The following is a 121,745-nucleotide window of genomic DNA, read 5'->3' on the forward strand; positions in this document are numbered from 1 at the left end:
CCGTGCAGGGGGACTACGAGAAGCTCAGCTCCGTCACGGGGAACCTCCTGGATGACCGTCGCCAGAAGCAGAAAGATATTGAAGTAGGTGGCTGAAACCCCGGGGGGGGTCAGAGCAGACCCCAGGCTGGGGACCACAAGGGCTTTGTCCCCCTGCCAACGGGCTCACAGCCCTGTGGAGGTTCAAAGTACCTTTTTCTGGAGGTTTTGGGGTGGGCTGGGGGAGCGGGGGGTGCTCAGCTGGCTGGGAGGCAGCTCCGACCCTGCTGCCATGTCATGGGATGCTTTCTGTGTTGGAAGGCTCTGTTCCAGTCCCTGGAGAGGCTGGAGAAGGAGAAAGCAGACAAGGAGGACCTGGTGCTGGGCATCGATGTGGTATGGCCTCGAGGGGCCCCGGTGCCAGCCAAGGGGCTCCCGGACAGGGTGAAAAACACCCCTTGTCCCTTGGGGATTCGGTGGCAGAACTGGCCTGGGGGAGGGAGGATTTCCAGACCGGCTGCGGGTCCCTCGCCAGGTCCCTCTGCCTCCCCTCGGGTCCCTTCGGCTAGTGGGACCGACCCCATGGGGGTGATGGGGCGAGCGGGGCCACGCAGCCGTGCAAGGGGCACGACGGCCCCACAGGAGCGCTTCTCCCTCTCCCCCCGACGCGAGCTGGCCCTGCCTGTCGTACCTCCGTCCTTTCCCCACCGCTCTCCCCCCTTTCCCCCTTGCTAGAAAGCAGACAAAACCGCCTTGGCCGGCAAAGTCAGTCGCACCCAGTTTGACGCCAGCATGGAGCGGCTGAATGAGATGCTGCAGGAGATGCTGAGCCGGGTGACGGGCCAGGAGCAGGGCTGGCACCAGGTCCAGCGGCAGCTCAGCAAAGAGATGGACTCCAAGGTGAGGGGTGGCTCGTCCCTGCCGCGCAGAACTGGCTCCTTCGGGGCATGACAGCCTGAGGCAGCATCCCTCCGAGGGTCCCCTCTCCCGCTGTCCCGCCAGGGACCACGATGTCCCACCCCGGGGCGGCTGGCTGAGGGCGTGTGTCCGTCCGTAGCTGGACCGCCTGGAGCTGGGGCCGTTCCGGCAGCAGCTGGAGGAGCGCTGGAAGAGCGTCCTGGAGCAGCTCAAGGAGAAGTCGCAGCAGACGGAGGCTGATGACGCAGCTGGGATTAAGAAGTGAGTGCGATGGGGACAGCGATGGCTTCGGAGACAGTGCTCGCCCCGTTCCCTCCGGTCCTCCCAGCTGGTGCCCGCATGGTACCCTGGCGTGGGACCAATCCAACCAGTGACTATGGAGGTGCCAACGAAGTAGCTGTGCCTTCTCCTCACGCCAGCAGCCACCACCAGCAGCAGGTTCCCGACGTTACAGGGGGCACGAGGAGCCCTCCCGGACCAAAACTCCGGTGTGGGTGCAAAGGCTTTCTGGGGCGAGGGCGGGGGACGGCAGCTCGTCCCCCCGGGCAGGGGTGCAACACGTGGTGCCACGGAGCTGGGTTGTGACCTGCCCTCCTGACAAGGCGCAGGGGGGTAATTAGCGCTGACGAAGCGATGAAACCGGTGCGAGGGATGGTTTGGATGGCCGGCGTGGGCACCTGCGCCCTTCACCTCGTATCCCTGTGTGCCCTGGGCGGCCATGGGCAGCTGCCGGGTTTTGGAGGTGCCATCGGGGCCGAGGCGAGAGTGTCCTGGTCCTTGGGGCAGCTGTGACAAAGCTCAGCCTAAAAACCATGGGAATCCTGCACCCCCCAGGCCCAGCATTTGCTCCCGTGCTGGGAGCGTCCTGCCCCGGCAAGAGGTACAGGGAACCCCCCGGTGTATCCCTGCCAGCCCTAGCAGCCCCAGTTCCTAAAGGACTGGGGTGCTGTGGGCGCCCGTGGGAGCAGTCCCCACGGCAGTGGGGATTTTTGGGTGCTTGCTTCTGTGGATTCTGTGGTGTCTGATGCGAGGTGGAGCTTTTACCCAGATGGGAGCCCACAGCCAGCCACTCTCCCCCATCGTACCCCCTTTGTTTTGTAACCAGCCAGCAGGTCAGGACCTTGCTGGGGTGCTGGGGGATAAACCAGGCTCAAAACCCCACGCTTTGCCCCGCAAATGCCGTAACTCTCTACAACGAAGTGCCCAGCACCTTGCCGCTGCCTGCGAGCTGCCTGCCTGCGTGTGGGCAGGGCTGTGTCCCCCCGCAGGAGCTCGCCCAGCCCTTTTCTCCCCTCCCCAGGCAGCTGCTGGCCCATTTCCACTGCGTGTCCTGCGACCGGCCCCTCAGCATGCTGGTGCCTGGCCTGTGAGTAGCACCCGGCACCGTGGGTGGGACGGGGGGAGATGGGTGCTGGCGGTGCCCCGCTGTGCCTGGCACACGCGTCAGGGTGTCTGCCTGAGGGGTCCTGCCTGGCAGCGGGGGAATGGAGACCCCTCCCCGGGGGCAGCGGGCAGGGGGCTGCTGTGGGGTACAAGCCCGTGGGTTTTGGGGTGCTGCCCCGAGCCGAGGCGGGTCGTTTGTGCCCTGTCACCCAGCTGCGGCTCCTGCCCTCCCCAGGCACATCGTGGCCATCCCGTCCATGCCACCGCTGCCCCCCCGCCTCGCTGGGCGCACCCATACCGTCCTCGAGCCGGAGCAAACACAGCAGCATGGCCACAGGTAGGGGACACGGGGTCCCATCCCCGGCCCCTGGGGTGCAGGGTGGCCCGGGCCCCCTCCCCAGCCACAGGAGCAGCAGGGGAGGGAAGTGCTGCCCCGCTGCCCTCACCCAAGCAGGGAGATGCCCGGGTCTGCCCCGAACGGGGACGGGGACGGGGACATCTCCCATGTTCTCAAAGGCCATGGGCCAGCCCTGCCCCGGCGAGTGAGAGCTCTTCCTTGGGTGGGGGCAGAAGGGTCTGGGGGGCCCTGGGCAGGGCAGGGGAGCAGAGATGGGGCATGGAGGGTCAGCTGTGCTTGCCCTGGGTCTGTGGGGTTTTACAGCCTCCCCGCACCCAGCGGTGCCCCATCTAGCCCTGGTCTCCATCTCAAGAGCACTGAAGCTGCATGTGATGAGTTATGTCTGGTCTGAGCCTGACCTCAGGCTTGGGGCAGGTCAGGTGCCTCCTGTGAAACGAGTTGCTGAAATTAAGCACTGCAGCTGGGACAGCCCAGCTCCTGCCTCCCGGTGTCCTTTGGGTGGGGTGTGGGGACCTGCCATGGTCACAGACACCTCACTGGGGCTGTGGGGAAGAGCAGAGCCAGCGCGGCTGGATGGGTGGGGGTCTCCTGCAGCAGTTGGAGGGACGTACCCCACCAGGGAGCACCCCCCGGCCTCCTCCCTGGTGTAGGGTGAAGCACGGGGTGCCACAGCGCCGGGCGCTGAGCACCCCTGTGTCCTGTCCCACAGGGAGCGGGTGGCCACGTGCAGGTACCCCAGCGTGCCGCGGCACTGCGGGGGCCAGCACACCCTCACCCACCCGCTGCAGCGCTGCCCGCGCCTCCAGCCCTTCCCGACCGGCACCCTGCGGCCGAGCCAGCCCCGCACCCTGCTCCCCGTCAAGGTAGGGACGACGAAGGTGGGGATTCGGTGGGGATGACTGAGGCTGGGAGGGTGATGCTGGGCATGGGGGAGGGATCTGTGCCTCAGTTTCCCTTGGGAGAGCTGGGGGTCAACCACATTTGGCCCCGTGCTCCAGCCAGCCCCCTCTCTCCTTCCCAGCACGACGAGATGGAGCTGTTGGGCCAGGACGGCCACATCTACAGGGGCCGCTGGGACGGGCAGCTGCCTGTGCTCGGGGGCAAGGAGGGTACGGCCGGGGCAGGTTTAGGGGGGCCCTGTGGGTGCGAAGAGGACAGCAGGGGGGGCAGGGTGCCCGTGGGGTGCCAGGTTTTCCCCCACCCCAGCTCCCTCTGGCCGCTCTCGCCAGGCTTCCCCCGGGAAAAGCCCAAGCTGTCCCCAAGGCAGTGGGGCACCCAGGACACCGGCCGCCAGCTCTCACGTCCCCAGAGCGCCCGGTCCCTGCTCAGCCAGCCAGGTACGGCCCTGCCGGGGCGGGCAGGGGGGAGAGGGCACCCTGCTGTCTGCCGGGGGGTGGGGGCCATGGGGGTCTGTGTCCACAGCCGAGTGGGGTGGGATGGGGAGGGGCAGAGGCAGGATGGAGGGGGAGGACTGGCAGATGGGGCAACCGGTCCCTGCTGGAGTGGGGTGGGGGGATGTGGGGGGTGGTCTTGGCCAATGTGGGACAACAGCCGGTCTGCTTCAGGGAGGGGCCAGGACCCCGTTTCTGGGTGTTTCTGGCCGGGCGGGTGCCCCTGCTGCCTGCCCCACCACAGGCTGGCAGGGCTGCCCGGGGGCTGCAGGGGGGCTAACCCCCGCGCCTCGCCCCCAGGCACCGCCGCCTCGCCGGAGCACCGGCCAGCCTCATCCGACGGCCACCTCTCCCGCGCCCCCGGGCTCCTCCCGCCCCTCCGGCCCCCACGGGATGGGTCCAGCACCCCGACAGCTGGGCAGGACTGGGGGTCCCTGGCCGAAGCCCCACCATCGCAGCCGCCGAGCAGGCGAGCAAGTGGCTCCGGCCAGCAGCAATAAAGGGCGGTGGGCAGCCGAGCGCCCGTGGGGCCTGAGCGGGGCGGCCCTGGCTGGGATTTTCCCATCATGCACAAGGAGGGGTCAGCAGCATCACTGGCCCTGCGGCCACCCATTCCCTGGTGGAGCTGAAAACAGGGTCTCCCCCTGACACCTCCCAACCTCCGCCAGCCCCATTTGGTCCCGATGGCCCCTGCCAGGGGAGCTTGTTGCCCCAAAGTGGGTCTGGGGGAGCTGGGCGGTGCAGCAGCAGGAGGAGGATGATGACGAGTTGCTGCTGAGGGCAGTGGGAAAGGGGAATCCCAGGGGGAAGGGCAGCAGCAGAACACGGCTTAATGCCAAAAGCGAATCCCACCCCAGCCTGCTGGTTTGCTATCACTTATCCCGAGGGATCGGCATCACCAAGCTGGTTTCCTTATCTTTTAGTGGAGAACCGCCCCCCCCTTTTGCCACCCCTTGTCCCCCTTCCACCGCCGCCGTCGATGGGAAGAGGAAGGCACTGCCCCTGTTGCTGCCTGGCTTGGGGCAGTGGATGCTTTCCAGCTCCGGAGCAAAGCACTGTAACCCCTTCTCTGCCCCCAGCCTTGGGGGGACGCATCCCTTATGCCCCCCCCTAGCTTGGGGCTACTTTTCCCCAGCATCCTTGTGCCACCCATCCCCTTGCCGTTGGGTGGGAGAAAGCCTCACTGCGTGCTGAGACCTGACAAGCTGTGTCGTGAGTGGTGAGGTACTGGAGAGGGAAACCGCAGTCCCTGGCAGCAGCGTGGGGGGAACCTGGGGGTGTCATGGCAGCCAAGAGGGACCCAGGCACCCAGGGAGCATCCCCTCACCCCCCTCATGATGCGTCCCTGGGGGCTGCCCCATGGAAATCCTGCTCTCCTGGTGGATCTTCTCCGCAAGTTGGGGGGGGAACACCCCAAACCTTTCCCCCCACAACAGCAGATCCCATCCCTGCCCACCCCACTGAGGTCCCCAGACCCCTCAATCCCCAGGGAGCTGCCCCTTGGAGATATTTTCCCTGGTGGGTTTGTTTTTTCAGGGGACAAGTGGGTGCTAAAAACCCACGTTGGGGGTTCCCCAGGTGGAATCTGGCAGGACCTGGGGTTCCCAGGGGAATAAGCGGGAGCAAATCAGTGGGCGCCAGGGTGGAGGCAGCAAAGGACCATCCTGCACCCCATGGGTGGGGTAGGGTGTCGATGGGCTTAAAAACACCCCCGGGACTAATTGCATTTGCAGGATGCGGCCCGGCTGGGGCTGGGTCTGACCCTTGGGTGTGTGTCTCCCACCCCCCTCCCCCATTTGCTGCTACTGGGACCCAGCTGCACCCTATAAACACCCCCCACCCCTATAAACATGAGCACCCAGCCCCCCATCCCTCCTTGGGTGCTGCTGGAGTGGTTGAGTAACCCCAGTTGGGGTTTGGTTTTGGTTTTTTTTTCCTTGGAGGTGGTGCTTTGGGGGGGGTCTCCCCGTCACAGGGGGGGGATGCTTTGCTGCTGTGCCTTGAGCCCACTGGGGCTGCTGTGTTCCCATTTTGTTGGTTTGGGTTTTTTTGGGGGGGTGGGGTTTGTTTGTTTTTGTGGGGGTTTTGGGTTTTTTTTTGTTTTTTGGTTTTTCTTTTTTTGTTTGTTTGTGGGTTTTTTTGTGTTTTTTTTTGTTTTGTTTTGTTGTTTTACCCTGATTGCTTGTCGCACGAGCAGCATGGTGATGGGGGCTGCATTTCTATCCAATTTTAACTTAGTTCAGGTATTTAAGCAGTAAATAGGAGCAGCACAGACCTGGCGTCGCTGGAAGGGCAGCGGCCCATCTGCGGTGGGGGGCACCCAGGAGGCATCGCCCCCAGCACAGGCTTTGCCGAAAAGCCTGGCAGCCCTCAAGTATGACAGGGAGTCCCTACAGTGCTGAGACCTCGGGGGCTCATCACACGGGTGGGCGATGGAGCTGGGGGCAGTCGGGCTGCTGGGGGGGGGGCGTTGCAAGCCGTCGGATTTTGTGAAGGCGCAGGGATGGGGTTTTGGCTGCACCCCAGTACGTGGGGGTCCTCGCTGTGCCGGCACGGCACCCCCACAGCTCCGGGGTCTCCCCTCTGCCCCCACCCCGGGGACGGCGGCGGTGGCTTGTGCAGGCAGCGCGTGGGACTCGGTCTGGCTTCCCGGGGCTGCTGGCAGCCCCTGGGGGGGCCCGGGGGGCCCGTCCCCACCGGCGATGCTGTGGCACATGAGGGCTCACCCCTGTTCTCTGTGCCCTGCCAGGGACGTCCCCCCAGCAAAGAGAAAAGGCAGGGACAGCTGGTGTTAAAAAAGTGATTTTTTTTTTTATTATTTTTTTTATTTTTAAATTAATAAAAAACCTTCAACCTGTTTTTTGGTTTTCTTTTTTTTTTTTTGTTTTTGTTTGTTTTTTAAGCAAGATTGATTTGAAAACTAAAAAACTCCCCCAGCTCCCCCCTCCCCCGGGAAGGGCCATCAACAGTGGTCACAGGGACAGGGGGTGGGGGGGCATCACCTTGCTAAATCCCCCCAGGCCCTGGGGGTGCCGAGGGAGGGAGGACGGGGTGAGGGGGGTCCGGGAAAGGGGGATGTCTGTGCAAGAAGCCGGGCTGAATTTTGGAAGCCAGAGGAGAAGTCCGCTTTGCTCTGGGTGCCACAGCAAGCGTCTGGGAAATCCAGAGCCAGGGGGGTGGCTAGCAGCTCCGTGCCCCCGTGGCCATGATCCGGGGTGCCGACAGCTGCCTCCATCCACTTATTTTTTGTTATTCCCTGCCCCCCTTCCCTCTCCTGCCCTGCTGCAGGGATGCTGGGGGCAGGGGGAAGCCATAGGGACCCCCCCACACACCCAGCAGCTGCCTCCATGCTGCTGCTCCTTCTCTCTGGATTTATATACATTAGATATATTTATATATTATAGTTATATATTAAAAAAAAAAAATGGGGGGAGAAAAGACCAGCTAGAGGCTCTCATGGGCCAGTGTCCTGTCCCGTCCCGTCCCCCAAGCTAAAAATAATAATAAAACCTAGAAAATTATTCCAGTGCGTTTCTGGGGGAGCCCCTGCTCCCAACGCCCTGGCCCGGACCCCCCAGCTTCTCCCCCCCTCCCTCGCCAACCCACTCTTATCTCTGGCCATCCATGGTGGCCACGGCTTTCTGTGGGGGGGCGGCGGGCGGGGGGGCCGGGGGCCAGGCGGGCTGCGGGTGGTGGAGGTGGTGGTGGAGGCCGTGGGCGGTGGGTGAGGAGGGGGGCAGCCAGGTGGGCTGGTGGCTGGGGGGCGAGGAGGCCCAGAAAGGGCTGAAGCTCCCCGGGGGGGAGCAGGCCATGGAGGTGATGGGGCTGTTGCTGCTCTGCAGGCTCTCGGAGGTCCGCAGCTTGGAGAACATGGCCAGAGCATCCGGGAAGTTGGGCGGCGTGGCCGGCGTGTTGCTGGGGGTGCACATCTGCGGGGGAGAGGAGAGGGTGGGGGTCAGATCGGTCACGGATGCTTTCGGGGTCCCAACCCGCCTGCAGGAGCCAGACCCGTCTCCGGGGACCCCTGGCCCCAGGGGATGCCCAGAGCCCAGGTCTGGCTGGTATTGGGGTCCCCAGTGCTGCTGTGCAGCCCCCAGGGGCCTGGGTGGCTCCCCCAAAGGTGCGGGGGCTGCCCGGGGAGGGCCTCTGGCCCAGCCGGGCTGGGAAGGACCTTCTGAACCATCCAGGGTGCTCGAAGCGCTGGGGGGCAGCGGGTTTGGGGAGGGGGAACGCTGCTCCAATGCCAGCTGCCCCACGGGATGGGGCCGCTGCAATGGGGTCTGTCATGAGGGGTGGGGAGCGTTGGGGTCCCACCTGGCCCTGCAGGACCCCCCCCTTTGCATCCCGTTGGGGCACAGAGAGCGAAAGGCCGGCCCCATGCCGCTCCCGGGACGCTGCCTTCTGCGCACCCGGTAAATTCAGCGCCCGCCCGGCCCATGACCGATCCGGCCCTTTCCGCAGCCAAACTCGCCGGCAGAGGAAAATCCGGTGGGGGGAACCCGGCCCCGCACCGGGGCTCAGGGACTGGCAGCGCCCGGGGCCCCGATTTGGCAAAGCACTTGCTAGACCGAGTATGGGGGGTGCTACAGGCCCCACAGAGGATGTGCCAGGGGGGCTTCACCCCCACGGTGCAAAATAGGGGGGATGCATGGACACGGAGGAGGTGGGTGCATGGCGGGGCTTCGCCCCCCTGGGTTAAATCCACCCCGAATCCCTGTTGCTCCCGTCGGAGCCTGGGGCAGCATCGGCTGCCTTTGCAATGGGGAATCCGGGAGATGCTTCTGGTGGGGTAGAGCCGCTCCATCTCCCCCTTCCTGCGACTCATCCCGGGATTTGCCCCTGGCTCCGCAGCCCCAGCTGTTCTGCAGCAGATGCAAACCCCCAAATCCCTCTACGGGCTCCTCCTCACCCCTGCCCCGGCCGGCCTTGGTGATCGCCGCATCAGAGGAGCACCGGATGCGCTGCAGGGGCTCCCCGCTCCCAAACCCGGGTGTCCGCCGCACCCGCTCGGGGCCAGGGTGCTCTCCCGGCCGGGGGGAAGCAGCGGTCGGCCGACCCGTGCCAGCAGCGGGAGGGGTGAGGGTCCCACTGGTGCGTGGGGCCGCTGCACCCCAAAACCGTGATCACAGCCAGGTTGGTACCGAACGGGTTCATGGCGAGCTGGGGCTGTTCCTCCCTCCCTGCACACAGACTTTGGGAGAACTCATTTCACAGCTGACCTCGAAGGGATGGTAAAGCCAGCTTTTTTTTGTTTGTTTTGGTTTGTTTTTTTTTTAAATAGCATATAAATTTGGCAGTATCTGAAGAGATACTTGTTGCAAAAAAAACCCCAAAAACAAAACACCAAAAAACTTCAGGTGACCGTGTTTTGAAAAAAACAAACGACGACACAGCCACACACACACGCCAATCCCCAGCCCTGGACTGAGGTCGGATGTGATGCTGGAGGGGGACACAGCTCCGAGCTTCTGGGGGAGTGTTTGCTGGATTAATTAAAAAAAAAATTAATTTAAAAATTAAAAAAAATTGCTATGTAATTATCGCCTTCCTCCTCTGACATGTTTTGTTCAGGAACTGCTCTGCTGTCGGAGGGTCGGTCCCAGCACGGGCTGCCGCACCGACGCACCAAACGGCTCCAGCAAGTCCCTTCCCCACAGCCCGGACTCACGGGGGTTTCACCGGGGTGGGGGGGGGGAGCCTCCCCTCCGCGGGGGCGAAGGCAACGTGCCGCCCCGTGCCGCGCTGCCGGCTTTGTTCTCCGCTGCTTGAAAAAGAAATAGAAACCGCAACCGTAAAGCCCTCGCCCTGAGCTGCGTGGGGTATTTTAAAGCTGCAGCAATCAGGATGCTGGGGGCCGGGGGGGACAGCAGCAAAAAAACGTCAAAAATGCGAGGTGGGAGTATCTGGGGAGAGGTGTTTTGTCACCACGTGGAGCACACGGTGTGAGGAAAACACTGTGGGGAGGGCAAGAGCCATCCGGCTTCAGCCCGCCGTGCCCCTCAGGAGCCCCGGGACCCTCCGGGCTGGGTGGGGGCGACGGGGCGGCTGTCGTGCTCGGGGGGTGGGAGGTGGGTCCCGCTCGGCCCCTGGGAGCGCAGGGACGGGGAGCGGGATGGGTTCCGTCAGAGCTGCTTTGCATCCCGCTTCCGGCAGCCGCCCGGCGCTCACCGAGACGAATCGCCCCGCCGAGGCTTTTGGCGTGAAAACACGGCGAGGCCTGGATCCGGCCCGCGCTCCCGTCCCCCCTCCCAGCGGGAAAGGGGGTGTTCCGCGAGGAGACCCTTTGCAGGCTCCCCACGGCAGCGAGAAAACATGCAGGGAGAGGAGGAATTCAAATAAAAGGGGTTGAAGTGGGAGCCGGATGGCAAAATGACTTTCTCCGAGAGAGAGCGCTTGCTGCCGGCGATGCCGGGCCGGCTGGCGATTTCCTGACGGCGGGAGAAAAGGGGAGGGGGGGAAATAAAAATCGGCTTAGCCCAGAGCCACTCCTTCCCCCACACGCAGCACCGTTTAGTTCCCTCAACAGGAAAAAGAAAAAAAGATTTAAAAAAAAAAAAAACCAAAACAAAACCCAAAACCCAACAAAAACCACCCGGAGGGGAACAACTTCCTCCCCTCGGCCGAGGGGACGTGCCCTCGGCCAAGGTCAAGCGGCGTCTGGGGAAAGTGGGGGGCGGCAGCGGTTCCCCCCCGGCCCGGGGAGCCCAACTTCCAGCGCGATGCTCACGGAGACAAACTATTTCCTGGCAGACATTTTAGCTCGTGTTTACATTCGCCGGCTGCGTGTTCCTCCGGGCGCGGAGCAATATGGCTGGCAGGGGAGCCGGCAGCCCCGCAGCCTGGGGAGGGGGCTGCGGACCCCTGGGGGGGGCCCTTGGGGGGTCCTGAGCTGGGTGGTGCTTGTAAGTGGGGGTGGGGGGGTGGGGGTGGTTTGTAGCTGCTGGGGTGAGTTTAAAGGTGGGTTTTGGGGATGGGGGGGTCGGGGAGGGGTTGTGGGGGACCCACTTACCATCTGGGGGGGGTGGTGGCTGCTGGGAATGTTGGTCTCCTGGAAGAAGGCGCTCAGGGCCGTCTGCGGGGACAAGCCGTCAGCCCCAGCCCACCCGAGACAAAGGGGGAAGGAAAACATGCCCCCCCCGCCCCGCAGCCCCCCGCTCACCCCCACCCCCGTGGGATCGCCGCGGGGGGCACCCACGGCCGCCCCACTCCCCCCCGCCAGGCCTAGGGCAAGGGTGGTCCTGGTGCTGCCCTTCAACCGACCCACTCGGGATCGTGTCCCCCCCGCTTATGGCGGGGCTCCCCACGTAGGGGCGTACAGCCCACCACGCCTTGTTTACACGGGATCCCCCCGCGGGCCCACCCCACGCACCCGCCCCACCTGCGGGGGGGGGGGGGGGGGGGCCGCAGCCCCGATTACGGCCCGAGTATGAACAGACCCGGGGGGGCTCGGAGCCGGTTCCCTCCCCCGCGTGGGTGCCGCAGCGGGGGGGACCCCAGCGGCCTGGCCACGCGTGTCAGTGGGCCGCGGCTGGGCCGGCATCACCCCCCCGCCGCCTTCTTCCGCCCCGTGGCTCTGCGGGCAGGGGGGTGACGAAGGCTCCCGGTTTGGGGGGTCCCGGTGCGTGGGGGGGTGTGTGTGTGGAGAGGTTCCCGGCCCGTACCTCGAACTGCCAGTGGGCCGCCTGCAGCAGCTGCTTGGCCTGGTCGGCGGCGCAACCGGCCGCCAGCACGAACTGGTTGATCATCACCTGGTGCCGCAGCTCCTCCATGTTCACCGACATGGCGGGGGCGGCCCCGCCGAGCGCCGCCCTGCCTGCCCGGGGCGCGCCCGCCGCCCCGCGCCGCGCCGACACCGGGGGCGGCGGAGGGGGGGGGCACCGGGCGGGAGGGGCGCGCGCGCACACGCACGCACGCACGCACGCACACAGACACACACACACACACACACACACACACACACACACAGAGAGAGAGAGAGAGAGAGAGAGAGAGAGAGAGAGAGAGAGAGAGAGAGAGAGAGAGAGAGAGAGAGGAGAGAGAGAGAGAGAGAGAGAGAGAGAGAGAGAGAGAGAGAGAGAGAAACACACACGGGGAGGCCCCGCCCCCGCACCCTGATTGGCCACCGCCGTGCCGCCCGCCCCGACGGGCGTTCGGTTCGAATCTTCCAGCTGCCCCGGCGCCTCGCCCCGCCCCGCCGCCTTTCCATTGGTCGATGTTTGTGTTTTGGGTAGTAGACGGCGCCTCTATTGGTCGTTGAATCACGGGGGAAGGGCGGGGTGGTGGCGGAAGGAGCGGCCCGATCGCTGATTGGGCGCGGTGCGAGTTGGGGTTTTTTTTCGGAAGGCTTTGGTGACGTCACGTTCATTGAGGAGGTTCATTGAGAGGAGCGGGGGGGCACCCTGGGGTGGTCCCCCCTTACCCCCCTCAGCGGGGCTCTAGCTGCTGCCCCCCGGAGCCATGCTGCCCCCGGGGCAGGGACCCCAGCCTGAGGCCGGGGCGCACCTGTGTCCCCCCCCCAGGAAATCCTCGGCAGGGGGGCCCGGGGCTCAGGCAGAGCTCCGAGGTTTGGGGTTTTTTTGGTAATATAATGTTTAAAATCCTGGTGACTCCGAGCTTCAGGCCGCAGCCTGCGAGGGCAAGCAAGCTCCCCCCGACATGTGTCCCGCCGCCGGTTTGGGGACTGAGCGGGACGGGTGCCATGCAGGCCTGGAAGCTTTTAATTCAAAAGGGAAAAGCAGCACTTAAAACCCAAATGAATAAACCGGGGACTTCGCAACGGGATGGCATGAAAATAAGACGGAGCTGAAAAGAGCCGTGGGAGGTTTGGATGTGGCGGTGATGAGCAGCCGGCCGAGGGAGGGGGAATGAAGGGGCAGAGAGGGACGGAGGTTTGGGACGCAGCGTCCACGGCTGGTTGCCCCCGCGGCAGCTGGTGTGCGAGAGCCCTCGTGGGACTTCCGTGACAGCCCGGTGGTCCCGTGGAGGTGGGGTCCGGCAGGCAGCGGCACACCGTGCTCCCCCAGCCCAGCCAGTGCGGCCGCCGGTACAGCGGAGCAGCAGTGCCAGTGCGGGGCTCCCCCGGGGTTGGGTATCGCCCCGGGGGGTTCAGGGGAGATCCCACTCACTGGGGTGCAGCAATGGGTACGGAGGGTCCCGCTTGCCCAGCCAAGATTTTGACAGCTTCATTCTCCTGGGGCAAAGACAGCCCTAAGGCGGGTGGAGGTGTGAGAGGAGCAATTCCAGGAGAAGCCGGGACCCCGAGCCCACCTGCCTGCTGCGCGCAGCCCCTTTACTCGCAGCCCTGGGGAGCGCTCGGGACCTCCCGCTTGCCAGAAACACCCACTTGTGTGCACAGCGCGGCTTCCAGCAAAGCTGCGAGAACCAGCCTCGGGTAGCGCCTGCCCGTAAAACCCAGGGAAACGCTGCTCGTCAGCACTTGCTCAGGATCCAGCAAGGCTCACGCAGGCCATGGGCATCCGAGGGCAGGATAAAACAGCGATTGTGACATTTGGAAGAGCAGGCAGGACCTTCAGTCCTTCAAAGTGAACCTCCGTGAACCTCTGCGGAGCCACCAGACTGCTGCGGACACCTCCGCTTTTCCCCACGCACCAACCGGCTGGTGGAAAAGGCCCTTTTTGGGGCAGGATTCACCATCCCTGGCCTGATCCTGCCCGAGATACTCTTCCATCCTCCCATCGGGCGTGCTGATGCCACCCCACTGGGACCCATGGAGGGGTGTGGGGCCAGCCCTCCGGGCAGGCTATGGGCTCCCAGCACCTCACTCCAGCTTGCCAGCCAGGAGCTGCAGGGTGCTGCCAGCTCCGGCTGCGCTCGGGAAAACCCAGCTGCGGGGATTGTCCCTGGACCCCACAGTCCCGGAGCTGGTTCTTCTGCTCGCTGCCTTTGGGAAGGGAGGAGAGGAGAGCGGGGCCGTCCCCACAGCGGGGTTTTGGCCATGGGGTAATGTCCCCCGCTCCTCCAGGTGCATCTCAGCGGGGCGGCTTGCCAGCATCAGCTGGAGCAGTGTGAGGGTCAAGTATTAAAAAAAATTCAAGGCATGTCAGTAAAAGGCACCAAAGTTTTCTTTTAAGTCGAGATAAACTTGCCTGGTGCTCCTGGCCCAGCTCTCGAAGGCAGCCTGCTCTGCGTTGGGCTGGTGAGGCTGCTGCCATCCTGGTTTGTGTTTCCTCCTTGAAATGTGGGAGGACTGGGGCAAGAGCTGGCCCAGGGGTGGGTTGTTGGCTCTGCAGCAGGTGCCAGTGACTGCTGGAGGAACTGGGAGTGGACTGGGCATACTGGGTACACAGACAAACATTTGGTGCTGTGGGAGAGCCCCTCGCTCTCCTGTTGAACCTTTGAGCAAACCGCTGCAGCCTCCCGTGCCTCAGTTTCCCTCTCGGCAGAAGGAGGCAGGAGCAGGGTCCTCTTTCCTTGCCAAAGGCACGGCCAGGCAGCACACGTGAGTCACGCTTGCATCTTGCCCAGCGGCAGGTGCGTTTTGGGGTTAAACACTGCTTTTTCTCTGTGCATTGGATTCCCCCGCGGGCCGGCCGGGGTTTGTCCTGGCTTTATGTGTGCTGGGATCTTGCGGCTGGGCAGGCTTGGGAGGGAACCTGCCCTCGAAGCCATATCGTCACCCAGCTCCTGCCTGCGCTCCCGCGCTCCACTGCGGCACTGTCCTACAAAACCCTCTGCTGCAGTAATCGCTGGGGAAAAAAAAACCCACAAGCCGTGCATGCACGCAGCAGTTCTGTGTGTAATGACTGCTGGGTTATGGATCTGCACGGGGATAACTTTGAATTATTATCTGCACTAAAACCCTGCAGTCTGTTGTGTGCCGGTAATGAAATGTGCTGGCTCCCTCTCCCAGGCTCGCGTTTCTCGCTGCCGTCGCTGGCTGGAGCGAGGCAGGGGAGCGGGGCCGTGCCGGCAGCTCAGCGGTGCTGGGCTCTGCTGGATGTTTAAGTGATCCACGTGCAGAACTGGCTCCCCAAAATGGGTGTTGGGGTGAGCGGGGATCAGCCCCTGGGATCTCAAGGCTGCCGGATGGGCTCCAGCCCCAGGAGCTGGAGCAGGCTGCCGGCGTTGATGTTGCCCTTGGCTCCTCTTCGGCCAACGCTCCCCTTGGCACCCAGCCCGGGTGTGACATCCAGCAGTGTCACTGCCTGGGCCGTGGGTCCCAGTGTGACAGCGGCAGGCTGACAAACGGGGTACAAAGCTGGCCCTGGGCTTGCCACAGTGGCAAGCTGCTCTTTGATTTGGCTTTTCTCAGCCACCCTGGGGGCTGTGTGGGTAGAAAGCAGACGGGGAGGGAGATGCGTGTGTCCCTCTGCAGGGAGGGCACGAAGCGGGGAGCCCCGGGGACGGCCTTTGCTCGTCACTGCTGAGTAGCTGAGGACATCGGGGCAGCTGATCTGCCTCTCTGCACATCTCCTGTTTGATATTTATAGCACTCGTGTTATCAACTCAAATCAAAATCATGTGATGCTCCACTAACTTGCGCTGCAGGACTAATTAATCACCAGGGTTTTTAAGCGAGCGGTCGAAGGGTCTGTCCTTCGCGTTCATCTCCAAGGGGAAAATGTGGAGGTGCCCAGTGCTTCCCAGCAGCTTGGCACTGGGGGGATCTGGGGATGCGCCGGAGCAGGCAGGCAGCTCCCTGCCTCCTGTGTCTGCTCCCGGCAAATGCGGCCGCTGCTGGTGCGGAGCAGAGCTGGGAAGGCAGGGTGGAGAAGATGGAGATGTGCGCTGGGGGGGCTTTTAACTTGCCCCCCCCAGTGCCATGCAGCCCTGGGTTGCTGCTGGAGGGGCTCAGCCCCACCGTGTGCTGCTGTCTGCTCCTTCTCCTTCCCCCCGTGCCCGGCGACCTGTGGGGAAAGGTGGGGGGCTTGGCCTTCCCCCAAGGGAGACCTCAGGGGCTGGAGGGTCATAGGGACAGAGGCTGTCTCTGTCCCTGGCCTGGGGTCGCTGCTGGGTGTCACTCAGCTGGTGGGGCTGGGGCCGAGGCTGGGAGAGGGGTGATACAGGTAGGGACAGCGGGGTGGGTGACTGGGTGGGGCAGGGGATGGCAAGGGGGACCGGCACTGGAGGCAGCTGGGTGCCACGGGGGTGACGGGTGGGTGGCACTAGGGACACGCGTGTGCCACGGCGGGGGGGAAAGCAGGTAAGTGGGGAGCAGGTAAGTGGCACCTGGGGGACACACGACCCTGCTGTGGGGACACCGGGGAACAGAGGCAGCGCCTCGTTCCCTTGTCCCCCGGCCCCGCGGCGTCCCCGGGGCGGGGCGGGGGGGCCGGCCCCGCATTGGCGCAGCCCCGGCGCTGCGCGGGGGCGGTGCCGGGCTCGGAGCGGCGCGGAGGGGAGGATGCTGCGGGCGGGGGCCGCCGCCAGCCCCGGCCCCGGCCGCGGTGCCGGGCGGGAGGGTGCTCCGCCGCAGCCCGCCCGCTGAGCCCCGGCCCGGCCATGGGGGCTCTGACCAGCCGGCAGAACGCGGGGGTGGAGGAAGTGGATATCCCCGCCAATTCCGTCTACAGATACCCCCCGAAATCCGGTGAGCACCCCTGGGGGAGTGGGGGGCGGGCAGCGAGCCGGGCGGGGACCGGGAACGACCCTGCTCCGGTCGGGGATGCCGCTGCGCACACCAAAGCAAATCGCGACCGCGCACAGCTGGGGGTGGGGGGACCACCCTAGAAAAATCTAGGTCTGGTGTCGGGCACCCCGGGTCTGTGCGGCGCGGCAGGGATGGGGCCACCCCTGGGCCCACCCGTGGGGTGCCCCCTCTCCGGGTGCCCCTTTGGCAGCCAAACCCGGCTCCCAAACTTGGCTGAGTTGATGCGACTTTGATATTATTATTATTATTATTACTAGTACCCATGGTCTATGGCACTGGGCTGGGAAGGCTAGAACTGTTTCTACAGCTGGTCACTCTGGTGCTGGCTGCTTGGGAAAAGCCTGGGTTTAAATTCCCGGGAGGATGAGGGAGGCTGGGGTGGGAGGGATTGGAGGGGATCCCTCCTTCCGAGGGCCCTGCCCCATAGCAGCACCCCAGCTTCTGCCATGGGGAGACTTTGCCTCCCCCAGCTCCTCTCCCTGCCTGGAGGCTCGGTGCTGATGTCTCTCCCGCTCCCGAATCCAGCCCTGTCTCAAACCTTGTGCGTGACCTTGGAAAATCGGTCCCTCCCATCCGTGCCTTGGTTTTTCCTGCAAAGGGCCGGGCTGAGCGGGTGTCCTGGGGGGCAACGTGGGGGTCGCAGTGGGGAGAGGTGATGGGCTGAGGTCCTTGGGTGGGTAGCGCTTCAGAGCCACGAAAATACTGGTATCAGTGGATGATGCCCGGGAGCATTGGGTGTGCGCATGGGGATTGCCACAGGATCCATGGGCACTGAATATTATTATTAGGTAACTATTTTAGTAGTTAATAGGATAAGGTAAACGCCTGGATCATTAGCACTGTGACAAATTACTTGCCAATTACAAATAAAGACCTCCTTAGGAAGAATTACAGCCGATACAAACCCTACTCTGGTGCTGAAAAACTGTGCTTGGCTTTTTTTTTTTTTTCTTTTAATTTTAATCTCAAATCGGCTGCACAGCTGACTGGCACATCTGCGGTGGTGGGGGTTAACCGGGGCGCTGCAGGGTTGAGATGGCTGATCCTCGCAGCCCGTCCTTCCGCGGGGCTCCCCCGGCTCCCCATTTTTAGGCGTTTCAAGGCCTTTGTCACCTCGATGCCAGGTGAAGCTGGGTGACCCCATCCGTGGGTTTGCTCTCCGCAGGTGCCACGGCTCCGTGCATTAAGGGGTTTTGTCTTGGAACTGCTTCTTATTTAGGGGGTCTTGAAATACCCATGTGTGAAGGGGTGAAGGGTGCCAGTCCTGTACCCTGCTCTGGGGGAGTGAGTGCACCCGGCTGAGCACTTCCAAACTCATCTCGGCTGGCAGGGGACACCAGGCTGATGCTTTAAGTCTGGCTTTCAGGGAGAAACCAGGGTTTTCAGGTGTGCTCAGCCGGGCTGGTCCCACCGATGGGGCCTGGCCAGGGTTGGGGGCACGGTCCCGGTGCTGCCCGGGGTCCCTGGGGAGAGGGGCAGGAGGTGCCCGGGTGACATGGCCGTCTGCCCTGGGACGAGGGCAGGCTGGTGACTGCAGGAGATTATGGCTGGTTTGCTTTTAATCCGGGAGGGGATTTGCCTTCAGCGCTGCCGGCAGCTGAGAGGGAGGCAGAGGAGGACGTGCCAGGCAGCGGAGATGATTCCTCTGCGGTGGCAGCACTTTTCCTGCCTGGAAACAGCCACTGGCTTTGGAAACATGGCCCTGGGAGGGGTCTCACGGACCCCGGGGCATTTCCCTCTCTCTGCAGACATGGGTTTGGCTGCAGACTTGCTCGGGATGGCCGGTGCAGCCCGTAGGAATAGGACAGCCATGTCTTGTCCCAGTCAAGCATCTCCCCTTCCCGTCCTGGGGGTCCCATCCCCTCCAGGTGGGGTGCAGCTGGGATCAGTTAAGCCAATGTTTTGAAGCAAAGGCTGGGATTTACTTCAGTGGCTCTAATCTCGCACTGGCAAAGGCGATGGCAGGGAGGGCAAGCGGGGGCTGCTTCACGGAGCCCACTGCCTGGCTAGCGGGATGGCTGTTGGGGCAAGTCCCTGGCTGAGGCCGGCACTGAGCTCCCCGCCAGGCACGCAGGAGGGGGGACCGTGAGGGGGACACAAGCCGGCGGCGGTGGCACTGCCATGGCACAGGGAGCAGCCCGGGGGGCTCTCGTGGCCACGGCGGGCGAGGGCTGACGCCGCAGTGCCATGTCCGGGGTTTGGCTTCGCCTCCGGCTACCGCTGGCTCTGGCTGCCCGCTTTAGAACGCCGAATTAAATAAGCCGCAGCCTGGCGGCTCACGGGCGGCGATGGGATGCCCTGGGGCAGAAGCACCCGGCGCCTTTCAGCCGGCACGGGCTTCACCCAGGCAGTGCCGTGCCCATCGCAGCAGCCCGTGCCGGCGGCCGGTGCCACGGGCTGTGCCCGCACCCTGTGCCACGGCCACCGGGATGACCACAGGCTGTGCAAAACCCGGCGCTTGCCTTGCCGGGAGCATGTGCATGGGCTGAAAATGAGCTTTTTCTATTTTAGTTGCTTTGGAGAGGCAGGCTGTGACCTTGCCGAAACACCCGGGCCCTGACGTTCGGGAGCCAGAGGCTGCGTTACCAGAGCCAAGCAGGGCAGCGGTGGCTGGGGAATGACGCAGGACATTTGCCACCGTGTGCCAGAGCCACGGGCACGGCCACAGCACGCACCAGGGGCTGCGCCCACGGGGTCCTCCCCCATCTCGGGAAAGTGGCATCCCTGGCGCTCGGGGAGAAAAGGGGCTGAGAGCATCATCGGCACCGGCTGGTGCCAGGTCGGTCCTGCGTGCCGGTGCCGGCGGGCACGCAGGACACGCTTCGTTTGCCAGGAACTTCAGGCAATTTTGGTTTATTCTTCCTTTCCAGCAGCCGCTTTGCTCAGCCCTTCCCACACGCTCGCCAGGCCTCCGAAGTTTAAGATCTCATTAAAGCCTGGCTTTCCCCGGCGATGTGACCGTCCTTGACGGGCTTTCCTTCCCCAGGGGCAGGCGTTGGTTAAGGATTTATAATTAGCCGATAATAAGGTGGCCATGGCTGGAAAGGTGCTTCCCTCCTCTGCCACCCAGCCGTGCCCGTGGAGTCACCGGCACCCAGCGGGGCTGGCACGCTCCTGCCGGTGTCCTGGGCTTTGCTGTGCCGGAGCTTCCCCGGCAGAGCCCGGCACGACGCGAGGCTCTTGTTTAATGGCAAGATTTTTGGAGGACCTTCCCTGGGAGGGAGCGCAGGGCCACTGCAAAGGGGGAGCTGAAGCCCTTGGGCCATGCACAGGGTGTGCTGGGAGCCTGCAGCACCCAAGGGTGCTCCCAACACCCAGCGGAGAGGCTGAGTGATGGCAGTGTGGTCCTCGCCTGCTCTGGCGATACTATGGGAGCCCCCAGCACCCACCAAACCACAGCTGGGACCATTGTAGAGAGCTCATGCTCCATTTTCCAGCTTTTCCCCAGTGCTGGGGTAGCTTTTCTCCAGGTTTAAATACAATTTTTTTCCATCTTCTGCTTTCGCCACCAGGACAAGCTCTGGACATCCCCGTTCACCCCCGGCTGTGCCAGCTGCAGGCAGCTCCGAAGGCACTTTGCTATTTTTTTCTTTTTTTTTTTTTTTCCACGTGGCTATGTCCTTGCCTGGGGAGCTGCCTATAAATTATGTACGTGGAAAATGGGACCAGAAAGCAGCAGGCATCAATAATTGATGGTCGACATTCCCTAACGGGCGTGCTGCATCCGGGCATCCCGGTGCCACGGGGCCTTCGGGTGAAGCTGTATGGCCCCGCTGGTCCCTCCTGCCCCGGCATTAAATCCCCTCTCCCCCTCCCCTGTGAGCTTTGGGCTCGGTTTTAGTTTGCAAGTGCAGTATTAAGGCCTGATCCAGCCCTGGGCAGTCACTGCATCTGCTGGAAGCCAACTGCAAGCTCTGACTTCAGTCCCTGCAAGCAGAGCTGCAGCCCAGGCTTGAGCTCCTTTATCTGCGGAGCCCCAAGGTTTGGTTTTGGGGTGTCCCCACGGGATCTGTGGGCGGCCTTGTGCCGTTGGGTGTGGGGTTTCTGCTAGCTGGACCCCATCCCCGTGGCTGGCGCTGCGTTGATCCTCCATCCGTTGTCTTTCCTGACGCCCGGTGCTTCTTCTCACCCCTGTTCGCCTCCCCCTTTCCCTTCCCTGTCCCGACCCTCCTGCCTGGCTGGATCCCGTGCCGTGGCGCGCTTTCCCCAGGCAGCTGCAGCCCGGATCTGGCAGAAGAGCAGGCACCAGGCAGCTCCTGGCCAGGCTGGGAGGAAAATCTCTCTTCTAGTTGAGGAGTGCCTGGCCTGGGGGCTGCTGCCGGCCTGGGGGACAGGCCACGCCGGTGTTATGGCTACGTGCTTTACCCTGCGAGGGAAAAAGGGACACCAGTCATTGCCCGGTGTTCATCAGGGAAGAGTGGGGCACTTTCTTGGAGGGGTCGCTGACCTCCTGGAGGGTATACAGCCCCCCAAAATCCTCCCTTCTGCGGGTGAGCCCTTCCTAGGGAAGGCTGCAGGCTGAGAACTGACAGAACTCAGTTCAGTTGTGTTTTGCCCACCTTCCCGGCGGTGGCTGCAGCAAACCCAGGTGGGTGTCTGGCTGCAGGCAGGCTGCCTCGAGTGGCACACGAGGTCTGCGACACCGGGCTTTGGGCAGGAGCAACCCCGCCTGTTTCAAGGGGTTGGTGCTGCCTGGTCCGTGCTGCCCCTTCCCGGCAGCGTCCGCAGGGGTGTAGGAGCCAGCCCGGCTCCCGTGGGGCTCCCAGGCTTCGGGAGACGTGGTGCTCTGGCAGAACAGGCTGTGACCGCTGCCTCTCCTCGGGAAATCAGCTGGTGTTTATGCAAAGGATTAGCGCTGCTTTCCTCTTCTGCCGCCCCGGGAGCCATCTCCCCTTCCTGCTCGCAGACCAGGATTCGGCCGCCCCTGCCAGCGCGGGGATGGCTGAAGGTCAGGGTGACCTTGGGCGGCTCAGGCCGGGCCGGGGCTCGCGAGGATTTCCCGGGCAGGGAAAGGGGAGCAGGCACTGTGCTCGGGGATGGAGGCGGCCAAAGCTCCAGGGTGGGAATCTGCTCCGGTTAAATCCCGCTGGATCCCGCCCTGAGCCCAGCGCTGCCGTGGGGCTAGACCCCTGCACCAGCCTCTCCCCATCCCGGCTTTCTCTGCCCGGGCTTCGGCATCGCGGCGGCCGGGCAGGGACAGCATTGCTGGCAGCGGGGGAGTGCAGGCAGGGAGAGGGGAGGGAAAGACAGGCAGGCAGAAGGCGGCCAGGAAGGGTCGCTCCTTGGCCAGCTCCCCCTCCTCCTCTGCCTGCTTGGAGGCTGGCAGCGCGTGAGCTCAACCCGAACGGCTCCCCGTGAGGTGACCCTGGGGACAAAGCCACCTCTGAGCCACCGGTTCGGTGGCTTCGTGCCGCTCCATCGCCTGGTTGAAGCCCCCTCCTCCCACTCCGCTCAGGCGGTCCCTGTGTTTTCTTTCCAGGGAGCTACTTTGCCAACCACTTCATCATGGGCGGCGAGAAGTTCGACTCCACGCACCCCGAGGGTTACCTCTTCGGCGAGAACAGCGACCTCAACTTCCTGGGGAACCGGCCCGTGGTGGTGGGCGCTGGGGAGAGCGGGGCTGGGGGGGGCACGGGGCTGGGGGGCACACGGGGTCCAGGCATGCCCCTTCCCAAAATGGTAGTGACTGTGTATGTCATGGGGGTGCATGGGATAAGGCTGCTGGCTGTCACCCCCCGAGGGCAGAGCCAGCCAAGCATACCTGGGGTGGCCTGAGTGGGTTCTCTGATGTCTAATATAAGGGTTGGCTACTCGCTGCAGCCTGTCCTCCCTCGGGGACTAACCCCTATCTCCTCTCAGCCTGTTTGCCCGCATCCACACACGCCACAGCAACATAATGTTACAGCTATATCCCTCGCCTCCCTGCAAGGGGTGAGTAGGTTTGTAGGTGGTTGGGAACGGACCGGGCGGTTGCGTGACCTCTGCCTTTGGGTGCCGCTCTCTGCAGTCCCCGTGTTGCGGGTCATCAGACTTGCACTTCTTTTCAGACGCGCAAGGGCTGCTTGCACGCACTAACCCAACCAGCTTAAAAACATCAGCTGCTGAAGAAGATGGTGAGGGGTAATGGGCTGATTTTGCCCAGCTCCATTCTCGCTCCGAGAGCTGCTTTTCCTCTTGCCTTTCCCAGCTCAGCCGGGAGCCACCTCCCAGCCTGGATGACACGGAGTGGGGGACGTGCCGGGAGCGGCGCTGCCGTGGTGTGGGGCAGAGGAGCTTGGACAGGAGCAGGAGAGAGTATTCCCCAAGCTCTAGCAAAAAAAAAGGGGTTTAAAAAAAAAAGGGGGGGAGGTGGAGGCTGTGGGCAGCACCGACGGGTTTCGCGGTGCGGGGTGCTGCCAGCTCCGGCTGCGCTCGGGAAAACCCAGCTGCGGGGATTGTCCCTGGACCCCACAGTCCCGGAGCTGGTTCTTCTGCTCGCTGCCTTTGGGAAGGGAGGAGAGGAGAGCGGGGCCGTCCCCACAGCGGGGTTTCGGCCATGGGGTAATGTCCCCCGCTCCTCCAGGTGCATCTCAGCGGGGCGGCTTGCCAGCATCAGCTGGAGCAGTGTGGGGGTCAAGTATTAAAAAAAATTCAAAGCATGTCAGTAAAAGGCACCAAAGTTTTCTTTTAAGTCGAGATAAACTTGCCTGGTGCTCCTGGCCCAGCTCTCGAAGGCAGCCTGCTCTGCGTTGGGCTGGTGAGGCTGCTGCCATCCTGGTTTGTGTTTCCTCCTTGAAATGGGCTTCGGCAGCGTTTTGGCAGCGTCATACGGTCCATCGGTGGGGAAGCGCCTGGCCCCGGGCTGAGCCAGAGCCGGGGTCCCGGTAGAGCCAAGGGCAGGAGCACCCCCAAGACCCCTGAGCGCTGGGTGGGCAAAGCCAGCGCCTTTCTCTCCATCCTCTGCGCTTCCCTGGAAAATGAAAAGTCAGCACTTGGGCTCTCTCCCCAGCAGCGAGCGCAGAGAAATCCCCTTGATTACAGTAAAAGCCTCTAAACTGCCCAGCGAGCAGTTCCTGAGTCAGACGCCCCAACGGCAGAAGCAGCGGGGAAGGCAAAGGAACAGCTTGGAAACAGCAGAAAGAATTAATATAGCGTTGCAAACTAAATTGCATTGCTCCAGCTTAATTACCGATGGCCCTGGGCTGCAGAGCTGTGACCGAGGTCCTGTCTCCGTGGGGAGCAGGGGGGTGTTTGTGGGGCTGGGCTTTCGGGTTAGGGCAGTTTTGGGGGCTCACGGAGGGGTGAGGGAGGACCCGTGTTGTTTCTGGTCCAAGCCTGTGTCCAGGCACCGTTTGGGCATCTCTCACGCCGCCTCCAAGATCTGTCCTGATCCTCCTTGGCTGCGGTGCTTTCGCGTTCTGGCCTGCTGCGAGAGCCCCGGCTGGGTTGGAAACGTCGGAGATGGCCAGTGCTTTTCGGTGGGGGATTTATTTGGGGTTCCTTGGGTGTCGAGGGCCAGGAGGTGCTTGGAAAATTTGTGTCCCAAGTCCTCTCTGAGCCGAGTGCCTTGGCTGAGCTATTAACAGCGCTGCTGCCACGGGGATGTGCAGAGCACCCGGAGGCTGTGCAGGTTCTCCCCTCCATGGATACGGGATAATCTGGATTTTCCAGCTCGAGACTGGTTCCCGAGGGGCTGGGAAGGGCGTTGCAGGTTTGAGTAGCTGCCACCGTGCTGGGACACCTCTGCAGGGGCCAGGGAACGGAGAAGCTGCTTTGCAGCACCCAGAGAGCACGGGGCGTTCCGGGGAAGCCGGGGACTGTTGAAACGTGCCGCTGGGTTTCCCTGCCCACGCAAACCTGACGGGGTCTGCTTGTAGAAAAACCCCAAGAAAGATTTTTGAGGGTTTTTTTTTTCACTTTAGCAGAAGCTGGCCTGGACCAAATGTTGCTATAGGTGCATGGACAGAGTTTTTAAATGGGTAACGGTGGCAGTGAGGGTTTTTTTCTGTTGTTTTTCGTCTTCATTTAAATTGAGGAGATGAAAAAGTCCTTTAAACAGCCCCTTTCTGATGTGCAAATCCGGCTTGCAAAATTTCATTCAAAAAAACCCCCCCCCCCCCCAAAAAAGAGCCCAGATGTGGGTGTGAAAGAGCCCAACGGCGACAGCAAAGCGGTTTCTGCAGCAAGAAATTTGCCTGTGGCACTTCCCCATCCTGCCCAGCCCAAGGGCCCCGAAGGGCTGTGCCTGGGGGACCCGGCTGCCCCTTTTCTCCCCTGTCGCCCACCTCCGGGTGCCGCGGCAGGAGGGGGCTTGCACCCATGGGTGCTATCCTTGCCGGGGTGAGCTCTGCTGCTTACCAGGGGCTGGTTTGGGTATGGCTCGGCTGGGCAGGGTGCAAATGAGCAAGATTGGATTGCTTCATTAATTTGAATAGCAGAGGATGTATCATGACATGGCACGGCATGTCGTGACATGGCTTGGCTCCAGCCTGCAGGCCTTTTCTCACTTGCTCCCTTCCAGCTGCAACGAATGATTCTGCAGGTGCCCGTTTAGTGCTGATGACTTTAAAAAGCTCATTAACAGCAGATTAATGACTCAGCCGCCCTTTTCCCCTCCCGGAGGGGAGGGGGGGCAGTTCCAAGGTGCCCTGGATTCACCTTCAACGCGGCCGGTGCCGTCAGCCAGGCTGGGTCCAGCCCGGGCTTTAACCCGCCTTTCGGTGCCACCGGTGGGACCGGGGCTGTGGGACGCAGCGGGGACGATGCCCGGCTGGCAGAGGAGGGGTGGGGCAGGCGTCTGCCTGCGCTGCCTGGTCCTGTGAGCTGCCTGTCCCGTCCCATCCCGCTGAGCCCTGCGCGGGTCCCCAGCCAGGGCGGCTGTACAGCCCCGTCCATCCCGCCCGGCAGGGCTTTGGGGACGTGGGAAGGTGACGGTGGCTTTGGGGACGGGGAAGGTGATGGTGGCTTTGGGGACGGGGAAGGTGGCGGTGGCAATGGGGACATGGGAAAGTGATGGTGGCTTTGGGGACATGGGAAAGTAATGGTGGCTTTGGGGACGGGGAAGGTGGCAGTGGCTTTGGGGATGGGGAACATGATGGTGGCTTTGGGGACGGGGAAAGCGATGGTGGCTTTGGGAACATGGGAAAGTGATGGTGGCTTTGGGGATGGGGAAGGTGGCGGTGGCTTTCCCACGCGAGGGCGCCAGGGCCATGGGAAATGGGCGCCTGGCTCCCCGCAGGGCATCCCCGATCTGCAATTCAGTTTTGTCCCCTCGGTGTCAGGGTGCAGCGGGCACCTCGCCGTCCCCAGGGCCCCCCATCCGGGCCGGGGGCAGCGTGGGGGGATGAAAGGGCGTGGGCAGCCTGTCTTGGTTACCTATTCTGTCTCCCAAGGCAGAAATTGAGCCCTTTGGCTCCTGTGAGCATCTGCCATTCCCGAAGGCACCTGAGGGCCTCCTGGCTCCGGCTGTCCCCTGGCACACGGTGGCAGCTCGCCAACGAGCCGGGCGTTGATCCCGGTGTAAGCCTCTGATTCTCCAACACGTGTTTGTGTCATCCCCGGGGGGTCTGATCCCTTCCTGGGGCTCAACTTACCTGGGAGATGGAGAAGGGGGAGATGGGTCCCACATCCCTTCCCCGGTGCCCTCGGCCTCCCCTGGATGGCTGCAGTGCCAAGGAGAGGGTGTCCCCTCTCCCTGGCAAGCCCCGTCGCCCCGGCGGTGGCTTCAGGGGGACAGGAAGGAGAATGTCACCTTGGAGGATGGCTCGACACCTCTCCCTTGCAGCGCTGCTGCCTGCCTGGCCCTGCCCGGCCGCCCCGTCGGCTCCCTGCTCCGGGCATGGCGCTGGCAGTGACCCCGCCACCCAAATCCCACCCGTCCTCGGGGGAGAGCAGGGACATTTGTGTCAGTTCCTTGGCTGGCGGGCAGGGAGGGACCTCCAGCCTCCCCCTGCCCAGCCTCATCCAGCAGCTCCATGCTGCATCAGCAGCCTAAAAATACATCAGCGGCCGCCCACCTGTGCTGTGCCCCGTGTCCCCCGCATCCCCCCGCCCTCCAGCCAAAGGGACAAGGAACAGCCCCTCTCTGCGTGTCCCCCCAGTGAAACTGTCCCCTGCGAGGGCTTTCGGGCTCGCTTTTTGTGGAGGGATGTCCCCGTCATTATGCTGCCTGGTACCCAAGTGCCGGTGGGAGCTACGGGTGCTCAGCACCCATCCGGATGCACAGCCTGCCCCAGGTCCCTGCATCGTATGGGATGTCAGGTTGGGGCTGGGTCGCTGTGGGGACTGGGGACAAGGTCCACGGCCTCTGTATCCCGCCGTGTGCGTCTGCCTTCACCCGTGTCTCTCTCGTCCTAGTTCCCTTACGCTGCTCCACCTCCTCAGGAACCCGTGAAGACGCTCAGGAGCTTAATCAACATCCGCAAAGACACCCTGCGCCTCGTCAAGTGAGTCCTGCGGCGGGGGAAGAGGGGGCCGGGCACCCCATGGCCGTGAGCCACGGGGACGGAAGGGTCCCGCTGGATGCCAAACACAGGGATGCCGAGCACAGGGATGCTGAGCACAGGGATGCCGAGCACAGGGATGCTCTCATCTCGGCACAGCTGGGTAGCGGGGGACGAGCCACTGCTCTCTGAACGTGCCCCTTCCCCTCCCAGCACGGGTGAGCCGCTCGCCTGTGCTGTGGGATTAAAGGAGCTTAGTGCTGCCTTTGAAGTGCTTTGCTTTTTCTTCCTCCCCCACCTTCCAAAGGCTTTGTTGGAGAGAGGCTGGGGATTGTGGCCGGGACGGGCGGTTCGGGATTACGGCTGAAACCTCCCTGCGGTGCTTCTCAGGCTTGACCTTGGGCATGCCGGGCCCTCCTGGCGTGCCTCAGTTTCCCCGGGTGGAGCAGGGCAGCCCCTCTTGGGCCATCGGTGGTACCAAGGGTAGCCTCGTGCCAGGGGATCGGTCCCGGGGCACTCCAAGCCATCCCTGAGGGGTGCCTGACTCCCGGACCCTCTGTGCTCCCCAGGTGCTCAGAGGAGGTGAAGACCCCGGGGGAAGAAGTCAGCAAAGCCAAGGTGCACTACAACGTGGAGTTCACCTTCGACACGGACTCCCGTGTGGCCATAACCATCTACTACCAGGCGAGCGAGGAGTTTCACAATGGGGTAGCGAGGTGAGGAGCCCCAGCCTGGCCTGCGTCCCCCCAAGCCCGGTGCGTGTCCCTGGCCAAGGTGTGGGGCTCCGCTGATGGACGCGGAGCCTCTCCTCCCTGGAGCATCTCTGGTCCTCGGGGTACAAGGCATCCCCAGCAGTGCTGAGGATGGAGGGGGGGTCTCCGCCAGCCCCCAGCACCTCCTTCCCCATCCTGTCCTGCTCCCTCTTTTTAAATTGTTGCCCCTCCCGCTCCCCACCAGGTTATCGGCGGAGTTGTCCCTGTCCCCTCCTGTCCCGCGCTGGCTGCCCTGGGGTTATTTTAGCCCTTTTTAGGACTTCTTTTACCTTCAGCATCCAAGAGGGGAGGGGAGGAGTGACCCCCTCTCTCCCATCTTCCCGGCATCCTCGTGAGCCAGGGGGACCGGGAGGAGCGCGGGGACACCCGCAGTGCCCCCGACTCCGTTCTCTCCCCGTGGCACAGCTACATCCCCAGGGACAACAGCCTGCAGTCGGAGACGGTGCACTACAAGCGGGGGGTGTGCCAGCAGTTCTGCGTGCCCTCCCACACCGTCGACCCCTCCGAGTGGAGCGAGGATGAGGTGGGTCCCATCCGCCCCTGGCGTCCACCGCGGGGTCGGGTACCGTTACGGATGCGGGATGCGGGATGAAGCCTCCATCGCTGCTCCGTCTCACCAAGGCTGTCCTCCTGCCTCTCTCCAGCTGGGCTTCGACATGGACCGGGAGGTGTACCCCATGGTGGTGCACGCGGTGGTGGATGAAGGAGAGGGTGAGGAGGGGTTTCCTCGCTGGGTTGGGATTTCCCGATTGCCGGCACTCTGATGCCAACCAGGCAGAGCCTCCTGCTTCTCCTGGCTGCCGCCGTGGCCCTGCCCGTCCCCTGAGCCCTGCCCGTCCCTTGTGTCTTGCAGAGCACACCGGGCACTGCCACGTGCTGCTGGCCACCTTTGAGAAGGTAAGTGCCGAGGTAGGCGCTCCTACCCCCTCGCCCACCGGCTGCAAGAGCCTGGAGGAACCCCACGGGGCTCGGGACAGTGCTGCTGGGCTGGGGCTGTTTTGGACCTGCTGCTGAAATTCTGGGAATATCCCCCAAATCCTTGACTTTAAGCACGCGCTTTTGAGGCGTTTTGTCTCAACTCCACCTTCCTCGCTCCAACAAGTCTCCAGCCTCGCGATGTGTGTGACATCCTGCACCTGCCTGGTACCAGGGTGGGAGGGAAAAACAGGATTGCTGCAAAATGGGGAGGTGGGGAGCGAGGTGGGAGCGCCGACAGCTACGGGGCGGTTGGGTGCTCGAGCAGGGTGGTCCCCGGGGTGCTTGGCCCCGGTGCTCACCCGCGTCTCTTCTCCCTCCAGCACAGTGACGGCACCTTCTGCGTGAAGCCCCTCAAGCAGAAGCAAGTGGTGAGTGTCCGGGCATCCCCCCTGCACCCCCATGGCGGGGGGGGGAGGCGGCGAGGGGCTTTCAGGAAGCAGCAAACCCCTGTGTGGGCAGCTGCCTGCCCCTGCCCCGCTCCTGCCTCCCAGGGAGCTTGGGGACCACCGGCAATTTCACGTGCATCGACGCACAGAGAAACCGCAGGCGCTGGGGCGGGGAGGGCTGGCCCGAGGTGGGGGCCGGGAGCTGTGGTGCTGGGGGGCTGTGTCTCTGCTCCTCACCCCTTCCCCACGGGGCTGCAGGTGGATGGCGTGAGCTACCTTCTGCAGGAGATCTACGGCATCGAGAACAAGTACAACACGCAGGACTCCAAGGTACGCGTCTGCGTCCTGCCGTCTTCCCTCATCCCCTCGCCCCTTCCCCTTGCACAGCTTCAGCAGCTAAAACACACGCGGGGCAAGAGTCTGTGGTCCCGTGGGTGGTGGTGGCTGGATCTTGCTGGCACGGGAGGGGACCGTGGGGCTCGAAGCGTGGGATGTGCCTCCCCCTCTGCTATACATATAAAGGTTGGGGTGAAGGATGCGTCCCTCTGTGGGGTGCCTGATGCCTCTGGCCCCATCTCCCAGCCGCCCAGAGGGGAGGGATAAGGTCCCAGGAGTGTATTTCAAGAGCGGGCAGCCCAGGGACGCAGGCAGGACCCTGCAGCAAGCTCTCGGGGCGCCCAGATGGTATTTTAGGGCACCCACCCTTGTCGCCACGTGGGCTGGGGACCCCGAGGCCGAGCAGCTCCCGTCTCCCGTGGGGCAGGTGGCCGAGGACGAGGTGAGCGATAACAGCGCCGAGTGCGTCGTCTGCCTCTCGGACGTCCGCGACACCCTCATCCTGCCCTGCCGCCACCTCTGCCTCTGCAACACCTGCGCCGACACCCTGCGCTACCAGGCCAACAACTGCCCCATCTGCAGGCTGCGTAAGGGCCGGGGGGCTGGCGTCCCCTCCGCGGGGGGCTGGCGTCGCTGGGGATGAGCTGGGGATGAGCTGGCGTCTCCCACCCTTGGGTTCTGGGGTCCCTCCAGCCCCGTGTGCAGCGACGCCGTGCAGGGTGGGGGATGCCCCTCCTGGGAAATGGGGTGGTATTTGGGGGGGGGGTCTCCTTTCAGCACCAGGTTTTCACCCCACCCGTTGTCCCCGCTGCCGCAGCTTTCCGAGCCTTGCTTCAAATCCGAGCCATGAGGAAAAAGCTGGGTCCCCTCTCACCCACCAGCTTCAACCCCATCATCGCCTCGCAGACCTCCGACTCCGAGGAGCACTCGGTCAGTGCCCGGCCCACCCGGGCGGCTGCGGGACCCCGGCCCCTCCGCCCTACCGAGGCTGAGCCGGGGAGGTTTGGGGATGCACGTACTTCCCGGGGCCGGGGTCGGCTTATTTAATGCAAACTGAGCTTGCGAAAAATACAAGGCTGATATTGCCGAAAAAAGGGCTTTCAGTTGGGCGGAAAGATGACGGATTTGGGGCTTTCATTTGGGAGTTTGTCCGTTCTCTGGGTTTTAGCTTCTCCCCGGGGCATCCTGATCCCGCTGGGAGCGGGGGCAGGCGGCGGGGCAGCGAAACGGCCCAGGGGGGACCCTCACCCCGTCTCCCCCCTCTCCCCAGTCCTCAGAGAACATCCCCCCGGGCTACGAGGTGGTGTCGCTGCTGGAGGCCCTCAACGGGCCGCTGACGCCCTCGCCGGCCGCCCTGCCGCTGCGCGCGCTGGGGGACCCCCCGGGCGCGGGGACCCTGCCCTCCTACGGCGGTGACGGCCCCCTGCCCCCCCTGCGGGCCCTCTCGCCCCTCGACCGCCCCCCCGACTGCGGCCCCCCGGGGCTCAAGCTGAAGAAGAGCCTCTCCAAGTGAGTACCAGGGTGGGCACGGGGGTCTGGGGGGGCTCAGGGGGTCCGGAGGCTGCGGACGGGGGTGAAGCCCTCTGCTTTGCCCCCCCCCCCAGGTCCGTCTCGCAGAACTCCTCCATCCTGCCCGAAGAGGAGGACGAGAAGTCGTGCACCGAGTCGGAGCTGCGGGTCTCCAGGAGAAGATCCCCCGCCCGGCGCGAGCAGGTGAGCTCCCTCCGAAACGGGCACCAGCGGGGCAGCGGGCTCAGGGAGGCCTGGCACCCGAGGGACTGGCCGGGGTTTGCCCCTCCTGGCTCTTCCTCCATCCATAAGGATGCCTGGGGGAGATGGATCCACCCCTGCTGAATATCCCCATCCTGTCCCCACCGTCGGCCGCTCTTCCAGGAATGCGGCGCGACGCCAGAGAGCGAAAACCTCACCCTGTCATCGTCGGGGGCCATTGACCAGTCCTCCTGCACTGGGACCCCACTCTCCTCCACCATCTCGTCCCCAGAAGGTACGGCACGGCGGGGCTCGCAGGTGTCGGCAAGGGCGGGAGGGTGGGATCGTGGTCTTGGGTCCGTCCCGCCGCGAGGGGACACGGAGGGGGTTTGCGTCGCCCCTTCCTACCCTGCCATGGACGTTGCATGAAGCCCCGGGGTGTCACCTCTGCTTCATCACCCATAAACCTGAAGGTGGGGGGCATGGGGGCACTGATCGCCCCTGCTTCGTCACCCCATAAACCCAGAGGTGGGGGGCTGCGAGCCCCGGGGACCCACTGCTGGCAGCTTTCCACCCGTCACACCTCCATGGCCTGCAGCAGATCCTTGCTCCGTGCCTTGCTCCTCCTCGTTACCCCCGTTTTTAATTAGCTGGTGCTGTGCCGCAACGTGCGCTGGGGGGTCCGGTGGCCCCGCTCAGCCCCCACTCTCCCCCAGAGCCCGTCAGCAGCAGCCTGGCTCAGTCCGTCATGTCCATGGCCTCCTCCCAGAGCCAGCACTCCCAGCTCAGCACCGACACCGTGTCCTCCATGTCCGGCTCCTACGTCGCTCCCGGCACAGAGGAGGAAGAGGAGGAGGCGGACATGGTCCCCTCGCCCGCGGCCGCCAGTGCCACGGCCTCTGATGGAGAGGTAGGGGCTGCGGGGTTGTTGATGACGCCATCGCCTCCAGGTTCAAGAGCTTCCCCACAGGATGTAACTTCTCCTCCAAACCCACCAGCACCAGACTCTTTTTTTTTTTTTTTTTTTCCCCCTTCTCCTTCTCTCCTTCCATCTTTCCCATCTTTTCATCTTCTTTTTTCCATCTTTTCATCTTCTTCTTGCAGTCGACACCTGTGGAGTCCCCGGATATAAACTTCGTCAGCATCTCGGCTGAGGAGCGCGATGCCGAGGTAACCGTAACCGCCCCGCGCAGGGCTGGGAGCCGCAGTGCCTCCCGGCACGGTGCGAGCACCCCGGTTATGCCCGGCTCCGGGTGCCTGCGGAGGGGGTAGCCAGTCGGCCGGCACTGCATCCCCCCGGGGCTGGGCTGGGCAAGGGGCTGCCCCTCCGCCATGTCCCTGCGGGGCTGACCTGGGGATGGATGGGGCAGTGGGGCTCATCTTCCTGGTCCACGGACACCCCCCGGGGGCCAGGGATGTTCCCCCAAAGGGACCTGGGAACAGCCCCCGGCGTGGTGCCGGGACGCCGCGGAGCGGCTAACACTGGCTGCCTCTCGCTGTGCCGCAGGGCAACGACGTGCTGGAGGACGAAGACGCCTCTCCCACGCAGGAAGACGGTAAAAGACCCCGGGTTGTCATTGTCCCCCTGCTTTTCGGTTCGGTGTCACCGGTGGGCAGCCGAGCGAGTGGCAGACGCTGTGCTGTCCCCAGCTGCCTGCTGGCTGCCCTCGGGGAGAGCCCTGGGTGACTCCGCGGGCACCGGGGCTGGGAAGCATCTGTCACAGCGGGGCCACCCACGGGTGGGCTGAACACCAGTAGGTGGAGGGAAGCCAGCCGGCCGCGGGGCCCCCGCGAGCGCGGCGCAGGGCACGGAGCAGGCGACGGCTGGTGCCCGGGATCCGACGGTTTTTCCGACGGGCCAAGTGGGAAAGAAGTTTCTCTGTGTTTTTTTCCCTTCGCCATGAAGGTCTCTCTTCGCATCTCTGAAAGTCTCCACTTCAGGGAGCCCTGTCTGGGTTGGTTTCTGTAGGAAGGTGTTGCAAAACTCTTCCCTTTGGGATGCTTTCCTAATTTTTTGTGGCCTGTCCTCGATGTGCTTTCACAAGCCAACACACACGCATTGAGGGCTGCTCTCGCCTCCTCCCGTGCGCTCAAGTAGCCAAGGAAAGATGTGGTCACCCCCGTGCCATTGGCCACCAGCTGCCTTGGGTTTCTTTCGGGTGGTAAGGAGGCCCCCGGTGTGCCCCCTCCCATGTTTGCAAGACTCTGGTTAGCAAAACTATACCAAAACTGTTCCCCCGTCCAACCCGGACGCTCAGCCGAGCTGGCAAGCGGGAATACCCATCCCTGAAACCTGGTCCCTGCCCCGCGGGGAGGCTCTTGCTGATGGGGAGACTCAAATATGAACAACTGGGGAGCAACCAGGGGCTGCGGTGGACATCCACGGGCATCCCAACAACTCCCGGAGCAGGATGGTCTTTCTCCTTAGGACACGGTCCTGCGCCCATTCTCAGCGGGGCTACTGGCTTATTTGGGAACAGCCTTCCTGAGGTTTAGTCACCTGCATCTGATGGATGCAGGTAACAGCCTGGGGGCTGATCTCTTGTACAGGTGATGCTAAGAAGCAGTTACCTCCCTCAGCCCCGAAAGCCTCCATCCTCCCTGCAAAGCTTGGCTACGGCTTCTTTTGCCCCACGCATCCAGTTGCTGCCTCCTCCCGGTATCCCCGCGGCTCTCGCACGCGCGCTGATGGCGCCGGAGAGGCTCCGGCGGGAGGCGACGGGTGCCACCGTGGCCCGGCTCTACCGACCGGGGGCCACTGGACCGTGCCGGGGGGAAGGTTTGGTTGGACCCCGGGCGGGCGATGGGGGAGCGCGTTCACGCGAGCCGGTGCCCATTGCCACATCGTCGCCGTTTCGCTGCCCTCCGATGCAGCCCGTGCAAGGAAAGGAGCAGCTCGGACCGTGCCCAGGCGTTATTGTCCGCTCTTCACCCAATCCCATCTAGATGCATCATTTTTATCTTTTTTTTTTTTTTTTGAAAGAGGGTGGGGAGGGGAGAGGAAAAGACCAGCAGTCCCACACCCCACCGCTAAAAAGGCAACGGCAAGCCCCAGCGCCGAGCCGCGGCGTTAACTGCCTTAACTCCCTTCCAGGCCCGAGGACAGGCGCTTTCCTCGGTCTGAGGTGTGACAATAACAATGACTTGGGCATCGCACACGTGAAAGCGCTGGACAATAAACTGTGCTCTGAGGCCTGCTTACCTGGTGAGTGGCCGTCTGCTGAACATGAACTTGGGTGAGGGGGGACAGTTCCACTCTTCCCTGCATCACCCCAGCCCTTTGCATCCATCCCTCCTCTTCCATCACCATCATCCGCAGCACCACCATCCCCACCGGGCTGTCCTCACCGCACCCCGTCACCCGTCCGGCCGCAGGGCTGAGCACCGGGCACGTCACCACCCAGCAGCCATAGGTCAGGGTGACCCGTCCCCACCGGCATGGCCCCGGGGGGGTTGCAGTCTTGCTTTGCTGGGAGGTTCTGTTCCTTGGCCGCGGGGCTGCTGGCACCCGAGGGGGCACTAGCCCTCCCCATGAAGGCGGTTTTGAGGCACGACAGTAGCCCGGTCCGGACTCGTGGCAGGCGCAGCGGTATTTTGGGTCAGGACGTGAGCCACAGCCAGTCCAGCCTTGCTGCAGGGGCTGCCTGCCTCCCCCTCCTCTTCCTCCAAGGCCAGGGAGATGCGGCACGACTGGTCGAGTTGTCCTTCTGCAGAACCCTGAAGTTCATCCCTCTTTTTCATTTCTCCATGCTTTCTTTCCCACCATCCTTCTGCTTTTCTTCTGTTTCCTCCCTCCTTCTCCCCATTTCTTTTTTTTCTCTTCTTTCTCCCTCCCAGGCTCCTCCGTCTGCATGAAAGTTCATGTTCACTCTGTGCCAACACGGTTTTCTCAACTCACGCTTGTGTCCCCTCCCTGCCCAGAGTTGCCAAAAGGTGACAAATGTATTGGTGACCCCCGGTCCCCATGCAGGCCAGGGGGGCAGCGGGCTGGGGACCCTGCCCAGTGCCGCAGGCTCCTCTCCATCAGCCCAGGGTGGGAAAAACGGGGCGGGGAAGAAGCCGAGGTGAAGCCCTCTGAGGGTCCAGGTCTGCGTCAATACATTTGTGGACAAGCTGAAAGCAACTCTGCCCCTGCCTTGTCCCCTTCGGTGAAATTTGTGGCAGGTCCCAGACCCGCAGTGGGTGCTGGAGAGCTGGGAGGGTGGGTGAAACCAGCCTGACACCCCCAGGAGGCAAAAGTCCTTTCTCCCCCGCTCTCCTCCTCTGGGAGAGCTTTTTCTCCCACTGCCTCTTCTGTTCCTGGTGGTTTCTGCGCCGGAGAAACTCGGCTGAGGCTCTTGGGGAGGAACAGGCGCCTGCCACAAATCCATCACCCTCCGGCAGCAGCTGGCTGAGCCCCGCCGGCCCGGGGGGGCTGGGGAGGGCGCTGGGGGCATCCCAGCCCCCCCCCGCCTTTGATGGGGGTCCTGACAAAGCAGCCCCCGGCCACAGCACCGGCCAAAGCCATCCCAGCCCGTGTCCCCCTTGGTCGTGCCGGGGGCAGGATGAGGAAGGGGGGGGGCTTTGCAGCCCAAACAGCCCCAGCACGGGGCCAAATTCTTGCTCTGCTGCGAGGACTGCGATGGCTTCACCCCCCTCCCGGGCTGGGGTGCAGAATCTGGCCCCTGGGCCGAGCCCAGCCAAGGATGCTCTCTCCATCCTTTGGCCACCACGTCTGTCTGTGCGTCCGGCGGCTGCGCTGCTTGGAGCCCTCGGCAGGGACCCGCGCTGCCGCCCGCATGAGAGGGGCGATCCGGCCTCGGCCTTTGCTGGGAAAAGCGGGGGGCTGCTGCTCGCGCCGGGGGCAGAGGAGGTGCAGAGCAGGGGCTTCGGGGCTGCCCGCGGTCCCCTGGGGATGGCGGAGGGGCCGGGAGGGATAACTCCAGGGATGCAGAGCTCTGCCCTAAAGGGGTCGGAGGAGGATCGCCCCGGGGTGTCCCGGGGTGCTGGGAAGAGCGCGGGGGGCCGGGGCGGCGAAGGGGAGCAGCTGCCCAGGGGGCTGTAACGGCCGGTTGGTTGTTTCCCGGTTGCCATCGGTGTTTTGCAAGATTGGTTTTGTTTGTTAGACTCGGGGCAGCTCCTTCCTTCCCCGGCCCCGTCTGCTCCCCGACAGCAGCCGCCTGCTATCGGGACTCGGCCGCTTTGCGACGGAGACAACCTGAGGCACGATTTAATACTGGCGGTGCTGGATTGCAGTCGCAGGGCTGGTTTGCATGCACTGAAAAAGTCCTTTTTGGCAGAGGTTTCCTGCAGGTTTGGATGTAACCACATCCACGGGGCTGGCAAGAACAGAGTGGACTTTTTTACTTTGGGACCAGGTGCTGTTTTCTTGAAAGCTTAAAAGAAAATCACCTTGACCAGAGAGGAGGAGGAGGAGGAGGATGATGATGATGATTATTTATTTTTCCTCCCCCAATTTCTCTTGTGGGGAGGTTTTGCCGTGATCAGGCCCGCGGGTCGGGTTTTGCCCTCTGTAACGGATGAAGGTGCGGGACGTGGTTCCTCAAACTCATCCCCAGCGCTGTTGTGGAATCTCTGCAGATTTCAATCTGGTGGGAAAGGGCTTCGGGAGGAGTTGAAAGGCCACATCCCAGGGATTTTAGGACACAAGGTTTAAATCAAACGCGCAGACCCACGTCCTCAAGGGGATCCTGCCGAGCCCTGAGGTGTGCAGCGGGTTGTGGGGGGCTGTCCCCGGGGCTCGGAGCATCCTCCGGCCGCGGCCGCAGCCTCTGCCAGCGACAGGGTGGCGTTGGAAAGAGAAACTGGGGGAAGGCGCCTGCCAAAAAGGCTGGCAGCAAGGTGGGGAGGGTTGGGCAGCTGCTGCGTCGGAGGTGGCAGAAGACCAAAATCCCCTCGAGGACTTTTGCCGGTTTAAACCCGTGGATGATCCCAGCTGTAAGCGATACCGCAGCGGGCCGGGCGAGCTGGTTGGGTTTCGCCGCGACGCTCGCCGGGAGCCGGTCTGCACCCGGCAGGCCTGCCGGCTGCTAACGGCGGGGGGGAGCCCCCTCCTGCAGCCCAAGGGGTGGGCACAGAGCTGGGTCCCTGCTGTGGGGCTGGACTGTGTCCTGCTGCCCCCAGCCCCGCTCCTCGGCAGCCTCCCAAGGGTGCGCTGAGCTGAGCTGGGTCTCTGCACCGCAGCACTGCAGTCACTTATGCAATATCAAGCTCTTAATGGGATTTCGGTGTGCGCGTGTATGGGGTGGGGGTGTATGTGTGGTCCCGTTTAATTCCCCACTCCCTCGGGATCCGCAGACTTCACGTGCCTCACTCTCCAGCCTGAGCTTGCCATGAAAAGCCAGTGGAAATGGCAGCTGTCGCCTCCTGTAAATCAGCAGGCAGCGGGGTTTTGTTGCTACCTCTCTGAGGAAGCCTCAGCGCTTGCCCTTGGCCTTGGGGTGCCCTTGCACGGCCCCCCGGGCTCAGAGCTGCCCCCACACCTGGGCACAGGGTTTAACCTCGCTGGTGGGAGCAGCTGCCCTGCTTTAGGGGTGCACCCCCTTCCTAAGGGCACCACGTAGCCTCTGACGGTTTGGGTGGCGGGACGCAAGCCATGGGCAGGCAGGTCCCGAGCTCTGCCCCGGCCGGAGGGTGCTGCCTGAACCGGGAGGCTGTAGCCGGAGAGGGGGTGTGCGGGGACCCGGCTCCCCCCGCGCCACACGCGTGCCCATCCCTCGGTTCTCCTTGGCACGAAACCCTGGGGCGCAGCACGCATGATGGCCCCTTCACACCACGCCTGGGGCAGCTCCCCGTCCTCGTCCCAGCCCCGTTCGCAGGCGGGAGCCTCCCCGGTCCCCCCCGGTCGCCCCGTTTGCTCGCTCGCGTGCATGCCCCCGCGCCGCCTCTGCTCCCGCCCTCACCATGTGCCTTCTGGTCTCTCCTGCCACGCAGCCGCTGCGCCGGACTCCTGCCCCATTAACATTGAGGAATAGGTATGAGACCCCCCAGAGCCTGCGCCCGCCTCGCGCCCCGTCACCCGGGAGGGGTTGGCGCTGGGATTGCGCCCCTCGCCCCGGCATCGCCGGGGGTGCCCTCGCTGTCCTGGACAGGGTGACGTCCCTTAGTGCCTAACCTGCATCCCCCACAGGGCATCTGCATGTGCCCTCTTGCTGGGCGTGGGGGGCCAGAAGCAGCCCCCTCCCATTTGGGGTTATTAGAACCTGGCCACGGTGCGCAGTGCTTCCCATTTGCCCCTCAGCATTCCTGAGAAATCGGGGGTTTAAGGGGCTCCCCCCACCCGGAGAGGTAAGTGCAGGCGCTTGCCAACCCTCACTGCAGCCAAAACCCAAAGAGGGGCTGGGGCGGCGGGTGTTATTTGGGGAGACTAAATTGCATCCCCCGTGGAATGGGGGGGGGAATGTGCCAGTGGGCTTTGGGAGCCCCTAAACCCCGTTTTCTCCCCCCAGGCCCAGAGGCAGCCAACAACAATGTGCGGCTCCCGCGGCAGGCGCCCTGGCCCCGCCGCCCCCCCAGCACCCGAGACCCGGAGCAGGCAGCGGCCGCCCTGCCCGTGTGAGGGCTCAGCCTCGGCGGGGGCACGCGCCCCCCTGCCCGCCCGGAGAGACCCTGGCGTCCGGGCACCGCGGGCATCGCCGCCTCCATCCCTCGGCTGTAGCGGGACCGATTTCGAAAGAAAAGACGGTAACATCCACTCGTCCTCTCTAGCCCCCCTGTGCAGAGCGGGGCCGAGAGCCGCGTCACCTCAGACCTCCCCATCGGCACCTTCCCGTCCTCCGGCCCCGACGGACACTGACTGAGGTCCCCTCCGGCCATCTCACACTCCTCTCCTCCAGCGTGCAGAGCAGCACTCAGCAGGACGGGACGGGGTCACCCCACAAAGGGGGTCCTGGGATGTGGCCGGAGGGGGACGATGGGATGAGGGTGCTCAGGGTTAAGGATGGGTGTTGGCATTGACATCCTCGGCACGTGAGCCCGTGACCTTCATGGGGGGCCGGTCCCCCCAAGTTTGCTGGCTCGTGCCCCTGCCACACCGTGGGATGTCCCCGTTCATGCCCTGGCGGTGCCCCCCCAGCCCCTCCCCGCTCCTCCCGGGCAGCACGTGGGCTCCTGCGCCGGGCCCATGAGGTTGCTTTTCCCCAGGGGATGGCGCGAGGTGGCAGGGGTGGGCAGGGGACCTGGTCCTCTCCTGGTCGCCAGCCCCTGGGGCATCGCTAATTTAACCTCACTGTCTTCCGCCCCGCTGTGAGCTCGGGGCTCGGGGCTGTGCCCTCTCTCTGGAACAAGTGCCAAAAGTGTCCCCCCCCGTCCCACCCATCCTGCCCTCCCCGTCGCACCTTGTAGCAGGGGATGGATGAGGGTGTGGGAGCTGTCCCCCACCCCTCCGGCCCCACCCCTCCGGCCAGCACTGGGCTGACAGCGTAAGTGGGTTTTGCTCCCAGGGACAGGCACTGCAGAGGGGCACTGTGGGGTAGGGACACAGCCACAGACCTCGGGGACCTGATGGGTCTGATCCAGAGGTCTCTGCTATGCCCCGTTGGCAGAGGCCAGGCTCTACTCCGGAGAGCATCAGGGACAGTCAGGAGCTGCTTTGAGGAGCATCAGACCTGGCATCCCAATCTAGTGAGCTCTGGAGCTGTTTGGGCCAGCTGGGGGGGGGGACCTAGGCTGAGCCCCCCCTTTTCCCTACCTGGTTTTGTCAAGCAGATGTGACGGCAAAGGCCACCTCCTCCTCCTCGCAGGAGGAAACTGCGTTTCAGAGCTACGGTAGGACAGAGATGTTCATACAGTGAAAGCAACGTCCCACAGCGGGGAGCGTGCAGGGAGCCCCACCGCCCGTCCCTGTGGCAGAGCACGGGCTGTGCTGGTGGCTGTGGCTCCTAAAGGGGGACAAAGCCCTTTTTGGGGCTGGGGGATGTTTTCTCCACCAGGCTCACAGCTGGGGACATGGTAGCTGCTTGCTCCCGGAGGGTCAGCATTGGCCACCCTGCTGCTCCCTCCTCCGGGCTCCCTCCATCCGTCGTGTCTCCCGTTGTCTCCATAGCTCCCAAATTTCTCCCTGGGAACCTGGGGCTGGGCGCTTGGTGGGGGGTGACATCTCCAAACTGCCGTCCCATGGGATGGAAGCTGCTAACAGCCGGGGGCTGGAGTGGCAGGGGACAAGCCTTGTGCCCCGCTCAGGGATGCGCTGCCATGGTGGGGCTGCCCACAGGTTTGTGTGTCCTGGCCCCGAGGAGCCAGCAGCATCATGCTGGGCACAGGGAGAGCTTTGGGGGCTCACTGTCATGATGAGCTGAGAAAACCAAGGGGGCTGCAGGAGGCCAGCAGCTCCCACACCCTTGGGCATGGCAGGAGAGGGAAAGTCAGGCTGATGCTCCAAGGGTGGCTTGTCCGCCAAAGCCCACTCTTCCTCGCAGTTTCCAAGAGGTCAAGGAGAGCCCTCCAGGCGTGGCCGGGTACCACGGTGTAGGGCTGTGACGGTGCTCGTGGCTGCCGGCAGGTCAGGGCAGAACAGGCAGGTCCTTGCTCAGGAAGGTCCTGGGAGGTGACCAGGAGGGTTTTGCTCCAAGCTGTGTGTCCCCAAGGCTGGAGGAGCGGCCAGGTGAGCTCACCGGGTGGCTGCAGACCGGGGTGGCTGCATGCGGGCGCCCGCTGCTTGCTCGGAGGGGCCGCGGCTGCCGTCAAGCACAAGGCAATAGCGAGTAGCCAGGAGGACGCTGCGGCCGAGCAGCATGCTTGCTGCCATGGTGCGAGCAAAGAAATGAGTATCCTCCACCGTGGCACAGGAGAGATGGGATTTTGGCACAGGTGACACCAGCACCGTCCTTGGCCACCCAGAATGGACGAGGGGCAGGTGGGAGCTGCTGGTGCCGGCAGCGTGGGCGAAAAGGCAACAGCCCCTTGTCTCACGGGGCAGCCCCTTGTTCCAGTATCCACCTGTCAGGGATTTAAGGAAGGAAACCAGATTGCTGCTTATGACTTTGCTTTGAGCATGTTTTGGATTTTAAGAGTATGTTTAATAAAGGGTATCTAATGTCGACAAAGTCTCCAGAGTCATTTTGTGGTTGCAAGGCGAGGGCAGTCAGGGTCCTGGGGACTCGGTGGATGGAAGCCCTTTTTTGGCTGGGAGTATCCACCCACCCATCACCCAGGCACCTCCTCAAAACCATCCCAGTTGCTTCAAATTTCCTAAAACACTGCCTGAGGTCCCTTCCAACCCACATTACCCACCCATCCTAAATCCTGCCTTGTCTGAGCTCTGCTGGGATGGAGAAGGTGTAAATGCAAACAAAACCTCTGCAGGAAGAATCTGGCCTGGGGTAGCGGCATCTTCCCGGCGTGGGGTGCTGGTGGCCAGGCAGATGACACAGGCTCTGCGGCCCCTGGCACTGCTGGGATGGATGAGGACACCCCGCGGGGATCTGTTCTGGAGGAGAAGAGGAGCATTAAGGAGCTGGATGCTCCAGTACCGGAGAGGAAAACGCATGCTGGGAGCTGATGCCTTGAAGGTGAGGAGGGCTGTAAGGAGGAGTTATAATTTGGTTTTAATGGACAGGGCTGATGTATGGTGGGGGAAGCACCTTGCAGCTGCAGGGAGAGAGCTCACAGAAGGTTAGATCCTGCGAAGGGGGAGGATGGGGATGGGAGAATTGAGGCTTGAAGTGCTTTGCCCCAGGCTGCTCAGGAAAGCCCTCGAGCTCTCGCTGCCTTCGGGGGCATTTTTGCAAGGGCAGGGCTCGCTCCTGAGGGAGCTGACTTGTTGGAAGGGCAGAAAACTGAGGTTTGGGGTTGTTTTCTGAATATCAGTCTGCTGAAAAGTGAAATAGAAATTTCTGCTGCCCTGGGAGCTGCTGTTCTTCCTCTTCCACGCCCGGACCCAGCACCCACCACCTCCCGGCCTGCGGCCTCTGGGGATGGGCGCGAGCAAAGGGGCACCTGCCCGTGTGCTGGGGAGAGGGTTTGACACCCCCCCCCAGCTTGTCTCGCCCAAATCCACGGGGATCCCGGCAGGAAAGCCCCTTACTGTACGCAGCTCTTCAGGAAGCAGCGCCCTTGAGAGCGGGTGCGGCCGCTCGCCTGCCCCGTGAAATCAAACCCCCTTCCCCGGCGCGGCTGTGTGCCGGAGGAGAGCCGGCGTTCAAACCTCCCCGAGGCAGCCCGGAGCCCCCGCTCCCCCGAAGGGCAGGCCTTGCGCCGTGGGGTGAAAGCAAACAGGCTTCCCTTGGGTTTCCCGGCTGCTCTCAGCCCCCTCAGTTGGGGAGCAGGGAGTCCCTCGCTGGTCCATGTTAGAGCCCTTGGGCTGGCAGTGGGGGGGTCAGGGATTTCTTATAGAAGCATATGGCAATAACACTTTTAATTAAATACAGGCAGACCCCACCCTTTAATTTGGGGGTCTGCCAGCCCCGCTCCCCCCTGCAGCTTTGCCCCCGCTGCTGTGGGCTCCTCAGGGGTCGGAAGCGGGGGTGGGGGGCGCAGGGTGCGGGTTTGCTGGGGCTGTGTTTGGCCCCGGGTGCGGGGTGCAGCGGGGCCCCGCAGCATCCCCGGGTACCGCAGCCCTGCCCGGCCCCGGCCCGGGGACCGTCCCCAAATAACCAAGTCTCAGCCCAAACCGGCAGGTAACCTCCAACTCCCCATGGCAACGCCAGGACCAATGGCAGGGTCGGAAGCTGTTTACGGGGCGGAGCGTTGCCGTGGCAACGCGTGAAGCCTTTCGGAGCAGCTACTTAATGGCAGCCCCGGCGGCGGCAAATCACGGCGGCGGGGCGGGCGGGCCTGGCGCTCACCGGGGGTGAAGCGGCACCCCCTCCCCAGCGCGGGGCTTTCGGGATTTTTTTTTTTCCTTCCTTTTTTTTTTTTCCCCCCCCTCCTCTCCCTTCTATTTTTTTTTTTTTTTCCCTCCCCTGTTTTTTCCAGAAGCTTCTTGCTCTCTCCTGAACTTTGGAAGTTGGGGGACGTCGCCGGGACGGGGTAAGGGACGGCGGCGATGGCCGAAAGCGGCGGGGAGCGGTGGGCTCGCTGCGGGGGGCGGTGGGCACTGCCGAGGGCTCCGCGCCGGAGCAGCAGGTTTGCACAGGGGGGTGTTTGTTGTTATTTTTGATTTTTTTTTTTTTTATTATTATTCTTTTTATTCCTTCCCCGCTAGCGAGCGTTTCTGGGCTCGCCCTCACTACGGGCGCAGGAGTCTGGGGGGCTGGTGGCGACACTGGGGACTAGGCATCCGAACAAGCTGCCGCTGCCCTGAGCCTTATTTTTTTCTTTTTTGGGGGGAGGGAAAGCCCATTTTGTGGAAACGGGGCAGGTGGTTCCACGCCCCCCCCCCCCCGTGCCCCCCCCTCCGACTGTTGAGCACGGCGTCATTCAAATGGTGGAACCCCCAGCCCCGCCGCCGCGGCGCAGCCGGTGCAGGGCTCCCGCTCCCCGCTTGGCCTCCGGGGACTCTCTACTTCCCCCCCTCCAAAAAAAAACCCGCAAACCCCACGGGATTTCGGGTTTACAGCCCAGCAGCGAAAGCAGACGTCGCATCCCCCGACTGGGAATAACTGGAGCTTCAAGCCGCCGGCTGGCTCGCAGTGAGGGTCTGCTCGGGGTGGGTCCGCGACCCCCGGCTGGCATTAGGGGTGCCGGGAGGAGCAGAAATAACGTGAATCTGAGGGAAGCTGGTAGCGGGGGGGGGGGGGCGGAACTTTTAAGGTATTTTGTCGAGGTGTTGGATCCTGAGATTTTTGTCCCGCCAGCAGCGGGTGGGAGAAACATCCTCGCTTTGTGGGACGGCAGGGCTGGATTTTGCTTGCTTGAGGGGGTTTTTTGGTCAGGTTTTTTTATGTCTGTCTTCGGCCGAAGGCTTGCTGGGCACCACCGGGGTTTGGGTGACACTGGGGTGTGGGGGTTTGAGGGAATTTCCCCGAGGGTCAGGGCTGCTGAAGCACCCCAGGAGAGGTGTCGTGGCTCTGGTGCGCAGCACCCCGGGGACAGGTCACCGGGAGCACCCAGCCCTGCCCGGGTGCTGGAGACCGGCTGTGCCTCGGGGACCCTCAACCCTCTCCCTGTTGTTATTGCAGGATCTGCCCCGTCCCCTTCCTCCCCTTCACCTGCACCCCGTGAATGCAAGAGCTGCCGATGGACCCAGGCATGGCTGAGGGGTGGCTGAGCTGCCTGCAGGCAGGGAAGGACGGAGGGCAGGAGGGTGGCATGAGGGACTCGGACGACCTGGACGACAGCCTGACCAGCCTCATGTGGCTGCAGGACTTCTCAATCCTCAACGCCAGCATGGGCAAGTCCTCCTGCTGCCCTAGTGGCCCAGATCCCCATGACTGTCACAGGATCCCCAGCTTTGCCGCCCCGTGCTCGCCCCTGGCCGCCGACCCGGCGTGCATGGGCATGCCCCAGACTCCCTGCAAGCCCATCTCCTCCTCCACCTCGAGGACGGCACACCACGCCGTGGCCATGCACCCTCAGCTCGCGGAGGACATCGACTACAAGACCAACCCGCATGTCAAGCCACCCTATTCCTACGCCACCCTCATCTGCATGGCGATGGAAGCCAGCAAGAAGCCCCAAATCACCCTCTCTGCCATCTACAAGTGGATTACTGACAACTTCTGCTACTTCCGACATGCTGATCCCACCTGGCAGGTAGGAGATTTGGAGACCTCTTGCCTCGTCCCCTCTCCCCACAGGGCTGGGGAGGGCTTTCCGCAGCTTCCACCACGCAAGGCAAGGTCGCCAGGGATGCTGGATCCCACTGGGATGCTGGATCCCAGTGGGAGGAGAGTGGCACCCTCAGCCAGATGGGAAGAGCTGTAACAGGAAAGACCTTGGGTGTGCAGAAATGCCACGAGGGTGGCGGAGGGAAGGAGCCATTAGAGGGGGAGACCCCAGGGCCATTTTGGGAGCCGGGTGGTAGCTGTTGGGCTGCTGGTCCCTGCAGCTCCTCTTGGCTCCGGGGCAAAGGCATCTCTGTTCCCAGTTCCACCTCTCTGGAGCTCCTGTGGGGTCCCGAGTCCTTTTGGGCTGAGCACACATGATATTGCCAGGTTGAGTATCTCTGGGTGTCAGAGGGATGGAGAGGACCCCCGGGGAGATGCCACTTGTTGGACAAATCCCTTGTTGTGGAAGTTCAGAGCAGAAATGCTGCCGCTCTCCAAGCAGGGCGGAGGGCAGGCTGCCTGTCCCCTTGGACAGATGAAGGAGGCTCCATCGCTGTGACAAGCTGGTGAGGTCTCAGAGGGAAGCCCAAGAGAGGTCAAATAGGGCTGCTGTCCTCAGCTAGCATGAGCGTGTCCCTGGGGGGTAGGGGCAGCCCCCAGGCTCACCAGCTTTGAGGACAGCCTGAAGCACAGGGGCTTTTCCCAGCCACCTTGGCTCGCTGCCCTCCTCCGTCACACAAGGGGACCTCCAGCACGTGAGGCTTTCTAGGATGTGGCAGGAGGGACCTGGGTGGCTCGTCCCTTTACTTGGGTTGTTCCCAGCCCAAATCTGCACTGTGCCAGCGATCCCGGCGGCAGAGCTCACCCAGGCAGAGCTCGGCAAAACTGCTGCAAGCCCCCTGCCCTGGCGTTGCCCCCCTTCTCCCCAGGCAGGTGGGTCTCCAGTGGCTCTTGAAGCCCATCACGGGGAAGGGAAGCCCCTTGTCTCCTTCCAGGGCCACCTGGGTCCCCCAGCCTCCTCCATGCTGGGGGGACCTACGGGAGCGATTTGGGAGGAGGAGCTGTGTGCTAGCGCATTGACTTTCTCCTGCAAACTCACAGCTGGATAATCACCAGATTTTAATTAAATGTGTTTATTAAAAAAAGAAAGAAGGTTTTCAATCCCTCTCTGCAGAGATGCAGGGGGCTCACAGGATTGTTGCAGGCAGGAATGATAAATATGTTAACTGGCCGGGTAATAAGGGAGGGCGGCCCTGGCTGAATGAAGTTGGGGATGGGGAGGGGAGATGGGGAGCAGAGAATTCAGTTTGCAAGACTCTGACCCTTGTAAAATTTCTTTAAACTGTAAATTTGGAGTTACCACAGCCCAGATTGTTTGCAGGTATATCTGTGTTCCTGCTCCTTTTTTTTTGCCTTCCTTCTTTCCTTCTTTTTGCCTTCCTTCTTTCCTTCTTTTTGCCTTCCTTCTTTCCTTCTTTTTGCCTTCCTTCTTTCCTTCTTTCTTTTTTTTTTTTTTCCTTCCTTCTTTTCGAGGCTGTGTTCTCAACCCCTATCCCCGATTCCCGTACATGAAGATAGCCTGGAAAGGTCATGCCACCCATACTCCGGGGGGAGATGGATATATTCCTGTGGGAGCTGAGTGCTTTGGAGAGGAGCCAACACACCCAAGGAGCTTCAGCCCAGAGGAGGGTTTTGTTGTGTGTGTGTGCGCGCGCGTGTTTTTCAACAGCTCTAAGCATTCAAGCCTTGTTTTTCCTATTCGGCACTACGGATTATGGATGAATAAGCATAAAGATATCCAGGCAACATTAAAAAAAAAAAAAAAACCACAACAACCCTCTACCATATCCAATCTCTTAATACAGTCTTGGCTTTGTGGAGTCCAACGCTGGGTTATTTACCCAATAACTGAGTTTCCTTTCTGATTATTCACATCACTCCAGGCACATTCAGGGTTTCAGAACGGCTCGACAGGAGCAGAAACTCCTCTTTTTTTTTTTTTTTCTTTTTTTTTTTTCTTTTTTCCCTTCCCACCCCCCCGTGCCCCCCCCAGCTTATTTTGAGTGATTTCACACTGAGCTTCCCCAGGCCAGGAGGCACTTCTGGGGACACGCAGGGCTGCGGTGGAACAGCCCACGTGTATGTCTGGTTTTGCCCGTCTGGTTTGTGTCAGGCTGGCCATGGAGAGGCATGGTGGCTATTTTTTTGCCAAGTATTTTCCCCTCAACACTAGCAATAGGCACAGATGAACTGTGGGGATGTGAGGATGATGATGCTGTCCCTCACGGTGCTGCCATGTGTTGCCATTTGTAATGGGGTCGTGGCCACATTGGTGTTAAAACCCTCCTCTTCCTCCTTTAGCCACCAAGGAGGACCCGGTCTCCTCCAGCTTAGCTCCATGTCTAGAGCAAGTCTGGCCGGTTTCTCCCAGTGCTCTGCATGATCCAAGGCCCCATGGCCCCAATTTACAGCCAAGGAGAGTTGCCCAGAAGCTTCCCGTTGGTTGGCAAGTCCTAGCTTGAACCCTTTGGCTCCTGCCACCTCTGGCTGGGTTAGACAGGAGGCAAGAAAACTCTGCTATTGACTTGGGGCAGGGGAGTTTCTGCTGGGCATGTAGCCTGGGATGTCTTGATGTTGCTGTTCCTGCTTTCCTTGCTAAAAATGTGCTTTTCCACCAGCCTCCCCGTGCAGGCAGGTGCTTTGGCATCAGACAAGCATTTAACCTTGGTTTTTATTCTCTTTTGGGTCTAGAACTCCATCCGGCACAACCTCTCCTTGAACAAGTGCTTCATCAAGGTGCCCCGGGAGAAGGGTGAGCCGGGGAAAGGTGGGTTTTGGAAGCTTGACCCCCAATATGCTGACCGGCTCAAGAACGGTGCCTTCAAAAAGCGGAGGATGCCCCCAGTGCAGATCCACCCAGCCTTCACCAAAAAAGCCCCGCAAGAAGCACGGTGCATCGCCAGCCCAGATGCTTTGGCTTGCACATCCAATAATGTCCTCAACGTCAACATGGAGTCGCAGCAGCTGCTGAAAGAGTTTGAAGAAATCACCAGTGACCAGAACTGGAATCCAGCGGATAGCAAAGCAGGGCACAAGCGCAAGCAGACCTTGCCCAAGCGAACAGCCAAGGCATCTCGGCTTTCCAACTCTGCCTTGCTGACCCAGGAAGAGCAGACTGAGCTGGGATCGCTGAAAGGTGACTTTGACTGGGAAGCCATCTTCGATGCCAATCTGAACGGAGACTTCTCCACTTTTGGGGATCTGGATCTCACACCTCCAATCAGCCCCATAACGCGTGACCTGGACTTGACATTACACGGGCACCACACCGACTGTGCCCAGGGGCAGGAGCAGGTCCTCACTGAATCCAACCAGAACAACCTGGACTTTGATGAAACCTTCATGGCCACTTCTTTCCTGCAGCATCCCTGGGACGAAGGGACAGATGATTACCTCTCCAACTCTGTCAACGTGGAGCAGTTGTTTGAACTCAATGATGCCTCTTTGTCAGCGGATGTGAGCGACTGGAGCAGTCTGGCGTCCCTCTTATAAGAGGCCAGTCACCGTTCAAAGCCCACACAGACTTTAGGATGCTCCCCCCAGTGCTGCTGGGACTTACAAGGGACAAGATTTTCTAGAGACAGAGACATCCATAGTGACTTTTACCAGTTTCATTGTAAGATTATTCACAGAAACACTGGGGGGAGAGAAAAAAACAACACTATAGGAACTGCTTGATAAATCTTTAAAGGACACATCAGAAGTCTCTAGTCCATGAGTTTCCTCAAGATAAGAAATATAACACTACTTATTTTTTTACTTTTAAAGGAAGAAATGTGCATTATCATTACTTTTTTTTTTTCCATGGAAATGGACACGGCATATGTTCCTTCAGGGCTAAAGGAGAGCACCTGCTAAATCCCATCCCAAGACATGAGATTCCTGGTGGCTTAGGACTCAAAAGACTAAGTGCAATTTCCTCACCCCTTTGTCTCACTGTTTCTCTCTCCCTTTCCTTCTTCTGTCTAGGGTAGTTGGTAGGTATAGTCTGATAATTAGCTAGTAGGTAAATAGAGGTCCCTTCTGGATTCTCTGAGTTCAACCTCCCTCCTGACTTGTGCCTAGGGAAGAAGAGATGGTTTATAAATTCAGCAAGTCTGCCTCTTTTAGATGTTTTTATATAATCTATTATATATTATATATTCAAAGAAACTATATTTTTAGCATTAGAATTTCTTAATAGTGGGGGGTTAGGGGAAATGCAGTTTGGGAGTCATTTTATATTTTCACTGTTTAAAGGCTTGTGTTCGTTGTTCTGTAAACTAAGACCATGCGAGGGAGGATTCCTACAGCAGCAGCAACAGCTTTCATTACGGATCCAGGAACTGGCCCCATCAGGAGAGGAGCAGCGGCAAGCAGGGTACTCCAAGAACTGGCTTTCACAATTTTTGTACCCAAAACCCTTGCTGCAGTTGCTGAAGGGTCTAGACCACCGTAAACCCTCTCTTGTCTTTCACCAGCTGACATAGCCCCTCTCCATTTTTTTTGGTCTGAGACTGTTGCTGTTAGGGCAATGCAAGACCCCAATTAAGGATGTGTTTTTGGGGAAGGCATACAGAAAACACCATGGCATGGCCATCAGCTGGCGGCGATGGGATCAATCCATGTTGACTGCTCCCAGGTGGGACCGAGAAGGAAAGAAATCCAGGTTCAGGCTCCATCCAGGAGCTCAGGCCAAAGACTAGGTGCAACAGGCTCTGAGGATGGCAGCGGAGATGAAGTCCCATCCAGCCAGGAGCAGCTCATCATCCAGGAGAGCCACAGGGATTGACAGGAGCTGAAGCTTTGGCCCTTCGGCTTGGAGTGCAGTGAGGACGTGGCAGGGTCTCTGCGCAGCAGCTGAGATACATTTCAGGAGTGGAGCCAAACTGTGCTGAAACTTGACTTGAAGCTCTCGACAACTGGATTCTCTGCCTCTCCTTCGCTGTAGGTTGTTAGAGGTAGAGTAGCCATTAGGTAGGAGTAAGTAGAAGCTGTAGTTTTAGTGGTGTGTCTTAGACTTGCCGAAAAATGGAAGATTGTAAGAGAGTTTCTTTTTTGGTTACAAAAGCACTTAGGAACTTTAATGTGAGCAATATAATTTAGCGAGAGAATAGCTGTAGTGTAAGAATCAATAAACAAGCCTTACAAAAAAAAAAATTACCCTTGGAGTAATTTGCACCCAAATTTGGGGAGAGGGTTGGAGGTGGGAGTGCAAGTCCTACACCCCCCAGTAAAAATGTTGGGGCAGGCTGAGAACTAACATCTTCAGCTCATGCAAGCAGCAGAGCTGGGGCTGGGGCCGCTGCTTTGCCCAGGTGCCAGCATCTGAAGTCCCCTGGGATGCCACCGCAGGGCTGGGGACAGTGTCCTGGTGCTGGGGAGCAAGGGCCATGTCTCCGGCGGGCTTTGGGGATCAGTGTACATATTTATATCTGTATTGGCGATGCTTCTTTTTATTTGTTGTTTTTGTTATATTTTCCTCTTTTGGGGCCTCTATACCATGCTGCAGAACTGCAGAGATACGTGTGCAATTTAACCTTTTTCATGGAAAGTTATTTACAAATTAAAAAAAAAAAAGGGAAAGAAAAAAAAATTTATAAGAAAAAACCCTTTTGCCTCCTTGTTTCCCTCCAGCACTGCGTGGCTCTGTCTGACCCTCTCCCCTGGAGGCACGGGACATCTCACCACCCCAGCTCTGGTTGTACACCCAGCCCTGGTACGTGGGTGCTATCACCCTCCTCCACGGTGGCACAGCAATACCCCGTGGGGAAACTGAGGCACAAACCACCACCTGCGTGGCGATGGTTACACACTGCCTGTGTGGCACGAGGGTGGCCGTGCCCCGAGTCCTGGGAGATGCCCCCAACCCCCGGAGCGTCCTTCCCTGCCCCTGCGGTTCGCTCCTGGGAGTGACGTGGGGTGAGTGCCTCGCACTGCCACTCTGCTTATGCCATGTCCCCACCCGTCCCTGTAGATGCCCTGAGAAACACGAGTGGCTTCGGAGCCCTCCTGGGTACAGGGCGGCGAGAGGAGCTGCACAAAAGCTGCAGGAATAGCCGAGCCCTCGCGAGGCCAATTACGCCGAGGAGCAGTTGGGCTCCGCCAAGGCAGGGAAGAAAAGCGGCGTACGCTCAGCTGCCAGCCCAGCCCGTGCTGGTACCCTATCGCCTCTCCGGTGATCTACCGGATCCCAGCAGCACCAGGAACCGCGGCAGTCAGCCCCAGAGCTGCCCTGTTTGCTTCGCAGTGATCACAGCTGTTCCCGATCCGCCCAACCTCAACCCAAAATAAGGGCTGGGCTCACCGCAGAGGCTGGCTTTGGCTGGCGTGCACTTTGTGCCGGGAGGGCAGGATGTGGCCCTTGGGATGCAGTAAGGTTATCCCGGCTTTGATGTGCCTGGGTAGGCTTTCGGAGGCAGATCTGGGCTCTCTCCTTTCAGCCTGGGGATCGTGAACCCCAAAAGGCAATGGGGAATCCCTGTCCTGGCTTCTCTCTGCTTCCCCCCGCCCCGTAGCGGTGGTGCTGGCAGGGCTGCAAAAAGCTGGCAGCCCCCTCGTCCCTCGGTGCGCTGCTTTATTTTGTTTTGCCAGGCAGTTTCTGCTTTTAAAGCCCCTGGAGAAACAGGAGCCCCCAGCACCCCACCCTGCCAGGGGACTGAAAAAAACGACCTTGCCAGGAAAAAATATTCCAGCCCGCCAGGGCTAGTCGAGGGTTTTAAAGCGAGAAAGGGTGAATATAAAGGAGGCACCAGGCGAGGCCTGAAACAACCTCGTTTTGTTCAGCTTCTGAAAGCAACAAAACCAACTTGGACGTGAATTTTTTTATTTCATTCAATTAGATGGTTGGAGGGGTATTTTTTTAAGCAGCAGCCAGGAGGTGCACAAGTGGGGGTGCGACGGGGTGGGAGCATCGCTTCCCGCGGGCGCGGAGGCAGGCAGGACACCACGCTGCTGCCCGCACAAAGGCCATGTGTGCTCGGGGCGAAGCACGGTGCCAGGAGCGAGGTCAGGACCTGGCAGCGCCCGGCCTGCCCGGGCTTGCCCGCGGCAGCGGGGCCACAGCCCACGGCTGGGGCTGGTCCAGCCCTGCGGGCTGCCCCAGCTTGCCCGGCACAGGGGCGGTGATGGGTTGGGGACCCCAAGGCTGGCGGTGTCCCCCCTGCTCTACGCGTGGGCAGAAGAATCAAGAAGATGAAAACCCAGACCGCTGTAGCCCAGAAATGGCTGCCCTTTTGGGGCATCCCGCTTCCGGCACCCACCAAAGCAGGTCTGGGAAGCACCCAGCTCCAGAAACTCCCTGCAAAACTCAGTCTCCGCAGCCCCAGCCAGGTCCCTCCCCAGCCAGTTATTAAGCGCACGGCAATTATTCCTTTATTATTTATTTCTGCTATTCCCCCAGTCATCCCCTCATCCATCATCCCTCCCTGATGGGCAAACATTGACACCTCAAACCAATCTCCTGTTCACAGAGGGGGGAAAAATATACACATAAGCCCTTCTTTTCTGTCCTTTTCTTGCCGTGTCTTTCTTTCCCCTCCATTGAGTGCGGGGCTGGCACGGAGCCATTCTGGCAATAGCTGGCTTTCACTTGCTAATCATCCTAAATATTGAAAATCAACGCCTAGAATAAACAGCTCAAAGATTGGGGCCATCTCTGCTCTGTTTGGAAATGCTAATCTCGCTGCCTTTTGTTTTCCTTGTGTGGATTTGGTGCTGTGCGTTTGGAAGAGGTCACAGCTCATGGGTTCTCCTTCCACCCCCAGATTTTTCTTCCCCTCCCTCGTGAAAAATTCAGCCCATTTTAACATCCCAGGCTGGGATGGCTGGAGCCGTGGTGGGGGAGAAGGGGGAGACAGGATGGAGGAGGGTAGGGAATGGACTTGCCTTGCATAGCAATGAATGAACCTCCAAAGTTTGGGAAAAAACAGGTTCCCAAACTTACACCCAGGAGTTGACGTGGGTGAGAAATCTCGTGGGAACTGTGGCTGGGCAGGGAGCTCTGGTCCCAGGTACAGCAGGTCCCTGGGGGGGACGGGGATGCGGACCGGCCCTGCAATGAGAGACAGAGCTTGAGGACGGCTCAGGGACTCTCTGCCCCTGAGACATTGATTTTTGGAAGGTTCTGTACCCAAAGGGACAGGGGTGCCATAGCAAACCCCAGACAGGCTGTGATGGGCCGCAGGTCTGGACCCCGATGTCTTTGCCTGGAGGGATCAGACGGGATGCAAACACCTTTCTGCTAGCAGAGCCCAGTGAGACCTGCGGCATTCGCATAGCTGGGGTGGCTTACAGCACCCTGGTGGGGAAACCGAGGCAGGGCAAGGCGGTGGTCAGATGTGGACCGGAACCTGATTACCTGGGCAGAACTTTTGGAGCACGCCTGCACCCTCGCGTTTTCGGCCATGCTTTTTGGCCGTGCACGGCAGGTGCACCCTCTGTCACCGGGGAGCCCAGGGGCAAAGCTCTCTGCCTCCCTCCATGCCCCAGGGAGCCCCGGGACGGGTCAGTGGGACGTTGCCAGCGGCCGTTCCCGGTGGTGCGGCCGGCACAATGCACCGGCAGGCCAGGGCTTGCCCTGCGGCAGGGGGAGCGCCGGCGGCCGCAGGCCCTAGCCACAATGCAACCGCCCCTGCGTAAATGCCGTCACGAGGAGACGCTCAGCATGCTGCCCCTTCCTCCTCCTCATCCCCGCCATCCCCCTGACTCCCAGGTTGGGGGCTGCAGCCCCGCAGAGCTCCTGCTCCTCCAGCCCAGCCCACGCCACGGAAAGTGGCCCCCATGGGCAGGGGGGCACGCATCCAGCCCCCGCCATGGAGGAACTGAGCCGCTGGAGCAGTGCCAACATCGCCTTCTTCTTTGGGAAACCACGTCATGCCGAGGTCGAAACTTGGCCGGTTTGCAAACAAGCACCGGGGCCACGGGGATTTCTTTACAAAGGCTGTTTTTTTCAGGTGATTTATTTCCAGGTTTGGAGTGTTAGGGCCATCCCACGTTCTGAGATTTTTTTTTTTAATGCCATGAGGATGGTGAGAAACTCACTTTAGAAACCCAAAGCAAACACTTTCCTTTGGTGCCTGACTCCAGAGGATGGGTCTTAAACTCCCCAAAAAAGGTGCAAGCAGGGGCAGGCTGGGGGCTTTTCTTTTGTCCACCCTGTGGACACAGCTCGTCCATGGGGGGTGCTGCTGCGGGCAGAGCCGGGCAGCAAAGGCAGCACGAGGGCAAGCAGGTGCATCTGGGGAACGGCCCAACTTGGGGCAACGAGGGCATAAGCCCCAAACATCTGGGGGTTCCGAATAGGGCCAGCCAGGCTGGGTTGTGTGTGGATGTTGGGTGCAGATCCCCCGGGATGCTCCCATCCTGCACATGGGGCCGCTGGGCTGAGATTGGCGCGGGTGGGCGGAGGGCTCGGGGGCATTACGAGCGGCGGGTGTTGACCTAGAAATCGCAAAGAATTTGGCCTGGCGTCGCGCTGGCGGGCAGCGTGCCAGCCTGGCAGCCGAGGGAAGCACGGCTCTGATCCGAAACGGCGCTCCTCTCCCCAGTGCCTGGCTGGGAGAGGCGACTGCCGTCTGCCCTGGGAGCTCAGTGAGTGTTCTGGGCTCACTGGTGTCGAGGGGTGGGGTGCCCATCGCTCCTAGCAGAGACATTGCTGGCTGAGCATGAGCTGGGGATTTGTGTGTGCTCCCACCCAGCAAGGGATGATGCTGATTCCCGGACTGGGAATAGGGAGAGCAGACCTGCAGGTGCTGGGGGGAGTAATGCTCCATCCCAGCAGCTTCTGGTTATGAGACACATTAACAGGCAGGAATGTGCAAACATCCAAAGGTCGGAGCTGTGTGAGGTGGCTGCGGTGGCTCCAGCTGCCAGGCGTGCAGCAGGCGAAGGCAGGATCCCCACGCCCCGCTGCGGGCAGAGCGGGATGGCGGAGGAGAGTCGCCTCTGCATGGGGCTTGTTGGACCTGCACCCCTCGGCAGGGTGGGGTCTGGGGTCACCAAATTCCAGCCAGTGGGACGGGCCAGCTGCAGCCCTGCATGGCCTCCCCATCCCCGTCACGTGGGGGGACGCATGCCCAACACCGGCCCACATGGCAAACACCCCCCTCCCTTCCCCAGCAACGTGGCATAGAGAGAAAATGAGCATCGTCCCCAGCCCAGCCCCCAGCTCATGAAAGACAGTGCCCTGTAGGTTCTCTGTCCCCGGGACCAATACTCCCGGTGGTGCATGCATACACATCCCACCCATCCCAAACCCAGCTGGAAGTCTCTTCTCCTGACCTCAGGAGGAGAGGAAGCGCTCAGCCATGTGCTGGGTGGCACTGAGTTGGTCCCTGGTACGTACCAGCTCCGCAGTGGCCCAAGGGGCTTGGCTGGAGGAGCGGGTCTCTGCCCTGTTACCCCCACTCTGGCAGAGTGCTAAGTAAACAGTGACAAGGGGAACCTCATTAATCTTGGTCATTCCATTTACAAAAAGCCATTTAGAGCTGGCTATGTGGGCAGTTACCAGAGCACTGGGGAGGTTTTCCCAGCAGGACCTTAATTCCCTCTGCAAATAAACCGGAGGGAGAGCGAGCACAGCTTGTGTCTGCAATGGATGGAGGCTTGGGGGGATTTTTGGGGCTAGCCTTTGAGGGACTGACCCATACGAACCCCCTTCCTGCAAGGAGTGGAAAGTCGTTGAGGGATTCCCTGTTAGGTGATTGCTCAGGTGCTGTTTCAGTGCAGTTGCTGCTGCGCTGCATCTTTCCCTGGAGCAGCCAGCCTGGCATGGTCCTTCCCAGTGCCACACGGGAAGAACTGGGAAGCCGCAGGAGCCAAAATGCCAACCATTGTCCCACATGAACCTGGTTTTCCGGGAGCACTGCGCATCCCCATGGCACATCACGATATCTGGACCCAGGTCAGGATCAAAGTGAAACTGGTGGGGCTTGGAGGCGTTACCAGGGAGGCAAAGTCCTTTGGTGGATTTGGTTCCTGTCCCATCCCTTTAAGTTCATGGGCATGGTAACAGCCAGGGCGCATGCCTGGGTGCATCCCATGCCCTGTCTGTGCACGTTCGCTCCCTCTTTCAGGGCTTCTCCCCTTTTAATTCCACCTGGGAGGAAAAGTTGGGGAATTGTCAGCCAGCTCAGAGCTCCTGGTTCTTCTGGCTGAAGATTAATCTGGCTAAAGATTAATCGTCTTTTCTATCCGGCTGACCCAAGAGGAGACAGAATACGCTGCGTCTGGGGACGAGGCGAGGGCAGTGCCACCAGCGATGGTGTTCCCACGCGTTCTTGCAGCCCGGGGCCCTGGCGGGTCACACCATGGGGACATACAGCTCGGGACAGCCCCTCAGCCCATAATGAAAGTTTTGTAATTTTATGTTAATCCCAGCTCCTCCGTACTCTGATCTCTCTCCTCTCCCACATCAAATGCAAAGCCCTTTTGGAGGCTCCTGGCTGTATTAATCTTGTTTTGCCCTCGCCACCGCACGCTGCGTGCCTCGCAGGCAGCTCCCGCAGCTCGGGGAGCGCCGCTGCCCCGTCATGCCCCCACTGTCCCCTCCATGCAGGAGTGGGATTAACCCTGCCAGTGGGAGGCAAGGACAGGCATAATTCATTTTTTGCAATAAAATGACTATTTTTTTAAGCAGCAACTGTTCCTGGGGTGAGCAGTACCAACCCACAATACAGGAGACAGAAAGTCCCCACTTTGAGGGCTACTATTAATTGAATTTATCCGAATCTTGTCAAGATTACATCTTTTGTGCAATGACCTTCACCACTATAAAGGCAGCCAATAGAAATGTGGATTTGGGGGATATCTGGGTCCTTCCAGTGACTCCGAGCCAAGCCCTGAGCAGGCAAAGCAAAGCCTCTCTCTGCCTCAGTTTCCCCACCTGCAAATCAGGTCGACTCTCTTTTCTGCAGTGTTTTGGGTGACCAACGCCCTGAACACCTCGTCCTTGGAGAGGAGCGACTGTCACGTCCCTGCGAGCGGGAGCCACTTCCTCATGCCTGCAGTGGTGAAAACTCCCGTTGCTGAACAACGGGGCCATGACGTTGTTCAAACGCCGTGGCCTCCAACAGCCCAAAGGTGTTGGGCTCCGTTCTGGTCCCATGTCTTGGGTTTTGGAGCACTGGATTCAGCTTTGCTTGGCAAATGCTGCAAAAGGGACTCATTAGCTTTCTCATTAGTCCACCCAAGCCCCAGCTGAACATTGCACTGATGATGGAATCCTTATTCAGCCGTGTTGGCTCTGTTTTCTGTCTTCTGCGCCCATGGTGATAGTGAGTGCATCCACCTAGATGAAAATCCCTTCTCTGGGGGAGAAAAAGGGGCTTTTTCTCTCTGTTCCGTCTCATGGAGGGGGAAGCAAAGGGAGACTCAGCATTCCTCCGCGGCCACTGCTGAGTCACCACATGTTCGCCTTTCATCCGCCGCAGCAGCTTCAGCACAGAAAGCAATTCCTCCCGGGCCTGCGGGGACCCCGCGGCTGGCGGTTTGCAGGGCGGGAAGACCGGCACAGCTGCGGCGGGAAGGCGGCGGGACCGGGATTGTTTCGGAGTTGCCGTTCCACTGGCTGCACCCACTGCTGGAGAAACAGCCAGCAATGAGCTGGCGGGGTATGTACAGCCTAGAGATCCCAGGTGTACTTTGCACCCTTTTTCCCTGTATATTAACACACGTTCAAATTGCAGTGTTTCTATACTTTCTTTTTCATTTTACCAGAAATAACCCCTGCTGCTTTGACTCTCTGCATTTGACCAGCAAGCCTGTTTTTTTCTGCTGCCTCCCCTTGGATATGGTGTTGCACCTCACATTTGCACAGACTCCAGCCGTTTTTACACGATTTATTGGCAGGCTGACTTTCTGCACATTTATTCACTCTTTACCACCTCACCTGGCAGCTGGGATGTGAGTTGGGTGCCTCTATCCCAGCTCCCCTCTGAGGGCTCAGTCACCCCATGAGGGGGTGAGGGAGCCTTTTCACTGGTTTTTTGGGCGATACATGGCACTATTCAGGGGAGCACACACAACTGTTCCCCAGGCTCAGTGAGGGGAGATTTCCTTTTGGCTCTTGGCTGCCCTTTGAATGAGGGACTGAGTGTTAGCAGAAAGAGCACGGATTGCTGTAAAAAAAGAGAGATGGCTCTGCTGTACAGGAAAAAAATCCTTCCCAATCACACCAGCCTAGTGGGGAAAAGCACAAGAGGTGCCGGATGCTGACCCCAGTAACAGGGACCTTCTGTCTTATACCCACAGGAGAAGATCCCTTCTAGCAGGTGACGCCATAAAACACGGGCAGGCAATCATGGCCGGGCAATGTCACACACAGAAAACACAGCGCCCTGGCTGCGCGTCGCCCCTTGCAGCAGCCAGAGCCTGGGCACAGCTGTTTGCAGCATGATAAGGTGGGTTATGAAATGTGCTGAAGTTGTTGAACAAAAGAGGCCCTTTGGGCTGTTTTAGCTCCTTTCCAGAGCCTGGGGTGGTTTGACAAGGGGAAGATGGATGGGAACACGCCAGTCCCTTCGTGCGGCAGGAGCCTTGCTTCAGAGCAGCACAAGACGGCAGGAGGCTGGAACTGTCTGTACTGATAAAACCAGCTCCCTGCTCCAGGCTGGATGTGGTTTATGAGGATGCAGAGCCCTGCAACTGCTCCAGTGTGTGATAAACCCAGCCATCCCCACCTATGCTGCAGGAGGGAGAAGATGGCAGCTTCCCTGTGGTGATAGCATTTCTTTCTGGAAAACGGATGCAGGACAGAGGCAGAGTGACCTGCACTCCTGCAAATGCCTACATTTCCATAATTCATATTCAAATTTCTGTAATTTATTTTCCCTGGGCCCAAATCCCTATAATCTTCCTCCACACCTTGTTTCATCCCATAGGTGGGCAGCAGAGTGGGCCTGGGCCTGGCCACCCCTGTGGCTCAGAAAGGGAGGAAGCTGGGTAGCTTTGGGCGTCCCTCAGGACCCCGTATCCTGTGGGGGCGTCGCTGATATTGGAGGCGTTCGGCTCGGCCAGGCCGTAGTGGGGACGGCGGGCTTGGGGAGCCACGCCTGCCCTCACAGAAAGAGAGTGCCGCACAGACACCCTCCACACTACTTCCAACATGGCGGCACCACTTACCCGCCACTCCCAAACTCGCCGTTACGGAGGGCAATGCGCATGCGCTTGCTCGTCTCTGGGACAAGAGCGCATGCGCCTCGCAGCCAGTGCGTTCCGGCCCCTACTTAAATGGAGGCCACGCTCTAGATGGCGGCTGGTTTCACTGCGCATGCTTAATGTGTCTTGCCGCTCCCAAGATGGCGCCGCGGGCGTGAGCAGGGGCGGGAGCGTGTGTCTGCAGTGGGGCTGAACAGTGGAGCGCGGCCCCGGCGCCTGGCGGCAGGATGATCCCCACCGAGGAGGCGTCGGCCCGCAGGAGGGAGATCGAGGAGAAGCTCAAACAGGTGGGACTAGGCTAGGGACCTGCTGCGGGCCCTGCCGGGACCTGTGCCCGGGCCCGTGCCCGCAGCCCCAGCGTGTTGCCTAGGAGACGGGCTGGGAGCTGGCCTGGAGGTTCCCACCGGGCCTGGGGGCGTCCCGGGACTCCCTAAAGGCCTGGTCACCCTACTCCGGGCCTGGCAGCATTCCCAGGTCCCCTTCTAGGGCCCTGCTTTTCAGGGTCAAGGAGTATCTCTGCCCCTCATTTCAGGCCTGGGGCCCCCCTTTTAGGGCCTGCTAGATTCTGGGGGCTCTTGCTTCAGGCCCTCAGGTCCAGCCTGTGAGGCCAGCCCTTGCAGGCTGCTATTCCCTGCCTGTCTCCGGGCTTTGGGGACTTGAAACCAGCCCTTGGGGGTTGCTTTGCGTTGGCTACTTGAGTTCATGGCTCTGTGTGGGATTTGGATGGTGCCTCTGCAACACCTGTGTTGTGCTGTGGCAGGGGAGTGTGTGGTCTGAGTCAGTGTGCCTCTGTGGTAAAGGTGTTAATTTTATATTGTGCTGTGACTTCAGCGTGCTAAGGCTCACGGTATCAAAGGGTAATCCATAAAAACCTCACTCAGTATGTTATGTGTCTCTCACCTGGGGTCAATTGCCCCAATTTCTATTAAGAGGTGGCATATTAAAATGTGGCCTCAGCATCAGACCAAACATGGTTTGCTGCAGTGTTTACCAGGACTTGTAAAAACCTACATGTAATGTTTAGTGACTGAAATGCTTAGTGATCAGAATTGAAGATTATGTTTTCATCCTACACACAGGAAGAAGAAACTCTGTCCTTTATCAAAGACAGCCTTGAGAAGAGTGACCAGCTTACAAAGAACATGGTGAGGAGATCCTTGAAGTTCAGCCCTAATGTTGGGCTTGGATCTACTTTTTCTTAGGAGAATCTGTTTTCAAGGCTGTTGTGCCCATATGATGAATGCAGAGTAATGAACCACTTGCTCTGCATCTGTGTTTTACACTTCAGTGACTGGGCAAAGAGGAAAACTGATGAATGTTTTAATCCTAAGCTTCTCTTCTGGGGAGATAAGGGCTCAAATGAGCTGTTGGCCTTCTTTCTTTACAGTCTGTCCTCTCTCTTGAGAAGAGGTATTAATAGACCCCAGTCTAGTTTGTGCAACAGCATCATGTTGTTGCTTCATAAAGTCAAGTCTTGTTTGGAGTTTTATTTTTGGGAGTGTTCTGTTTAACAGGTAAAAAGTAATTGTGCTCTAATTGCTTGTAAGCCCTCAGCTGGTATACTATGTCCAGTTTTGGGCTCAGTGCTTTAACAAAGTCATAGAAGCACCACCAGAGAAGTTTTGAAAAACGTAACACAGGAGTGAATCTTGAAAGAATTAGATTTTTGGTCTAGAAAAGGTGACATTAGGACACCCTTTATGAGCTCACTAAGGTTTTCCACCTTTCAGAAGCAATATCACAGTCCCTTTTAAAAAACAAATGTCTATGATGGAAAAGAAGGTTCTCATTATACTGGTCCTGTGCTTTCCTGTTGTGCATCTCATGTTTGAGTCTTAGTGGTATGCAGCAAAGTGGCTGCTGGTTTATGCTTTTGTTGCTCTTTTTATCTAGGGCACCTCAGGCAGTTCCTGTGGATTTGTTTTCTGCTGTCAAGTAAAATTTTGCTCCTCCTTAGTACTGTCCTGAAACATTATCTTCACACTTTACAAACATTTAATTCAGAATTGGCCCATCTCTGTATGGCAGATGATGTGTTTTGTGATTCTCTTAATAGAAATTAGGACATAGAGGGATTAAACAGCCTGCCTAAGGAGCCATGGCAAATTAGTAGCAGAGTCCAAAAGGAGAAGCTGGGACCTGAAGGTCCCTGATTGCCCTACTCTAACTGCTACCCTGCTGTATGGATCCATGCATAAGGATGTCCTCAGCCCTCTTGTTTCTTTCTTGGCATGTAGGTTTCTATCCTTTCCTCCTTTGAAAGTCGTTTGATGAAGCTGGAGAACTCGATCATCCCTGTCCATAAACAGACGGAGAACCTTCAGCGCTTGCAGGAGAATGTGGAGAAGACCCTGTCCTGCTTGGATCACGTCATCAGTTACTACCATGTGGCTAAGGACACAGAGAAGATCATAAAGGAAGGGTGAGTTGAGCAGCTAGATCTTGCTGGGGAGCTTCATCCTATTGAATTTTTGGAATAGAGATTGGGCAGCTGGCTCCACACACTCATAGTGTTCCTTGTACCTTTCCCACACTCTTTCCCCACCATCAGTCCACAACAAAGCTGCCTGACTTGACCTTCAGCAATCCCCAGAGAGCAAAATCTGCTCAGACTCTGCACTGGTGTCTCTTCCAGGTTTTGCAGACATGTTGCCATATGGATCTTGTGAGCATTGGTGGCTTCTCTTCTTTCCTCTGCCCTTTTCCCAAAGGTTCTTCCTGCCCTATTGATGTTGTCACTGCATCCAGGATGACTCAGAACTGTTCTGGAGCCTGCTTTTAGCCTCCAGGAGAGTATTGTGATCGCCTTTCTCTGGGGTGGGATGTGCGGCTTCCTCTACCTTCCCATCAGGGGCTGACTGGGAGAGGAAGGCAAGGCTGAGAGTTGTGCGCTGCTCAATCATTGGTACCTCTGCACTTGCTGCGTGGATTTGGTATTCTGTGGAGGCAAAAGGGAATCCCATGATCTCCTCCTAGTTGAAGAAGAGGGAATTGAAATTTTCCTTGTTACTTTTACCCCGAATTTGTTCTGGTGCTTTCTTGATATCTTCTTTCTTTGTTTCTTGGGGCACTGCTTTTTATTTTGGTTTTATTTTCAGCCCCACTGGGAGGCTAGAGGAGTACTTGAATTGCATGGACAAAATCCAGAAGGCAGTGGAATACTTCCAGGACAACAATCCGGACAGCCCGGAGCTGAACCGTGTGGTAGGTTGTGGGTCTGGAATCTGGCATGGGTGAGAGAGGGGCAGATGTATCCCTGCTGCTTGCCCTCTTGCTGTGAGGGGCTGACAGGCTTGCTTCCTGGTGAAGAAGGTGTTTGGGCATAGCTGAAGTAGTGATTGTTTGGGCTTCTGTTTAAGTCTGCACTCAGCAGTGTTTCAGCTTGTGGCATTTTGCACTCTATGCCTTGCGCCAGTAGGACTTCTGAAAGCATATCTTGCATGTATGGTGGAGTTGATTGAACCTCCTCCTGAGTAGCTCTTGTCAGTCCTTCAGCTGCTTGAGTGGAAGGGGAGATCTGTTTAAAACCCACTTGAAGACTAAGCAAGTGTTTTTTTTATTTAATTTACTTTAAAAGTCTCTTAGTTACAGGTGTTGTTGGAGTTTGAAGCATGCAGCACTTGACAGTGGTTAGAAATGCTGTGGAAAGTATGTTCTTACGCTGACATACTCGTGAGTGACTGACTACAGAAGCCCTGTGCTGATTCTGTCCTTTGACTGTTTTGTGCCAGAAATCCCTCTTTGAGAGGGGCAAGGAGTCCCTGGAATCAGAGTTCCGCAGCTTAATGACACGACACACAAAGCCGGTCCCACCCATCCTCATCCTGGACCTGATCAGCGGGGACGATGAAATGGAGACGCAGGAGGAGATGTCTCTGGAGCACCTCCCAGAGAGTGTCTTGCATGATATCATCCGCATTTCTGGCTGGCTGGTGGAAAATGGCAGGAATCAAGGTTGGTAGTGCTGCGTGCTGTTCCCTTGTAGTTCTGCATCCAGTGAGCGCTCTCCCAGCTACTTACCACATGTGGTTGAGATCAAAAGTAGGGTGCTGAGGGTTCTGTGTAGCACTGCACAGCTTGGCTTGTAGATCGCACACCTTCAACCATGAAGCCTCTTGCTCAGGTGCTGCTGTGGCTGACAAACCATGAGTCGCACTGCTGTTGGTAGCTAGCACCACTAGCAGAACTAATGACTGCCTTAGTGGCATCTTTTGGGTGAGTAGTTCAGGCTCCTTTCGATCACCTTAAGATTGTGCTTTTTTTACAGCGTTCGTAGTGAGACTGAAGTGATGGTTTATCAGTTGAACAAAATGATCTCCCGGTGGATATGACAAGAGAAAGAGCTGTGTAAATAAAGCACAAATTATCTTAATGCATAGTCTGTCCTATAGCAGAAATCCATTTAACTGGCATCTGTAATGCCTTCTGATGGAGCTGCAACTCTCTAGTGTTCAGGTATTTTAAATGTGCCAGACACTGTTCACCAATTCCCATTTGATGAACAGAACCTTTTTGTATTACATGTCACCAAGGGCAGGGAGGAAAGCAGCACAGAAGACTTTCTTCAGTCAGTACACCTCTCTTCTTTCCTGTTCTTCAGTATCAAAGTCTGCCTACAGCTTTATACGCCTTTATTAACTTTTCCTTTGGGAGTGAATGACTTTATGGACCTGTTACAGGAAAGCTGTACTTTCACATACATACATACATATATATAGATCTATCTCTACTAGAATCACCCACCACCTCAAGGATTTATGTCTTGAGTGGGGATTACTGTGCTTACCAAGTATGACTAACATCTTTAAAAGCTTCTTAAGACTTTCAGTGATGAAAGGCGACTCAAACACATACAGCATATTTTATTAGTCAGTTTGTATTCTACTTTCAAATGATGAACACCTTATTTAGTTCCTGATTGCCCCGAGTCCTGAGAAGTGTGTGAAGTCTCTCATGCTAGAAACTGAGCACTTGAATTGACAATGTCTTGCACAAATGTCTCCCATCAGTTCCACAACTGATGTGCTCTTGGTAGTGGTGCACAGACTTAATATTGTGTGTGGTGGGCTGGAATGAGTACTTCAGGGGAAGGAAGATGAAGAAGTTTTTGAAGAAAATAGGAGAGGCTCTGAGAGGGAAAAACACTTCCTTAGAGTCCCATGTCAATGCTAGTAAGTCCCCTTAGGGGCACAGTGTGTTTAGGAAAGGTTTGTTTTACCATGTAGTGTTCCCTGTTTGCTTATAATCTTGTTTCTATCTTGTCTCCTTAGATTTCATGACTGTTTACTTCCAAATCCGCTCTGTCCAGCTCGACCGCTCCATCAAGGGGCTGAAAGACCATTTCCGTAAGAACAGCTCCTCCACTGGGGTGCCGTATTCCCCTGCCATTCAGAACAAAAGGAAGGACACCCCTACCAAAAAGCCAATCAAGAGACCAGGTGAGTCTCAGAAGGTGGGGATCACTGTACTGTGTATCCTCTTGCCTGGATATTGAATGCGTATCTGCAGGCTTTCTCACTGCTGAGGTAGCCTCTGTGTCTGAAATGAGCTTTTAGGACAGGAGAAGGCATGAGATTTTGGATATAAGCACCTCTTCTCTGCCCTGGATTCAGCACTGAGATTACAGACTTTCTGTCAAGTAATCAGATCTGTTCTCTGGGTGATGTAAAGGGAGGAGAGGGATCCTGTATACAGGGAGAGAAAAGACCATTGCCTTAAAAAGGTGTAAGTAAAAAGAGATTTGAGAGGACTATAAAAGGATATTATCTGAGAACACCTGTCCTCGGCCTTGGAATATGCCATATAGACTGTACCACAGCAAAATACAAAACTTGGGTCTGGTAATTGTGCTAGGAAACCAAGAACTTTTCAGGAGCTGAGATAGGGACAAGGTCCCTAGTCCCCATCTCAACTAGGTCCTAGGCCTACAGAAATTATATACAAAATTGTCTGAGTTTTGAAAGGGCTGTTAAAGCTTTTGCCTTGGCCTGTCTTTGGAAGAGCTATGAATGTGTCTGGTGGGTTATTCCACCTTTCCTCATACTGGAGTTTTGCTGCATTTTCTGCAGCTGGTGAGGCCGGTTGCTCTGGTGTACCACCCCACAGGGCTGGAGTTCCTGTCTCCGAAATGTGCCATCTAGTGGGAGCACGGCCAGGAGGAGGGCCAGCGAAAGTTAGCATGTACTTCCGACAGCAGCACAGTGATATTGTCTCTCTGTGTGTCAGAGCACCCTGTTGTCTTCTCTGTAACAGTGATGAAAGAAAAATTCACGCTGGGTTTACTTGGCCAATACTTTCCCACCAGGATATTTTTTCCTGTGTTGTCCAAATACTCTTACTGAGTTCAGGAAAATACTAAGAAATATGGGTAGGGACTGGGAATGGATGGGATGGGGAAAGGGAGGAAAAGAAATATCCATTTTAATTGTGTTGTGTTTATTTTTATAATCCTGATGTGAATGCAGTCCTCATCCCAGGTAATGTGTCTGTGTGTGCGTGTGCTGGCCCTGGTTCTCGCTCTCTTCACTTCTGTGTGTGGAGAGGCTTTGCTGGGCCTCTTCTTGCTAAAGCAGAGGGTGTGCCTGGGATATTTGGAGAGGGAGGGCTGCCTGGCGAAGGCTGTGACATCCAGAGATTACCCCTCTGATCTTTTAAAATCAATGCGTGCCATTGCTGCTGTGCCTTGGAGCTGTTCCTGAAAGCTGATGTGCGAGTTGCAGCTGGTGAGTGCAGTCAGCCTGCGAATCTCAGTGAGTTTTCCCCTGTCAGCAGAGAACCACCTGACAAAGGGATGTCTCACCCCTTGGCTTCCCTCTGGAGTTTGGCAGGTAGTTATTTGTCTAAGAGTTTGCCCCCAGTGTTGGGAAACCTGCAGAGGACAAAATATCCTCCTGCAAAGGAGCACTAGCTATGCTGCAGATGGCAGAAAAAGAGTGTTTAAAATCGCTCCTAGGCGTGATGGCACTTGTGCTCAGTTCCTCAACAGTGGTTCCTGCCCAACAGCATGGTTACAATAGGTAAAAATTATTTGTGTAGTTCAGTAGCTGTCTACTGGAAAGATGCCAGATGGGGATCTGTAGTTGAGCCATGGGGAGCTCGGGTTGCAGATTCTTCAGATTTGGTCCACAGTTCTCAGTATCACCTGATACCGAGAAGATCCCTGGGTTTTGATTGCTGTGAAGTCAGCATGGTCAGCAAACATTTCTGAGCAGCCTGCCAAATGGTAACATCTTCCCTGTGCTCTAGGTAAATAGTCAGAGATGGAGGAGATTTTTTTTTTTTATGGGCAGATTAAAAACATCACTAGGATTTTTAATGAGTCTCAGATCTTGGATGCTCACATGTTTAAGAGCACAAGCACTTGTTCCTTACAAATGGGGCTTCTCCAAAATGGATCCATTTGGGCATCCAAAATTACTTGTCATGATGAATGTCTCGGCTGTAGATTTGCCAGGAGATTTTCACATCTTTTTGCCCAGTTTAATTGGAGTTTGTGAGATGGGCTAGGTAGAAGGCACAGAGCATGGTCTGAATGCAAAAAAAAGTCTTTGAGCAGAGATTCACCAGTCTTTGTGCAGTTCCATCAGCTTTCAAGGACAGCTCGTGAGGTGGAGGTCTTACACTCTTTGCACTGGCACAGTGGCCCTCTTCATAGCAATATTCATCTGGTGGTGTTTGATTACACTGGTTTTAGCCTTTGTTCAGTTGTGGACAAAGAATTTTTTTCTGTGCTGTTGCTTCAGTAAGTAAAGTCAAGTTCTGCCAATTTGGGTTTCTGCCATTGGGGGTTTTCTCACAGTTCTGAAAAAGTGACTTGATTCCCTTAGTCCTTAAGGAAGAATATCCCAGTGCACACCCCAATGCACACTTTAACCTGTTGCAAGGGATAAATAACAAACTAAATCTGATGTTCTATAACTTGTTTACCCACAAAGCAAAGCACAAGAGAGGCTACAGCTAAAGGGAAGGTGAGGTGTTAGGGACAGAGTAACAAGGCAGAGACCCTGCCTCTCTGCCAGGTACTATGTTGGATTCTGGAGAACATGCTCCATATCTATGTGTTGTTTCAGAGGGTCTTCATCTCTCTGTTATTGTTTTATTTATTGGTGTACCCTGTACCATCTCCTGTTGTTACAGCATGCAGCTGAAGGCTTGACTGCTGGAGATGCTTCCAAAGCAGAGTTGTCTCCTCTTAAATGAAACTTGCCAAATTGAACTGATGAAGCAATCTGTGGGCTTTTTTTTTCTTTAGTAGTTTGCTCTTTGAAATGTCAGCAGTCTGTCTCTGAGGGAAAGTGCATTCAGATTTCCAAATCATCCTGCTGCAAAGATATGCACATAAAATATCGCTTCTTTGTGATGCCTGTAGACCCAGTGCTCTTTTGTTGGTCTGAGAGCAGCAGGTAGCTCTCAGGCCCTGCATTGCCAGAGAAGGATAGGGCCAGAAGATGCTGGTAGGGGCACCCAACCTGGCTGCTTGCAAGCAAAAGCCAGAGAGCTTTAGCCAGTGTTATACAGACTCCTGCAGCTGGTGCTTAAGAAAACAGGATGCATTGCCCTTCTGCTTGGTTAGAAAACTGCCCAATGGAAGAGAGAAACAGGAGAACAATGTGCAGTTCGAAAACTGTGCCTCATGTATGCCCAAAAACCACTTTATTTAACAATTGGGGCACAGGAGCAAAAGTTTCAGGCATGTTTTGACTTTTGGGGGCTTGGGGGGGTTCTTTTCAAGCTATAGGGGTGCCTTTTCCAGTTTACTTAATTCTCCAGTTTACCTAGTGGTGAGGCGTTACCTGAAGGCAGGCTGTGGATTCTTTGTGTGGCGGAATAAATAGCCTGTTCCTGCTTCCCGCTTCCCATATTGATCACTGCCTAGCTTGAATGTGATGTTTTCATTAGTAGCTGAAACGCAGTCCCATTTGGTTTGCGAGCTGCCTAATAGGGGAAAACAATCATGGAACAAAAGCATTTGGCTTCCACTAGAATCCATTAAAGTCTAATTACAATGCTAAGTAAGAGGGCTACAGCAGCACTGAAGTGATGCCCATGAACACTGAACACTCAGTGTGTGTCAGTGTAAATGCAGGTAATTGTGCTTATGCAAATAAAATGCAGCAGAGGTGTTTCAGCTCTCATTTGAGAAGAAACTGTCAGGGGTGGGCTGTGGAGACGTGCACTGCATACCTGTGAAGGGAGATCCTATTGTCAGCAGCAGCAGTTGTACTGTCTGCTTGATTTTCACACCAATATACCCTCCTTTTTTATTCTCCCCACCCCTGGATGCTTGGAAGTGGGAAAGATAAAAGAACTGGTAGAAGAACAGTACCTGGGTTGAGCTGCTGTGCATCAGCTGGGCCATGGTAATGGCAGTAAGGAGTTTAGTGATTATCTCCAGAGCTTGCTACAGCCTTGGTTGCTCAGAGGAACTTGCTGTTGTGCCCAGACTCTTAAGGTTTCTGAAAGTAGCTAAGAATGAAATTAAAGTGGTGGGTGTGAAGAGCATTGGGAAGCTTGGAAGAAGAGGCATGGACCTCTCATTTAATCATGTGGCAGAAGCTAGGAGCAAATGCATCATCACAGCAAGAGTGTAAGTCTTCCCACCTCCCTGGTGTGGGTCTGGAGGGGAGAATTTTCCTGCTAGAAGAATGTTTTACGGATATGATTTTTTTTTTCTTTACGAGTGGCTGAGAACACTCTGAACTAGTAGAAGAAAAATGTTGCTAGTGAAACATTCCACTTTAGTGAACCATGCTCTGTTATTTAGTAAGTGTACCAGGTTAAGGCAGCTTGGTAATTCAGTGGGAGCTTCTCTCTCCTGTTCTCTCCCATTAGAGATGCACTGTCTGGAGGACTTGAAGTTTCCCTCCCCCTGCTGTATATCCCTTTATGGGATGAAGCTGTCCTGCACCCCAGGATGCTGCTCTGCAGCGATGTGTACTTGGGCTTCCCCTCAGGATAGCGGTCCTCAGCGTCTGGGCAGCCAACGCTCATTTCCAGGCTGCACTGTGGCTTACCGTTGCTGGTGGAAGTAGGGGTTTTCTGCACGTTTGAAGTATTTATTACTTTAAAGCGGAAGAACAATTCTTAATTTTGGCAGCAGGATTTTTATTTCTTGGATCCTTCTTAATTTACTCAGCCCAATTCTTTCATCTGTGTCTCCTATAGAAAGTCCTTCTACCTTCCCAAAACTTTCTGTTCTCTGTTGTGCAGGCAACAGCAAAGCTCTGCTGTGAGAGGGTGTCCATGTGCTTGTGATAATTGTAGCTTGTTGCATGACGACTAACCTTTTAATGTGGAAACAGTGCTTAGTTTTCAGTTGTCACATTAATGCTTTGTTTTGTGCTTTCTAGCTGTATATCCAGCATTGGCTTTTGTTCAGTTCTGTCTGTTTTTGTGTGTGTTAAGTATAAATCTTTTAACCCAGTGTTATTTTTTTTTTCCATGGTTTTAATTGATTTGCAGTTCCTTAGAAGAGAAGTGTCTTGGGGATTAGGGTGACTTAATGCGAGTTAGACATGGGTGGGCAGCATCCATTATTCTATGATTGCTGTGATGGGAATTGCTGCTGCAATTGCTCCCTCGAGCCCAGAGGTTGTCACCCTTTTATCGCTTCCTGTAATGCCAGAGATCGTTCCTTGTCTTGGCTGTGGGGCTCCTCATGGGTCTATATTGAGCATGCTCAGAAAATACCACTCGGAAAGGCACCTCTTTCTGCAGCTCTAGCCAAGCGGCTGTGATTGTGGCTCTGGGGAGCAGGCAAAGTGTTGCTGGACAGGAATTGTCCGTACTGCAAAGCCCTGCTTCCACAGCTGAGGAAAAGCAACAAAACTTGTACGCTTGGAATCAGAGCACCAGTGTAAATAAACTCATTACAGGGAAGGCTGCTTTGTTGCTTCCCTTCTCTGATCGTGTTCTCTCACCCAGCCATACCACCTCACCAGACTGATTTGAGCACTCCCTGATTCTGTAACCCTAGCTGGAATTCATGCCCCCGCCCTCAAAGCAGGGAAACAGTCTGGAAATGCCATTGTATCTGCACGCTTGGACATGAATTTGGGGTTCACGTTCCTGTACTGAGCATGCTCATTGGTGCCCAGCATCCTCTTGCTGGGCCCAGGTGACTTGCTGGTGGAGGGATGGTGTTCTGGGTTTGTTTTCTTTCACTCATTTTCTAGGTCTTCTTGTCTCTTCTCTCTGGCTCTGGTGACAGGCACGATCCGTAAGGCTCAGAACCTTCTGAAACAGTACTCTCAGCATGGTCTAGATGGGAAAAAGGGGGCCTCTAACCTCATTCCTATGGAAGGTAATCACAGCTCTAGCTACTTCACCCTTGACTTTCTGTGTATCAGCCTTGCTTTTCCAGGTGGGACTTCCATTAGCCTGAGGCGTGGTGGACAGCAGTGGATAGGTACAGCTATCCTTGGGGAACCAAGGAGATGCTGGAGGGCCAAATTACTTTTCTGAATTTAGTGTCTGAATTTCAAAGTCTCTGTAAACATGAGTACAGGTGGAGAGGAATGTTACCTTAAAGCAGTTGACACACTGTAGCCACCCTGGCTAATGGAAGCTCTGCTCTGATGACATCTGCTTGTGGTGTTTCTGTTCTCTTCTTTTTGCCTGGACTTCAAGACATTCCGTTTCCTAGTGACCTTTCCAAACCTGATGCTGAAGTGTCAGACCGCAGCTAGCTTGGTGCATTGTGCCTGTACATATTTTCTGTGGAGACCTACCTTAATGGTCATCTTCTGTATTCTAATCTCCTCTGCTCACAGAGGTTGTACCAAATAAGGAAGATGATGTCACTTGCTTCAAAGCATCTGTAAGACCTTTCTGCCTCCTGCTATGTATGCATCCAAAGTAGATCTCTACACCACCTCCATTGTAGTCTATTAAATCCCAGATGGTGACTAACATCTCATTTGGGGGAAAAAATTCTCACGCTGAGCAGGAGATGGGCTTTGAGTTTGGATTTGTAATGGTTGTGGGTACAAATTGGACTTCTGGTGCCTGCTATCCTATTCAGAACTTATGGCAGGAGGTTCAAGGGACTCCTGTGGTCCAACAAATTACTTAACTCACTTCTCATCAGGTTTCAAAGGGTTGCTACTGCTACATAGCTCAACAAAGGGATTTGGTCAGGTAGCATTCCTGGGACTGTGTAGGGAAAAAAGTGTCCATCAGATAAATAAGCCAAGCTTGAAGCGGCTTCCAGCCAGTGTGAGCATCCATGCTGTAACCACCCTGGATAAATTGCGCCTTCTGTTTGTGCCGGCTGACATCTCACTAGGTCATGAGCATGATTTACGAGTTAAACACCTTTCCGATACCCTGAGCGACAAGCATGGGCCGGCTGCTGGTAAGTACCATGTTGTCACTTCATAACAAGCTGGCTAACATCCCTTCTTTTCAGCATGTTTCACAGTAGTTTTGTAGCCAGTGGCTGTTCATCTACATGGACAGTCCTGGAGCATGGGCCTTCTCTGGCTAAGAAGCTCTGGCTCTTCTTGGTAGAATTCACTCCTACTAATCACACACACCCCAAGCCCTGAAACAGGGAACCCCAACTTTGTCCAACGAAAGACTGGTGGCCACCATGCTGAGGGGCACTTTCCTATAGGTAGCTACTGGCTTGTTTGGTGCTGAAGTGAAGCAAACAGGAAGGAGATCACATGTGGCATACAATACAGTGGGCCACTCTCCACCATAGGCAGTCTGTAAAGCCACATCATGTTTTTGTGTCCCCTGCTGACCATAACTTCTGAAAGATCAACCCAAGGGATCTGTCAGTATAGGGAAGAATTGGTTCTTTCTCCATCAAAAGTTGCAGATATTGCTGGGAGGAGAGAAACAGCAGCCCATAGCTTAGGGAAGGCCTCTCTGTGTAATCTTACTGTCTCGTAGTGGTTACTACAGGGGTCTGAGTAATGCAGGATGGTGTGAGTTTGTTTGTGTCTGTCCTGCTGACACATCCAGCTAGTGCTTGACATGAGTTGGTGCAGGCTCTTGTATCATGCTGGCACTTCTCATGCCTATCATGTAGATTCTTTGATGGATCTTTGTCCGAGACATTTTTGTGCTAGGACTCGAATATTTGCATTTGTATGCAGCATTGCGTGGCAGATAGCTCACCTAGCTGTGCTGATATTCCTGCTTCATAGGATTTTAATGTTCATCTGCCTGTTTCTATCTTCTGTTTCTGCCTGTGGGAAGAGGCTACCTTCCAGGACAGCCTTGATTTCCCAGAAATGTTGATGCAAAATGGCAGTTCTTAATCTGCATGATGGATGGAGATAAGGAATTCTAAAAATACAAGCAGTAATGTTGAATAATTCACCTCAGACCTTCCTGAGCTTAGTACTCTGTGTTCAAGCCCTTGATTAGATTTAGTCTGTATCCCAGAAGAGCTCCAAACTTGCCTTCTGTCATGAGGCAGGAAAGACCTGGTGGCATGATGTGCCTATTTCCTGAACTGCAGATGACTCTGCATGCCTCCTGCAGGGTATGCATAGCTTCCCATGCACAAACCCAGGGGGCATTTTTGGTGAGATGACTCTTGTTCTCACGCAAGGATGGGTGCAAAGCCAGAACCACCTTTTCCAGAAGAACCTTGTGCTCCTTGTGTAAACGAAGGCCTTGGAGTGAGCAGAGCTGCTGGAAGTCCAGTGTGAACTTTGTTCTCTCTTAAAGTCATCTTGCCCTTACAGGGAGGGATGACGTCTTCGACATCGAGATTGATGCGTACATTCACTGCGTTAGCGCCTTTGTCAAACTGGCCCAGAGCGAATACCAGCTCCTGACAGAAATCGTCCCAGAGCACCACCAGAAGAAGACCTTTGATTCTCTGATCCAGGTCAGTTGACCCTCCCTGCTTGGCTTTTTCCCTTCCCCTTCTATCGTGAGGATGTGGATTCTATCATGTGCTGTGGGTGCCCAAGATCACCACTTTGAGGGTTGTCCTCCAGGACCTGTTCAGGGAACTGGTGCCTGCACAGACCCTGGAGAACGTGTGCTCAGAGTCGCTCACTGGGTGCTGCAAATGGCCCATCAGCTTAAACTGGCATCCTTAACAGGTATCCTGCATTGAGCTGCCTGGGCAAAAGTCATGCTGCTTCCTTCTGACTCTCTGACTTTGTTGCAGGAGGCATTAGATAACTTGATCATGGAGGGGGATAACATTGTCTCAGCTGCCCGGAAAGCCATCATCCGACACGATTATTCGGCTGTGCTCACAATCTTCCCCATCCTTAAGCATCTTAAGCAGATGAAACCAGAATTTGACCAGGTCTTGCAGGTAAGCGTGATGGGATTGGAGAGGGTCCTGTGGCTTGCGTTGTCTGGAGAACTCTTTGAAAGGGATTATCACAGTGGCTTTGAACAAAGCCATGCTGCTTCTGTCTTCCAGCATGGACTGGAAGTGACACAAATGCAGCTTGCTCCTTTCTGTGATGGTAAACCAGCAACTCGGCATCTCTCAGCAGCAGTTCTTTGCAGTTCAAGGCATGACCCCATGATGGACCGTCTACATTATTCTGCTGTATACATGGCCTCTGAGGTGTTTCATCTCTGATACTGTTGAGCTTAGTTTAGACTGTGCTCACTGATGTCTGGGATGGGCTGCTATGAGGAGAGCCTGTTTGGACTATGCCACAAGGTTCTCCAGGTATCAAATATGGCATCCAGGTTTAGCAAGGCTCCTTTCCATCTGCTTCCAGCTGGTGACTGTGATGCTGTAACCTCCTGTATCAGGTACTGCGTAAGAGGAAACATGAGAGGGAGCAAGTCCTGGTCACTGTTCAGGTCACAACATCTTCCCTTTATGGCTGGCAGAAGAATGCAGGATTTTACATGTTGTTGATAGTGCTGTAAATATTCTCCTGGCAAATGGGGCATTGAGAATGAGATGCTGGGGTGGAGGATCAGGGAGGGTAGGTGCTGGATGAAAGTTCAGATGCTGCTTGTTTTCCTTCTCTGATCTGTTACGGAACTATTCCAGGGAACTGCAGCAGGCACTAAAAACAAACTGCCAGGGCTGATCACTTCCATGGAGACCACTGGTGCGAAGGCACTGGAAGAGTTTGCCGACAACATTAAGGTAGGATTTTCCTCAGTGCTCTCTGGCAAGATCATCAGGCTTGGAAGAGGGTTTTTCTGAGCAGAACCCCTAGTTTAGCTTTCAGCTTTCCATGACACCATGTAATTTCTGACTCGAAAGCAGGTGCTTGCTGGATTGCTTTAGATGGCCAGCTGCAAATACCCATTTCAAATACAGGAGGCCTCTGCCTAAGACCCTTAACAGGCATACTACAAATAATTTGACATGAGCTTCCAGGCCTCTGCAGATATCAAGTCAATCTCAGAATTTAATCCTGTTTTTTAAAAAAAAAAAAATTGCTGACTTGAAAAGTTTTGGAGGACTCATGTTAAACTGTCACTGTGTAAGGTGGGCTTGGTGAATGCCCTACTAGGTAGGTGAGCTGAACATTTGGTGGTCACATGCTGAACAAACCCCTGTGGTTCTGAGCTGCTGGTGCATAGGAGCTGTGGTTTCTGAGCACCAGGAGATGGCACTGCAAAAGCTGTATCTGAGGATGTTGAGAGAGGCTGGATAAACCAAGCCTACAGCTCACTTGCAGCAGCAGTTGTATTGTAGATGCCTTCAATTTCCTTATGTGCCTACTTTACGTCTCTCTCTTCCCTTCTTAGAATGATCCAGACAAGGAATATAACATGCCAAAAGATGGGACAGTTCACGAACTCACCAGCAACGTATGTGATGATGGTTTGAACCATCCTTTGTGAAAAACAGCTTCTGAAGAGGTTATAAAAAGAGCAGTTAGTGAAATTTCTTAAGTTAAGCTGTCTTGGTATTGGAAGGGCAATTAATTGGCTTCCATGGAGAGATAAGCTAGTTACCCTTGCTAAGCCATGATGTGACTGTGTGGGTAAAACCCAGCAACTCAAGGGAGTGTAGTAATTTGTTTCTTGAAGGCTTTTAAGTGTGGTGGAACAAATGGTCCTTCATGATCCTTAATAGCAGAGCGTAGGAGTCGCAATGTTGGTTGCTCATAACTTCTCTCCCTTGCTTCCAGGCCATCCTTTTCCTACAGCAATTGTTGGATTTCCAGGAGACGGCAGGTGCCATGCTGGCATCGCAAGGTACTTACATGCATGGGGCTTGTTTGGGCATGCGGTTCCTTCCCCAAATTGTCTGGACATCCTCCCTAAAAAAGATCCAACCTCAACATGCACTGTGAGCTTGTTCTCCTATCCTTCACCCTGTGGTTTGTCTTGTCCTCTGATCTGCCATGACCACGTAGTTGGTTATCTGGAGAGCTCCAAGGGATGCAGAGAGTTTCCTTGCTGGCCTTCCTCACTTGGCTCCTATCAGGTACTCTTGGGGTGGTGTTTATTGCTGATGTGCTCTGTGGTATCATGAGTGGATGCCTTAGTCACTTAGCTTCATATCTGACACTGGGCTGGTCCTCTGTGACTGTACTGGAGCGAGGGTGGTTGGTCCAGCTGAATTAGCTTTAGTTAGGCTGTGTGTTGATGAATTACTGCCTTTCCTTGCCACATCCGCTGGTCAGACTATAACGGCAGCAGCAAGAACATTCTCGTCAGCATCTAGCCATGGTCAGGCTGGGACTCCAGAGCTATTCCTGTGCCACGTGCCCTAACAGAGAGGCAAGTTTTAGCTCTGCTCTTCAGGATGCTAAAGAGACTAATTCCAGAAAGAAATACATAGATCAGAAGCTGAGAGCAGCTGCCTCATGTAAAGGGATGCTGCTGTGTATCAGCTAGAGCATGATTCTTGGTTCTGTGCAGAGCAGCAGCTCCCAGCTTTCTAGTGAGCCCTCAGCCTTGGCAAAGCTCATGCTTTGAAGTAGGTTGGAATAGAGCAGGCTGGAGAGGTGGAGAACTGGAGATTCAGAGCACGCAGAGACCTGAGGAGGCACAGGCCACTAGCTGGTGTTTGGAGAGGCTTAAGGAGCCTATTGGGAGCAGGGGCAGGTGGAAGGTTACAGCTGCCTCCAGACTTTTATCTGCAGTTCCTGCTTGGGAAGTTCTGCCAGTTCTAAATTAACTCTAGCTAGGATGTCTCTGCTTCTTGCCACATCTCTAGCCACTGCCTTGTGCTCTCTCTGCTTGCAAGCTCAGTGTGCTCAGAACCTCCCGGGCCTTGACTCTCTCTCCTTGGCGAAAGAGGTGGTCTGAGTGTTTTTTGGTTTGTTTTTTTTCCTTGGAGAAACCAACTGTTTCCCATGTCCTTGAATGGTGATATCAGCACTGTTGTTTCAAAGTTTTGGCATGTTGTCATGCAGTAAAGATCTGTCATAGGAGCTGATTCAAAGGTAGCATAGGCTCTTTTATTTTTATATTTGTGATATAACAAAATGTGACCGTGTCCATGACACACAAGCCATTTCCTTTTTAATTGTGGATGGCTGTCCCATCAGGTATGGAGGTATCCTGCTGTGTAAAGACAGCTTGAGAAAAATGCATCTTTGCAGTCTGTTCAATTATTAAAGCTTGAAGTCAGTGTAACTGTAACAGATCTGGTAACTTGGGCTGACACGTAGTATCTTAGAGCCATGCATGGCATGACCCATGATCCAAGTATTGTAAATCATGTTCCCTCCATCTGCAGTCAGGCCTTAGGGACCATCTGCTGCCAGATGCTCCTTGCTTTCTGCCAGTGTTGTTCTGATGCAGAAACAGCTCTGTTGCTTGGTCCAAAAGCTAGGCCTGGCCCAACACAGGGCACCCACGCAGGGTAGAACTGGTCTCGTTTTGAGTGATGCTGGTTACTGAATGTTGGTGAAGCTGTGGCCCCTGTCCAGCTGTGGACCTGACATCACCTTAGACCAAGCATCATCAGATCAGAGGTGGTTATGACAGTGGTGTTTAAGGAGGGGAGTTGCTTCTGCAAACAGAGGCATCTGCTTTGGGATGGTGACTCCCAAGGGTGCCTCTCCAATGACAGCTGCCAGTGCTGGCTCAGGTGTGGGTGTCTGGAGTTGGGTTAGATCACTCTCTCAGTGATCCCAAGTGGTGAGAAATACATGCAGTTTTTTTCTGCAGTGTTTGCCTCAAGTGGTAGCGAAAGCAAAGTTGATCGGTTAAACACAGTGATGCCAATCCCTTGCTCTTGCCTGTTGAACAGCTCTGGAGAGCCCTGTATAGCCATGCAGGGATGCTGAAGTGCAGAGTGAGGGTGGGGTGGCTTTGCTCAGGTCCTTGGGAAGGTTATATGGGCTATGCAGTTCATTTCAAGGACCAGTAAACTGCTACTGGCATGAGGCAAAGCTTTCCTTTGCCTTGAAGGTGGGTTGAAGTATAATGTCTCTAGCAGGGGAATAAGGTTAGACTGCCTTTCCTCTGTGATCTCCACTCCATTTGTGGCCTTGGAGGGACTCCTGCCTGTTCTCCTGTGTAGCTGTCTGTGGCTGCTCTGTGTTAATATCTGCTTTGTTCCCAATGGGATGGTGGTCTCTAACCTGTCTTTTTGCACTTTGCATTTCTTTTTCTCTCTCCTCCCTCCCCTTTTCTCTCTGCTCTGCCTAATCTTTGTAGTTCTTGGGGACACATACAATATTCCTTTAGATCCCAGAGGTAAGCAGACTTACCCACATGTACCTGTTCATATTGCCTCAGACTCTGATGTATGTTAATTCTTTATCCTCCAGGAGTGGTAAATAAATTAACACATAATTGAAAAGGGGAAAAAGGGGAGGGTAGGTAACTCTTGCCAGTGGGCTGGAGAGAATAGGGAGACCTTGTCACCAGCAGACAATGTGGGATGCCACATGAGCTGAAACAGGCTAAAGACACTTTCATGGCACTGAATCTCTTTTGGCATGGGTAGCAAGTTGGCCCAGCTGCTATCATGCTTTATCCCGTGTGCGCTCAGCTCCTTATTGTCCAACTCCCGGCAACAGCAGCCTCAAGGCCTTTCCCATGGGGTGCTTATGAGCTCAGACCACCCGAGCTAGGCCTGGCTGCCAAACTTTTTGGTGGGGGGAGGAGGAGATGGCTACCCCACGTGTCCTGTGGGACCCATGCCCACAAGCCCTTGAGGGCAGAAAGCCATCTCTTATGCATAGACAGAGGAATATGTGCCAGCCCGGAGTCCTTGCTTGTAAGGGCAGGCTCCCATGCTGGTGCAGTCCCTCGTACAGAGCCAAGCAGGTCCTATCAGCAACCATGGGGATGGCTGAAACTTTCCAGAGCCATTCTACTTGTTTCAGTTACTGTTGCGTGCCTGCTGTTAATAGCTCCAGCTCATTTGTTCTCTGATTGCAAATTTCTAGTGCTTACAAACCCTTTTCAGGTGGTGGGGGAAGTATGGGGAGGATGTGTTTAATGACTCAATTTCTGATCAAGAGGATGTCCTCTGAGCACTAGGAAGGAGAGATTTCTGCCGGTGGGCTCAACACTTGATGCAGTTAGAAGGATTGCGGGGTGCAGAGCTCTTCCACCCTAACCCTGGATAAGCTGCTGACAGTCGGCACTGAAGCAGGGAGCTAATTTCACTGTTGATGGGAGCTCTGCACTAATTGCATAGCAACAGGGAAGAGGCTTGTTTGAGTAGAGGCAGGCTGACCACACATACCCCCCTTCCCCATGCATGTTAACTGGCCTAAGACTCTTTTCTTTTCAGAGACCAGCTCTTCAGCTAGTAGTTACAGTTCAGAGTTCAGCAGGCGGCTGCTGAGCACCTACATCTGTGAGTACTCTGCATGTCTACCCATTTCTGCCCCATCAACTGTTCTTCACTTGCCTCATTCTTGGGTGAAGAGCACAAGCTGTGTCTCTTACTCCATGTGATCTTTCCATGTTTGAGCTGGAGTCTGATGGGAGGGATGGAGAAAAGGGTCAGACTGGAAGTTTCAGACTGTTACAGTTAGACAGGACAAAGCACAGTGCAGCAGCTCACTGTGTCACAGAGCTTTTGTCATCAGTTGCCTTGAACCATTCTCACCCAGTGCTTTGCGCCTTCAACCCCAGAGAGGCTCCCAGCTGCCGAAGGGGCTCTGCAAAAATCTCAATCCTGTGTTTAACAGTAAGATAGTGAGATGAGTTTGTGGTATTACCTTGTGATGATCTGTTACAGTGCTGATCAAGTGCGTTAGCATATTTGAGGTCTGAGCCTGTGTTGTGATCAGGCTGAGTCAGATCACCGGTGCTGGTCCTGGGACTTATTCTGAACCAGTTCGCAGAGGAGTTCAGGTGACTCACTGGGGAAAGACCTGCGTCAAGCTTGTAGGATTGTTAAGTACATGTGATTGTACCCTTGTCTGCACATGCAGTTTGGGCTGTGCTGTTCACTTTGCTGTGGGCCAACAGCAATAGTACAGAGCACTTGGTTTGGATTGTTAGTAACAAGAAGTTTCAGTGCAAAACTTTTTGTCCTCTGCTTTTTTCTCTTTAAGGCAAAGTGCTGGGCAACTTGCAGCTTAATCTTCTTAGTAAATCCAAGGTTTATGAAGACCCAGCTTTGAGTGCCATTTTTCTGCATAACAACTACAACTACATTCTGAAATCTCTGGAAAAGTAAGTGTGTATCTGGGTAAATCTCCATGAAGTCCAGGCTGATTCTGAGTATGGTTTTGGACAGGGCTCTGTCTTGAGTGCATTTACTTGCTAGCCTGTCTCGTCTCTGCTCTTTCTTCCGTTCTTGAAACTGTCCTTTTGAAACCTTTGCACTGTTATAAACATCGCATTACACGAGAGTGGAAGATAAAAGCATCACAAATGCCTTAGGTTGTAGAGCATCCTTTGATCTTGGGAGGACTGAGGACGTGGCTTTGGCAAGTAACTTGGAATAGCTTTTGTCTCCCAATTTGTGCGTTTCAAGGTCCATTTTATTGCAAAGGGCAGAAAAGATCTTTTGATAGAGGCTTGAAGTGTTGCGGTCCTGCTAGCAGCCTTGGGAGCAGCTGGCTCACATGATTCCTGAGGTTTTATGTTCCTTCAGGTCTGAGCTGATCCAGTTGGTAGCTGTGACACAGAAGACAGCCGAGAGGTCGTACCGGGAGCTCATTGAACAGCAGATTCAGACCTACCAGCGCAGGTCAAGTGACATCCTTTGCTCTTCCCTTAGTTTTGTCATAGTTTGAGAGCTCTTTGGGAGATTGATGGCTGGTGCTGTTGGGGTGTTGGGGAGATTAGCCTAAAACGGAAACTTGTCTGAAACCAAAGGTGAATATTTTGGTTTCCAAGTGATTAATCTGGGGAAGTGGCCACTGTTGAAAGTTTTGGAATGTGTGGTGTCTGGGGTGGCCTTTGAGTCATGGGTAAGGACATAGATGTTCTGGTGAGACATGAGTAACTCCTTCTCTTTGCCTCTTTCCCACTTCATTTCAAATGCAGCTGGTTGAAGGTGACAGATTACATCTTGGAGAGAAACCTGCCGGTCTTTCAACCGGGAGTGAAGGTGAGAGGATGGACAAAGATGGTTTTTGAGATGATAGAAATTGCCGGAAACTTATTCTCCCTTGTCATATTAAAAAATTCCCAGAAACCTTCTTTATGTCTTGTGCCAGTATTGCTCTGCAGAGCAAATACTGTGGCTGGGACAAGATGGAGAGCAGCACTGTCTTCTAATCTCTCCTGCCTCAGATTCATACAAGTCTCTTAATCCCTGCTTCCATTCCTATCTTTTTCACCTGAGCAGATACTTCTGTTTTGGATTAGCAAAACTCTGAGACCTTCCCTTAGGAGGGACTGGAAGCATAAATAAGTCTATTTTTCTGTCTGTTCTGGCTGAAAATTACCATCGTTAAACCTATTTCAGATGAAAGCCAATTGTTGAACGCAGGGTGTGCTGCTTACTGTGGCTTTCTCTCCTCCCTGCTGTAGGAGAGGGAATTCAAGACAAGTAGGTAGGATATTACTTAGGTTGGATGGGAAGTTTGTGGGCAAACACCGAAGTTGGAAATTTATTTCTGCACATTAAATAAAATCCTTTCCCTCCTTGTTGCAGCTCAAGGATAAGGAGAGGCAGATGATAAAGGAGCGCTTTAAGGTAAGGAGTTGTTAGATGGCATAAGAACATTCGCTAGTTGATTGGGACAGTCAGACCAAAGATTTGCCTATGGGGGAGACCTGTCTGTCAGTGATCAGCAGTGGAGGGGAAGAACATCAGACTCAGTACAGAGATATGATTGCAGACAGGATGCTCACTGAGTTTTACTTTGGACAGGGTTTTAATGATGGGCTGGAGGAGCTATGTAAGATCCAGAAGGCCTGGGCAATCCCAGACATGGAGCAACGGGACAAAATCCGCCGGGCACAGAAAACCATTGTGAAAGAGACCTATGGTGCCTTCTTGAACAGGTGACAACCTCTTGCAACATCGTCCTCTCTTTGGATTTACTGAGGTCTTTGGGGTCGAGAGTAGCCTGAGCTGAGGCACTTTTCTGTTGTCCTGTCTTAGTTTTTCTACCTTGCACACTAAAAGATCCCCAAGATGAACTCTACTAGTGGCAAACATCTGCTGTCACCCTGATTTCTTGGCCAGGGTGAGTGCAGATGTTCTAGCTAGCACAAAGCTGTGAGCCATTGGGGGATTGACCTTGGCTAGACACCAGGTGCTCACCAAAGCTGCTCTATCACTCCCCTTCTTAGCTGGACAGGGGAGAGAAAATACAATGAGAAGTTTGTGGGTTGAGATAAGGACAGGGGGAGATTGTTCAGCAATTACCATCATGAGCAAAACAGATCTGACTTGGGGAAATTAGTTTAACTTACTGATGATCAAAATCAGAGTAGGATAATGATAAAAAACCCAAATCTTAAAATGCCTTTCCCCCACCCCTCCCTTCTTCCTGGGCTCAACTTTGCTCCTGACTTCTCTCCCTCCTCCCTGCAAGTGGTGCAGCGGGACAGGGAATGGGGGTTGTGGTCAGTTCATCACATGTTGTTTCTGCCACTTCCTCCTCCTCAGGGGGAGGACTCACACTCATCCCCTGCTCCAGTGTGGGGTCCCTCCCATGGCAGACAGTCCTCCATCAATTTCTCCAGTGTGAGCCCTTCCCATGGGCTGCAGTTCTTCACCAACTGCTCTAGCCTGGGTCCCCCGTGGGGTCACAAGTCCTGCCAGCAAACCTACTCCAGCCTGGGCTCCTCACTCCACGGGGCCACAGGTCCTGCCAAGAGCCTGCTCCAGTGCAGGCCTCCCACAGAGGTCACAGCCTCCTTTGGGCATCTGCCTGCTGCAGCATGGGGTCCTCCCCAGGCTGCAGGTGGAGATCTGCTCCAGTGTGGAGCTCCATGGCTGCAAGGGGCACAGCCTGCCTCACTGTGGTCTTCACTACGGGCTGCAGGGGAATCTCTGCTCTGGTGCCTGGAGCACCTCCTCCCCCTCTTTCTTCATTGACCCTGGTGTCTGCAGGGCTGTTCCTCTCACATACTCACTCCTCTGTCTGGCTGCAGTTGTGCAAGTTTTTTTCCCCCCTTCTTAACTCTGTTACCCCAGAGGTGCTACCACCACTGCTGATGGTCTTGGCCTTGGCCAGTGGCAGGTCCATCTTGGAGCCAGCTGGCACTGGTTCTATAAGACACAGGGGAAGGTTCTGGCAGCTTCTCACAGAAGCCACCCCTGTAGCCCTGCTGCTACCAAAACCTTGCCATGCAAACCCAATACAACCACCCTGGGCTATTCATGTAAAACTCAGTAGGCCAGTTGTAGCCAGGTCACTTGCTCCCTACCAGGTACCCTGTCAGATTGAAATGGGGCGTGCTGGAGTGGAGCTGACTTGTGGCAGAGGAGGGCCCAGTGGGTCTCTTTGCTGTGTTCCAGTCATTTGTCACTTGGGGGTTGTCTTTCTTTGCAGATATGGCAATGTGCCCTTCACCAAGAACCCCGAGAAGTACATCAAATACCAGGTTGACCAGGTCGGGGAGATGATTGAGAAGCTGTTTGACACATCGGCATAAATCTCCAGCTGCTGTGTACTCTCCAGCTGCCAAGTACAAGTTGGCACTCTCTCGGCAACCTTTGGGACTCCTTTCCCTTCTCCCTTGCCCCGTTGTGGTGGGCAGGGTGTTATACTTGTATTTATCAGATTTATAAACCTGTGGAAACACTACCTCCTGGCTGTCTTTGCCTTCTTCTGTGGATCTGGAGCAAAGGCTGCTGTGTGCTGTGTGGGCTCTTACATTTGTGCATCTTCAGGCCTGAGTATAAATGTTAATGTTTTGATGTGCAGCAGACTGGTGAGTGTGTTTAAAAAAACAACAACAAAAAAACCCCAAACACCACAACAGAAACCTTGTGGGTACAGTCCTTCTGTTTGGGGCAGGAGGCTGTAAGCTCCAGATGGTGCTGCCTGCTTCCCTGATGGGTTTTGGGAATCTCGGTTCTGCAGGATCCCAAAGGATTTTCACATTGTTACTCTTAACTGTTGTTTAGTTCAGTGACGGGGCAAGATGCCAGTTCTGTGGTATGGTGGTGTGTGGCCAGGGCGGTGCCTCGCAGGCCTGCAGCCTAGTACAGGGGCTGTGTTACCCCAAAGCTGCATGAGCTATCCCAGCAGTGGCTGTCCTGTGTGAGGCAATGGTAGACAGGGTGATGGGAGGCTGGGGTCACGACACAGTGCTGCGAGCCGGAGGGAGCTCCATGCTGTCCTGACTGGTTGCTGCTCCTTGTTGACCTGAGGCAGAGTATATGTAGAAGTGTTCCCGTATTGATTTCTGCATCCCCGTTTTTCTTTGTCTCCTGCCTTATTAAATCTGATGTACTGCTTTCCAGCAAGCAGCCAAGTCCTGTCCCTTCATTTAACCCATGGACATCACATGAGAAACAAATGCTGGGCCCCCATGTGCGTTGGAGCAATACTGGCAGGTTGGACTCTGCCTTCTTTGCACCGAGGCCTCTCAGTGCTTCGGAGCACGTAGGTGTTTCTGTGGTCTCTGGCCGGGCACCTCTTGCTCCCACCTCACTCTCTCCTGCTGCTCACTCTATTTATGTGGGCTTGTCTATTATTTGCCTGGTAACACTTGAAATATAGGGTTTCCATAGAGCTAGGAGCACTCACAATAGCTGCTACTTTATAATTTGGAGCAAATCCGTTATTCACCGAACCTGCGTTTACAGGAGTGGTGGTGTCTGATTAGCCCAGCAGTGGAAGAGCAGTTGTGTCACAGACCTCAGCACGGAACAGGGAGTGAGAACAGGCAGCGGAAAGGTGGAGAGCTGTGTTTTAACCCTTCTGCTGTTGTCCCTCCATCAACCCTGCCTTTTCTTTTCCCAGGCTGCTCAGTGTGGTGAGTGTCACAGCTGTGGGATGGGCCGTTTCCCTGGGCAGGCAGCATTGTGCTCCCTGGGAAGGGTCGGCCCCTGGCAGTTATGGTGCCAGTGGATAAGAGGCAGAGTGGCTGAGGGCAGAGAGGGGGCCTGTCTTGCCCCATGTCACGTGGGACTTAGGTGTTAGAACCTGGATGAGCACACAGGTCGGGCTGTGGCACACCCAGCTGCTTGCCTAGGCTGCTGCCTCCACAACCAGCTCGTTTTTGGGTAGCTCCTGGCCTTTCTAAATGCTTGACCTCCTCTTCCTCAGCCTGGAGCTGAGCATGGTCTGAAGCACTACCCACTCAGTAGCACAGAAAACACCCTAAAAAACCCAGCAGAGTTGACAGGCTTGTCCAGCCCAGAGCTGGATCACTGTGTAGGTTCAAATCTTGATCACATCTACCTAGCTCTTTTTCATGTGTCTGGCCCTGCAGGCTCATAGTACTGACCTGAGAGCACTCCCCAGCAGGGACCTTCCCTCCTGCTCCCTGATCTCAAATGCTTGAGGAAACCTGAGACTTCGCTGCTAGGTGGTTTTCCCTCTGCCAGCTCCAAGAGCCTCTCAAAGGCTGGCAGGTGCTGGACGGTGTTTTTAAGCATAAGCAAAACCCTGCTGACTTGCGGCATCAAGCCTGCTGGATACACATGCTGACATTCCCCAGAAGGAGCTGGATTCCATCTTCCTGGATCTGTTTCTGCTGCTGCATCAGTCTCATCTGAATTTCTTTCTCCAAGAGAGCGGGTGGAATTTGTTGTGCTCAGGCGGAGGCTGTAAAATACATTTTACTGCAGTTGATCGCAGGGTGAGGCGGTTCACCTGGAACAGTTGCAGGCAAAGCCGAGGAGGGAAGGGGGGAGCTTTGCCTGCAGCATTTCTGGACTGTCTGAGCTTTAGTGTGTGGGAGCTGGTATCCTCCCTGTGCTGATGCTCTTGTGGTAGCCAGAGCCCAAAAGGGAATGTGTGAGACCCTTTAGGGGCTGAGATGAGGCTACATCCTAAGCCCTGGGAATGCCTCTGCATAGCCTACACTGAAAGAGGCGTTTCTGGGCTTTGCTGTCAACCTGTTCCCCCAGGAAAGCTGTGCCAGCCTGGAGCTGGTCCAGCTCTGCGTGCAGGTGGGGACATGCAAAATGTCCTGCTCCCTCCTGGTCTCCTCCGTTACCAGCACCAGAAGTTGACTGGATTCTCTTCTACCCCAAGGATGCCCTGGCCACATGTGGAGGAAGGAAGGGGGGTGGGAGGCTGCTGGGGGCTCAGGTCCTAGCTTGGTGGCAGCTGTGCAGTGAGTTGGAGCTGGAGGTGGTGAGTACCTGGGGAAGAGGTGGCTTCTGCTGCTCCCAGGTGCATGGCTCTTAGGCAGGAGTGCAAGACCCTTGTTTTCCCTGAGCTAAAGGGAAAGCAGAGCCACCTGGTCCCTGTTTCCTAAATCCATCCACCACTCATCCTGGCTCCAACCCTTCCCTCACTGCCTGCACCTGCTCTGCGCAGGGAAGGAACGTGGACAGGCTCCCGGCCCCGCTGAGCAGCCGCGGGGGCAGACAGACCTGCTTTGGGAGCAGCAGCACACTCCAGCCAGAGCCACCCCTTCCTTGGGCTGTGAGCGGGGGGAGCTGCTCGCCCCCTCCGGGCTGACCTCAAGTGTCCGAGTCACATCCAATGCTGCGCGGCGCTGGGGAGCGGCTCCGCATGCTCTTTGGCTTTTTATGGTAAGGAATGTCTTTGCAACGTGTTAATTAAGAGCGATCATGGCAGCCAGCGCCGTCCCCGACACTCTCACGGTCGAGCACTTCACACCCCCCACTAAGAGCTGAGCGTGGAGCCGTGAGCGATGCCGAGATCATGGGAAGGGGCCACAGACCTCATGTGGGGCTGCCCCATGGCGCCAGGGCTGAGCCCCCTCTGCCTCCCCCTTTGTTTCCTCCAAGGCTCCTGCGGGGTTTAACGCCCTTCCCTTGCCTCCCGTTCTGCTCGGTGAGTCCCCCGATGCAGATGGGGACAAGCTGACGGATGTGTCTCTGGTTTCCAGGGTTTTGAGGCTGGAGCCCCATTTCTTTGGTTTTTTTTTTGCTGTGGTGGGCCAGGCTGGGGGCATGCAGCAGGGTCTGGGTGTGCTATCTGCTCTTGTAGCTTCCTTGGTACCGAGCATTATTTTTGGGCAGCAAAAGGGGTTTGTCAAACCCTGCTGGGACAGGGACTGGCTCTGGGGTCCCTGCAAGCCACCCAGGGCCACTGCCATGTACAGGAGAGACAAGGGGGGAAGGCTCAAAAGCCTCAGTCCCCACCCCCCTTGGCTGCATCGTCACACTGAGGAGCAAATTTGGCAGAGTAACTGTTTGAAAATAAACCCAAACCACAAACCAAAGCAACTTCTGCAACCCCAGTGATAAATCCGCCTGCGGGAAAGCTCGCGCTAACCTGAGGTTTCAGCCAAGTGCCCCCCATTTCCCTGCCCACCATTGGGCTTGATGGGAGCTGAGCTTAGCCTATTTGTTTCCACTCCCAGTTGAATCTGCTTTTATTAAACTTTAACTGGAACATGGGGATTTGCAATGGTGATCACTTAAGACAAAACCTCCCAAGGGGACAGACCGGGAGCCTGTCCCCACTCAGCCGGGAGGGTGCTGGGCGGTGGCAGGTCAAGATGCTCTTGCCTGTTCCAGCTGGGCCTGATAAGCTCCGTTGTTTGGGGAAAAGCCGCTTCCCACCGCAGTTTTCTCTTGGCAGCAAAACATCGTGCTTGCCCTTGAAGGGCTCCTCGAGGCACAGGCTGGGCAGGAGGGCGACAGTTTTATCTTCAGCCGAGGAGGAGTGATGGCAGATAAGCTGGAGAGGTGATTTTTTCTTTTCTCTATTTCTGTAGCATCCTGTAAATGGCATAACGATCCGGCAGCCGGCAGAGGCTTCACTCTCGCTGCCTGCAAACAAGCAAACATCAATTGATGGCCGAGGATCCATGAGACAAGGAGGGCAGCTTGGATGTGTCACGCTGCAGAGACCGGTGAAAGCCTGGACCTTGCTGTCTGATATCAAACAGAGCCTTGCTGCTTCTGCATGAGGGTGAGGGCAGCCGTGCGAGCCGTGGTGCGTGTCGGAGGGGCTTCGGGGGTGCTGGAGGCAGGAGTGGGGTGCAGCACCCAGCTAGGTGCTGTGCAGAGCCTGCCCCAGCCCGCTGTCACCCTCTGGGCTCTTGCTGCTCAACAGTGACCAGAAATGAGCCGGTGTCAGCCGTGCCCACGGGCCGGGGCGAGGGGACGCAGCGATGCTTTGGGCTGGGAGCTGAGTTCGGGGTGTCCTGGGACATGTCGTCAGAGTGGTTTCGGGGGTGGCTGGGCCGCCCTAGAGCAGTTACACGGCAGAGCGGGGCTCAGCCGCGGGCTTGGGAGGCTGTTGGAAAGGCTGAGGCCAGCTTCGGCAGACCCGAGCTCGGCTTCCAAACTCCTTCCTCTGCATGTCGGTTTTCTACCGTCCCCACTCGGTGCCTGGACCCCGCTGAGCCCTGGCATGAGCGGCACACGGGGAAATGTCTGTCTGTGGGTGGAGGGCCGTGACGTCCTCCCTGGCTCTGCCTTACAGACCCTCTCAGGACCCCACTCCCCAGAGACCTGTTGTGTCCCTCGGGCACAGCTCCCTCCTCCACGGGCTCAGTCCCCGCCTGCGTTGGCACCCGCCTGGCACTCACCAAGCACAAGGGAGCTGGGCAGCAATGAGTCACTGAAGTCAACTTTTTGGGGGGGGGGTGTTAAATGTAATTAGGGGATGTGCTAGAAGTCTCTGCAAACTGCTTTCCTTGTGATGCTTAAATAAAATGGCTCGTCCTTTCTTTGCTGGGCTTTTTTTCACGTCCATATACACACCTGCATTGATTCTGTGTGTTCAACCGCAGCATCACGGTGCTGCTTTCACATCGCTCCAGCTGAGGACAGCTCCTGAGTCTCTCCTTTGGGGAACTGGCTCTGCCAAGCTTGGCAAAAGGCTTTGTTTCATTATTGCTTCGATTCCCTCTCATGTTGCCCTCTTGCCTTGCCCTTGCTTGGGAAGATGCTGGCAGACTGTGGGCTACGGTGGTGGATGCGTGGCTGGCATGCTTAGGAGGATGCCCAGGGCTTGCGTGTCCCCTGGGGCGGTGCAGGAGAAGGCTCCCGTGTAATTTAGGGCAGGAGGCACTGTGGGCAGACTGTTGTATAGCTGCTAGTTTGTTCTTGCACAGTTATTTGTCCTTTGCACCTTCTCCCAGCATTCAGGCTGCTGCCGTCAGATGTGGGCGACAGACGGGCTGTGGGATGCTCCAGCCGCGTTGCACCTGCAGCAGTCGGCAGCTTGTTTGCGAAGCTGACCCTGTGCCCCCCAGCCTGCCCCTGGGATTTGCAAAACTCACCCCTTTTCCCATTGATTCCTTTTTATTATTATTATTTATGTCTAAGCCTGTTTCTCCCAGGGCTGAACGTGAGTGTCATGGTGGGGTGAGAGCGCCTGCGCCCCAGGGCTCTGCCTGCAGAGCCAGTGTTAGGGCAATGTTGGGGCTCCTCAAAAAGACCCAAAGCTGCAAACCAAGCAGCCGCCTGCAGCAGAGCCGAGCTGCGGAGGAGCGGCGATGTTTTTGCAATGTGTGTGGTTTTGATGAGCTGTTTTGAGGAGATGACCTGTCCCCTCTCCTCCTCTGGCTGGTTGTCACTGCTCTAAGCTGCAATGCTATTTGGAGCATCCTTTCCCATGCAGTGCCAAAATACTCAGGAAACAAACTGAGTTTACAAAATCCATGACAATTTAGCACTTTTTTTTCCCGTTGGTTGTTGTGAGCCTGCTTTCGCCAGGGTGGGACTGTGGGATTCACTGCCTGCGCAGCCGGGGTGCTGTCACCCCCGGTCAGAGCCGCCCTTCAGCGTCAAGTCCCTCTTCTTCGGCCGTTTCGTGCTGGCCACGCTGCTGCCGAAGGATCCAACGTGGCTGCAAGAAGGACCTGTCCCCAGAGACCCAGCTTCACTGCTCAGAGTCGTTCCCCAGCCGGGGGACAGCTTGGTGCTGGGGGATTGGGAGGTCGGTGGCCATGCTGCGGCCCCGGCTTTTCGCACGGCTGCTCAGAGGTGGTACCAGGAGCCTCCCTGGGGCTGGCGAGGGGTGTGGGGCGCAGCCAGCCCCCCTCTGCCTGGCCCTGCTCCCTGGTGAGTCCCCTGGGGCCAGGCGCTGCGTGCCGGGTCACGGTGAGCATCAGTAGCAAGAGCAGCAGCCGCCCCAATACAGCCCCGGGGGTTTGCTCCTCCTCTCGGGTCCTTCCCCCCGACACCCCAGCTCTCGCTCAACGGTGAGGTGAGATACCCGGGTACCAGCCCGGTTCCTTCCCTCCCTGCAGGGCTCAAAGCAAAGGCTTATTCTTTCTGGGTGGATTTCGAGCCGCTTGCAGGGGCACGATGCATGGATTGAGGTTTGCTGGCTGGCTTGTACATCTGTGAGCCGGTTATTTTTATTTTCTTGTGAATGCTATAAAAAGATGAACTTGGGAGCAATTCCCATCCTTTCTGGGAACTCAGCCCTGTGTGAGGGGGAACAACCTGGGCTTGAAAGCAAGCGCTGAGTCCGTGGGGCTCCCCGCGGAGCGACCGGGGACTGGCACCACGATGCGCTGCAGCATCTCGGGCTGAGATCTGCGGATGCAGCTGGGCATGAAAAGGAAACAGGTCTGGGGGGGTGAGACGGAGGGGAGCAGGGTCGGTGTCTCCTCTACGATGGCATGAAGGGCCGGGGACACTGGACCCCCAGGCATGCCAGCACAGGGAGTTCTGTCCGTGGGCAGTGAAGAGGTGATGAGACACCGTCTCCACCCCCATGGAGAGCAGATAACCAGGAGAAGGGGCTGCACCCCTTGGCACGGCTCTCCATTGGAGCCAGATCCTGTGGCTCTCCGAGCGGAGGTGATTGAGCACGAGGGGAAGATAAGGCTTGTAGCCATATTTGTGTAGCTGATTCACTGTTTTCCCTGGCTGGGAAGGGTTGAGCAGGGGAGATAAATGCAGACATAAGTAATGGACCTGTTTATACACCCGCTCTCTGTGACTTATGCCATGAGCAGGCCTAGACTAAATATAATGGTTATTGGTATGAGGCAGCGGTCAATTTATGGCCTTCTGCATGGGGACAGGAAGATCTGGTTATAATAATGCTCAGCAGGGGAAAACAAATGTTTGACAGCCAAAAGCTTCCCAGGAAGAAAGGCCAAGCGCTGGGGACAGGTGGAGGACAGCGTGGCGCAGAGGAGGGCTGTGTTGGGACGCAGACCCCCAGGGACAGCCAGGGTCCCGGATAGAAATAGCCTCCCGCATCGCATCCTGGTCCTGCCATGGGGATGTCGCAAGGAGGGAGATATGTGTAGGCAGGTTTATAACCTCTGTAATGGCAATTTATAGAACCCCGATCTTCATGGGTGCTTGGTGCTGTCGGGGCACAGCCCTGGGCATCGCAGGGATGTTCAGCACAGCCTGTCCCAGCTCCTGTGCGCTTTCACCCCCTCCTCCGGTTGCGCTCTGCCGCAGGGTTTTCAAAAGAGTCCATTGATCCTATTCCAGTGACGCTCTCCTGGTAAGAAGATGATGAGTCTTTAAATAAAGCCCTCAGCTACTCCATCCTCATGGAGCCTTTGCAGCGGCAAAAGCCGGGGTGCGTGAGTCCCACCAGCCTCTTGTGTGCGGGTACGGCTGCGTTAAGGGGAGCGCAGGGCTGCTCCTGGGTGATCCGCTCAGGGATAACCCACATCCTCCGCTCCCCCACTGCCCACGGCTTCCCGCGGGCCAGCAGGTCCCACCACCCCTCCAGCACCCATCTCTCCTCCACTGTGGACCATAGGTTGTGTCAAGGGAGCGGGACACGGGATGCAGGATGGAGAGCTTTATTGTGGCTGGGGTCCCCCGGCACTCGCGCAGCCCACTGCCCAGCCCCACGCTACAGCGGCAGGAAAGCAGTGCTGGTGCTCTGCTTTGCTCTTCTCTGCAAGCACCTTCCCTGGGCTGAGACGCTGAGCTGTGCCCAAGCTGTCTGAAAGCATTAAAATCCTCCCGCAGCGCTGAGCCGCTGATGTCCTGCTCCGCTTTCCCACGGGGAGCTGTGCCTGTGCTCCCCCGGCAAACAGCCTCCCTCCCCGCCGGTCCTTGGTTAAAGCCCAGCCAGCACCGGCTGCGCCAGGGAGGTTTGTCTCTTGATTTCTGTGCTTCTCTCCCGGATTTTCCTACCTGAGCCAGGTTTGTGCCCGGGTGGCTGTGGGCAGCATTGTCCTTGGACACAGCTCCTGAACTGGCACACAAACAAAGCAAGACTTCCCGAACGTCCCTAAAAGCGTGCCCCACTAACTCCAGCCAGACTCTGTGTCGGTTGGAGTAACCAGAGCTTTCAACAGGGTCCAGGCATAGGTGCAACAGGGTGTAAGTCCCTCCGTGACAGAGGAACAGGTGATTACACGAGAGCTGATTTGGGAGTTTGATCTCTCTGCTCTCAGCAAGTGCTTGGTGGAAGCAAATCCTGCCCTTGCATCCTCGGTCGGTTGCTTGGATGAGTCCAGTCAGCAGCATCGCTTTAACAGGTACGATGTCTGGGTGCGTTTGAATGAAAAAAGGGTAGATTTGATGCGTTTGAACCCAAAATGTAGCCCATCCCCAGGCCTGTCATGGTGCGGGGGACTGCAAAGCTGCGGGGTGGGAAGGAACTCTGCTAAGTGACGTTGAAAGCTGTGAAGGAACCATCTGCTTTCTGCCGATGTCCCACCAGCTCTGCCTCCCCCCAGGGCTGGGCTGGCACCTTGCAGCGCAGGGAGGAGCGGCCAGGCAGGGCTTCGCTGGTGTGGGTCACCTCGCTGAGCTCTGCCTCCAGCGTGCTGATGGTGTTTGTCACTTGGGCCATGTGCACCTTGTTGGCTGCCTTCTTGTGCAAGAGGCAGATGAAGATTTTCTTGAAGCCCTTGCGGAAGTGTTTGGAGACCAGGGCGTAGACGATAGGGTTCACGCAGGAGTTGGCGTAGGAGATGAGATGCGAGAGGATGCGGAGAACGTACGTAGCATGATTGAGGGGGAAGTACCCGAACCAGACGCAGAGGATGACCAGGTGATGGGGCAGCCAACAGAGGCAGAACAGGACAGCTACAATGATGATCATCCTGGTGACCTTCCGCTTGGCCTTCTTGGACTCTGACATGTCTTGGAGAGGGTCCACGGACCTCCACAAGTAGTGAATGGTCCGCACATAAGTGAGGCTCAGGATCAGCACTGGGATGATATAGCTGAAGATGAAGGTGCAGATGTCCATGACCTTGCGCTGGGAGATCTCCCAGATGGGGTGGCAGACGGTCAGGTTGGCCAACTGGAACTCCTGGTAGTAGCTGAGGTAAGGGCCCGAGAAGATGAAGGAAAGCCCCCAGATGAAGCAGATGGCTGTGAGAGCATTCCTGGGCGTTCTCAGCTCCCTCGAGTGCAGGGGGTAGCGTATGGCCAAATACCTGCACAGGCAAAGGAGAGGGACATGATTGCAGTCCCAGGGAGGGCACGGAGAGCTGCTCCAGGAGCAAATTGGAGAATGGGCAAAAGTTCTCCTGCAGGAGGAGAGGCAGACCCTAGGTCTGGCTCAGCTCATGGGCTGCTGTCCCAGCAGCCAGCGCAGTGCTGTGCCAAGACGGCAGGACACATTCAGCCCTGCTCTGGGGCTGCCATGGCTCTTCCCAGGGGACTTTCATGGGGACTTTCCACATTCCACCATCTCATGGGTTTCGAGCACCGAGTAGAGTAGCACCAGGAGCTCGCTGCCTCTTGCTCGCTGCAGGTGAGTAATGCTCAGAGCCAAGGGCTGAGCTAACATGGGGTAACACACAGGCTGGAGCAATGGGCTGCCTTTTACGGAACTTCCTGGCTAAAACTCACCCTGGGGCAAGCTGGGATGGTCACTGGGACAAGGGACATCACTGGGACAGAAATGGGCTTTTTGTTAATAAAAGGGAAGAGTGGGAAAAGCAGTGTCCCAGCTCAAACATCCCAGTGTCTTCTCCTCCTCGAGGTTTGCCTACTTTGCCATGGGCTGTTGGGAGGGCAGGGGCTCTCTCCCCGCATCCTGGGAACGGAGGGACTGAGGTTTGTTTCTTTCTGGTTTTCTATTCCCCCTTCAGCTTCCAGAGCCTGCGAATAAACCCCAGTCTGACAGCTTTGGGGTCTGAAAGCCTGCTCCAGCTGGGCACTGGGGACAGGAGTCCCAATCCAACCCTCTCTGCTGGACCTCATCCTCAGTGGTCGCATTTCCTTGCACACACGAACTGGGAAATGGTCCTGAGTTCCCCTGGGAGCCCCAGGAGGTCGCAGCGCTCGGCCCTCGGCTCCAGAGGATTCTGTGCCCTCTCCTGCCTGGGGGGATCCAGAGAAGGGGGAGTCTCAGGGTACAGGGAACCCCCCCCCCCCCGATCCCTTTTCCTACCTGTCGAGGGAGACAGCGGCCAGGGTGAAGCTGCTGGCATACATGGTGAGGTAGATGAAGAAATGGACCGCCTTGCACATGAAGGGCCCGAACACCCAGCCCTCCAGGGTGTAGATGGTGGCTTGGAAGGGGACACAGAAGAGGATGAAGCAGAGGTCGGCCACCCCCAGGTTGAGGATGAAGAGGTTGGTGGTGTTCTTCACCTGCCCGTTGCGCAGCAGCACGGCCAGGACCAGGCAGTTGCCCACCGTGCCCACGAGGAAGATGATGAGGTACGCCAGCGGGATGATCACCGACTCGGGCTGCCAGCCCGCCTCGGAGCCCGTCGCCGAGCCGTTCATGGCCGGGAGCGCACGGAGCGCGCAGTGGGAATGGACGCGGGGAGCGTGCGTGGAGGACGCGCTGGGGAGGCGTGCAGAGGGTGCACGGAGAGCGCGGGGGGGACACGCGGGAAAGGGGGTGCACGGAGAGCACAGCAGGGGGTAATACCGGGGGTGCACGGAGAGGTCAGTGGGGAGTGCAGCAGGGATGCACGGGAAAGGGGGTGCACGGAGAGCACACCGGAGGTGCACGGGGAAGGGGGTGCAGGGCGAGTGTGCAGGGGGACCCGCCGGGGTTGCAGGGCGGGCAGGGGAGAGCCCCGGGGGTGCGCGGAGGCGGATGCAGGGGAAACCCCGGAGGTGCGGGGGGATGCACGTTATCCGGGCGCCCTTCAGCTCCCCCGGCTCGGCCGGCAGCCCGCGGCCGCTCGGCGCGGCTCCGCGCTGCCCCTCCCGCCGGCGGGGCGGGGGGGGTCCGGGGCGGCGGCTCCCGCCCGGCCCCGCGCATCGAGCCCCGAGCCCGCTCCACCGCCCCGGGGAGGGGCCCTCCGAGGGACGGTGGCCGCAGGACCCCCCCCGGCCCCGCCCCGGGGAGAGGGGTGAGCAGAGGGGCTCCGGGGGGAGCTAAATTTGGCGGGGCAAAATGTCCTTCGGTGCCGCGACCCCCTGGGAAGGGGCTGGGGTAGCAGGGCTGAGTACCCCAAAGCGAGCTGGACACCCGAAGTGGGGTGGTGGGGTGTCCGAGCGGTTTTCCTTATGGCTGCCCTCTCCAGCAGCCACTGGGAGAGGGCTCGTCTAACCCCAGGGGCTGGCGGGGTGTATTTTTTTTAGGAATGAGGGTCCTCTCGGACTTCAGTGTATAAATTGTCCACCACATTGCTAAATCCCTGCACCAAAATGCCCCAGAGATGAGCTCAGGTTTGTGGGAGAATCTTTATTTCCACCCAAGGGTGTGGGGTCAGGGTAATTCACTGTAGCAAGAACGAATCTTTTTCACATCTGTTGTCTTTTCCTGCTTGTAAAATTGCCCGTGTTGTTCCTTCAGAGCCTTCACGGATGGAAGTCTCAGGACTGGCTGGTGCAATCAGCTCTCCAAGGACACTTCATCTGGCCCCCAGGCTGCCTTGCTTTGTTCCTGTGGAGAGAGAAATATTTAATGTCTCAATTACTCCTATAACTAACCCACTCCACAGCTTCGCAGTTGTCTTGATGGACATTCGGACTGAAGCCTGCTGGCAGTGCTGGGAGGTCGAGGGACAGTCACAGCCCTGTGACATTGCTGCCACAGGACACGGGGCCCTTTTCACCCTCGGGAGCCCATGAGCAGCCCCCACCAAACCATCTGTGGGTCAGCTACGCAGACAGGGTACATGGAGAAGTGAACACGCCACTTTGGTGTGAGGATGCTCTGTTCCTGCCGTTATCTCTCAGGGACAAGCAAGCAATTAGGAGCAGCGCAGAGGAAAGCTGGCCATCCCGCAGGGCAGGAGGAGGTGCTGAGACACAGCAGTGCAGCTCTGCCATCCTCTCCTGATCCCAGCCTGGCCACACGCCCTCAGGGAGTCACGCCTGCCCTCGGCGAGGGCTGTGCTGCATCCCCAGCCATGGCCGTGGAGGTTGCAAGGCTCATGGGGAAAGCCCAGCCCCAGGGAGCTTTCACCCTTTGGGAGCTGCACCAGCTCCCTGTGCTCTCGAACACCCAGAGCTGGGCATTGGCATTTGGGTTTATTGTCACTGGTAGTGTCTTTTGTCTCCCTTCAGCTGCGGTCAGCTCGCAGAGAGCTCAGGTCCACCTTCATGCTGCAGAGTGAGGCTATTAAAAAAGACGAGGGAAAGCACCCAGTTTCTTCCCAAACACCAGTGCAACTCGCAACGCCACAGCATTGTACGCAAAGATCAGTGGCAGGGTCCCCCATCCAGAAAGTGCAAAATAAATTCCTGTCCTGAGATGTAGATGGGTTATTTGGGCAGGGGTGTAGCAGGTTGGGGATCAGGCCTCCAAGGGTGTCCAAAAACAAAAAGAAAAAACACATTGTAAGGCTACCAACCCTCCCAGGCTGCAGGGGCTAGTGGCACAGGGATAGTCCATGTGTGGTGGGAGTCTCTGGAGCCGGTAACCCTCAGTGAAATTCTTCTCTGCAGTTCTCCCTGCAACACCAAAGGCAACTAAGACCCACTGCCTCGCTGCAAGGCTCTCACCCGAGGCTCTGCTCACTGCGGTGCTGCAGGTTGGTGTTGTCCCACTCTCTCTCTGCCCTGGAGGAAGAGCAGACCCAGCTCTGCAGCAGGAATCCACGCACCCAGCCAGCAGTTGACAGGTTTATCCTCCCGCTTACAGACTCCAGAGGAGCAGCAAAGCTTCGTGCCAGCGTACGAGGAAGGCGGCATGGCAGAAACGTGCTTGCGCTACACCTGACGGCCATTCTGCTGTTGGAGTGGGTTCCGTGGTGTGCGATGTGCACGCGTTTGCGCTGTGGAGTCAGAACACACGTGCTGTAGTGCCAACATAATCCAAGTCTCTCTGAGCCAGCACAGCCAGGAGAGGAGCAGTCATTGGCAAAACATGCTTCAATAACTGACGTGCTTGCTTGGATCAAGCATCATCCTGAAACATGGTTTGGTTTAGATAAGGAATGGATCCCTGGGAGACGTGGTGGAAGCCAAAAGCAGACAGAAAATGCTTAAAAGATTTGCAACAAAAAGCTGCAATATGAGGACTTGGGTTTCCTTTTTCCCCTTTGAGCTTTCACGTTCACAAAAGGGAAGGAGAGCTTTGAAATCAGAAATAAGAGGTCATAGCTGAGCCCTCTGAAGGGGAGAGGAGCAAAAATTGGTGCTTGCTGTAGCATGGCAGCCGCAAACCTCAGCCAGTCCTGCTGCCCCAAAGCAGGCAGAGCCCAGGGCTGGCAGGGACAGGTCTGGGGAGGCTGAGCCCAGTGGGAGCAGCTATCGGAGCAGCGGGTAATGCTCAGTGTTAATGGCTGTGTTTGCATAAGTATTTAGAATAGCACCTGTTCAGAAAACAGTTTGGTGTTTGTCCTTAAAGAGGCACTCGAGGCTCAGTTCAACTATTTAAAGCCCTCGTACAAGAGCACCTGGTCTTAACTGCTTCCCTTGGGGTTTACACCTTCAACTAGCTGCAGGGAAGTGCTGCTGGGTTTGGGTGTGTTTGGGGCTCTTAAATAACAACAGAGGGTCTCTTCTTTTACCAGGTACACAGTCAGACAGGGTAAGGTGCTCTCTGCCGCCCCACACGTGCTGTGGCTGCAGGTGGGAGATTTTGGCTAGTGCTCGGCCTGGGGAGTTTAAGCCCACTCGCCTAAAGGGCTGCCCAGGCCAGCGCGCTGGAAGGAAGGTGTCTGGGAAGGCGAGGCTCTGCCGGGCCTGCCGCAGCAGCACAGATGGCCCTGTGCCGGCCAGGGGACGGGTCCCGCAGTGCCCGACATGTCAGTGCTCCCAGAAACAGGCACCTGGGGGATGCCTGAGCACCGTGGTGGGCACGTCGCTGTTGCCCCTCGGCAGCCTGGTGCGAGCCATCTCTGCTCAGGCACCGGCTGCGGTTTGCAAGAGCTCCTGGCTTCCCAGGGCTGGGGCTGTCTGCAGCCACGGGCACGTCCTCTGTCCTTTCCTGGGACGCTTGGGTTAACGAAGGTGCTGCCATTTGCTTGAGCCTCCTCGAGTGGGTTCAGCCAGCTAATGGAGGTGAAAAACCTCAGAGCCAGGCCTGCAGAGCCGCTTCTCATATTAGGGTTTCAAAACCAACACCTCAAAATCACACTTATTTTACTAGGAAAGACATGGTTTCACTGAGTTTCAGCTGCCTGGCTGGTGGTGAGCGGGGCAGAGCCACGGGTTCAGCAGGGATATGGGGAGGCCTGGGGGGGGGTCAGCCCGGGGTGGGTGAGGGGGACAGGGCTGGCGGGTGACCCTGGGGCTGGGGGATCAGCGGTGGGGCAGAGGGGGGTCATGGGGCTGGGGGCCCCAATCCTGGGGGCTGGGGGAGGGAGGGCAGTCCCGGGGTGGATGAAGGGGGCAAGGGCAGGAGCGCCCTTTGAATCCAACTCCTGCGTGAGACCGCAACCCCGGCCGGGTGCCCCACATCCCCAGAACCCCACTCCCGGGGATCAGCTCGCCCTCCCGGGTCCTCCCCTATCCCGTCTGCCCCCTCGGCGGCCGCGCTCGCCATGGCTTCTGCGCACGCCTCTGCTCCCCCGGCCCATGATGCAGCGCGGCGGCGGCGGCCCGGGCGCAAGATGGCGGCGGAGCGGCAGGGAGCCGGTGGTGGCCGCGGAGGTGGTGGTGGTGGCGGCGGTGGTGGCGGTGCCGGCGGCGTGGAAGAGAATAAGGAGAATGAGAGGCCGACGGGGCCGCAGGCCGGTAGCCTCGGCGACAGCCTGGCCCTGGAGAGCATCCTTCGCTGAGGCGGCGGCGGCGGCGGTGGTGGGGGGACGTGGCAGGCCCGGCCCTGTGGGCGGCGGGGGGACGTGGCGGCCGCTGTGGGGAGCGCGGGGGCTCGCAGGCCCCGGGCGGGCGGGCACGGCCGCCTCCGCATCCTCGCGGGACAGGGTCGGGCGGGGCGGCGGAGGCTCCTCTGCCCCTGTGCAGTGGCGGCGATTGAGGGCGGCGGGGCCGCCTAGGCCGTAGTGACCCGTGCCTCAGTTGGGAGCCGGGCCTTGAGGCCTGGGGTCGGAGCCCCGGAGGTGCCGGGCAATGCGGGCGTGAGAGTGTCAGTGTGGCGGCCTGGGCTAAGCCGTAGCCGGGGGCACCCACGCCATCCCTGGCAGTGAGGGTTTGATTTGGATGAAATCGGGGAGTCAGCTTTGCATCTCCGAGTCGTGGGTTTATTCTTTACCTTTGCAGCTTCTCCTTCCAAACTGTGCGACAGCTATCGTCAGCCTTCAAAGCAGAACTTTGCACTAGGCTGCATGTTGTAGATAAGAGCAGGCTGTCAGAAATCTTCTGGCGGTAATATTAATGCTTGAAGTGGGCAATAGTGGATAAAATAAATCTAACAGGTACGCTGAGATGGCAGACCTGCTCCTCTAGATTTAGCACTTCTAAAATCTGATGTGGCATGTAACGGTCATGGCATTTTTGTGTGTGAAACTTTCATGTGAAACTAGTCCAGCTGCACAGCTGTGATAGAGCTGAGTTTTATCTTCTGGGTAAGAGGAAAACCCAACTGAAGTAAGGTTGCAGTTTTCCATTTAGCCTGTGGCAGGTGTTTTAAAGGCAGCAACTGTAGTGTAAGATGCGGGCATAGTAATTGCCCTGGTAACGTTAGGAATATGTAAGTGAGTGAAAAGGTAAATAAAATGGGGGATATGAATTCAGTGAGTAACTGCACAGGCTAAAAGACAGTCTGAAAAAAATGCTTGGTAGACAGTGAGGATGAGAAGTGTGTGGCCTGAGCTGTGTTGAGGCATTGCAGTTTGACTTGTTCCACAGATGTAAACTAATTCAGTGTAGTAACTATTGACGCAGGCTTTTAACACTTAATCTAAAGAGACTTTCTTTTAGCTGTAATTATAAGAAAACACTGTGATAGAGATCTGCCATTTTAAACTTGAAAAGCCTGGTGGTTTCTTTTTCTCTAGCTGTAGTAATAGTGTTTCTTTTGATGGGGTCAGTGTATAATCTGGTTTTGTTTCTGTGGTGTTTTTTTTAAGGCTTCTTGGTAGAGCTTAAAAGGGAAATTTTGGGATATAATTACATACAACACAGAGATTTCATGTTTATCATAGAGATTTTCTTTCCCAAAATAAAACCTTTGCCTTGTAAACTGAATTAATAACATCAGTAAATTTACTAGAATACAGCATGGTTTTGTTTGGTAGTAAAACTGAGTGAATAAAGTAAATACAGAATGCAGAGACTGAATGGAAATCACGGAGTGATGCTATCACAAGTCACAGGCTAGTGCCTTCTGCCACTGAGTACTTGTTACAGTAGTATGCAGTAAAACTAGAAATGTCTTGAAAAATCGAGTAGAAAATAAGCCCCCTGAATACTTCCCAGAAGCTCTCTTTATGAGGTTCTCGGTATTCAGAAAGCAGTTTGTTTGTGGAAGACTGTGTCAGAAAGGCAGCAGTGATTATTCTCTGTGTATGTCTGTCCTTTTCTTGAGAGATGGGACACGTAAGGGCAGGAAAGCTGCTCTCTTACTTGTTTTGCCAATCCCCTCCCTGTGTCACGGGGCCGGGGGGGGCATGTAGCCTAGCTAGGGAAATAATTTGTGTTAGCTATATTAGCCAAGATACGTCTGTTGGCACAGCTGCTTATTCTGAAATGAGCTCTAATAACAACGGGACTTTTGTGGTGGTCTGTAAGAGGAGATGCTTGTGGTATGTCTTAGTCCTGGCCTCGATAATAGTCATAAAGCTCTGAAGTAAGCAGTGCAGTCATGAAATCTTTTAGGACCATCAGTTCCCTCACATATGGGCTTTTAGGAGGCTTTTGGGTGCCCCTCTGTTCAAAGTGCATTTGCTTAATGGAACCTACAGAGTTCTCCTCTGTTATTTTGGGGTAGAATGAAGAACTGGTAACAGGCTGTACTGTCAATCTGCCTTAACACAAATCGCAGTCCTTCAGATTGTGAAGGAGTCTCAGCAGCAGCACGGTTTGCGACATGGAGACTTCCAGAGGTACAGGTTAGTAAACAACGTGGACGTTTTAGAGTTACTAGTGTGATTTGGCTTACTTTATTTAAAATGTAAACCCACTGTAGCAGGCAACAAAAACAATCTGCCAAGTAAGTACTCCTTGACAGGTTGCTTTGTGTGAAGCTGCATACACTTTTTTTTTTTCATTAGACGTAATGTGCTGTGACTGTTCCATTTAAGAGGGTACAGACTGGCTGGCTCTTGTTTCTCTGTTGCCCTTTGAGAGCTCGTTTGTTAACACCTCACTGATAATCACTATACTCTTCCAGAACTGAGTTTTCAATAAATGTACATAAAGCAATTAGACAGGAGAACATAATTCTGATTTTTCAAGTACATGTCTTCTTACCTTTCTTGTATTCTGTTAACCACTGGTTTACAGGTAGTTTCTGAACTACCTCTTACTATATGTCATATGTGGAGTTCTTAGTTGTTAAAACATTGCCTGTCACAGCCTTTAGTCCTTTTTTTCTGGTTGGAGAGAGCAGTAAACAGAAACAAAGTTGTTCTTTAGCCAAATTGACTGCAGTTGTCTTTTCTTTAGGGGTTATTGCTCCCGTAGGCTAAGGCGGCTCCGAAAAACTCTCAACTTCAAGATGGGAAACAGGCACAAGTTCACTGGGAAGAAAGTAACTGAAGAGATTCTCTCAGACAACAGGTACAGTCACTGGATGGAATCGAACATTCAGTATATTAGTGAATGGTTTCTTTCCTTCGAGTAATTTATTTTCATGTGGATGTGGTGGAAAACTGTTCTGTAGAATATACTCAGAAATGTTTCTTTTCAGAGATACGTGTTGTTGATATTAATAAAAGATGGAAGTTCAGGCTGAGGTGCAGGGGGAGGACGTACTGCTTAGGTCCTGCTTCATCATGGGAACAAGTGGGAGAAGAGAGAGCAGCAACAGCCAGTTCCGTCTCTTCCTTCATAGTTGTTAAGATGGATTCTTTTCATGATCAGTAAATTACTTTGATATTAAAGAGGAGGTGCTTATTCAGGTTTGTTTTAAGGTAGCCATGTGAATGCTGATAATGTAAATGGCGTAGCCAGCAAGGTTGTGGTTGGAAAAGTAATCCCTTCCCTTTGAAGAGAAATATTGGATTGCAAGTTTTACTTCGGTTTTAAAAAATTTGGCAGAATGCTTGTCTGATAGAATATGTGGAGAGTAGCCAGGATCTTGGGCTCAATTCCTGGCTTTTAGAAACATTTGAAATGTCTGCTGTCTTGTCTTTTCTTGTGGGGAAAACATGATGCTTGTCTTCACCTGTATTGTTAAGAAGCCAGATGCATTATAGCATTAGCTGGTGGGGAAACAGACAGGTTTACCCTTATTCAACCAGTTTGAGGAGTGACCTAAAACCATAAATCCCTTTGTTTTCACAGTGTCTGTGCTGCTATGAGTGATACCAAATTCTCTTCCTTAGCTGGGTGATTACACTTCTGTAGTGAGAAATACAGTAGAAGACAGTTAGGGGTAATGGGACTTTGTGTGCTTGGAATGTTAAGAAATAAAAGCATCTACCTCTTACTAACCAAGCTGAACTTTTGTTACCAAACTGCAAATCACATGGCAAAGAACTAGTGGGGATGTGGTAATACTTGTTTGAATGTCATCATTTTTTCATTAATCTTCGTCTGCCCCACAGGTATTTGCTGTTGATTCTGATGGATGCAGAGAGAGCCTGGAGTTACGCCATGCAGCTGAAACAGGAAGCAAACACAGAGCCTCGCAAACGATTTCACTTGCTCTCTCGCCTGCGCAAAGCTGTGAAACATGCTGAGGAGCTGGAGCGACTGTGTGAAAGTAACAGAGTGGATGCCAAAACAAAGCTGGAAGCTCAGGTAACCACTGATACTTTAATCTTGCTTTACAGCAAAAGCTGGACAAGAAACCTTTGGATTTTGGGTGAAGAGATTAATCTCATCTAGCAATACGTAATCAATAGATAACATCTCACATTGAATAGCTTGGACTCACTGTTAATGCAGCTGCATTATTCTGGAATTGCAGAAATGATTAGGGGCACCAGCCAAGATGAGGACCTGGCGTTTAGAAGGTTTTTAAGTGTATCAAGAGATTGTCCTTGCTTTATTTACTTTGATAAAAGTAGTAAGAATTGGGAGAGACTAAGACGATGCAACACAGCCTAAGAAACTGCTTATCTGTCAGGTTATCTATTTGTTTAATGTCCTAAAGTAACCACCTAGAACACAAGCCTTGTGGCTTCAGTTCCTGGAACACAGAAAGCAGCTGTGTTGTGACACCAGCCTCTTTGAACAAGGGGATGCAGTGGTCCTCAGTTAATTAAAACTGCTGTTTTGTAGCTTATTGCTGAGGGAAAAAAAAAAAAGTTTTGTGACATCAGTGGGCCATATTGTTTGCATAACAAGCAAGAAACATCTTTGCTGTCATCTCCTTAGAAATGTAGCCATGTTAGTTAAAAGAAAAAAAGGTAGGTAGCTAGTAACCGTAAGCCAAATCAGTTGTCTTCTGTGGGAAGACCGAATGAAAAGGGCAAGGCTTAATCACTTACTGTAGGTGTTGCAGCAGCCTTTATACTAAAGATTGTACGAACTAGGCTGTCGCTCTGGGGGAAATGAACTTGCCTTTGCGCTGTCTGCAGGCATACATGGCTTACCTCACAGGAATGCTTCGTTTTGAGCACCAGGAGTGGAAGGCAGCAATGGAGGCTTTCAACAAATGCAAGTGAGTTCTCCTGCTTCACCAACTTCGTTTAGTAAATAGTATTGGATCAGTCTAGTAAGTTTATGTACTGTACGTACAGCAGCTCCGTGAGTTGCTTAGCTAATTGTACACTGAAGTGGGAGGTACTACCAAAGAAATAGCATCCTCCAGAGTAAGGAGACAAACTCTTCCCTTAAGATAGCATCTCACAAAACAACACATGCTGCAGTGTTAATATGTATTCTTTGCTATAGGACCATATATGAAAAACTGGCCAATGCTTTCACAGAAGAGCAAGCTGTACTGTATAACCAGCGCGTGGAAGAGATCTCGCCCAACATTCGCTACTGTGCCTATAATATTGGTAAGGAAAGGGGGATACCTAATCTCCAACAAAGAGCAAGGCTTGTTCATAGGAAAGGGATTTTGACTTGGTAGTTAAATACTGGTCTAAGTGACATTGGAGGGAGTCCATAATATTTTGGGCAAATTATGCATACGTTCTGGGTCAGTTTAGCAGTGGAGAAAATATTCTCATTTTGCAACGGTGCATGTGGTTTTGTGTAAAAAAAGACAAAATACCAAGTTTGCAGTAGTTTGCTTATGCAGGAAGGTGTGAAATTGCAAATTTATCCCTTTTGTCTCCAAATTGCCAGGATAAAATCTATTGATTATTTTTTCTGTATTAAAATAATTTGTGAACTCCGATGGAAATGTGGTCTTGATTTGTTAATTCTCTCAGGTGACCAGTCTGCTATAAATGAGTTGATGCAGATGAGGCTGAGGTCTGGTGGTACTGAAGGTCTTCTTGCAGAAAAACTGGAGGTAACTTATTTGCATGCTTCAAGTTGAAACATTCATTATTACTCTCTTGAGCATAAATAATGCTGCAGCACACCATTCAATAGCCAAAATATACCATGAGAGAGCAAGCAAGCCTGGGCTCCATGGGAAACCACACTTTCTTAAAAAGCCCTTTGATTTTAAAAAAGTCAAGTCTAATGAGAATTGGAGTGGTTCAGTTTTGGATACCTTAAAGTTCAAGCTCATAAGTTCAGTCTATTCTCTACAGGCACTGATTACCCAAACTCGAGCAAAGCAGGCAGCCACAATGAGCGAGGTGGAGTGGAGAGGAAGAACTGTTCCAGTGAAGATAGACAAAGTGAGGATCTTCTTGCTGGGGCTGGCTGACAACGAAGCAGCAATTGTTCAGGTAATCCAGAAGCCATCTCCAGTGCTGGTGTTCTAACCACCCTCTTTCCTTCAATATGCAAGACAATACATGATACCTGGACTAAAAGCTTTTAAATAATATTTTTTTTTCTCAAACTTGGAATCGGAAGGCTAAAAGTAAAAGTGGGAATATTGACTATAGCCCAAAGCTGAAGTGTCAGTTGGGGATAGCTCCCAGAGTCTTCTAAGTGGTAGTTTGGAGATCTGTTCTACTAAACTAGTAAGCATTACTGCTCTTTTGAACCCCCTGTTGTACCCAGAAGTGCTACCTTCCAGTGGTAGAGTGATAACGATTATCGTTTATAATTAACTTGGAAGTGAATGTTGCAATTTTAAGAGTAACTGGTTTTGAATTACTGTTCTCGTTTCTTTACGTATCTTGCTCAAATGCTGTAAATTCAGAGGAACGAAAAGAAAGAAAGATCTGTATCGATCACCATTTTTCAGGAGCAAAAAGCAATTTGCTGAGTGAAGCAGGTGCTATGAGATTTACAGCATTCTCTTCTTGACTTATGCAAATCCCCTAAAGCAGGAAGAGCATTACTAAATGTCAGGATGTAAATTAATTGCAAATGTAACAGTTCTGAAGCACTTGCAGTGGCACACACATGGCATGTCTTTAGTATTGCAGACAAGTTTTCTACATGGAGCTTTTTCCTTGGAAATGGTGCCCAGATGGTGTATTCTCCTTCCCAGTGGCTGTGTACAGTACCCTTGCTGTTTGAAAAGGCAGTGAAAGGATCCTTATTAACAATTGTTGCCACTAAAGATGGGTGTTTTGCAGCATCAGAAACATTTGTCACCAGGAGAATAATGAGGATAAATAGCAATTTAAATGATAAAATGAAAACCCTGCAAAGGTATAAGGCAAGCGGGCAAGAGCGGGAGATAGTGATAAGAAGATAGTGTGAGCAGGATAAAGAGGTTATGGGTGGGTAGAAAGCGTTAGTGTTAACCAGTCTTGTAGTGCTGTGAATTGTGTCTTGCTGAATTTTTTTTTTGTCGGTAGTATGTTAGTATGGCCAGCAGGTGGAAGTGCAGCTTCCCTCATTTAATTTCTGTCCTGCCAGGCTAGCAGTTGGATCTTTTCAGTTCAGTTGCCCTCTTTATTTCATAAATCTGTGGCAGAACAGTGATCTGAGTTTGTTTTCATCTTGCTTTGTGTTCCTTGAAAGCTCTGACTAGGGAGGAGTTTTGTGGTACTGGTTTGCAACTAGTAATGGTGAGAGCTGAGCGTGCAGCAGCAGCATTTACATTCCCAGAAGGCTAAAACTTGGCCTTTTGAAAACAGTTCCACTGTGATGGGCAGTCCAGCTTCAGCTAAATGTATCACGGTGGTTCCTGGGATCTTTGGCACCTTTCTGCTAAGTTGAAACCCTAACCTAACAGCAGTGCTTTTCAAGGTTTGATTAGAAGCAAACGCAAATGTGTGTTTTCTGTAAAAACTCAGATTCTCAACACAATTATATCATTGTCTTCAGTGTCTTATCGGTAACTGGAGAAACAAAAAATAAGCCAAACTGAAACACGAATCCAAGTTTAAAATTACTTATGTCAGCCCTTTTGTAGACTTGAATGCATGACTTCAGGCCCATTGACTCAAACCAGGTAGAAGTGAGAAGGCTCAAGGGCAGAGTGACAGAAGGGTGCTCCTATCTGATATTCCCTCAGGGATTCTGTGGTCATCTCTGGTAACTAAGACTGTAGCAAAAATGGGTGATAACAACTTTCAGAGATGATACGCCATGTTTTAGAACAAAGGAAAAATTAGAAGTGAGCACTCCTAGACTTTCAGAAGTGGATTCAGTTCCCTGGATGCCTTTAAGATGCACCTGTGCTGTTCTATCAGGGCACTCGAGTTACTGGCAGTAGCACTTGTATCTTAGTTTTATGATCTGATATCTCCCAAAGCGGAACATATGCATGTTTACACATGGAATTGGTTTAACCTTAGGAGTTTTTGCTTAGAAAGAAAAGCCTTTGTTTCACTGCACGGCCCAGCCCTTTCCCTGTTCGTGCTTGACTGATGATCTAGCCATGTCTGTTTTAATTTTTGTGCATACAGTGAAATTGCCGTGCTCCTCTGGGTGAGGTTGAGAATGCTGTCAGACTTGTCTCTGGTTATTCTCAGTAGTTAGTCCCACCTTAAAAATTCTTGCAGCAAATCTCAAAAAAACCCCAACCACCAAACCCCCAAAAAACGCCTTCATCTCAGGTCAAGATACCTGAGGCTTTGTGAGGGAGTAAAAATAACATTCCTTAATGAGTTTGCAAACCTGAAAAGAGGAGAGGCAGAGACTACTAGAGGCAGAGGCAGCTCTACTGTAGACAAACAAGCAAGTATGTTTTTAGACAGTTTTTTATTCACTTGGGCAATTGCAGATTTGTTGCAGCGAAGTTAAGATTAACGCTGTTACATGACGCTGAAGTGGTGTAATGCAGTGCTGATACACTTTAATCCCTCCTTTGATGGTTAAGGTTGAGGTTTGTTTCTGGGCAGTTTTCTCTTACTGAATCACTTCTCTTATTGAATCAATTGAAATCAATCAAATCTTGCGATTGCCCATCTGGTTACCTTCTCAGTCACCTGAATGGAAGTTGAGTTTGGGTCGGGTGCATTGTTTAATTTGGTACATGATATGCCAGTCCATTAGTCAGAGATCAGACTTCAATTTGTTCTTTAAAAGTTGTTTTCAAATTTTGGTTTTGGGGCAGAAGGCCAAAAGCTGCTTAATTTTTTGACAAAACTTGTGGCGACAGCAGAAAAGCACTCAGTCACTCCCGCTACTAAAATACAGGGTTACTTTAAAACAATGCTTCAAACAAGCAAAGTATTGCCACCGTGAGCATTACTAGAGTGGGAGTGTAGGAAAGATAATCATCTACATGTTCTTACCACATGAGAAAAGTTAAATCACCATAACAAGAGCAGTCTGCGTTGGTAGTTTGCCAGTTGAGTAATGCTCAGCTCTTCTTCTGTTGCTGGGCCTTTCCCACAGTGCAGTCCAACTTCAGCTGTTCTCAGAGCAATGTGGGTGCCATCCCGGAAGGGAAGGGAGTTGCTGGGCAGGTAGGTGTTGCAGGGATGAGGCGATCAGAGCTGTGTGTGCTAGGCCTTTAGTGCTGCTAAATTCTCAGCACTGGCCACGTTCCCCACAGTTGCCGGCAGTTTGCCCCTCAGAACATACTGCAGACAGGTATAGACTGGCATTCCAGCTACCCATGGATCTTAAAGCCATAACTGGGGAGAAACTTTGTTTAATTTCCTCAGTTAATTCTTGCATCATGGGATGCAAAATACAAAAATTTCTAATAGTTACTTATCTTAACTTTCCTTTGCTCTTAGGCAGAAAATGAGGAGACAAAGGAACGTTTGTTTGAATCTTTACTCAGTGAGTGTAGAGATGCCATTCAGGCTGTTCGGGAAGATCTGAAACCAGACCAGGTAAGCAGCAAGTGTCAGTGTTTCTACTTTCAACAATATAGTGTTTCTTTGGGACTGATCTGTTATTGTTAAACTTGCTTAACAGTAAAAGTGGCTGGGATTTCTTTAATAAAAAGCTGCAAAAGGGTCTGTCACCTTTGATTTTATTCTCTTCAGAACTGAAAAGGGTGAATAGTGGTGTAGAAGCCCTCATTCTTTGCCTGAAAGTTTGTTATAACTTCTTTGGTTTACCCAAACCCTGAGTTGTTTCTGATGTTTTCTTCCCTTGGCTGCCAGTTTTAAGTAAATCATGTAGCATTTTGTCCCCAATTTCTGCAGAAGCAGCGGGAACACTCTCTGGAAAATGATTCTGGGAAGGTGTCCAACATCCAGTACTTACACAGGTAATAAGCAAATGTTGTTGCCTGTACTAGTGTGAAGAAGTCATGCTCTTATGTCAAGATTTTATTTTTGTTTGGGTTTTTTTAATGGAGTTTTTGTTTTGGTCTTCTCAGATCTCAAAGGATGACTGTACAGATAAGGATCTGATTCATTCAGCTTTGGACACATTTTACTTAAGACTCTTATGTTGACCTTTCAGATGTTTTTTCCTCTACTAGTATCAGCTTGGACTGAGGGGAAGAGTTTTTTCAGAACAAACAGTAATGTCTTGAGTAGATCTGACAGTCTGCTAATGGTATTCTATGTTTTATCTTTTAGTTATTTGACTTACATCAAGCTGTCGACAGCCATCAAGCGCAATGAGAGTATGGCAAAGTCTCTGCAGAAGGCACTGCTGCAGCAGCAGCGGTCAGAAGAGGATGGCAAGCGCACACCACGGCCTCAAGACTTGATCCGTCTTTATGATATCATTTTGCAGGTAATGCTGGGAAAACAAATCTATTTCTTCATACTAACTGGAGAACTTTGGTACAAAAAGCTATTGTAGAAAATATAGCAGTGCAAGTGAACTGCCTGTGAACTCTGAAGAGCAGCTCAGTATCTACAGTAACCTTGTCAACAATGTTCAACATCTACATGAAGCACGAAGAAATCCTTTTAGTTGTGAATGGAAAAATGCTGCTAGAATGGATGCTCTTGGTTTTACACTCCAATGCAATTTTAAAGTAGTTTTTCTGACTATTTTGTGCAGCACACTGATAGCTGCCTTAAGTTTCTGCTGGCCAGAAAAAGTAGCAGCTAAAAATACTTGTTCTTCATAAGCAGTTTCTCAGTTTCTCACATGAATTTTCAACTAACTGTGGGAGCCTGTGGCTGAAGCAGTTGTGAATGGGAAAGGGAAATGCCTTATGAAAGAATTACTTCATGTGAAATTTGAGGAGCCTATGCCCTAATTCCTGTTTGTGTCAGGAAATCTGTCCTGAGGGCAAACTTGCACAAGTTTCAATGAGTGTCCTTCACAAGGTTAGCATACTGATAATTAGAAAACTGCAAACTATTTCCATAGGAGTGTACTGTTGACTTGTTAAAAGGGGCAGCTTTCTCTTACTCCAGCAGATTCCAGAGGAAAACGCCACCTGCATTTGTTACTCTGACTCTCTTTTACATAGAACCTGGTGGAACTGACACAGCTTCCTGGCCTAGAAGAGGACAAGAACTTCCAAAAGGAGATTGGATTGAAGACACTTGTGTACAAAGCTTACAGGTGACTGAGAAACAGCTAGGTTTTCTTTAGCAGGCATTACATCTTCAAAGGTTCCAAAAGCTCTACATTCCAAAGCTTTATGTGCTGTACAGGACTTTGGTGCAGTTTCCTCTGCCCTTTTGTGAAGTGAAGAGAGGGTGCTAAGGGGAAACAGGCCAGTGCTACTTAATAATATCTCCTGTTATCGTCATTTGAGTTGGCTAAAGGTATGGATAACAAACACGGCAAAGATCCACTCTTTACTGTTGCAGGTGTTTCTTCATTGCACAGTCCTATGTCCTGGTAAAGAAATGGAGTGAAGCTCTTGTTTTATATGAAAGAGTGCTGAAATACGCCCGCGAAGTTCAGTCAGGAGCTGGAGCTTACACGAACAGCTTGAAGGTAGGAACCCAACCCTGTGTGTAAGGGAGCTGAAACTTACGAAAAAGCTCTGTCCCAGTATTTATTGTCAATTAGATGCCAGACCATTACAACTCAAGACTGATGTTTAAGTAGGGAGAAGAGTAATACAAGTGTGACTGCTTGACACATTATAGTAGAGACTTTCTGGTGATGTGAAAGTGCTTCAACTGGCCATTTGCTTGCCTGTTGTAACTTGCTGTAACAGCTCCATAACAATTTACCACACTTTCTCACACCTGCCCTTTCTGTCATCCTACTTCTGTAGTGCCTGAAGGACTGCAGCTTTTCCTCTTCTGGGAAGGCTTATCAGCACTAGGACTTAATTTCTTAGTTCTTACTTTGTCAGGTTTTACCTTTGCCCTAATTCTTAAACTCTGGCACAGTTCAGGCTCTGAAAAGATTTTCTTTAATGATCTAGGAGCTGCCTGATGTTCAGGATCTGATCACTCAAGTTAATGCAGAGAAATACTCCTTGCAAGCAGCAGCTATATTAGGTGAGTTGCACAACTATACTAGAGGTCTAATGTCTCTTGAATAATGCCCCTGCAGCTATTTCATTCCTTTAATTTCTGAAGTTCCATATATTTTTCCACTTCACTCTGATCTATGTAGGCTCTGGAAAACATTTTTTCCCCCCAGTTCTAGCTTTTTCTGGCTGTGTATAGTGCCGCTAGGCAACCAGTGACTAGACATTTGGCATCTTGCTGCCTGCCTAGGGATGTGAAAATGCTTCACAAGTATGTGCACCTGTTTTGGTAACCTGCACAGAACACTCTGTTTAGCATTTAATTCTTTTTTTTTCCTGCAAACCAATTGGCTTTACTCATCCCAGTTTTGCCCGGCTGGGAGAACTACTGAAAAAGAGGAGAGCAGTTATGTTCTGCCCTTTGTCAGTGTCGACCAGGTTAGGGGGACTTGGGGAATGGATGACCTTTGTGATTTCTTGGGCTGCTGTTTTTGCTGTGCCTGCTGCTGTAAACCCAAGATAGGTGATGGATTGCCTTGTCTTTTATTGCCTTAATGTTCCTTTAACAGACCCCACTGGGGTCTTCTCATCATCTGCTGCTTTGTGCTTAACTCAAAATCTCTGCTTCTTTCAGGAGCTTCTCACTGCAATGTGAAGGAGCTTTCCATCACTGGAAAGCTGTGATGGCTGTAGATAAATATATGTGATCCTTTTAGTCTAGAAAGCAAGCTGCTTCTGCTGAAAATATTGTCTTATGTGTCTCAGAAAGCAAGGCTCATAGCTAACTCCTGAGACAGTCTGAATTTATGCCAAGATCTAGCCTGTTATTCTTACCACTTTTTCTTCAATTTTACAGATGCAAATGATACTCATGAGACTGAGTCTCCATCTCAGGTCAAGGATGGCAAGGTAAGAGCTGAGATTTCAGGCAAATTTCAGTAATGTTCTTGATGAATATTACTTTTTGACCTGTTACCTAAGTGTCTCTTACAACTCAAGAAATGTCGTGCTGATTGGAGTTTGGTCGCAACTAGGGTATTTAAGAGATTTTTGTATTAGGCTTGTTTTCTTTCTGCAAGACCTGAGGGTGGCTGACAGGGTGGGGTTCCTTGGGTAGGAGCTAGGCAGCTGCTTCCAGTTTCTAGTGTGGCATCTTAATTTTTTTAAATTTAGCTTTCTCCCTGCACATGGGAAGGTTCTCCAGAGATCCTGCAATGATGTTTTGACAGGTGTTCAAATAATTTTCAAGGGCCCAATGGGTCACACAAGGGAACTTCAGCTTCTGTTGTGTCGGTTGTGCTTAATCCTCTTTGCTTGTTTGACCCTTGTCAGCTTTGATTTGACATGTGTTTAATTTGCATTTCTGTATTGGTGTCTTTCAGCCACTCTCGGAACGGTTTGAGACTTTCTGTCTGGATCCTTCTCTTGTCAGCAAGCAAGTCAGCCTCGTGCACTTCCCTCCGGGCTTCCAGCCCATTCCATGCAAACCCTTGTTCTTTGACCTGGCCCTTAATCATGTTGCTTTCCCACCTCTGGAGGACAAGGTGGAGCAGAAGGCCAAGAGTGGCCTCACAGGATATATAAAGGGCATCTTTGGATTCAAAAGTTAACCAGGACCCCCTGAGGAACAGAGGTTTTATTCTGTATTGAAGGAAAAGCTCCAAGAGATTCTAGGACACAAATATCTGCACCTGAAACCCACAGAGAGAGGTTTTATCATCATCTTCCCTGTGTTCTGTGTTTATGTCTGTGCACTTACATTCTCTCTCAGTGTATTAAAGACAATCTATTTGGAAATGTACGTACACTATAAATAGCAGAAAATAATCTGGAGCACAGAGAAATTCCATTCTGCTTGGGGAAGCTGGAGCTTGCTTTGTGGCCACTGGCCTGTTCAGGGCCAGCCATACATCTACTTAGCATGGACCAGGGCATATAGTTTGATTCCTCCCTCCACCCCATTATTTGACACTGTAATTTGGTATTTTCATCTAGAAATCTGGGTGTGATGGGGAAACAAAGGCAAAAATAGGTGCAGAACTAAACCAGCAAGGTGAGGCTGCCTACACAAAGGCTATGAAACAGCTAGCTAGCTAGGGGCTGGCTTCCCTTTCAACTCCCAGTCCCCACTGAAACGCATATATAATTGTGTAAAGAGAAGTCTCTGTATTTTTGAAAAATGTAACATTCAGAAATGGCAAAAACCTTTCCATATGTTAATGGTTACCCCAGTTGTGATGGAATATGTCCTGAATTTGTACTCTGGGCCGATAGGATCCTTCTTTATTGATACATGTTTTGTTAAATACCTAAATACAGTATAGAACCTATTCCTACAAAGGTTTTCCTGGGAAATTAGCTTCATGGGTGGCTTTAGAAACAGCTACTTGCTCTTCATGGGAAGTTGGGTCTCTTGGTGTTCATTTTGTCTGTGATCTAAACCTTGCCTGAAAACAAGACGATCTTTTTCTGGGGTTTATCTGTTGCTTTTTTCTCATCCTTGGTCAGTAGATACACCTGAAATGAGGAATAAGCAACAGGAGACCAGTAGGTTCTTAAGTGATAGATCTTCTCTGTCATGCCAGACAGCTTTTTTTATAAGGCGCCCAGGTGCTATTGTGATAGGCACTTTCAAAATGGGGGTAACTTCATAATAGTGATCATTTAAACAGGAAAAAAAAAAACCCCAAAACAGAGCACATGAGCAGAACTGTTCCTAAATAAAGTATTTGGAAGCTTACACCAGCAACGTTTGGGTTTTCCCTCAGTCTATAGGAGACAGCAGTTTGTTCTAGCTGCATTAACTCTTCTGCACCAGTTGTCTTGACTCTGTGTTTCTCCATTTTTAGGCATCGGAGTTAACAGGAGAGGAAACAGGAGAACTGTTTAAAATGATCGGGTGGTTGTTGTGGGAATTTTCCATGCAAGGTACATGCCAGATGAATGGGGGGTATTAACAATTCCCATTATTTTAATATGAACGTTTGCCGCTTTGTTCCAAGTTGATCTGATCTGTGAGTTCTCAAAGTACAAAGCAGCTTTCAAGAGGACTCTTTCCTCAGAAGGAGGTAAGAGAAGGAGGAGGAACTTCTTGTTTGTGTTTAATTTTTGCAATGAAGAAACAAAATGGGAATTTCTGGTATTCTAGCTATTTCCATTTGCCCCTGGATGCCAGGGGGATTTTACAGGAGAAGGGCAAGTGTAGAGCTGAAAGAAACGTGGAAGACTAGTCATCAGATGACAATTTCTAGAACATGTGGTCTTGAATAGCAGATTTCTCTTCCCCATAAAGCCTCTTTCCTTTTAGACAAGGGAAGGTCGTGCAGTAACGGGCGCAGGCATCAGCTGGTTGATCTGTTTCACGGTACCTCTTTCTGTGTACGTTAATCTGAGCTGCTCTCTCCTTTCCCGCTTTTATATCAAATCACTTTGAGAACTGTTCTCCTGTTTGGTTTGCAAACCAAACTCCTTTCTGCTTTCCTACCACAAATCTGTGTGGTGCCTGGATTGTTTCCAGTGAAACTGGAATACTGTGGCCACTTTCTAATAATTGGTTACTGTTACAAAAAGCTAGGAGCAATTGGCCTCCTTATGTTAAACATCTTTTGACAGAGAACTGATTAGTTGAACGCAGATAAGAAATCTGAAAACAATAAAGTTTTATTCCTGACCTCTGAGGCGTGTAGTTTGTTGAGCATTGAGAACACCAGGCAGTCTTTGCTTCCCAAGCATTCAGAGGATCAAGGTCACACCGTCACCTGGGGCTACTTAACCCCTGGAGTATGGCTACTTAGTTCTGGAGGAGGATCTTCTGCCTGAAGGCTCAGATAACAACGTGCACTGTTCTCAGAGGTAACTTGGCTTATTTGTTTTGATGTAGTGTTAATGGAAAGTGAGTAGAGGGGAGTTTGTAAGCTGTCTTGTGACTTAATGTGGAAGGCACTAGGAAAAAATGTAAAAATGTAAAAAAAAAAAAAAAAAAAGGTGGGGAAGGAAGTAATACTGTTATTCAAGCCACCTGCATGATGAAAACCACATTCACAAAATTTCTTGAGGCTTTTAGCCTTGCAGTGGAGCTTGGAGCAGCAAAGGCGAGGCATAGACGGCAGCAGTTCGCAGGGAACAGCGCAGGCAAGTGAAGTGTCTGATGTGAGGTACGGAGCAAACCAATTCCCTTGGAGCCGGCAGGCGTTCGCTGTGCCTGAACCAGCTGGAGCAGGATGCAGAGCACTGGTTTGTGCTTGGAAGCCTGCTTCCTTATTGCTCTGTTCTTCATTAAGCTGCACTGTGTGCTTTAAAGTGTTTGTTCTCTTTCCATGAATTAATTGGCAAGTAGGCCACATGGTTGCCCTCAAACAGGAAGCTCCGGCAGAACGGTCACGATTATTGCCTTCAATCAACTTTTCCTATGGAGAGCCGTATCTTTGGGCTTGGCACTGGAATTTTAATTACAGGCTGAGCCTAGCCATGCCTGGTACCATCGCATCAATTAAAGTAGGGGTGAGATGTACATGGTGGCCCTCAGCCCTGCTGTCGGTGATACGCCTGTGTCTGGGGCAATGTTCGCTGCTGGTCATGGACTCCAAGGGGTCTAGTGACAATGGATAGGTCTTGAGGGACTGATGGGACGGACAGTTAGGAGAGATGATTAGCATGAGACAAACCGGGCAGTTCAAAAGAGAGAAATGAGAGGTGACATGTGGGGCAGTGATAGTCTGGCCTGGTCCAGCTACAGTGGGAGTGAGCAGAACTGGTTCTTGGGAGAAGATGCGTCTGCAGAGATATGTCTATGCTCCCGCATAGCTGTTGTCAACTCCCCTGTTAGGGCTACAAGCACAAATACCCCATGGTGTTCAGCTCGGGATGTCAACTGGGAGTTTGCTCACTTAAAGGAGTGATTTGATGTGATCTTGATTGTATATGGCTGCTCCTCTTTTTCTTCAGGACTGGATTGGTATTTTCAAGCATAAGAACAGCTGGAGGTCAGTTTGCCTGCTAAAGAGCCCTTTCTGATCCAGGTGGGAGGAATGTGTGGTGGGTTCCCCAGTGTATAATGGGAAGCTCCCAGAGGAAGGATATAACAGAATAGGAAGCAGACAATGACCCTGAAAGCTGCTCGGCAGAGGTGGGCTAGCAGCCTGCGTGCTCCGAGCTTGCCTGGGGCTGAGGCAGGAGCAGCAGCAGCTCTCGGTGGCTGCTTTGCCTTCTGCTCCCTCCCCTGCTCTGAGTTGAGGAAGCGCTGGGCAGTGCTGCGGCTGCGGCTGCCTGTCCAGCCCAGCTCAGAAACCTGGGTCACTGCTCAAGTCTCTCTTCCTCAGACCTGCCCCAGCCACCCCTCAGGCCCTGGCACTCGGAGGGTTTGGTGCGGAGCGACTCGGTGCTCCGGGAGCTGATTGCGCAGCAGGTCGGCGGGACGCACCTACAGCAAAGGTTCGTGCTGGGCGCTCGCTTCTCGGGCTCACCCAACCCGCACCGAGGGTGAACAGGTTTGCGAAATGCCGCCGCTCCCTGCCCCTCTGCCTTTGGGTGAGGTCTCCTCGGCCGGAGCGTCCTGCTTTGTGTCCGAGGGGAGAGGCTCGGTACTTCGCTATCCTGCTACAAAGGCACCTGAACTCCCAGTCAGGTAACTGCTGCTGTTGCTGCAAAAATCCCGTCTCTTGTGGAAGTGGATCACGGTGGGATTTGGGTGGGGACAGAGTCCTTGCTCGGGAGCATTCTGCCCAAATACCTGGAGTGTCCTCGCTCTTTGGTTTTGTTTGCACTGGGGATTTCATTTTTGCGCCGGGAAGGGAATGCTCAGCACCGTGCTCTGTGCTGAGCGCCAGACTACGGTGGTTGAGTTAGAGCTAAGCCCAGGTGCACATTCCTGCGTGGGAGCGGGGTGGCTGTGTCCATCCCCCCACCCGTGTCCCCGGCCCTTCTCTGGGCTGCTGCGAGTAACCTGGGGTGAAAACCTTCCCACCTCTGGCCCTGAAAGCCGTCATGTCTCAGAGGGGGAGGTTTAAAACCACTTTCAAAGGGCGTAGTTTGCTTGTCTGTTGTGCGCACGTGGCCTTGGGCGCAGCTTTCATGTTCTCCAGTGCCATCGAATTAAAATTTGGACCCGGGTCCTAGCGTGTCCTTAGCATTTCTAGGCACTGCCGTACTATGGTCTTTGGCAAACTCCTCCACTGCTGGGCACCCGAGGTGTTGGGGTTATTAAAGTTCTTGTTCTGGAAACAGCCTTCTTGCCTCTGCCCTGCTGAGCGGTGCGCGGCGGTGGCCGTGCACAGACACGGCGGTTTGCCCGAGGCTCACACGCTGTGCATGAGGATTAGTGAGACTCATCCCCAGCCCGTGGTCAGTCCAGGGAGCGATGCCGTGGCTGTGGTGCCCGAATGACTGAAGAGCAGCATCAAAGCCTCTGAGTTACCTTCAGTGCTTGCCTTTTTCCACAGAAGCGGGAGAACGTTTAATTTTCTCGGAGCATTGAATTAAGTCGGGGAAGGTGATGTCTGGCCGCACAGAATTAGTTATGGCAGACGGATTCATCGCGCATGGTCCTTGCCTGTGACACAGAAGCACTCGCCACTGAATCGGGCAAGAGCAGCTCAAAAATGGAGCTTTGCAGGAGATTCATGTCTGATTGAAAAGCGCTCGTGGCTTCTGGGCTGGCAGCCTGCAGGTGGGGGGTGTGAGCCACCCCAGCTCCACAAAGCTGCTGGCTGCTGCACCCTCTGAAGACGGGCTGGGCTCCAGTACCGTCCTCCTGTCCGAAAGTATGGTCTGTGCTAGGGTGTGTGAGCATCCTCCTTCCAAATGCCCTTCAGGCCTTGCCAAATGGGGTTGCTCCAGCCTGGACCCCTCTCTTCTGAACGCCTTCTCCGTCACTCAGTGCTCTGTATCAGGCCCAGGAGTTTTTCTCCCAGGCAGGTACGCCTTTGAGCTGTCCCGGGTATACATGCTTCAGCTGGCCACCAGTACAACATCCCGCAGGTATTTTTACATGTTACAGAGCCTTTGCGTTGCACTTGAGTGTGGAGGCACAGAGGAGAGCGAACCCGTCCTACCACTTAACTTTCCATCACCCTGACGTGGGCCGATTGCCTTGTGCTTTAGCCCAGCGCCTGTAGGGGACTGCAGTCCCTTCTCCAGGGCGCTGCCGTTGGAGCAAAGCAGCTTTTTTGGGAGACATGAAGGAAACCTACCCCAAAAGCTCTGATCTCCCACCCTGATTTCACAGGGTGCTTCTCCAGCTGTGCCGTGTGTGTGAAGGTTGCCTTTCCAGGCAGGTGTTTAATTACCTCTCGGTGTTTGGTTAATGATCTAGGGCACATCTTGTTCAGATCCAATCACCGTGTTTGGGGAGCAGCTCCCTTTCAGCAGTGTCACTGGATAATAAAGCCAAATTGGCAGGCTGCACCCTGTAAGTTATAAACAAGTTTTCCAGACAAAGTTGTCTTGAGAATCTGCCATTAGTGAATTTATTTAGTGCTATTACAGCCTTGCTAATCCTCTGGGGACAGGAAAATTAGGCTAACGCATTAGCTGCTGTAGGGAATTGCCGTGATGTCCTGCTTGTTGGCTCAAGGGCTTAAACTCAGAAGAAGCTGCGGGATGCTGTAATGAGCCTGGAGAGGCGATGGGGTGGGAAGCAGGCAGGTCCTTTTGATGTCTGAAGGGTCTAGGGATGAGTAGTCCATAAAAGCCCTGGGACTGAGCTGTTAAGGAGATGGCGTGGTGCAGTTGTCCTCTGTATTTAGAGAGATACAAAGGAACAGGACCAGGACTTCCCATTCGTGCTGGATTTGGCCTCCCCTGCTCTTCTGGGGACCGGTCCCTGGGCGCTGAGCCGGCCCTGAAGCCGAAGCCCGCTTATGTCTGCCAGCTCTGGCAGGGTGCTGAGCCCAGCCCCGCCTGGGAGGATTTTTAATGGGTCTTAATCAGACCTGCAAGGAGAAGCGTGGGGGTCTTTGCACTTCCCCTCCGTTTATCAGTTGGTAAAGATAAAGCAACACAAAACAAGGTTTGAGGACTGAGTAATTCTAGACTTAAGAAAACCAAGTGTCCTATTTTCGCAGCGGGGTGGCAATTTTTTAAAATAGGCAGGCTATTCTGAGGCTCTGGAGTTTCACTTTGGCTTGTATGAGAACTGCTCCGCAAGGAGGAAAAAGGGCTGAGATAAGAATTATATGAAAAGATGCTGTCCCTGGAGTCTGCGAGGAAAAAGGAGGCTGACATGCACGGTGGGAACAGGCTCTGTCTGCAGTTGCGAAGAACACGTATCCTTTGCAACGGGTCTTGGTCTGAGCTGCCTGGAGCTGCCGGTCCCGTCGCCAAACAAGCAGCATCTCCGCGTAGCAAAGCATCTGTCCCCGTTGCAGACGGCTCCTGCCTCTGTGCAGCCTCCTGCATCTCCCCGAAACTATTAGAAATAAAAATCGGATGCTGAGCGCAGGCAGGAGCGGCTGTGACTTACCTCTGCTTTTTCATGGGAGCGAAGATGAGAGTGAGATAACAGAGTCGGGAACCCCTCCAGCTGCTGGGCGCTGCCCGTCTGACCACGCGGCCGTGAAACTCTTCCTAATTTTGTCCTTGGGTGCTGTAGGTGCTGCTGGACAGGATGGTTGGTGAGACGGACTCTTGTTTTACTTGGTGTAAATATGGGTGATCATTAGCAGGGGCTTTGCAGAGGAGATGCATTAACTGCTCTTCCATAGGTGGTGGCTTGCGAACAAATTGGGGCCGTTTCCAGGTGTATTGAAGACTAAACCCCAACCACCCTCTTGCATCTGTGCTCACTAATGGTTCTTGCTTTTCTCCTCCCGCCTCCCAACTGTTCGGTTTGTTGTGAAGGTTCTTCTATTGCTCTGCTGTAGGCACCCACCACTTCTACAGGGTCATTTAAGACCTTAATGGTGGAGTTTTCCCTGCAGTGTCTGGCCAGCAGCAGCTCTTGGTGGTGTGGTGTGGGAGGCCGGTGCTACGTAAGGGCTCAGCTCGTTGCTTTGATTTCAGCACATGACTTCCCAGGAGAGTGATTTCAAGAGTGAAGAAGTTCAATAGCGAGGAGGTGAAGTGGGAAGAAAGCTCATCCAGAGGACTGGTGTGCAGGTGGGGACTGGTGTGCTGACTGGTGGTCAGGAGGGGAGGGGAGAGGTGAAGAGGAGGCAAGTATGGTGTCATCCAGAAGGGCAAATGGTCTTAACGGGTAATAGTAAATCGTTTATAGATCATATTAAGACATCATCTCCTCTGTAAAAACTTGAGGCCTGCCTGATAACGAAGGCACGCCATCCCCTAAACTCCTCCTCTGCCAATTTCTTATGAAAGATTAGTCCAGGATGGTTCCTGAAATCTTCCCTGAAATGTTACCCGCTCACCGAGATCCTCTACGCAGCTGTGTCTGCTCTCTGTCCCCACAGGCGACCTACTCGTCTGTGTGAGCAGCAAGAAGCATCTGGTTCTGTGACTGCTCCGTAAAACCAGGCACCTGCGTCCTGGCGCAGCTCCAGGCTACCGGGATGAATCCCCAGATCCTGTTCTGGAAAGCGAATAAGACGACTATGAAGTGACTTCCCGCACCACCTCCTGCTGCGGCGGGAGCCTTGCCAGAGCAGCCAGCCCCAGTCTATACCCCCAGGAGGTACGTCTCGGCCCCCAAAGTGAGCTGCAGCCTGGCCGGGGACCTGCCGGGGCAAGACGCAACCTCCTCTTGGATTGGCTTCGTCCACAGATCAAGGGCGGCGTTTCGAGGCTGGTCCGCCTGGGATGAAAGGAAGGCCGCCCGCCCCGACCTGTCCTCCGCACGGATGATGGCGGCCGCGCGAGGCGGCTCCGCCAGCTGTGGCAGCGGGGAGCTCGGTCGCTGTTGTGGTGCAGAGCGATCCCCTTGGGAATAGGGCTGGGGTGGGGGGCTGCCTCGCCGGCGTGGAGGGGGGCCGGGAGGTGGGGGGCCTTTGGCGATGCCGTTTTGGATGGTCTTCTTGGAGACCTGTGCTTGGGCTTCCAGCTGCGAAGGAGCAAGGATGTCACGGGGCAGTCCTGCCCAGGGATTTTGGGCTCAGGTCCAAGCGCCGGGCACAGCTGTGTGTGTGGCTGTGGTGGAGAACTGGTTGAACTGGTCTCCTTGCCTGTTGCTTCTTGCAGGGCCTGGGTTAACCATCGTACTCTGCCCTGGCACGGCCGGGGGTGCTCTGAACAAAACTCGCTGCGGGTCTGGAAGTGACCCAGGCCGAAGCAAGCGGTGCCTGTCGCAGGTGTTGCCCCGAGGGTTCTTGCAGCGACGTCCCCTTCGTCTGCGCAGGTCGCGGTGGCCATGGTGGCGGCGGGGGGGCCGGGCTGGCAGCAGGCAGAACCCCCCTCCGCTCTGGGGCGGGGGATCGGAGCATCCCTCCCCCCGCAGCAGGCCTTGGGCTGCAGCAGAAACTTGTTCTGGGCTGGATGTGGTGGCAGGGGCACTGGGCTGGCAAGACCTGCGCTCCAGAGCCGTCTTTGGCTCTACCTACGGCTTCCCCCTCGCCGCTCTTGTTTGCTGAGGTGACAGAGCCCCGGGGGCTTCGCCAAGGGCCGGGCGAGCAGGCAAAGGGCTGTCCCTCGCGGGCTCTGTGCGGGATGCGCGGGCTGGCTCTGCCTCTCCTCCCGCCGCCTCCGGCTGAGCGAGGAAGAGGCCGGTCCCTTTGGTGGTGAGGCAGGCTGGATGCTCAGCATCGCTCCTGGAGCAGGGCGTAAAACCAGGCAGGGTCTGGCCCGGCCGGCGTCTGTGAGCGATGGGTGCCGCTCCGCCGAGCGCGCTGCCTGTCCTCGCGTCAGCCCCGGGATTAGCCCCGGGATTGTCCGTCCCGTCTGCGTGCGGCGCGGAGGTTGCCGCCGCCTGCCCGACCGCGCGCCGGTGCGTGCGCAGGGGCGAGATCAAAGAGTATTAGCTTTTAAAACGCTCTGTCTTTCTGAGGGATCCTTGCCAGGTGGGGACTTGGCTGGGGTAAGATCACACCTCTGTCCCGTCAAACAGAGGAAGATGCTGTTTTAACGCTTCGCGGCCGAGGAGCTCCAGCCCTCGGCTCCGGGCTGCGGGCGATGGACGGCTTGGGGA

The 121,745-nt window shown here is 55.3% G+C and overlaps 6 protein-coding genes across 19 annotated transcripts; 4 read left to right on the forward strand and 2 right to left on the reverse strand.

Annotated features, from left to right (window-relative positions):
- Positions 1 to 6,089: 6,089 nt before the first annotated feature.
- On the reverse strand, positions 6,090 to 11,809 carry UBALD2 (UBA like domain containing 2; the record flags this gene model as incomplete). Its single annotated transcript, XM_082008175.1, has 3 exons — positions 6,090 to 7,957; positions 11,038 to 11,100; positions 11,690 to 11,809. The coding sequence occupies 3 exons, from the start codon at positions 11,807 to 11,809 to the stop codon at positions 7,637 to 7,639; spliced, it is 504 nt and encodes a 167-aa protein (XP_081864301.1). The 3' UTR covers positions 6,090 to 7,636.
- Positions 11,810 to 16,490: 4,681 nt separating this feature from the next.
- RNF157 (ring finger protein 157) lies at positions 16,491 to 38,523 on the forward strand (the record flags this gene model as incomplete). 3 transcript variants are annotated; one of them, XM_082008146.1, is made up of 20 exons in its annotated part: positions 16,491 to 16,578; positions 22,118 to 22,236; positions 26,974 to 27,062; positions 27,629 to 27,775; positions 28,238 to 28,355; positions 28,477 to 28,543; positions 28,686 to 28,729; positions 29,131 to 29,178; positions 29,455 to 29,526; positions 29,960 to 30,119; positions 30,350 to 30,462; positions 30,803 to 31,041; positions 31,137 to 31,245; positions 31,426 to 31,537; positions 31,959 to 32,152; positions 32,347 to 32,412; positions 32,750 to 32,798; positions 34,337 to 34,447; positions 35,080 to 35,175; positions 38,176 to 38,523. In XM_082008146.1, the coding sequence occupies 20 exons, from the start codon at positions 16,491 to 16,493 to the stop codon at positions 38,214 to 38,216; spliced, it is 2,082 nt and encodes a 693-aa protein (XP_081864272.1). In that variant the 3' UTR covers positions 38,217 to 38,523. The 3 variants fall into 3 exon arrangements, with proteins under 3 accessions (XP_081864272.1, XP_081864273.1, XP_081864274.1); XM_082008147.1 differs by lacking the exon at positions 35,080 to 35,175; XM_082008148.1 differs by lacking the exons at positions 32,347 to 32,412; positions 38,176 to 38,523 and having other exon boundaries at positions 34,337 to 35,176.
- A 5,670-nt stretch (positions 38,524 to 44,193) lies between these two features.
- On the forward strand, positions 44,194 to 48,440 carry FOXJ1 (forkhead box J1; the record flags this gene model as incomplete). The annotated part of the gene is made up of 2 exons (XM_082007980.1): positions 44,194 to 44,874; positions 47,640 to 48,440. The coding sequence occupies exons 1-2, from the start codon at positions 44,344 to 44,346 to the stop codon at positions 48,438 to 48,440; spliced, it is 1,332 nt and encodes a 443-aa protein (XP_081864106.1). The 5' UTR covers positions 44,194 to 44,343.
- Positions 48,441 to 59,311: 10,871 nt separating this feature from the next.
- EXOC7 (exocyst complex component 7) lies at positions 59,312 to 83,058 on the forward strand (the record flags this gene model as incomplete). 11 transcript variants are annotated; one of them, XM_082007984.1, is made up of 22 exons in its annotated part: positions 59,312 to 59,371; positions 60,164 to 60,229; positions 61,322 to 61,506; positions 62,183 to 62,288; positions 62,816 to 63,038; positions 64,355 to 64,522; positions 65,549 to 65,560; positions 70,294 to 70,386; positions 71,371 to 71,439; positions 72,788 to 72,933; positions 73,222 to 73,374; positions 74,077 to 74,175; positions 74,787 to 74,849; positions 75,173 to 75,239; positions 77,658 to 77,696; positions 78,745 to 78,810; positions 79,517 to 79,637; positions 80,062 to 80,157; positions 80,457 to 80,520; positions 81,070 to 81,111; positions 81,289 to 81,422; positions 82,922 to 83,058. In XM_082007984.1, the coding sequence occupies 22 exons, from the start codon at positions 59,312 to 59,314 to the stop codon at positions 83,022 to 83,024; spliced, it is 2,175 nt and encodes a 724-aa protein (XP_081864110.1). In that variant the 3' UTR covers positions 83,025 to 83,058. The 11 variants fall into 11 exon arrangements, with proteins under 11 accessions (XP_081864110.1, XP_081864112.1, XP_081864114.1 ...); XM_082007986.1 differs by lacking the exon at positions 77,658 to 77,696; XM_082007988.1 differs by lacking the exon at positions 71,371 to 71,439.
- A 9,013-nt stretch (positions 83,059 to 92,071) lies between these two features.
- Positions 92,072 to 94,263, reverse strand: GALR2 (galanin receptor 2; the record flags this gene model as incomplete). Its single annotated transcript, XM_082007954.1, has 2 exons — positions 93,815 to 94,263; positions 92,072 to 92,852 (listed from the first exon to the last, which is right to left on the reverse strand). The coding sequence occupies exons 1-2, from the start codon at positions 94,153 to 94,155 to the stop codon at positions 92,072 to 92,074; spliced, it is 1,122 nt and encodes a 373-aa protein (XP_081864080.1). The 5' UTR covers positions 94,156 to 94,263.
- A 3,843-nt stretch (positions 94,264 to 98,106) lies between these two features.
- On the forward strand, positions 98,107 to 112,284 carry SRP68 (signal recognition particle 68; the record flags this gene model as incomplete). 2 transcript variants are annotated; one of them, XM_082008120.1, is made up of 16 exons in its annotated part: positions 98,107 to 98,541; positions 100,718 to 100,784; positions 101,341 to 101,454; positions 102,444 to 102,639; positions 103,422 to 103,504; positions 103,738 to 103,847; positions 104,226 to 104,308; positions 104,556 to 104,696; positions 108,063 to 108,161; positions 108,480 to 108,544; positions 108,861 to 109,020; positions 109,712 to 109,806; positions 110,058 to 110,187; positions 110,627 to 110,702; positions 111,531 to 111,583; positions 112,057 to 112,284. In XM_082008120.1, the coding sequence occupies exons 1-16, from the start codon at positions 98,319 to 98,321 to the stop codon at positions 112,282 to 112,284; spliced, it is 1,923 nt and encodes a 640-aa protein (XP_081864246.1). In that variant the 5' UTR covers positions 98,107 to 98,318. The 2 variants fall into 2 exon arrangements, with proteins under 2 accessions (XP_081864246.1, XP_081864247.1); XM_082008121.1 differs by lacking the exon at positions 101,341 to 101,454.
- Between the last annotated feature and the right edge of the window lie 9,461 nt (positions 112,285 to 121,745).

The sequence above is a fragment of the Phaethon aethereus genome (assembly GCF_964289735.1).
Source record: "Phaethon aethereus genome assembly, chromosome: 18".
NCBI classification, from domain to species: Eukaryota; Metazoa; Chordata; class Aves; order Phaethontiformes; family Phaethontidae; genus Phaethon; species Phaethon aethereus.